At 41.2% G+C, this 144,179-nt stretch overlaps 2 protein-coding genes across 2 annotated transcripts; one reads left to right on the top strand and one right to left on the bottom strand.

The window, feature by feature from the left end:
- Window positions 1-56,978: 56,978 nt before the first annotated feature.
- Window positions 56,979-95,034, top strand: fancl (FA complementation group L). Its single transcript, XM_083923357.1, has 14 exons — window positions 56,979-57,182; window positions 58,104-58,162; window positions 58,292-58,352; window positions 58,874-58,930; window positions 59,260-59,360; window positions 66,199-66,295; window positions 71,188-71,256; window positions 79,192-79,342; window positions 79,473-79,556; window positions 81,498-81,543; window positions 85,927-86,008; window positions 86,791-86,907; window positions 93,804-93,875; window positions 94,967-95,034. Exons 1-14 carry the CDS (start codon window positions 57,096-57,098, stop codon window positions 95,000-95,002), a joined length of 1,119 nt encoding a protein of 372 aa, XP_083779483.1. The 5' UTR covers window positions 56,979-57,095; the 3' UTR covers window positions 95,003-95,034.
- A 381-nt stretch (window positions 95,035-95,415) lies between these two features.
- On the bottom strand, window positions 95,416-118,762 carry LOC310954058 (serine/threonine-protein kinase VRK1-like; the record flags this gene model as incomplete). Its single annotated transcript, XM_083923356.1, has 14 exons — window positions 118,622-118,762; window positions 117,125-117,259; window positions 116,650-116,705; window positions 115,289-115,358; window positions 113,657-113,744; window positions 111,044-111,152; window positions 110,775-110,867; window positions 110,237-110,369; window positions 102,916-103,036; window positions 102,499-102,557; window positions 100,062-100,234; window positions 97,572-97,718; window positions 96,171-96,344; window positions 95,416-95,886 (listed from the first exon to the last, which is right to left on the bottom strand). The coding sequence occupies exons 2-14, from the start codon at window positions 117,252-117,254 to the stop codon at window positions 95,416-95,418; spliced, it is 1,824 nt and encodes a 607-aa protein (XP_083779482.1). The 5' UTR covers window positions 117,255-117,259; window positions 118,622-118,762.
- Between the last annotated feature and the right edge of the window lie 25,417 nt (window positions 118,763-144,179).

Genomic DNA, 144,179 nt, shown 5'->3' with positions numbered 1-144,179 from the left:
TTAACCCAAACCACTCTTTTTCTTTTTCTCAACCTAACCACATGGGTTTATTGCCTAAACCTAACTGAGTAACATTTGAATTCACAACGGGACTCCCAGAAGATTAAAATGTGACACCAAGGGGTCCTGACCAAGGGCGAACATTACCACGTGAATAGATGATGGCGGCCTTCTGAGGGCGCACTCACACTGTCCATCCGTACCATGACCAAGCACGTTTCACGGCTAAAGCCTAGTTCGTTTGACCAGTGTGAGTGCAACCGTACCGCCGTTTGGGAGAGGTGGGCTTTTGTAAAGCATGTTTGCACATGTACGAGCACGAGCGTGCGCACGTGTACGAGCACGAGCATGAGCATGAGCACGAGCACGAGGCCTACGGCGGTACTGACGTCGTTTTATGTGCGCCTGTTCGGACATAGAAAAGGACGGAGCACGAGGCACGGTACGGATGGACAGTTGGAGTGCGCCCTTAATGGAGTGAGGACATTCTGACGCTGATTATTTAAGCTTGAACGCTTGATTTCATTCATCAATGAAAATGCCATTATCTTAAGTGTCAGTATTCCTTTTTTTGTTGACTGATTTGATAGTACTTTTCCCCTCTACACCAGTGTCAATAGTTTATAGTGGAACATTGCATATTTTTTTAATAAATCTGCCGTGGGTAACCATGGAAATGACAAGAATCATGTAAATCCCAAGAAATGTGACATTAACACAGATTTGTGTCTCTCAAACAAACACATTAGGTGTCAGTCAACAACAGCAATACCTTTTGACAACCATAAATAAAGCAAGTTACTGATTACTGTGTGGATAATCTATAAATTACCGTTCTAGTCAGGTAGTTCTCGCGGAATATATTTGATTCATTTTTTTACCAAATTACTTTTACTATTACATAGGCTGCTGTAACTTGTCAGCCATCACTTACTACTGGAAAATGGCATCTGCCTTCAGATAAAATCCTTTAAACAGCAATCATATTCTTAAATTACTTTTTTCTTTATGAACAACATTTCATCCTAAATATGTTCTCACTAATTACAGTAATTAGCACAAAGTGCACTGTAAATGGAGGCCACAGTATTGTGAGAATTGATTTGGGCTTGGAAGACCCGTGACTTGAGACATGATGGCCTGAATAACCTGTCTGTGTTAATTGTATGTTTTCAGTTTATATATTAAATATGATAAACGTTCAACATTGTCATTGTCGACATTACAAGTGTGTGTAACATTACCCAGTGTCTGTGAGGGCTTATGTTAGCTAGCTAACGTTAGCCTGATAACAGTTGACATCACTAATCAACCCAAACGGCAGAATAAAACGTTAGCATTTTGATGAAGAAGTTAAGAAATAAATTAGCTTTTCTAAAATTAGTCTTTTTTTTTGTTTGATTACATGTATTTCAATTCATTGTCATACTTTTTGAACTGGTTCGATAAAATTGCCAAAAGTAGCTTGACACTGTCGTGGGAGATTAGTCAAAGGGTCAATGAAGAAAGATGGAGAGACAATAAGATCGGCTTTCTCTGTGTGAGTTAATTTCCAAATAATTTCCTTGCAAGGAAGGCTGTCTTCGAGACGCCTGCACAAACGGTTCCGTCAGGAAGAGTGCCCCGAAGGTCAGGTTCTGTAGAGTTTAAATATAGCTAGCGCAAACAGCTTAGCTGGTATGACGTTTACAGCAACATATCAGAGCACAACGGTGACTTGTCCTGTGTTTTGAGTTACACAAAGTCATAATTATAGATTTCCGTCACAACAAAAACTGACTTGACTTGATTTGCTTAAGAGAATATAACTTGGGATTTGCTTGAGACATGGACCAAATGACTTAAGTGACACATGTGCCACATAGACATTTAATAAGATTATAAAACTTGATTTTCATTGTGGCCTTTAAGAATGGAAAAGATAAACTTTCAGACCTTAGATACCCCCAGCTTAGGATCTTTACCAAATGTGAAATTGAAAGTAATGATTTGTTAACAACTATGTAAAGACACATGCAGTATGTTCTCTTGTATATGAAATGGTAACTTATGAAATGAGACTTGCCATGCATATTAATACCGACAAGGAAGTGTGAGCTAAAAACTGCAGCAGTATTCTACACACCAGAGCTGATCCTTCCATTGCTTCCACTGTTTCCTACTGTATGAGTAAGTTATGAGCAGAAAGAACCATAAATGAGTCAGAGAGCTGTTTCCTTTGGATCCCTATTCGATCATGGTATGCTTTTATGAATACATTTTTCGTTGGGGCTCTTGGCTGGCTGTGAAGGTGTAACAGCTCATTTCAGTATCCAAAAGGCCTGCCTAGGAGTCCCCCGTCACCACCTTCACCCGTAACACAAACAGTAACAATGGAAAGAAGGGAACTTGACGAGTGTTTTAAAAGATCGAGCTTTCCACCACTGAGCTGATGAACGACTCTCCCCTTCCCAGTCCCTCTGAAAAAAACAGCCAATGAAAATAAGCTCAACAGTGCAATTTAGAGAGCCTTATAAATCAATCCTGGTGAGTACACATATTTCCGTGTGGGGAGAATTTATATGTTTAATTACTGAGCGCAGGTGCTGGGCCCTGGCTTTTACTCATTACAGTAAGATATATGAACGCCGGCGAGAGCCTGGATATCACAGGACAAAAGGGAGGACAAAGTAATTAGCCGGCTCTTATTTAATGGGACCCTTCCTCAAGTCATTCCCGGCTCCCGTCGCGGCTCCTCGTCCATATGCTTCAATTCAGAAGTCATTTCATAAAGGACCACTGGTGGCAGGTAGCACAGCAGCAATTAACACTGGCACGGAATGGGATCGGCGGGGATTGAAAATGAAGTGTTAAACACTGTGTAATATTTGATTGTCCAGCTTTTCTTACCACAGCACACACCCACTCCCCCTCAGCCTTGTCTCCCTCCCTTCCCTTCCCTCTTAGATGGATTTTCCCAGAGAGCCGGAGAGCCAAGCGCTGGGATTCCCTGCTGAGTGGGACTGTGCTGCAAATGCCTTTAGCCACAGAGTAGTTGGTCGGACTTGGTTTTGGCTGCATGTGTGTGTTTGTGTGTATTTGGCAAAAGAGTGTTTATCCTCCCGTGACCGGCAAGTGGACTTGGCGGTATAGTCAGCTTTGGCTATCCTGAGCCTGTGTATTTGTATGTGTGGTGTGTGTGTGTGTGTGTGTGTGTGTGTGTGTGTGTGTGTGTGTGTGTGTGTGTGTGTGTGTGTGTGTGTGTGTGTGTGTGTGTGTGTGTGTGTGTGTGTGTGTGTGTGTGTGTATGTGTGTGTGTCTGTGCAAGCCCAGACCCTAGACATAGTTGACAAGATATATATATATATATATATACATATATATATATATATATATATATATATATGTATATATATATAAGATAATACATTAATTAAATTAAAATAAAACATACATAAATAGAAAAAAACCCTGCAATTTTCACTAGAAGAACCTCCACTCCACCAGCACTGCAGGCTATAATCACTAGTGGATTGGACTGGAGTGTTCTTGCCATAGACTGTACATAAGGATGGATAACAGATCCTGCACAGTAGTGATCGTCATCGGAGTCCCGTCCATAGACACGAAAATTAAAATGTGTATGTGTACTTTAGTTTGGCCCATATCCTGGATTTATGACCTATATTGCTACCAGCTACAAGGGGAAAATGTTTTGATGAGCTGTCAAGCTGTCCATCATTATATATGGTCCGTGGTTTTGTAGTTGTAACAACTCCAACTGACGTCTTCTTTGTAGAGTTCTACAAGTTAGAATTTTAATTATAACATATCAGAAAGACACAATCTCATGATGTGATCCAATCGTCCTCGCCTACAGGGTCGCCATCTTGTCAAACTTTGGCTCCGCCTCATTTCCTTTTACCAAAAAAGGGCATTGATGTGATGATGGGGGGAGGGAGATACGTCCATCCTGCTGTCATATACCGCCAAGGAGTAAAATAAAAAACTAGCCTGGTACAAATAAATTCACCCCCTCAGTGTTGTCATGGAGATTTGACCTAAACATATGCACTAAACTTTTTTTTTGTACTAGGCCTTAAACAGGTTTAATGATGCTGTGAAAACGGCCTGTTTAACATGGGGGTCAATGAGAAACTGCTCTGTTATGAAACCTGAAACACTCAGAGAACTGCAGTTTTTGGCACTTCCTGATTGGATCAACCAGGAAGTCCCTGTGGTGGGGACTTGCAAAATACTCAAAACCACCTCTGTGTTAGTTAAAACAACAGTAGGTAGTTGCCATGATTACACACACACACACACACACATACACACACACACACACACACACACACACACACACACACACACACACACACACACACACACACACACACACACACACACACACACACACACAGAGGGACTCACAAGGTGAAAACAATACCAGAAACAATTGCAATTCATGCTGATCAAATTCATAGTTTTGAATCAGATCGGACTAAAAAAACTTAATCAGGACTTATATTAAAGCAACCAATCAACAATCTAAACTCATAACCTGTGTGGAGATAGAGAAATTGCAGAAAACTGAGTGTTAACAACTGATGTAATCCAGTCCAGTACTCTCATCACCCACTCTGGCCAGTAAACAGCAAAGCAAACCCACAGAGGACAGCATTCTATTTCTCATTCAGTCTAAACACACACCAGTCATGGTGAGTCTGTCCAGCCAGCCTGGAGGCATTGTTTGGCCAACACTAAACCAGGGTATCCCTCACTGGACACCACTTGGCTGTTCCTGACCCCTGAATACTCGCCGTCTGGCCACAGGCTTGTAGCAATTGGCAGGCCCACCGTGTCTCTGGCACATGCCCACTCTGAGTTCATAGCTTTTGACCTGTGTGTTGAGGGGATGTGTTTGGCTCACACTTAGACACATAAACATTAGAGCGTGTAGCCGAGGGCCAGTTTGGCCCGAGCAGCCGTGTTTAACAGGCTGACAACGGTTGAATTAAAACACCTGATGTTCTCAATCTGTCTCAGAGCCAGTTACAGCCACCGTCCTTCCTAAGTCTGGGCCCATGGAAGACAGTGTGTGGACAACATTAAAGTCCTCCTCCAGACATGTTTTATCGTTAAAATACTCTGCTATAATTAATAATTAGTTTAATATTGGTTTCCCACACTGCAAAAAAAGTAAAAAATAACATTCTTTAAAATCTTTAAAGGGGGTGGAAGCACCTCTAATCTTCCTCATTGAGAAATTCTGGATCTGTCATGAGTCACTGCTGCCATAGTTACACTATGGAACTCCCCAGTCATGAGTTGACGGAATTGGTTCCTTACAGTAGATATGTGATGTATGAAACTATGGTGCTGACTGCTCATTTCACTCATGAAATGTCTTGTAGCATATAAAAGCACATCTACTCTTTCTCCCTCATGAAGAAATTCTTGACCTGGCCTGGCCCCGGTCACCGTTGCTCGTGCTATAGGTTGAGACTCTTCAGTGATTACATTCTAGCTTTTACCCGAGGTGAAAGAGAAGCGCACAACCTGCCTATCAAGGTTATTTAACACATCAGAGATAATCAGCCATAGGCCTACATGTTTGAGCCGGCTTCACACAGGAGGCGGGGGGGGCAGCGGAGCCTCTTGGGTAGACGGCCGACTGGGTGGATGGATGGACACAGAGCCCGGGCTGTCCGCCCATGGAACTAACGTGGCCAGCAACTAAGTTATAGTTTGGGCATCCTGGACCCAGCGTCAGTCAAACACAGTGATAAAAACCTCTCTAGTGATAGAATTTGTTCAGATACAAGGTAGTATTGCCACACTTTTTTGAGTGGAGGGTGCCCTAGACTATGCACACTGAGGCACTAAGGACCATATTTATTGACAACAATGAAGCTGTGTCATATTCACCACTGTAGGGGTGGAAAAAAAGTGAATCTTTACTGCCAATAACAAACTTTGAATGTCAGCGAGCATGAAGGCCACTGCTTCAGAGAGAGAGAGACAGAGAGAGATGGAGGCAGAGTTGGCATGGATCCCTACCTGGTTGAGAGTGGTTGGCACTTCTCCAGTCAGCGTGCCACCCTGGCTGCCATCTCTCCTCTCAGCCGTCCCGCCAAGGCTCCGTGCCCCATTTCCGCTCACACTGGGGACACAACCAGAAAAGCACCAGAAAGAGACAAGAGGAGGTCCAGTTAGTAATCAGGTAGTCCCTGGATCAAAGAAAGGAAAGGAAGGCTATTTGATGCTGCAAGCCTGCATCAGGTGGCAGTATACTTCTTTCTGTAATTACACATTACCACTTCACCAGCAAAAAAATACAGCAATCTGGAAGTGACCAACAAGAACACTGTTTCTATTGAATTGATGTGCAAGTCATCTTCTATTTATTTCTAATTCATCTTCTCTTTGTGAAATTCTGCCAAGTAAAATTTGAAGTAGTGCATGTTTTCCCCATATTTAACCTGTTCTTCCCTGAGCCCCCGCCGGCGGGGGCTATCACGCAGTATAACAACATCCCCCTCTGCAGCAACATGTAGCTTGCATACAGACACACATGCTGGATACCACCAGAAAGCTAAGAATCTCTTCTACACGCTCATATAAACCATTTGTATGACCAACAAACACAGTTACAACAGCGAGCAATCAAACAATATGAGGCGAAAAAACAGAAATAAGAGCAACACAGACAAATAAAGCTGGCACAGTGGCTGCTCTGATATCAGCAAGATTTCACTGCATCCACTCCATAGCAGAGTCTCCACACGTTCCAAAAATACTATTTTTATCACTCTACGACCAAGTTTCACTGATCCAGCAGCCAAATATGACAGAAAACAACAAGCGCATTTGAAAACCAAAACCAGAAATGCTGTCTTACCTTTGCAGTATCACAGTGAAAAGTTTAATCCACAGAAATAAAAACCGCTGAAATGGAAGGACAACATCTCCCAGCATGCTTTGGAGGTTTTTCCGGCTTCTTTGACCTGCTAAGCCCGCTTTTCAAAGGCTCTGATTGGGTCATAGCGCCTGTCCGTCATGTAGTGTAGCTCGTCCTTATCCCTTTGTGATTCGCTAGTCGTGTGGTTTAAGTGAAAAAAACGCTCACAACTTGATTCTATTGGTTCTTACGATTCCAACGAGGTGTCATGCTTCAAGATTGACCAATGTGGACGGAAGATATAGCCCCGCGTAAGGGCAAAGGGGCTCTGTCGCGCTAACGGCGCTAGCGCGCTAGCGCCGTTAGCGCTGTGACGCACGGTGACGGACTGAGGCTGGCGTGAATACACGGACTGACACTCGCTGTTCTGCTGCTTTTATGCACTTTATCTTCCTGTGGCTGTGCAAGCCACGGATCTGTGTCTTGTAAATAGTTGTTTGCAGAATATTTTGGCCAGCACTTTGCTATTGCACTTTGTAGTGGCACATTGTTGTTGTTGCTGTTGCTGATTTCCATCATTATTGTTACTATTTTAATTACTATGTCCCTACTATTATTATATTATTACAGTTATTGTTGTATTATAGTGAATACAGTAATCTGACCCTTTTGGAGACAAATGTAGTTCTTTTGTAGGGTTTATGTGTGTGTGTGTGTGTGGGGGGGGGGGGTCCTATTTATTATTTTTTTTTTTTTTTTTCAAAAACTGTTTTCTCTTAGATCCAAAATGACATTTAAATTAAATTAAATTAATTTTACAACGTGGTACCTAAGAAATCTCAAATGGCACTAATGGTGCCAAATCGTGCCAAATCGTGCCAAATATGCCAAACTTGAGGACGCCTAAATATTTCTTCAATAAGATCTCTATAATTGTTCCTCTGCTTTATTTCAGCAGCATCAAACTTCTCACAGGTGATGTCCAGATGTTGTTCCATGGCTTTATTGAGTTTTTTGGCTACTGTGGCATTATTTTCAAAGGGATATTTATATAAAATGACAATTTTTTTTTGGCGAGGGAAGAAATTCTTCCATTTTTGCTTTGTTCCATCTGCATTTACTCTGACACACTTGCATTAATAGTGCTGCTTACACTTCTGATGCCATCTCACATGTGTAACCTTTATTGTAATACCAAGATAATGCACATAAAGCTTGTAATTACAGAGATATACCCTATTTATTCTGAGCATGTCATTTTCGAGCAGGAACCTCAAAAACGGACTCAGGGAAGAAGAGGTTAAAAGGACAGTAACTGATTTATTGTAGGTTCTTTTTTTAATGCATCTGTCTTTTGATCCATGTTGACCCTGTGGTGTTTTCATTAGCAAGTATGGTGTAAAGGGTGTGGTGGCAACAACATTGAGTGATTCAAATGACAGCAGAAATAGTAGAGGAGAAAATCTTTTGGAATTTTAACCAAAGGGGAAGGAATAGGTAGAAGTCTGTTTTGTAACTTAGTAATGATGGTTGAAATTGCTTGTCGTTTATAATATGAACTTTAATTCTGTTGTTACAGTTTATTTCAATTACTAACATGCACTGGTCCGAACTGAAGACACATTGTTGAAACTCTTCACAGTCAGAGAAACAGAATGTTTACCAAACTGTTTTTAATTTTTTAGTTTTCATGTTTCCATGAACTCTTTATTTCTTCCACAGCTGACTATAATTTCATGATGTGATGATGATGAGAACTTGTGACCAAATGCAGGAGAGATGTAAGACTTGAAAGCACAGTTGTACTAGCTTGTTCTTTTAAATTACCAGGGCACTTCAACAAAAACTTTATTTTGTGAAAAAAACATTGAGCAAGGAATAGCTTAATCCATTTTTCAGTGTGATAGGGGGCATTGTCTTTGGCATTTGCATTCACCCTGCCATGTAGCTGTACAACAGACCCACCTCCTGCTGCAGAAAACATCCCCCAAAACCATGACATTGCTAAAGTTCAATTATTTGGGTCTGAGGGGAAACATTAGGTTCGGTGTCCGACTGGTAACGACTGAACCCAAAGTGTCTAAATAAGTTAGTTAAAATTGGAGGAGGAAGTGTCAGAGTCCAGATCTAAACCCCATAGAGAATCTCTGGAAAATCCTTGGCAACAAAGTAATGTCTAAGAAACCCACTCCAGTTAGTGAACTGTGGAAGAGACTGAGTCAGAATGGACCAAGATCAAACCAGAGCAGTGTGAGAAACTAGTAATGTCCTGTGGGCGCAGATGTGCTGAAGTCATTCAAAGCTGTGGCCTCTAGACTTCCTGTTCATTTTTTAATCCTACAGAAGAAAACATTGTTAAAATCTTCTCTTCCGACACAATGAACACTGTTCTCTAAATTTGATCGCTGTTTTTTTCACAAAATAAAGGTTTTTGTTGAAGTCTCATGGTTATTTAAAAAAACATGGTAGGACAGCAGAGGTATAGCCACAGCGGATATTCTATCAAATTCTGAACGATAACAAATAACAGTATTTCAGATTGAATAAAGTATTAAAACTCTAATTGTGTCCAGTGTATGTACAAAGATCTAGAAAAGAATGAAGGATATTGTAGCACACTGCTGCATTTCTGATTTATTATTTTCCGTTTACTTTTAGTAAGTGGTGTAAAGTAGTAAAGTTAGTAAGTAAAGTTTGTTTGTTTTTTCTTTTCCTTTTGTGCATTAATACATTTGTTTTTAATGTGTTGTTATTGTATTTTTATGTTGTTGATTACTCCCTTGAAAACAATTGGGTTCATCATAAGGAGTTTATCCCAATAGTTGGGAAGTATTGGAGTGTAAAGCCATCCAACATTGTTCACACCAAACTTTCTTTTAAAATATAGGGGAGATCCCAAATTTTACAAAATCTGTCTGAATTTTTACTAACAAAATATCAAGAAAATTCCCCTTGCGTGGAATGACATTACATTTCTACACAATATAAACTGTAGAGTTTACTGTAAAAAAACGTAAAGACACTAAAGGGGAAACAAAATTTATGTAAAACATGTTCAAATCATCACACAATTGTTTTTTTTCCCTGATCATATCATTTTATTCCGGACAAAATGTGAAAATATGCAACGACAATCGCAACGAATAACTAAATGATATTGAGTTAAAGCTAAGAAGAGAGGGATGGAGATAGAAAGAAGGAGAAAAGTAGAGGGGGACAGAGTAAAGGGGGTGGTAAAGCTCAGGAGGAGGAGCGATGAATTCCCAAAACTAATCTGAGTATAATCAGGGCACTGCCCCAGTGTCCTAACCCCATCTACACACACACACCAGAACACTTCTGCCTACCCATAACCCCCAGTGTGTGGGCGGTGGTGTTCCCATGACCCACTTAACACATCTGGGTCAGCTGTATTCAACTATCGGCTTACCCACACACACACACACACACACACACACACACACACATACAGATGCCTATCCAGGTAGGTTAAGCCTTAACCTACCTGGATAGGCATCATTTGCCTTAACCGTTAAGGCAAATGAACGAACACACACACACACACACACACACACACACACACACACACAAGTTTAGATAAGGCAGATGTGCTCAACACTACTCATGTGAGGTAAGATGAAAGTATCAAAATGATGGCTACTCATTACTGGAAAAGCAGTGCATCTGTGACACATAGGTGCTGTTCTTCCATTCCCCAGTTGTTTCTCTGAGCGTTTACCAGGTTGTAATACCATCAGACTCTTCTAAAGGCCCAGCTCGAGCTGGAGCAGGGGCCGTATCCACTTCACACTCCATCATATATAAAGAGTACTGTGAGACAAACACCTTGGAGAGTCAAAAGGTTTGTCTCGCTAGTTGTAGCGTTCGATGTAAACTAGCAAGTTTTTTTTGGCGCGGAGGGCCCTTTTTTGCCGAGGCAGGAAGCGAGGAAAGGGCACATGAAGAGAGCGGTTAGGCTCTTTAAACGCAGGGGTAGAACTGCCTGTATCGCTTCCAAAAATAAAAAAGGAAAAAGGAAAAAAAAACTTTTGAAGTGTGTTTGTGTTTGAGGCGAGGGAGCAAAGGTGTGCTTTTGCGTTTGAGGCAAAAGGCAGGGGTATCTTCAGTATGTGTGTGTGTGTGTGTGTGTGTGTGTGTGTGTGTGTGTGTGTGTGTGTGTGTGTGTGTGTGTGTGTGTGTGTGTGTGTGTGTGTGTGTGTGTGTGCGTGTATGTGTATGCATGCATACAAGTCCCTCTTGCCAGTTTTAAAAATCATCCGTAGCCCAGGTAAATGGCATGCTGTCCTCTGCACATGCCCGGTGGCTTTCTCTTTCTCTTCACAGGGAGGAGTTCAGAGGGCCAGTTAGCACCGTTCACAGCAGACCCTGAGGCTTTGCTCAAACACACACACACACACACTGAAATTCACGCACAACGATGTCTTTGAGCACACAAACACACACACACACACACAGCATACACAGGGCCACAAACACATTCACACTTGCTCAGAGGCTCTCGTAAATTCATGCAGCGGCAGCAGTTGTACATGCATACACACATGTGCACACACACACATACAGTTGGCCTGTGGCTAGAGTGTTCAAACAGGCGTGATATTGAAATCCAGCAGTAGGGAGAACAGTGGGTTTTGCTGAGGTCCATAGCAGGTTATTGATCAAGGTTAGTTTACTGTGAAAACTCTGCCTGTGGCCAAGGGCCATTCACACCAGAGGTGTGTGTAGGAAATCTTTGTGTACGGACACAGGAGTGCAGATTAGTGTGAGTAAGTGTGTAGGTGTATGCGTGTGTATTTTTGCACTGAAAGTTTATGAATAGACAACAGAGCTGCTGTGTTGCATGTAATGTGCTTCGGCGCAGCTGTGTTTGTATCAGCTAACAACTGTTTTTGCACAAAAGCCGGCTTCTTCATCCGAGCTCTTATATCAAGTAACTACAGTAGTTGTGCTCCTGTCCACCTGTATGTCAAATCCAATCTAACTTAATTTCTATAGCACAAGATATACATGCATAAAATATATGCATACATAAAATAGACTCACCAGATGTAGACTGTTGGGATAAACCTGCCATCTGCGCTTAGCTCAACCCAAGACGACAGTTTTACAGAAATACCAACAAGCCAAAGCATTTTTCCCCCCTACCCCACACTGTTTATTCGTACAGAGACTTTCTCCAGCGCTGACACACTGGCATTGTGGGACTTATTTTGCTCAAATATGGCAGAAAGGATCAATGAATGCACGATGACAAAATAATTCCATTATGAATAGACATTCAATCACGGTCTCACAATGTTATAACAAGTCTCAGTGAATTCTTCGTGGTGCTGTTAGTCGACCCCAGGGTTCAGATGTGAGCTTTACAAGCAGAGATGGGTTCTCTTCACTGGCGGTGAAGATCTACTTGTGGTTTTTCATGTTCTGTAAAACTACGGGCTGCTACTCTGCTAATCTTTCTGGCACATAGAGAAACACACACACACACACACGTTCACAAGTTTCTCTCATGCTAACAAAAGCAGATGTATGAAAGGTGTCTGCTACTCTATTCAGGGCCTAAGAGGCTTGGCATCAAAAGACCTTCATATGGAGATTCAACACAAACACCCACTCACACATATACACACATCCATATACAAGTGTGTCAAACAGCAGGGGTATTTTCAACATGGTATAATATGGTAAGAGAGTCCTGTTTGAGTCTGTTGGCACACACACACACACACACACACACAAACACAACCTCATACATACACATGCATCACCTTCACAGGAAGGTATATATGTATGCAGCCTGCTTTTTCTTCATAAAATGGCCGATGGACGTCAAAGCAGCAAAAAGTTGTGACCTCCTATATCTCTTTTTTTGCACTTCATCTCTTCCATAGCCCATCCATCCATCTATTTCAGCAAAAAGCCGTATTTTCTTCTTTACTGCATTTCTGAATGTGTAGGCAAACGACTGTAATGCAAGCGCCGCTCTTCACACACACTAGCCTGCATGCTTTGTGCGTATCTGGAGGCTATATTAAGAAAATATATCAGCCCAGGAGTATCTTCCTTTAGGACCTTTACTAAGTAAGTTTAATAGAGGAGGGGGGAGACGCTAGGCCGTGCATCTGGCTGCTGTCTTTACATGAGTAAAGTCGTCTTTAAGCTGTGGTCTATATTTTGAAAATGTTCTTTTTGCTATTCCCGTGGTGCAGATCGGACTACAGGACCATTAATCGCCGTATTAACAATGTTAATAATAATTACCATAGCTTTAAGTGCTTTAACAGCAAAGTCAACGTTTACTTCATAAAATGTTTGCAATTTTTCATATTCTTAATGCAGTTTCTTCTCTAGTATTAGTGTGTAAATGTGTCTCTGTGCCTGATGCTGTTTCTGCATGGTGGGGCTTGGCAGAGCGGACCCTACAGCACCTGCAGGAGTTTTTAGTTTGGCAAGTGGGGCTTGACAGCCGTGGCCCCTAAAAGCTGATTTTACTGCAAGGCCGTGTACGTCTTGTTATAGCTAGCTTAAGAAAAAGGGACTGATATTAAACGTTAAAACAGTATTTATAGTGTGGGTTAATTAATTACAGTATGCTTTAGTACTTTAGTGAGGACCACCTCACCACTCTTCAAGAAGTGAACTTCATCAGTCAAAATTATTATTCAATTATTCTATAACTGTCACCTGCTGTATTGGCTGACATGTATTGGCAGTGCACTGTTCACTGATATGTAGTCAGATCATTATTGTGGGATTTAAGATCACATTATTCGGCTGGAGTTTTGTCCTCACTGGTATTGAGGATGCATTGGTCGCAGCAATCACAGTCTCCCCTCTCTTACTCATACACGCACACGCACACACACACACACAAGCACACGCACATGCACACGCACACACACACACACACAAACACATCATATGCATGCAGGCACCCGGTGGTACAGCCCTGATAGAATGCCAAACTAAAACAAAGAACACAGGGACAGCATTAGGCTTTAGCACAGTTTAGAACGACAGAACACAGTCGGCCCGTCGTACAAGTCGGCACTATGAATAGCAACTTAATTAAACTAAGCAGAAAAGGCAAACTAGGCGAAAAACGAGAAAATACAACAGGTTGGGCGGTACAAACCAAATACAAACTAATACAAAATATATTTGTTCAAGACAAAAGTAAACAAAAATAAGTAATGTTTATAATCTAGGAGTAAATGTCATCTCTAAATACAAAAGTGAATACAATACATTCCAGGGGAGAAGGCGAAGAAAATAAAATTCAAAACTATAGTCGATGAGCATATTTTAAGCAGAAACTATTGACCTTACTCTTGTTTTTATGCAACATACCGGACAACATACTAGTGCACTCGTCATTTCACATCATTTCTTATGATATAAATAGGTCAAAAAAAGATTTTTGTCCTGTGCATTTGTCAAAATGTGCATTTCGATTAAACTCACCTTTCTTCTTTTATACCAGTTGGACGCATATGTTTTCATTTAATTGACTTATTTCCCTCTCACAAGTCATGTTTAGTGATACACAGTTGTACATCCTGTTATTTATTTTCTCTTTGGCGATTAATCTGTTGATGCATGTTATAAACAGGTTTTGTTCATTAAAAATATGTTATTCAAAGCATTTGTCATTCATTGCAAAACATTAATTAATTTAATTTAATAATTAATTTATTAATTTTGATCACGCAATTACACATGGTGGAAACACAATCGTCCCAACCACTGACATTTTAACCTTTCTTGCCTTTAAACCTCAAAACTCTGACACTGCACACTTAGGACATGTTTGAGTACGAATTAATCTGTTGTATAGTCATTTTATTATGGCATGAAACGCAAAAAAAAACACAACTGTTTTATTACCAAAGAAATCCCGCATAAAGGATTTTACTTTCCTCATTCAAAACAGGTTCACGCGGATAACTTTTGAACAGTAAGACGCCCTTACATGATAATTCATGATGTGGAAGGGGCACAGCCAGGTATATGGGGATGGATACAGATCACCCGGCTACATCAGCCTGAAGCCCTGTGAATGGAGTGGCCATGGTCCCAGCAGTGAATGTGAAAACTTTGAGTTGGTTTCAACAGGTTTGGCATATAGTGGTAAAATGAGTTAGTTACCTTAATGATGAGATTATAAATTTAATTTAAAGTGAGTTGAGTTTTGTTGCTTCCTTAAATAGTCTGTATGTTGTACTATTAGTATATGATCGCTGGGTGTACAAACTGTTTTAAGTTGAACAAAGTTGGAGCTCTTGGTTCAGTTTTTTCTTTTGCCTGAATGTCAGCACGTGTCAGAATGTTATTGGATAATTATCAACTTCAGCAAGTCAAAATCTCATTGGCTGATCCCCTCAAGACCAGCCTGGGGCTGTATGATGGAGAAGGTTGCCTTTAGCCCAATTTGGACGGGATTAGTTTGATGTGGGGACCGGGTAAGGTAATTTTTACCAGAGGTTTTAGTCCTGTCCATGTCAGTAATTATTAGAAAAGTTACACTTGAAGAAGCACTCGGCCAAAATAGTATATCTCACACACACACACACACACACACACATATATATATATTATTATTTGACTTTTACGGGCCCTAGAGCTAATGTCTGTTTCTGTTTCTCATCTGCAGACGATTCACTTAAAAGGAACAACACCACAAAGTCAACTGTCCCTATAAACTGTGACTGTCAGACAAGTGTGTACTCCACTTTCACTTCACACATATTTACAGACAAGTTGTAATTGAATCTCTTTTTCTCTTTTTTCTTCTCAAACTCTGCAGGGTCTTTATGATGCAGACTACCTGGACATTCCTCCACTCCTGAACCCGTGAAGAGTCCAACATGGTGTCTTCAACCGCTAATCTGTCAACACAATGGTCCATCAAATGTGAAATGAATACAAATGCCTTTCACAGAGCGTTTTGTGACTTCGCAACATTGTGTTTTTGCAACTTTGAATAAAGTTTAACAAAAATGAGCTGTATTTCCTGTCTATTACTTTATATATAATTTATTAATATAAGTCAAGATGTTGGTGGGGGTATTTATTTTTTGTACTTCGATGAATGATACATTAAACTGAATATAACTGGAAGAATGAGTCATTGCAACTTAAAATGCTGAGTTGAATGATTGGAAAGTAGAGTTGAATTTTTTAGGATATTTTAAGTACAAATGATTTGCCTTTAAGTGTGTTCAACTTAAAAAGTTAAGCCCAGGCCTTTTGGCCTCTATGTTGAATGTACTTAAAAACAAATTAAGTATCTCTAGTATGCATTACTTAACAAGTTTAAATGGAATCTCATGCCTCAGTTTCTTTTAAGTAAAGTCCACTTACCTGGGCTAACATTTGCCTGCAACTCTAAATCAGTTATGGCTGCAATTTTCCCTGCATTCCTCTCTTGTAATGTTTAAATACAGAGTTGGACAAAAGGTACAAATCTAGATGTAGACAAGGTTTTTAAAACATACCAGAAATTGGTGACCCGTTGCTATGTACCCCTAGTGACTAATTCTCGACATCTTGTAGCTGCCTTCGTCAAAAGTCTTCAAGTGGTTCACAGGTGGACAGCTGGTTATGTGACGAAGCAGCAGCAATCAGCAATCCTGCAGGGCAGAGTGGGAAAAAATCATGCAACACGTGGCTAAAGTGCAGAAAAAGATCATCACTCAACAGACTCGACACAGTTTGTGCTAAAAGCAAAAGGTCAATACAGAGCACTATGGCTTTGGTCTACCATGGACCATTTTTTAAATCTTTTTTTCTACGTTTTGCTTGACATGTCAGTTGACCATTAGGCCAATCCCCCGAAACCTGGGTGAATTTAATTATCTCTGAATCCACGTGTCAACCACCAAACGACTTCATATCTGACGAACAGCCCAACGCAAAAATGCCCTCACTCTGAAGGTCTACATTTTTGAAATCATTCTCACTAGGATAGGAATACATGAACACAAAGACACACGCACGTACACACACGCACCACCCTTCTCTGTCCGGTCAGTGTAATGGATGGTGAATCCGCTGCTTACTCATGCATACAGCTGACAAATTGTCCCTCTCTGAGCATGGACCCGCCGCTGTGTGATTTGTGAAAGACGGGACACGACAGGATGAGTCGGCGGCTCAGATTGAAAAAGGGCACAGAGGATACAGACAAACTAGTCTGAAAAGGTGCATTTGAAGAAAATTATATATCTGAGGGCTTACAGGCCGCCGGGCTGTGGATGAGTTGCTTCTGTGTGTGAGTGTATGTATGTCTGAGTAAGATTAGAAATATGTGATGCACATTTTAGCAATGACCTTGCTGTGTTTTGGACTGTGAGAATTTTCCTGTAGTATACAGTATGTGTCTGGTGGAATATGACAGAATCTCTGAGATGAACAAGAGTGCATAGTAGGCTAAAGTTTGAACTCATTTGACTGGATTTAAAGGGAAATTTTGGTGTAAAATCATCCAGGCTCTTTTTAGGCAAATACACTCATCAAAAAAGCCATAAAGACAATTTTTTGTGTACGAACAACTAACAGAGAAATCCGGGACAGACGCTAACAGCCAGATGCGGCTAACACTGATTAGCTTGGCGGTGAGTTGAACGCATTTGACCTTTTTTAACCACTAACACTGCTCCAAATAACAAATAAGAGTTCTTACACATTAACCGAAACACCAACAACGTAGTATGTGAACACAGTATTTTTTAAAAGAGTGTTTTGAAAGACTTGCCAACTCAACCGGTCGCAGCTCCTCTCGTAGTAAAGTCCAAGTTCAAGTAGCCCATTGATAATTTATTCCAGCAAAACACGTTAACCTTGTGGTTTGATAGTTTGCTGAAATATGAGTTAATAACAGAAGGTTAAAGGTTTAGAAAAGTCCCACAGCATCTTTCCTGCAGCGGCGAAATGTCACGTGAGAGGTCAGGGGGCGTGTGTTGTTGCCGGAAGACGCACAGTGAGTGCAGGCCCAGGTAAAGCCGACTAGCCTGCAACTTGAGATGAAGAGAGACAGAAGGTTCGTGTTAGTATCTTTCCCGTCTGCAAAACAAAAATGAAAGCTTAACACCCAGAAATTTTTCATAGGCTGCCATTGCGGTACGATGACCGTGCTCTGATAAACCAGTGGCTTATTGTTTTGAATCTGGACATTGAGCACCGATCGAGACGCTTAAGCAGAGGGATTACCATGTCTGCTGCAAACATTTGGAAAAGGACAACTTCATAATTCCTGGAAGAGCCTCTGACCCAAAGAAGAATTGAAGAAGAATGCAAATGCAGAATTTTACCAAACTGTCACACACCACAACATTTACATGTTTTGCTGGAATAAATCCTCAGTGGGCTCCTTCCTTTGGAGTGTATTTGGTAATCGACCTGAATGGACTTTATTATGAGAGACTCTGGTACTGGTCGAGTTGGTAAGTCTTTCAAAATACTCTTTTATTAAACTCTGGGTTCACTAACTACATTGTTGGTGCTTTGGTTAATGTGTAAGGACTCTTATCATGCTACCGCAGATTGGTGTTATTTTGATCAGTATTTGTGGTTAAAAAAGCTGTTGAAATGCGTTCAACTCACCCCCTGAGCTAATCAGTGTTAGCTGCATTTGGCTGTTAGCAACTGTTAGCTTCTGTCCCGGATTTCTACGTAAGTTGTTTGTGCACAAAAAATTGTCTCAGTGGCTTATTTGATGAGTGTAGTTGCCTAAAAAGAGCCTGGATGATTTTACACATGAAATTTCACTTTAACAGTGAGATAGCCCACATATTGTGCACCAGTACCCCTTTAAAGTGTATAATATGACCCACATACAGTCCAGCAGTCCCTGCTTATAGTATAATTTAGCCCACATACTACTCACTCTTCCCTGTACCTATCATTATAATATAACCCATATTCCCTCCAGCAGATCCCACTGTCATCTTTTACTGGGAGTTTAGTGTATACACCAACAACAACCTGCTCCTCTACCTTTAGTCCCTGATACACTACACTGAAGTTTATATGAACATTAGACACAATGCAAATGTTAAATGGGGACCAAATTGAGGCTACCAAGGGTGCTCTATGTCATGCACAAGTGCCAGAACAAAACTGAGATGATGAGGTCAGTTTTATTGTGTGGTTACAAAATCTGCATTAATAATTTAAAGCTGGAAAACATGGCATGATTAGATAACTTGCTGTGTGTTTGATGTTCAAGGGAACTTCAGAGACAGTCAACCCAAGAAGAACGACAGCATAATTATGCAGGGGAAAAGGAGGATGTCAGGTGACAGCACTTTGCAGTACCATAGCACATTACTTTGACAATGCCAAAACATGTTATGTACAATACCATATCGTGGGTTTTTATTTTTTATTTATTTTATTTTTATTTGACCTTTTTTTACATTCTTTACTGCCAAGGAAGATTCAAACTGTTTATGCTATGTTCACACTAAATCATCAAAAGCTCAAGCCAAGTGTGGCCAGCAACATTGCCGCCGATAGCTCAACTTTGATTTGTAGCGTGTCACTCCCATCAATTAGTGATGTCCAAATGAAGCTTCATGAAGCACTGGATGTAGCTCTCTGTTCAACAAAGGGTTGTATAAACACACTGAATCAACATTCATTGAGCCCTTTTCTTTAAACCAAGAGCTCCATCTAGTGGACTCAACAAATACAACTAATGCTTCATGAAACTTCATTTGGACATCACTAGCAACAAGTGTCAGGGGTCAGTTTGTAGCTTGATGTCATGGGCTTCCATTGAAAATTAGTTGTAGCCTGTTGCTTCATCGCTTGTAGTGTGAACACAGCATTCAGCTCAAATAATGTATTAATTTGTGTAAAAACAGCATCTCCTCTCCGGTAACCATCACCTTATCGTGGTGGAGAGGTTTGTGTGTCCCTTTAAACCTGAGGGCTGTGTTGTCTGGAGCCTTGTGCTCCTGGTAGGGTCTCCCATGGCAGTGGTCTCAGGCGGGGGCCGGACTAAGAATGGTTCACAAAGACTCAATGGACAAACGAGGAAGAGGAAGAGAGACCCTGCCCGGAGGAAGCCCTGGGCCCCCGTCTGGAGCCAGGCCCAGAGGGAGGGCTCGCCTGCTCGTGTCTGATGGCCGGGTTTACCACGGAGCCTTCCGGGCACAGCCCGAAAAAGTGACGTGGCACCTCCCTCCTCTCCATCCTGTGGGCCCACCACTCGCAGGGGAGGAACCACTTGGGACGGGTGCGCTGCTGCACGGGTGGCAGTGAAGGTGAGGGGCCTCGACGGACCAGACACGAGCAGCAGAAGCTGGCTCTGGGGACGTGGAATGTCACCTCCCTGTTGGGGAAGGAGCCGGAGCTTGTGCGGGAGGTGGAGCGCTACCAGTTAGATCTGGTGGGGCTTACCTCCACACACAGTCTCTGTTCTGGAACCGTACTCCTGGATAGGGGTTGGACCCTATTCTTCTCTGGAGTTGTGCTAGTCACGGATTGTCTATAACTAACACCATGTTCGAACATAAGGATGCTCATAAGAGTACGTGGTACCAGAGCACCCTAGGCCAAAGGTCGATGATCGATTTTGTGATTGTATCATCTGATCTGAGGCCGTATGTTTGGACACTTGAGTGAGGAGAGGGGCAGAGCTGTCAACTGATCACTATCTGGTGATGAGTTGGGTCGGAGGATGGTGGAAGATTCTGGACAGACCAGGTAAGCCCAAACGAGTAGTGCGGGTGAACTGGGAACATCTGGAGGAGGCCCCTGTCCAAGAGATCTTCAACTCACACCTCCGGCTGAGCTTTTCTGGCATCACTGTGGAGGTTGGGGGTATTGAACTGGAGTGGGCAATGTTCAAAGCTTTCATTGCTGAAGCTGTAGCGGTGAGCTGTGGCCTCAAGGTCTTAGGTGCCTCAAGGGGCGGTAACCCTCGAACACCGTGGTGGACACGGGTGGTCAGGGAAGCTGTCCGACTGAAGAAGGAGGCCTTCTGGGATATGTTATCCCAGAAGACTCCGGAGGCAGTTGCAAGGTACCGACAGGCCAGAAGGGCTGCAGCCTCTGCTGTGTCAGAGGCAAAGCAGCGGGTGTGGGAGGAGTTCGGAGAAGTCATGGAGAAGGACTTTCGGGGTGGCACCAAGGTGCTTCTTGAAAAGCATTCGACATCTCAGGAGGGGGGAAATGGGGAACTGCTGTTTACAGTAAGGACGGGACGCTGGGGACCTCAACCGATGAGGTAATCGGGCGGTTGAAGGAGCACTTTGAGGAACTCCTTAATCCGACTAACACGCCCTCTTTTGTAGAGGCAGAGCTGGAGGCTGATGGGGAATCATTGTCTGGGACAGTGCCAAGGGAGTGGCAGACTGGGTTGGTGGTTCCTCTGTTTAAAAAGGGGGACCAGAGGGTGTGTGCCAATTACAGGGGTATCACACTACTCAGCCTCCCTGGTAAAGTCTACTCCAAGGTGCTGGAAAGGAGGGTCCATCCTATAGTCAACCTCAGATTGAAGACAAACAATGCGGATTCCGTCCTGGACGTGGAACAACGGACCAGCTCTTCACTCTTGCAAGGATCCTGGAGGCGGCCTAGGAGTATGCCCATCCAGTCTACATGTGTTTGTGGATCTGGAGAAGGCATATGATCGGGTCCCTCGGGAGATACTGTGGGAGGTGCTGTATGGAGTATGGGGTGAGGGGGTCACTTCTGTGGGCCATCCAATCTCTGTACACCCAAAGCGAGAGCTGTGTCTGGATCCTCGGCAGTAAGTCGGATTCGTTCCCGGTGGGGGTTGGCCTCTGCCAGGGATGTGCTTTGTCACCAATCCTGTTCGTGATTTTCATGGACAGGATATCGAGGTGTAGTCATTGTGGGGAGGGTTGCAGTTTGGTGGGCTGCGGATCTCATCCCTGCTTTTTGCAGATGATGTGGTCCCGATGGCATCGTCTGTCAGAGACCTTCAGCACTCACTGGATCGGTTCGCAGCCGAGTGAGAAACGGCTGGGATGAGGATCAGCACCTCTAAATCTGAGGCCACGGCTCTCAGCAGGAAACCGGTGGACTGCTTACTCCGGGTAGGGAATGAATCCTTACCCCAAGTGAAGGAGTTCAAGTACCTCAGGATCATGTTCACGAGTGAGGGGACGATGGAGCGTGAGTTTGGCCGGAGAATCGGAGCAGCGGGGGCAGTGTTGCAGTCGCTCTACCGCACCGTTGTGACGAAAAGAGAGCTGAGCCAGAAGGCAAAGCTCTCGATCTACCGGTCAATCTTTGTTCCTACCCTCACCTATGGTCATGAAAGATGGGTCATGACCGAAAGAACGAGGTTGCGGGTAAAAGCGGCAAGATGGGTTTTCTCAGGAGGGTGGCTGGAGTCTCCCTTAGAGATAGGTTGAGAAGTTCAGCCATCCGCGAGGAACTCGGAGTAGAGCTGCTGCTCCTTTGCGTTGAAAGGAGCCAGTTGAGGTGGTTTGGGCATCTAGTAAGGATTCCCCCTGGGCGCCTCCCTAGGGAGGTGTTCCAGGCACGTCCAGCTGGGAAGAGGCCTCGGGGAAGACCCAGGACTAGGTGGAGAGATTATATCTCCACACTGGCCTGGTAACGCCTCGGGATCCCCCAGTTAGAGCTGGTTAATGTGGCCCGGGAAAGGGAAGTTTGGGGTCCCCTGTTAAAGCTGCTTCCCCCACGGCCCGACCCCTGATAAGCGGTTGAAGATGAGATGAGATGAGAAAAACAGCATCTCTAAGCAAAATTCAAAATAAATTGTGGTGTGTGTAATATAGCCTCCCACTTAATTTATTTTTTCTGCGCCATCTTAATTATTTTATAATGTAGTGTTTCTGTGTATATGTTATATGCCAGGCTGAACAGCTGTGTGCTAGTCATCCTTGTTTACCGTTTTTTTTAAAACGCCCCCCCAAGTAGCCCCATGTTTTAACGTCAGAAAGCTATGAATTTTGGATAAGTCCCTGAGGCAAAGTCTAAGGAAACTCAAAGAATAAGGGTGCTGGCATCTGTACTGTGCCCAACTACAATTCACAGCTAAAGTCTAGTTTGTTTGACCAGTGCGAGTACACAGCATGCTTCCAAGCCATCGCCTGGTTGAGAGAGGCTTCGGTACAGTCTGATTGCACATGTACGAGCACAAGCATGAGCATAGAAGGTATATGTAGGCGTATAAGCATTAAGCAATCATGCTCTGGACCAGATCTTTTAAAGCAGTGTGAGTGCAGGCCAGGCCTGGCCAGCGGAGGAGAAGGGTTGGGGGGGAGTCACCCTTGATCCCGACACGGATCAACCAATCCCATTTCTTCAACGCCTGGGAGAGCTGGTGGACCAGTTTATGGTATGTAGTATAGACTGCAAAAAAGGTTTGTAGTTTGCCTAGCTACACAACATGCTACCAAACACGTGTGTCATTAGTTTATTTGGATTATTTAGAATAATGAATAATATCTCACACCCTTCTGTTTGAAGACTGGATCTGGAAAATCTCAGTTTGGAGAACCATCTAGCTCTCTGCCTCAGCCCTACCCCTCGATGCCAGAGGGACTTGAGACAACCGAGGGGTAGGGCTAAGGGGTGAAATGGGATTGGGCCAAAGTCCTTGAGTCCATGAGTGTGGAGATTCAGATTGAGCCAAGATCCTCATAATGGGGAGGTTGAGGTGAATGGGCGGGTCAATAAAACATCAGGCTTTAACGCAGGAGACCATAGTTAATTTGTATCCTGTTGCTGAGTCCTATTTCATCCGTTCTACTTTCCTGTGACCAGACAGTGGGTAGTGGAACAGCCCTAGTCCAAGCTCAGCCAGCCTAGCACTTAAAAAAAATGCCAACAGTCTTTCTCAAAATCCCACTCCAGACACATTTTAAAGTATGTAAAAACTACTCTGATATGAACAATATTTTGTTCAACAATTTGTTCATTTTAGAGGACAGGAACAGTAGAAAAACACTTTTTTGAGTGGAGGCGGACTTTAAAAACAATTTAAAATCCAGTCATAGTGTGTTGAAAGGTATGAGTGGTACATGAAAGTAAATGTAGAATAGTTCTTCTTGTACCATAGACATTAACCCACAAACACTCTTTATGGCAAAGACCTGCAAATAACGTGTTTCGATTGTTAAAAATTAAAACAAAAACACTGTGTCAATGTGTTAATGACCGCGTGGTGTGGTGGTTAGCACTGTCATCTCACAGCAAGAGGGTTCCTGGTTTGCATGTTCGTCCAAAGTCATGCATGTGTTAGGTTAATTGATGACTCTAAATTGCCCGTAGGTGTGAATGTGAGTATGGTTGGTTGTCTGTCTCTGTGTGTCTCTATGTGCCCTGTGATAGCCTGGCGTCCTGTCCAGGGTGTACCCCGCCTCACGCCCACTGTCAGCTAGGATCGGCTCCCCCCCGCGCAAGTGGTTGAAGATGGATGGATGGATGGATCTTTGTATCTTTGGAAACAAGCTTGTAATGTACAGAAAATAAGGCAGCATTATACTGCTCCGAAGCTGTGGGAGTAACCACACACTTTTCGACTACCCAAAGACAAGCACATGCTCCTAATGTGGTCCTTAAAAATTACAGGCCAGCACAGCAGAGCTTTCATAAATGAGCCTACTTTATGACAAGCCACTAGCCATTAGGAGGAAGTAAAAAAAAAAAGTATATCAAAGATGAAAAGACAAAGAAAATAAAAGAGCGAAGGTACAGAGGGGCAGGAGTGGGGGTGAAAGGGACCCTCGCTAATTCAGAACACTAGACGGAGTGTTGTGCCAAGTCTGCCTCTTCTCTCTAACCCCCTATCCCCCCACCCCTTTCTCTTTCAAAGGACCGAGGGGAGGCTGCAGCTTTCTAGTCATAAACATCTCGCGGGTAGGTCTGCACTGAGCCTTTGCCATGTTACACATTTGCTTATTTGAGGGGGAAAAAAGCAATTCTGGCACAAAATGTGCTTCTCTCCTTTTTCTCTCCCTCTCTCATTCACTGTCTGATCATTCCTCGAGGCCAGAGTTGAGGCTGTGATAGAGATTAGGACAGCCGCGCTACTGACAAGGCAGCTAAATCTACGCCGGCTGAAAAACCTGGCAGTAGCAGTGTTTGGGGAAGGATTGTTTAAAAAAGAAACAGAGAGGGACTTTGACTAATAGCGTGGAGAGAGACGAGGACCTGGGTCAGGAAATGGAGCATTTTGGCCCGTGCCAAAATGTTTGATTGGGGAGACTGATCAGTTATGATTTAAGGCAGATGTGCGGCTCTCTACAGCTGATTTGGGCTTATAAAAGAGTGAGTGTGTGTGCCTGCATGTGTATATAAGTGCAAGTACATCTACATCTGCATGTGAGGCTGTTTAAGGCTGACTACACAATCTGTGTACATAAGAGGGTGTCAGTGGTACACAGCCCATAGGGACTCGCGCAGTCAAACACTCTAGACTTGCAAAATGCTGAATTCACAACACTTCAAGAGCCACCACTTTCCAAGGCAAAACCACACGTCACCAGTCGCCATTATCAAACACAATATGGTGCCCATATGCTTGTGATGGCATCCAGATGAGTGGAATTGAGAGAACTACATGGCAGGGAGCCATGTTGGATCTAATTAAACCATTCAAGGACGGCTCATGGTTCATCAGGATGGTTTTCTACCCACTGGACATCCAGTAAGGTTCTAACTGATCAACTTCTGCATTCAAACAGAGAAAAAAAGGGCAGCCTGTCTCTCCTGTATGCCCTAACCTGCGTCTCATTTCCCTCAGTTGAATTCATGAATTAATAATTACAGTTTATAACGACTTGGCACTTACATTTGTAGCTGTTGACACATTTTTTATTTGATAGCGTTCTACTGACAATTGCTAAGAACTGGGAACACATCGCTGAAATGATCAGTCAGACAGGTTGTGTACAAGCCAACAGTTGGGCCAGATTACCTACATCACTTATCTAGAGGTAAAACCAAAAGTGACGTCAATTTAAATCTTGTTAATAATCCCTCATTGCCAAGGCTGGATTACCATCCAGGCGAAGTGAGCAACTGCCCAGAAGCCCTAGAATGACTGTGCCTCCATTGATTTGACTGCAGGTCTGTTGGAGACTTTAAGTGAAATGCTGGCGTAAAATCATGCCAGGGTCTTTTTCTGCAAATACACTCTTCAAATAAGCCATCGAGACATTTTTTTTCGTGTAACAACTATTAACGGAGATTTTCAGGTCACTCGCTAACACTCACAAAGTCAATCCAAAAGGAAGGAGCCAATTAATGCTTCATTTCTGTGTAGGGACTCTTCTCATGCTGCTGCAGAGGTTTGGTGTTATTTTGAGCAGTATTAGCGGTTCGAAATCTGTTTTAATGCGTTCACAGTGCTGCCCCGAGCTAATCAGTGTTAGCCACATTTGGCTGTTAGTGACTGTCCGGGATATCGCCGTTAATAGTTGTAACTTGAAAAGAATTGTCTCAACAGTCAGTCAGTTATTTTAAGTTGTTTCGTCAAAGTGAGAGAAATGTAAATTAGCCACCACGTCCTGATATTATTTGACCTGTGTGGGTAAATGTCACCTAAGCATTACATTTTCTATCATGGTAGTGTGTCTTTATGGTTGTGTTCAGTTTATTTTTTAACGTTAGATTGCTTGAGTATCTTACAACAGCACTATGTAACAGATTTATGTCACCTGTCGGACAGTTTTTAAATTCTATCAAACCTTCTGTTTAACCTACAAATATGAATGATTGTGTAATGTTTTACACGTACATTCGCAACTTTCTTACTGCTTTCTCTCATCAAAATTACTTTCTTTATTAATTAGACGTATAAATGTCCATGTACAAATATGGAATATCACTTACATATCACTTAGATTCTTAAAAGTGTATAAGTGAATTCTAAAAGCAACAAGAAAAGACCAGACACTGCTCCAGACTGGATGTGTCCGTATAGGGACCATACCAGCGAACAACCATTGGTGATACAGTTACGTACTGTCCAACTGACTGTTGTTATTTGTAATAGGTTTTGTTCAGAAATGCTGGATTTCATGTCTTATAGTTGTTTGGAAGATTATAGCTTAGCTAATATAAGCTAACGGTACAGCTTCTGTGGCCTTATATCTAACATTAATTATAGTTCTTAGTATATCAATAAAGTATTATGGGTTATCATTCTGTATTTTATCCATATAATAATAAGATTGGTACTCACTGACGTTACCTGAATGGTTACCGTAGCTATGGCAACAACAACAACAGGCTAGCGTTTCAATAACTATAAGCCATACAGATAGAATTCTTTTGACTAACAACTACCCTTAGTCAAACCCCTCAGGATCTTAACAATGTGTTGTCAAATATCAAATAAGAAGCAGAAATGCCTCTCCGACACAGCACCGTCCTCACAGCTGCTTTACTGTGGAAATGGAAACTTGAAACAAATGGAAAAAACAGTCTTTTTTTTCCTTCTTGTGATTTAAATTTTTGTTTTTATCTTCCATGGACCCAAAAGATACACGGTCCATAAACAAAACACTGGAGGAGAAAAATAAAACGCTATTTTTCTGTCTTTGAATTTCATACATTTTCGACTTTTTCCTAGTAGATTTGCTAGTTTTTAACCTCGTAAATCTGCAAGTTTTTTCTCGTAGATTTGCCACTTTAATCTCATGAACCCGCAACATTTTTCTGGAAATGTAACCCTCCTCCCCATTGGTTGCACATTTTTTTTTTATACTTGGCTCTCATGCGCCTCAGATAGTAATAAACTTAAATCATACTTAAAGAGATTTTTTGCTGATATAAATCCCGTTTTGTGTCATGGCAGTGCGGGTAGTGTGTGTAGATGAATGCTGCTTGGCTTCCCTCTGTTGTAGAAGTCCCCGAATGCAGCGAACGTCTTTTGAAATCCACCGGATGATGCGAAGATTGTTTTGGATCACTTCTGCTGATCCACTCAGCAGAGTGTTTCTGCCACGGACAGAAGCCAAACATCATTCAACTACACACACTGCCCATACTGCCATGACAGGGGACTGGATTTGAATGGGTAAAGTATCCCGCTAAACTTTGCTGCAGTGACTGTTTATCAGAAACAGTATTGCTAAAGCAATATGCATAGTATAAGCCAAGATAATTTAGTTTGAAAGCATTTATTACACAATACAACAGAGCAGCAATTTCAATGATAATGCCTATGTCATTCTGGGATAGGGAAGGGGAGGAGAATGCCATCTGTAAAAGCCGGCCACAGTAAAAGCCCCGACAGTTTACATCCGGTGACTAATGATAATGTAAAACACAGAGAAATGTAGCTCTGCAGAGCGTTCAAAAGCAAAGTCAAACCACTCTGATAATTATTCTTGTTTATATGAATGTGTTTGTTCTCCCCCAGGATTATGTATTGTTATTCTCTCCGAGTCTGTCTGTCTGTCTGTCTGTCTGCCTGTATGTCTGCCTGTCTATCTGTCTGTCTATCTGTCTGTCTGTCTATCTGTCTGTTCGTCTGTCTGCCTGTCTTTCTGTTCTCTACACCCACAACCTCACAGTTGCAGATTAGGCCGCTTAGCGCTCACCACGGGGCGAGCTAATCACCAAGGAAAGCAAGGGGTTTGGGAGGGGGGGGGGGGGGGAGAAAGAGAGAGAGAGAGAGAGAGAGAGAGAGAGAGAAAAGGAAGGGGAGTGGTGCTCAACTTCCCCCCACCTCCCCATCCAACCATCCGACCCCCGCCAATCCCGCCCCCGTACTGCCCGTGGGGCACCGTCACGGTGACAGCGGTGTGACAGTAATCTTCCAGTGACACTTTCTGTTTTTTCTTTCTTTCTTTTTCGATTTTTTTAATAGGGGGGTTGAGAGGGGGGTTATTGTCACCCACCTCCACTTACACATACACATACACATACACGAACACAAACACACACACACAACACCCCCTCACCCTACCCGGAGGTACCGTGACACTTAGACGATTGCCCCCCGGAGAAGGCAACAACACGGCGGCACAATGCCGAGCGTTGCCGGCACCAGCGCAGCCAGCCAGGAGCACAGAGATGCCTTCCCTCCCTCGCCTCTAAAAATACTTCCACACAATGCATCTGATAATAGGTTTATGCAATGATGCACCGGCGCCTGGTAATGTATCCACCCCAACATCACCCACCAGCACCGAGGGAGAAAAGGGGACTGGAGCACACTTTTCTCTGCAGCCTTTAACAGTGCAGTTTAGAAGTCTCGAAATATTAGTCTGTTCGCACTGTTAGCAGCTGCAAATCAGTTTGCTCCAGTCCCCTGTTTTCCTTTGGACGTTTACTGTCCTTGAACCTGATTCAGCTGAATACTGCTGGAAGAAGCTCAGCACCTCAGCTGATGGAGGATTACAAATGTGACACTGGGAAGGTTTAGTACTAGTGTAAAAAACAGAGTATATCTGTGATGTAAATATCAATAATATCTAAGATTTGGACAAAATACGAATGTCGGTTAGGGTTTAAAGCATGAGGCTGGGGCAATTCTATTTTTATCTAACTGTCAACAAATCCGCTGTTAGTCCATTTTTTTGTTCTGTCTGACTGGCATTGGCAAATCTTCTCTTTTTTTTTCTAGAAAAAAAAATGTTTTAAAAAACGTTCAATCATTTATTCTTAAACAGCTGGCACTGCAGTTTTTAACAAACATGACTCAAACAAGACTAAAAAGTGCATTTGTTGGAGACTATTTCCAAGAGTGGATTTAAACACATTTGGCATTTGCTGACAATTAAAAAAAAAACTTTAAATAATACGGCAACTGTGTGAAAATGAGAACACATGTAGCAAAAGAGAGAAATCGAGCGGCAGAGGTCACAGAGAAGCACAACCTCTAGCCACACGCTGGGCTGAGTTATGATCCCAAAACCACCTGTTTATTGTAACTTATTCTCTATGCCTGTTTGAATTGGCGCACACAGAAGAATTTATCTTCTTATTGAGCACAATGAGGAGCAATGTGTCTATGCATGTGTCAGTAAGCAGAAGGTAGCACTCCAGACAATAGGAAAAGAGCCAGATTTAAGAGCATTGTCGCTTGGTGTGCGCCAAGCATCTCCATAAATCCTAATACACAGTCATTCCCTGTGGAACAAAAAAAAAAGAAAGGCAAAGAAAGGGAGGGAACAAATGCATTTTCTTCTTATCTATCTGTCTTTCACTCTCTTTCCCCAGTGAGAGAGACAGAAGGGAATAAATGGCTTCCCTCTCCTCTCCTCTCTCCTCGGTGTGGGCTGACAGCGCAGCAGATGGTGGTTTAAGCAGTGAATTTATGAGCGCCACAATCTTAATGTTGCAGAAAGAAAAGAAAAGGACTCGCATCAAACGCCACTGACAAATGCACTTGCTAATATTAATGCACTCCTCATTCATCCAATATGCTGCCTAATTGCTTTTCTGTACACAGTAATATGGCACCTGCTGCTCAAGTCCGGCGCTCGCGTCAGGAGAGGGGAGATCGAGTAGGGGGGAGGACGGGGGAAGGTAGAGCCGTGGAAGTAGAGAGAGATGAGAAAGAAAGTCTCTCTCTCTCTCTCTCTCTCTCTCTCTCTCTCTCTCTCTCTCTCTCTGTCTTTCCGTCTCCCCTTTTTTCTGTGATGAATGCAAGGCTGTGGATCATGCGCCAGACCTGTCAGTGTTCCTAATTAAAATTTTATACTTACAGGCTCAGGGAAAAAAAAAAGGTGGAAAGCACTCAGTAAACAATCAGTTATGAGAGGAGAGGAAGGGAGAGGCCATCACGCACACACAATCGCGAGATGCGACATGCCGGGGCATCCAATTTTAAGTACAGCATCATACAGTGAAAATCTGTGGACTTTATTAGAGCTTAACAAGGCCATCTTGCCTGCAGATCAAGCCTGTATCCAAAAGGGCCTGAAAAGCTGTGAGCCGCCCGCCTTTGCTGCTGCAAAAAAAAAATCTCTTTCATGAGCTCTTGTGGACATGCCAAATGTAATAAAAGCACAAAGGCTGTTAGGCTGTATGGCTATGTCACCTTCAAAGTATCAGTGACTAAAGTGGTTTCACAGAAATGTTGGTCTCAGCCAGAAAGGTAAAATGTGCCATAAATTTCTTCTTGAAGTCGCAGCTAGTAGTAGTAGTAGTAGTAGTAGTAGTTGTAGCACTGAAATTCATGGTATATTGAGATGGGAATCAGTGCAAACTCGTCATTAAACATTAAAATACATATTTCGATCAAACATTGTTCGATAAAATCAATCCACCCTGTGTGATTGCGCGTGTATTATGAATTATTTCAAGCTAATATCCTGCTCATCATCCCCATCAGGTTATAAAGACACCATCATCTGCTTAGCCAGAAGCTGCTCTTTTTCCTCCTTTCAACTTTCTTTGGTGGTATTGTTAATATTCAGACTTTCTCCATTGAAGTCAGACAAATGAATATCATCATTTTAGTGCTTTGCATCATGTTTGTGGTCCATCTGGGGCCTGTGTGAGCCCCCTATAGCCCCACCATTATCTGCCCTCCAGCTGCTGTTAAATGCACTAAATTGTAAAATAATGAGTTTGTAAATTGCACGCAATTACGGATGCAAATTGAATAAATCCTCCAAACTATAGATTGTCCTTTCTCCTCACATCAACACTTAATTGATGCATGTTTGATGGAGAGTAGCAGGTATTTCCTTGAGTGCTGGGATTAGAAACTGAAAATGCATTTTGTTGTTGGAGGCTGTAAAAAGATGAATGGGGATTTGATGGAACAGAGTGCATCAGTTATGGAACGAGAGGTGCAGTATGCATCGCTGGTTGGTGAGTGATCAATGTATGCGATGAAAGGGTACAGTAAATTAAATCAGCAATGGCTATAAGATCTGGCGCTGAAACTAGAAATATGAGCCAACATGAAAAGAACAAATAAAAAAAACACCATACTGTAAGTGAGTGGTTCCCAACCTAGGCGTCAGGACCTCCCTTAGAGGTCGCAAGATAAATCTGAAGGGTCACTGAATGATTGATGGGAGAGGTGAGAATCAGCGGTATGATTCTATTGCAAAATGATGTGTTTTGTTTTTTTACTGACTTCTCTCTGAGAATTATTTTTGTCTTGTGAAATACAAATATTTTGAGAAAAGATTTGAGAAGGTTTGAGGAAGTGAGCTGATCACAACTGCGAACAGACACATATTAAACCTGTGTTACATGTTACAAGTTACATTTTATTGCGACAGAAGCAAAAAATAGTTGGGGCAGTGTATTTATCATCAAAAATAACATTTCACTATATGCACATAGTGAAAAAGATGAGCCAACATTAGAACAAATATCACAAGATAATGCATATGTTTATGAAATACTATAAGAGGAAGCTTATGGGAAAGTAATTTATTTTAAATATGGCTAAATTAATATTTTAATACATTTTTAGTACCAATTGCAATATATACTGTATATACCATCATCACACTCAGGGGCGTAGGCAGGCTTTTGGAATTCTATGACACATGCCCCCCCAATGTCCCCCTCAATATAAATTTTGAACATTTTGACCTGACAATGTAAAGTTTTGAATTATTAATATTTTAATTCATCACTTATTTGTTTAATTATGATTTCTGTAAAAATGTTTTTTCCCCCACATTGAGGTCTAAACAGTGTTTTCAAAGCCTTCTCGGCATAAATCACTGTTCCGTGTATTATTGCGATGGAATAGGCACATTTAAACATCAAGTCTAAAAACACTTGTGTATTTTTTAATTTTTACACGTAAACGTGTGACAGGGAGGAGGGTTACAAGTATAACGTATAATTTAAAGAAACTGTTCATACAACTATGAAGAGAATTTCAACATGTGGGCTGAAACAGGGATGTGATTGTTTCCAAAGAGGTATAAGGACGGGGAAGGGTTGTGACAACGGTTTACTTTAGACCCATAGTGATAGTCACGTGGTACATGGAGTTTAGATTATTGTTTATAAACTGAATACACTGTAAGTTTGAGTGAGTGCGTATGTAAATGTATGTATGTATAGAATATAATAAGTTGTATAAATTCATTGATGAATAGTGGAGAAGGGGTAGGAACAAATGTTTACTTTATCCTACTCCTTTTCCAACATGTTCGATTAAATGTGTGTTGTTTACGAGAATTTAATCATTAACATTGTGTATAAATGTATCATTCATGCAATTTGATTGTTATTTGGGGTTTTCACCTTTTTTGTTCTACAAAATAAAATATGAACAAAGTGCCCCAGAGGCTTCCTAAACCAATGTCTTATAATGCATTTTGTAGTGTGTGGATGCTAACATATACACACACTGTATAACAATACCATTAATAACCGCACTAATGATAAACCTGTTATGAGCTTTTCTTAAACAACTGACTATGATGAACTATATAAATCCTGAACCTGATTGAAGTGTTCCCAAATGTTCCTCTTCTCAGCTAAAGGAAGATCAATTATTCATCTCATACACAGCATATGTAAGTTGTAATAATGAGGCAGCGGAGACCGAAACATCACACACACAGTCAATCACACAGGATTCACTTTGAGCATCTGACACACAGACACACACACACACACACACATACACACACACACACACACACACACACACACCTGCTTTTACCTCTCCTCTCCCTGGTGTGTCTGTGTATGTGGGTGGATGTTTTGCATGCATTTACCTTGTCCCTATGTGCGTGTGAGTGTGTGTGTGTGTGTGTGTGTGTGTGTGTGTGTGTGTGTGTGTGTGTGTGTGTGTGTGTGTGTGTGTGTGTGTGTGTGTGTGTGTGTGTGTGTGTGTGTGTGTGTGTGTGTGTGTGTGTGTGTGTGTGTGTGTGTGTGCGCATGCGTGTGTAACTCTTTTATGCGTGAAATGGAGAACGCTGTGCACCTGAAGGCACACGTCAACACACTAAGAACAGGCATCAGCTCAGGACTTGAGTCACATCCAGCTGTTCTCACAAACAGACAAATACTGAAGTCTTTTCAACTGCATGTGTATGTGAATACAAAAACACATTTGACGTAAATAAAGTAACAACAAATTAAATTTTCCAATGCTATTCCACCCACTCGTTACAAATAACACAATCAACTGAGACAAATACCTTGCATTAGTTAAGTCTAAATAGCATCCTACATTCAGTTTTAATAACGCACGTGTTCTCAGATACTGAACTGATACAAAATGACTGGATTTATTCAATAGAGTGTGATCATAGAAAAGGGTTTCTGTAAAAAAAACGATTGAGGAATACATTTCCCCTAAATGTCCCATTCTTGCCGGTAATACTGACGCCACCAGAGCTGTGAATAATCGGTTAACTATTCTGATGATCGATGAGTCAGTTTGAATAATGTTTTAAGAAAAAAATGCCCAAATTCTATGATTGCAGCTTCTCAAATGTGACAGTAAACTGATGAGCTTTGAGTTGTGAATGAACAGAACATTTAGGGATGTAATCTTGGGTTTTGGGAAACAGCCATCCACATTTCCTTTTACAATTTTCTGACATTTTATAGTCCTTTAATGTTCAGCTCAACTGTTTGGTGGACATTTTGAGTCAATATATCTCACTGAAAAATGTGCTGGACTTAACCTGATGAAGTCATCTCTACCACTTAACCACCAATTAAGGTGTGTAATGCTGTCACCGTGTCTTTAAATAGTTTGCCTACTTTAGGAAGTTAGTAACAAAAAAAACTGCAGATATAAGTATTATATATATTTTTTTTATACATATTATAGTTTCAGACGTCTTAATACACAGATTTATACAGACCTTTATACCAAAAAAACAAATCTAATCAGGGTCAAATCATTTTCCAAAGACATGCTCTAACAAACAGCTCAGTTGTGTTTTTATGGTAAAGGAAGTGAAGCTAAGCCTGCGTCATTGAACTGGAAAAAATGTTGTTACGAAATGAAAAAACCTCTGACCATTCATTGTTGTTAAGGATACATTAAATGTTCGAATGTGATTTTTCTGCTGCCTAAAAACATGTTCGACCAAATGGTTGAATTGTTCTTTTATGGTAAAAGTAGTGATTTTTAAAGACAATAAATGTAGTTTTAATGAAATAAAAAAATATTACAAATATTCATTGCTGTTAATATCACGTAGTTAATGTTATTCCATAATATGTTTGATAAGATCAAATTCAGTAGGGGCGGCTGGCCCATAGATAAGATCCCATAAATATGTGGAAATAATAATAGCACTGGTCATACTACTAATTCCATAGTAACAGATGGACATATGTTGTTATACCAACATTATTACCATTATAACAGTATATCATTTCTACTTGAGAGATCTAAATGAGAAGAAAAAAAACTGTGGGGGCTTTTAAAAAACAACTATTGATTGTTGTTATCAATGCCTCAAGGAAGTAAAAAATGCAAATAAAAAAGGTTACAGACTAATGGTTGCAGCCCCAGTCACCACCGCCCACAAATGTTTTAATAGTTTGTGTGTTTAAGGGAGAAGAGTTAAAAGCCTCCCTGAATTCATCACGGGCACATTCACCAGCGAGTCCTAGAAAGACCAGAGCATCGCCATCATCATCATCATCATCATCAGCATCTTCGCCGGAGATACTACCCACAATCCTTTTCCACAAGCCGACTAATTAGCCGCAGAAAGGTCACGTAAAGTCAGAGTATGATTAGAGAAAGGAGAGAAAGGGAGTGAGACGGGAGGGGGAGGGAGGAAATGAGACAGACAAGAAGAAGGAGGAGAAGAAGAAGAGGAAGAAGAAGAAGAAGAAGAAGAAGAAGAAGAAGAAGCTCAAATACAATTTTGGACCCGTGCCAGAACGTCTCTTCTTTTTTAATTCACCATCCTTTTTCTTCCTCCTTTTACTGACAGACTAAGAGCTTTTCTACAAAACATTGGCTTCAATTTTTAATGAAATGCTTATGTTGCTGCACCTGGACATGCTGGCTAAGCTGGCCCATCAGGTAAGGGTTCCCAGGGGGGTCATTAAAAGCAGATCGGACCTGCCTGGCTGCCAGGCGTGATGCGAGGCCTCCAGAATCAAATGCAGTAAAGAAAGGTGTGTTTCTTTGCTTTAAGGGAAAGTGTGTGTGTATGTCTATGTGTGTGTGTGTGTGTGTGTGTGTGTGTGTGTGTGTGTGTGTGTGTGTGTGTGTGTGTGTGTGTGTGTGTGTGTGTGTTTAGAAGTCATATCGCATTCTTTATTTTTCATTATTGTTCATATTTGTAGTCATTATTGCTCTATGCTGCATGATTATAAACTGGAGGTCGTAGGTAGATTACCAAGCTCTCTGTTTACTGCTACATTACCGTGTGTGTACGTGCATGCATTTGCTATGTGTGTGTGTGTGTGTGTGTGTGTGTGTGTCTGTGTGTGTCTGTGTGTGTGTGTGTGGTTGAGTGCCAAGTAAAAACATGAGGGTAGATGCAGGACCGGTGCTATTCCCAGTGAGCCTCGTACAGTGGTCTTGCCGCAGGCTTCTCCCCTGGCTCGATGTTGAGTCAAAACATCTCCTGTGGTAAAAAAAAAAAAAAAAAAGAAAAGGAGGGAAAAAACAGCAGCGGAGTGCTCTTCCCTGTCAACAGCAAAACACAGCAACATGTTGGATGACAATGACACTGACACTGCACTCCCAACCTTTGGGAATTCACCGGAGTGAAGAGCCAGTGTATACTTAGCGTCACAGAACCAAATGATGTACAGTGTGTGTCATTCTAAAGCAACATATGCTTTGCTACACAATAACGAGAGCTCTCTTTCACACACACACACACACACGCACACACGCACACACACACATGCATAGACAGACAAGGGCTGTACATTTGCTCCTCTACCTGGAACAGCCTGATCCCTGAGGGGAGTGATGTTTTAAGACATTCAAATACTCACACACACACACTCACACTCACAGACACACACACACACACACACACACAGTGTAAGTGGACCCGCAGCCTAATGTAGTTTAATCACTCCCAGCACATCCATCAGGGGCTCCAGTAGGGGAGTGGAGTATTTTATCACCACTTTTAAGGGTTATTAGTACAAATACACTGTCACCCTGCATTACCACTGCAGCGCTTTAGGGTGCCATGCCCTCACCACATTCATTACAATCTCTATCAATATCTATCAGAACTAAACACTCCCTCTTTCTCACTCCAACCGTCCTCCTTCCGCCGTCCACTCCTCACACTCTCTGCCATTAAAAGATGTAGACCTACTCTCGCCGGTGCCCCCCCTCCCCCCTTACACTCTCCTCCTCTTCCTCTCACTGCTCCTCTGTCTCCCTTCACCTCCCTCGACACACACCTCTAAAAAGTTTCACTCCATTTATCGTCCAGCGCTCTTCCGCCCCCACCCGCAACCCCCGCTGTCGGACCGACTTGATGGAGTCTGGCGGCTGGCAAGGACACTGCCAGACGGTGACTTTAGAGCCCAGTGGTCAATCCAGAAAAAAAAAAGGGAAATTCCTAGATCAGATGACTTCTTTTCAGTCAGGCTGAGCACATTATTCATTTGCTCCATTACCGGGCGTGCAAAGGTGAGAGGATTAAGAGAGATTTGCTTTTTTTTTTTGATGTGTAAAGTTACTTGAGGGAAAGGACAGTTTGCAGTTTCTGGCCCGGGGAGGTGAGGTGGGGGATATCAATCAAACAGTATCTGACACCTATGGAGTCCATTACTGACTGGCAAGACTGACATTTGGACAAATTTGAAGGGATGTTCTTGTTCGGGCCTTTTAGGCAACGATAATGTATATGGAGTATCTGTATGTGTCTGTTCCTATACCTCATAGTACAGCCTATATCATCATTAGTGTAATTAGCTGTAAATGACAATGTGAATCTTAGAGTTATAGTTATATATAATCTGGAGATCAGTCTGCATGCTTTCATACTGTGAACAGCACACTATGTTCTTAGTCAAATCTACTTAATTGCCTTTATATTGTAGTAGACTTTATTCATGCAAACATTACTCAACTGCCAGGATGAAAACTTGGACGGGTTTTAAATAAAATCCCAGGTTAGCTCAATTTACTTAAGGCAAACATTAAAAAATAATTATTCAAACCATTTCTGCAGCCCTCCATTCCATCTGCATTACCTGCATCTGCTCCTGTAATATTTCTAATCCCACGCATAATACGCAGGCGACAACACGATTATTTTGACTCACTGTGTGTAAAACAAACTCTTTATTTTTGTACAAACACTTGAAACAATCAAAGTCATTAGAAATACCTAACCTGCTCTCTTTTTTGTTCTTTGTGATTTTATCTAGGCTAATATGTGGTATGGGTATTCTATCCCCTCCTCAACCCAACTTGTCGTGTACAGCCATTTTGTCAGGACCCTTTGGCATCACTTGTCAATGCACCAGATAGCCGTGCTTGTGATATATAGCACGTGGTGTTATATATCATAACTACGTGGTTAGGTTAAGACAACTAAACCATTTGGTTAGGGTTAGGAAAAGACCGTGGATGGGAATAAAATAAATGAGTTTGCAACATTACTACAATGACACACGGGACACAAACTGCAGCCTATTTGATGAAGTCCAGTGCTTGTTTGACCCACTACCACCCCAACCTGCCTCCTTACCTGGAGTTTGGTGCTCTTAATCATGGATCACTTGATCTGAGCGTCTAATATCACCACGGTTACAGTTCAAAGCCCAGCGCGTTGGGCACCAACACAAAAGGGTGCCTTGTGCATCAGCGCCAAATGCAGAGGGCTGTGACAAAAACCTGGAAATTGAGCGCAGTCTTCTGCTGAAGTCGGCATTACGCCTCCCCAACATTGTCTGTGTGTGCATTTATCTGCATCTTCTGTAATATTCCTAAACCACCCATACTATACACATGAACGTGCCATTGTTCTCCAGTTCTATGAGGAGTTATGGCATTGTACACAGGTACTTTTATTTTCAATTTCAAGTGAAATGGATAAGATAATCTGGCAAAACTGTTAGCTTGTTTACAACATGGTGTCTGGACCACTTCCCATGTTTTTCACTCCATCAGACTTCCTTCCCACTGTTGTCATTGTGTTCCCAGATCTCAGAATCAGAATCAGAAATACTTTAATAATCCCAGGGGGAAATTATCTCAAATACAAAGTTGTTATAATTGATAAGAATTATAGACAAAATGAAGATAAACATTCCTAGTCCTGCTGACCGATACAAAAAAACAGTAAAAGAAATGTTTGGCATTATAGTTCTTTCCCTGCCATTCAGAGTCGTCCATTAGCTAACTGTCTAGCTTTGGCTAATTTAGAAAAGAAAAACTTGTAATGACAAGTTAGCTAGTAAGCCTGGAACACTTTCTAAGTTTAAACTAGCAAAACTAGCATGCAACTATAAAAGTAAAAATACCCAACTCGCCTTTAAAATAAAAATAAAAAAAAAGTGAGGGTTTCAAATCTTCCATTCTAGACTGTCCTCACTTAAAATAACAATTGAGCAAGCAACTTATAGAGTCCATTATTTATGTTTATTGTTATTCGGCAGCCTCTAGTGGCCGTAGTAATTATTGCGGGAGCAAATGAGGAAGTAACGAGATGTTATAAGTAGTGATGTCAAAATGAAGCTTAATGAACCATGAGTCCACTCCACTGTTCAACAAAGGGTTGAAAAAACACTGTATTACTAGTCATTGAGGCTTATTCTTTAAACCAAGAGCTCCATCTAGTGGGCTCAACACATACAGCTAATGCTTCATGAAGCTTCATTTCAACATCACTAGTTCTAAGAGCCCAGTGCTGGATGGGTCAAATGAACACAGGAATTTCACCCAAGAGACCAGAGTTGGTGTCCCGTGTGAAACCAAAATTCAACTGTGCGCAGAGACGTACTACCACCCATGACACTACTACTGTACTACCACTTAAGGCCATGGCTCATTTTAAGCCATTCCATGAACTTTTTTTTTAGCCCTAACCAAGTGTTTTTATTACCTTAACCTAACCGCATAGTTGTGGCGCCTAAATTTGAGGATTTCCATTTCACAAGGATAAACAAATTTCCATCTTGTGTCAAACTGCCACCGTGCGCTCGTCAAATAGAACTGGGGTATAAGTTGTTTTTGGTCATTGGCAATCGCCTTTTTCTGTTGTTTAGGTATGAAGGCGTGTTGGCCATTCAACTATATGTTAGCTAACTTTCTAGCTCTAGCTCGACAGTTCAGTCACTGATCTTTCAATTGCATTATTCTGCCCCTGGAGCATCACAGCCTCATAGAAACTAATGTAGAGGATAACCCAACAGGATAACAGGATAAGATCCAATCAGCCTGCTTTTATCTATAGGTCTAAACATTGTAAGATTTGAGTCTCCCCACCTACAGCATATTAAATACAGAGTCCTGACACTGCTACATGGCAGCTGTTGGCCACAGGTTCCATGGCTGTGGAAGGTTATTTGGAGGTAAACCCACACAGCTTGGGCTTGCTAAGTGGCACAATTATCATGCTTACACAGTATTTACGTCCATGGCACACACCTGGCACAACTGCCTCGGCGTGCATTACTGTATAAACCAAGCTCTAGAAAATGCATACAAGGCCCCAACCTCCCTCCCTGAAAAATAAGAGGTACAATTTAAGTTTGAGGTTGATGTATAGCAGCGAGTGCCAAATTAAAAAGAGATTCCAGGGAGAAACATTCAAATCTGGCTGCTGAAACAACCTCAAAGCCTGCAGGTAATGAGATTTTCAAAAAGAAGCTTGAGTGCAAACTGCCTGCATATTTACATTCAAGCACGTACAAAAAAGACATACGGATCATTTAATGACAACCTCTACCATCACATGAACTCCATATGTTACATCTCATCATCCTTCCCCCACACACTCATTAGAAAAACTCAACCACTTCAGTCATTTTTTTTAAAGTTCCTGTTTCAACCCCCATCTGATTAGGTGGCTGTTTATTCTTCTTTAATTCTTTTCTTCTTGTTTTTTTTTTCCCAGGATCGTGAAGTAAAAATCCATACTTGGATTCCCCAAGCTCTCGTTATCCAGTTGCACATAGTGAAATAAAACAGCTTCATAATGAACGTTGGAATTTGACCCCATGCTGTTTGGGCCATGCAAAGGTCAGGGAAATTAATTTTGCCCATCGGTGCAGAGGAAAGATGGAGACAAGGAGTAGGAAACAGAGATGAGCGTAAAGGTTTTGAATACAGTAAGACCTCTGTAACTTAAACCTTTTAAACGGTGTTATTCAACAGTTGAGTTAGTTTCACGATTGAAACATTCATGTATGTTCCGCAGTTATCGCCGTCGTGCATTGTGAATTTCGAACTTGTAGCCTCACAGATATGGAGGTGTATTTTTGTTGCTCTCTAAATTGAATTTACCTCTTAAAGCGCGGTTAAGGATGTGTTTGTGTGTGTGTGAAGCACCTCAAGCACTGCTGTCATCCTTTTGAGAACAAAAGCACTCAGCGTTACAAGCCGGTCCAAGACGAGTTCTGCCCTGTTATTTATGGAAAACGAGGAGTGTATGGATTAAACAGATGATGCCAAGACGAACAACAACAAAAAAGAAGCCATGATTCATTTCCCAAAGCATGGAAAAGGGCCAAAGGACAAACAAATCAATGGCAGTTTGGATGATATCTGGCCCCAAGCATTGACAGGCCCTGGAGTGTTTGGCATGAATGTAAATGTGAAAAGTGCAGTTTTTCTTTAAATGCAGCAAGGCAGGCCAAAGCTACAATATGCGCTATTTTGTCCTGATTAACGTTGCTTGATACGTGCATTCGAAGCAGTTGTCGTAAAGCTTCCAGCAGCTGCGGTGTGCTCAATACACATATTTCCCTACTTTTTCAGCTGAACGGATTAAGCAGAAAAAGTGATGCTGATGATTTTAAGAGACAACGGTTGGATCCATCAAATTAGAAACCAGCCAAAACAATCAAATAATGCACTGGATAAATGATGTCATACTGTAAAATCTATGGCTTATTGTCTGGGCAGAGGGCCAATTCACATCGCTACACTGGTTATGCAAAACGGAAGGAATGCTTCGAACGTGAGCTAGTCATCAATATACAACGAGCAGCAGCCTGCTACTGTTATTCAATGTAAATCTGATATGTGTTTGTGTGCTGACGGCAGCCCCCGTTGAAAGCCACATGTGAGGGAGGATGAGGAAGAGGAGGGAAGCGAGAGAGGAAGAGCGGAGAAGAGACGAGGCCTGGCTGGCTGCCACTCATCTGGGCACCTTCTCTAAGCAGGGCAGAAAATCAAATACGCCAGGAAAGAATTAAAGGAGAAAGAGAGGGAGAGAGAAAGAAAAATGATTTTTCTTATAAATAGCAGGGCTTGCCAGAAGGCAGAGGAAATGAGAGCAAGTGAGCGCTGGAAAAGAAGGACTTGAGCTTGACACGGGGCTTAAAATTGAGAGGGGGGCGGGAAGAAGGGACCTACTGCGCGAAAATGTCTCCAACCAAAGCAAGGATTAGTGTTCCAACCTCCTCCACCGCCAAGATCCGCCAGTACAACTAATCACCTTCACAGCTTCTCTCCCTCTCTCTCTCTTTCTGTCTCTCTCTCTCTCTTCTTTTCCCTCTGTCCTTTTTTTTCACTCTTTTCATTCCCCTCTTTTTTTTGCCTCCACTCTCCTCTGCTCTTTAAAGTATCATTTCGCCCCTCTCAGCGTCATTATGGCTAAAATTAAAGCAGAGTATGTTCTGCCAAGAACGATTAGCTGCCGCAGTCAGCCGGGTGCAGGAAGGTGCTCGGGGTTTTTTAGTCGATGTAGTGCGCGGGTGCACGGTACATTACCAGGCACAGGAACACGCCGCAAACTTCAAAAGGCATCTACATATATGATGACAAGGGATGTTGCAGATAAACCGCACTCCCTCGCCATCCTCTCCCTTGCTTTCTGTCTGTCAAATCCCCTCTGTCACTCCATCCCTCACTCTCTGATCCCCCCCTCCCATCCCTCCTTCTCCACCTGTCAGTCCATCCTTCCCTCCTTCTCCTCTTTTCCTCTCTTCCTCTCCGCCGCTGCCATCCATTTCCTCTCCCCCGACGAGGCTCCACACAAAGATGGCGACGGCGACAAGTACGACGGCGCATAAACATAAACAAGTCAAATTGATCACACAGAAGATGAGCCAGGCGGCGGATTTTTGAGGGGTTTGTGGTGTTGGTTGTGGGGGGGGGGGGCATGGAACAGACATGAGCGATTAAGCTCCTTTCTCTCTCTTCTTTCTCTCTTCCTTCCAAGCTCACTCTCTTTTCCTCTTGTAGAAAGGTAGTGATGGTGGTGGTGGTGGGGTGGCAGTTGCAGAACCATCCCGGAGAAAGAGACACTTCATAAGCAGATGCCTGGCATACGATTGCAGCCGGGGGAGTGTGTGAATTCATTCTCCTCCGCTATAAATACACGCCGCGTCTCTGTATAGGTGCAAGCGCAAAATGTAATTAGGCAGTGAGGCAGAAAAGCAAGCTGCCTTTCTCTACGTTTGCATATTTTGTCCACAAATAATGTACTACAAAGGCAAAGAGAGGAGAAATCTCTCTTGAATATTCATTTACAAAATAACGGTTTGCTGATAAGGCCAAGGCATGTGATAATCAATTAGCTAAATGTTCTACAAAAACCTGGCAAGGAGGGGGAAAAAGGCAATAATATTAAATGTGCACACACACAGTGTATGTTGGTGAGGCGAAATGACAACTTCAGCAGAAGTCTGCGCTGAATATCCATACCACATTAGCCTAGATAAAATATCACAAAGAACAAAAAAGGGAACAGGATATGTATTTCTAATGAGTTTGTTTGTTTCGAGTGTTCGTATGATAAGAAAGAGTTTGTTTTACATACCGTGTGCCTAAACGCACCTGCTGTTGCCTGTGTAGTGTGCGTGGGATTAGAAATATTACAGGAGAAAGATGCAGATAGTGCAGATGGAATAGAGAAACTACAGTGTGTGTGTGTGTGTGTGTGTGTGTGTGTGTGTGTGTGTGTGTGTGTGTGTGTGTGTGTGTGTGTGTGTGTGTGTGTGTGTGTGTGTGTGTGTGTGTGTGTGTGTGTGTGTGTGTGTGTGTGTGTGTGACAGTCAGGGAGGTCAGCGGAGTGTTGGGCGCAGCAGTGCAAGTTCATTTTCCAAGCAAAAATGGAACAAAATCACAGAGATGGTTAAATGCTGAATGATTCAGCCCTGCACCCCGCGGCCTTTGCTGACAGGCAGACACACTGCATGAAAAGGTCTGCGACTCGTGATTTTTTTCATTATCAATTAATCCAACCATTATTTTCTTAACCCATTTATAAAATGTTTGGTCCACAGAACGCCAGAAAATAATGAAAAATGCCTGTTGCAATTCCAAAAAGCTGGAAGAGAGTTCTTCAAAGTGCATGTTTTTTCCAAAAGAGGAAATTTAATCGTGATGTCTGAGCCCTGCACACACACATGCAGACACACACAATGGAAATCATCTCTGACTGCAGTGAGGACTGGATGATGAGACCAAAATCTTCTCTTCTGATACAGGTCATGTCGTATCTTGATAAAGATATATATGTCATGATAAAGCATGTTTTCTTCTAATTCAATACAGGCTTTTTATTACCAAATTACCACATGGTAAAGCCTTTTCTACACTCCTGTGTGAATTTTATACTTGACAAATGAAAATTACTAAGGATTGTCTCATTTTATTAACTGTAGTGCAAAATGAACATAACGTGCAAGGTAGAGAAAGTAAAGAGTATAGAGAATATTTGTATGAAATATCGCCGCTGGTTTTTCAACATCACGTTAGAAACTTACTTAATACTGTATATACGTTAGACATTTTTATATCATTTTGACTATACACGGTATTGCTTCTTTCTATCTTCTTCTTACTGGGCGATATGGAAGAAGGACTTTATCTCAATGTACTGTATTACAACATCTGCTCACGTATGTTAAATCCTTGGTGGAATTGTGTGGTAATGTAAAGTTCGCGATGCTAAAACCGTAACTCCTTTTTTCAAACGATGTTCCCTTTAGTATTTCACAAAACATTTTCTGAGAAGTTTAACCTGTCAGTTCAGATGTAATTGTGTATCACTAAATGTCAATACGACTTTTCACAATATTGATTCACTTGAAAGACGATAAATTATGATATTGAATTATCACCTACCCCTATCTTCAACTAATGATTATTTTCATTACAGATGCATCAATTATTTTCTTAATGAATTTATTGTTTGAAAAGTTTGTCAGAAAAATGCCTTCCGCCTTGTCTTCAAAGTCCTTGTTTTATCTAATCAAGGATATTACGTACCTAATGACATGAAACCATGGAGAGCAGCACACTCTCAAATGCAAGGAGCAGAAAACAAAGACTCAAATGATGAATTGATTATCGTAATAGTTTGCCGGTTCATTTTCTGTCTATCAACTAATTGATTATTGAACTGGTTCAGCTGTAGATCTCTGCAAGCAGTTTTCTGCTGAGGTCTAATTGTGCAGCATGTCCAACGTAATTAAACTGCTCTAGAAGCAGTGCTACGGTATTATACATTACAGTTGTTACCACTACACAGTTGCGTATGCACGTGGAACCAATTACAACACATGTAATTAGGCCTTGTGCCTATTAATAACACTAACAAACAATAGTGTTAGATATAAGCAGCTGGTTTTAATAAGGAATGTCACCGCCGAGGCAGTCCTGCCTCTCCTCCAGGCCCTGTGCCCCTGTTGCCATGCAGGGCACGTCGTCCTCTACTGGCCACAGTGTGAATTACAGCTGACCCTGCCTCCTGCAGCCGACCTGGCAGGGAACAAAGAGCCAACGCTGTGCCAAAGAGGCCTATCACTCTCTCCTCCAGAGGGGAGGAGAGGGAGGAAAGGGAGGGAAGGTTTCCAGAGGGGAGGGGGGTGAGTCAAGGGGGCTCTGCCATACTGGAGCAATGCAGCTGTGCTCTGCGGTCGACTCCCAGCCGAACGGGGGCAAACTGTTTCGCATGCGCGTGTGTGTGTGTGTGTAGGGGGGTTAGTTGTTGGCACCGAGGGGTGGGCTGGTAAGACATCTGTCATCCTATCATCAATGCTGTCACATCATAGAACAAATGGGCTGTGGGATTTTTACAGCCTAAAAACAAGGGATGGCAAAAGGTATCAGTTAGCATGTGATCTATTACTGCTCTTTGGTGCCTTTTTCAATAAGCATCAGCCACTGTGCCTCTCCTCATCAAAGGGTGAGGGGAAAGGATGGAAAATGGTTACCAAGCAGAGAGAGCAAACGCATATCTGTCAAATCAAAATTCAAATTTAAAATCAGCATCCTGAAGCTGTTCTGCTATCAGAGCGTCCTTGGCTGAGGCCCAAAGCCACGTTTAGGGGTCTGGAAGTCCCGCTTTGGAGCGAGGACGACGAGTGGAAGAAGGGAGAGTGGCATATTTAATTTCCCCTCTAGCCCATAGCACCGCCATCCCTTTTGTTTTTTTGTTTTTTTTTAAGCGGGACACCGCACCGAGGCAAGGTCTTCCATAATGACACCTTGACTGTGAAGAACTTCATCCACTCCGCCGCACTATCTGGAGCCTGCGTGACAAGACGGCTGGCTTTGTTGCCAGGAGAGTGGAAAAGAGCTTTGAACTGCAGACTGACAGCACAGGGGAAGCCGTTCCAGGCGTAAATGTAAATTATTATTACTTACACGTTTAACCCAGCACCTACAATACACCCCCCCACACACACACACACACACACACACACACACACACACACACACACACACACACACACACACACACACCAACACACACACACACACACACACCCTCTTCCCTGTTCACTGGCTTGCACTCGGCTACAGAAGGAGGTAGTAGTGGTGGAGGTGGGGGGTCAATTCTGACATCATGTTGCCCTCTTTTGGTGGGTGTTTGCAACTGCACCTCTCTGTCCTCTCACCTCAAAGACAACAACTCAACCCGTCTTCCATTTTTTTGTGAACAAAAAGGCTGAATGCTGGCACAACCACACATAGTATAAGTACATAATGAATATACAGCATGCAGACCCACCTTAGGCCAGAGTCTCAAATCTGGATAAAATCAGCAAAATGCCTTGAGGGCAAGATCAATTAAAATGCATACAATTCAAGATACAGGTAAATACAACAAGCGGTAATCTCCTTAACATTACAATCTTACAAACACAAACATCTAAAGACTCAGTGTTTTCCCACTGCCGCACTGAATCAGCCGCATACACATATCTACAAGCTTGTAGAACATTTTGTGATGGGTTTTTTGTTACTGCTAGGTTGTCTTCTGTCTGATCTGGAAACCAAAGCCAAATGATGCCCTATTAACAGGCTTCACCTGAACTGCTCATTCTCTCTGCAACATTTCACCTATTTAATCAGGTAAAAGACGCATTTTATTTTCAAGAGAGTCATGGCCACAAAGGCAGCTTAAACAACAGCAAACAACATGCAAAAACCAAAAAAGGTATCTAGTAAAGATGCTTAGTCAGAAATGTGTTTCTGAAACTATCTAATGAAGTAAAAACAATAAATTAGAGTGAAACATCACTGTCCAAGGACATGGAACATGGCAAAGTGTGTTTCAATTCACCAAAAGTAATCACCTCTGTCCATTTCCGGTCCTTCTGTACTTTGTTCCAGGTGGATCAGTAGCATGGGCCAGCAAGGATCATGTTCATCTTAAATATATTCACCATTATTAAAAACAAAAGTAAAGATCGTATTGTTGTTGCTTTAGTAAAATGTAGCACACATGCAGCTGACCACATGACCTGAGAAATGAACTGGTCTAAACCTCAAACAGGGGCTAAACTAACTTGGAGTGAATGCCCTTGCTACGCCACGACCTGCACATGAATCAGGATGACAGAAACAAGAAGAAAGAGAAGACAAAGAGTGATCTGCTTTAAAGCCCAAATAATAATGCACCCTAATGTAAAGTGTACCTATGCCTACACGTGATGTAGCCCTGTCACTGAGTAAGTCTCTCTCGGTTCACATGTATATGAGATTATGTGTTGATCTGGGGAGGACCCATTTAATGGACCTTTTCAGGGGCCCAGCAATTTCTGTGTGTAGCCACATACGGAAATGGTGTGAGCAATAGCAATAGTGCAGATAATAAATGTGTTAGACACTGGGCAGGTGTGTTCATGAAGAGTACATCACTGTAATCTAATAAAAGCTTTTAAAAAGGTCTTTGCGAATGTATTGTGAAGTTCTTGTGGATTTTCAGTAAATCTGCAATTTAGCAAACAAATAAGAGAAAAATAGAAAATAAATCCATTGCTGTTTCTCTCGATATGATTCAAAAAGAAGGGACAATTAAAGCGATGTGACGCAGAGGGACATGCTGTTGAATAAATCTAAACTTCAGATACAATCAGTGTGTGGACTAACTAGCGTCAGAGGGTTTACGTTACGAGGAAAGCAGATAAGATAACAAAGCTTAATCATTGGCCACAGATTGGATTTTAAGTGTGAAATGACACTGAACGTGGATTGTGGATGGAGGCTTATTTTTGCCACTCCGTACTGAGCGGAGCACACTGGCAGCGGCGCCTGTCGTCAGGCAGAGCTCCAAGCCTTTTCCCCTAGATGCATCTCGACTGAATCAATAGGGCCCTCGTAGCATATCATTAGACATAAGTATTATAATTACTTGTGTTATTAATTTTGCCTTAATACCAGGGATAATATGATATGTAATTCAACCCTATTGAGGGAAGAGAAAATAAGATAATCACAAATGCATCTCTTATGAAAATCAATGCTGAAATGGATATTCCAATGACGCCGAACCACTGCCCCTCTGTTTTTTTCTCATGCATATCAACCAATCATTTTACGCATTCATCTGGAAAGAAATATATAAATATGTCCGACATATTTCACATTGGCGCCCCTGTCCCAGGCAAAACAATATGGATTTGTGTTGCCTCGCAAACAATTTTAATAAAAAGCTATTGATTGGGGATCGAGCGGTTAGCCTGTGGGCGGGGAGCACCAGACCCCAGTGGGTCCAGATCATTAATGTCCTCAACTGCTGGCTTCGCTGGCACAAATTTGTTCAATAAGGGTCTGGCACGCATGCTTCAGGGTTTGATTTTGATACAGCAACGTCAAAGTATTTTGCGGCTGCTCCACAGGCCACAGACCTGACACACACTCGCTTAAAACACAACTCTTGCATGCCTTCTTCAGGAGCGTTACAAATAAATAAATTCCCAATTAATAAAAACATGCTCATGTGTAGGATTTTCAGAAAGTGGCAAATGATTAAAGAATTTCAACACACACTATTCTTACTCTGCCTGAGCAGTCTTGGCAAACATCAGGCTCGACGGGTGTAGTCAGAGGAATGTGCATAGTAATAAGAGATAGAGCCACAGCCCCCCCCCCCCCCCCCACCCCCCACCCCACACACACACACACACACACACACACACACACACACACACACACACACACACACACACACACACACACACACACATACACAGTACAGCTTGTCATCAACAGACATCCTCCAGACAGAGGGGGGAAAAGGAGCAAAACACACTATCACATCCTTTACTTTATGTCAAACCTCACCTAAATTTGTGCAGCCACAGTATCTGCATCAGGCAAGAAACACACCAGCGTATACTTTCTCGAGCAGATATCAAAGCCTTGGTGCAGCCAGACACTTTTAATTACCAGGTACTTTCCTTATGCTCATGATTTCAATTTCTCCCCGCAATGCTGGTAATGATATTCAAAATGCCTGCTGGCAACTCCGACTCCTCATTCTCCCCTGTCTTTCCTTCCCACTAAGATGTGAATACCCCAGTTTATGGGCTTATTTGTCCTCCAGTCACTTTGTAAAATCTTTATTCTGCCGAAGATATCTTTTTAAATGCGAGCTTCGCTGGAAGGAATGGCAATAAAGGTTTTGGGGAGGGGGGGCAGAGAGAGATCAATGCAGAATGTATTAGCCTGCACTACGGAGACCGACTTCAATAATAAAAGAATTGATCCTTTAAAGTGAAGCTTATACTCCGGGCCGGCATGGTAAAGGAGAATGGTCCATTCCAATACTGCCCGGGCCAGATGGAGAATCACAGCAGGCTATTTCACCCTCCCCCCGAAATATTACCATTGTATTTCAAACCCATATTAGATTCAGTGGTGCAATTACTGAGGGACTCTTGTTGGAATGCATGCATTATGGAGGAGCATGTCCAATAATACAGCATATGGAATAACATATTCAATTGGCACTACTTAAGCTTTGCAAAGTACAACAGAGGGTGAGAAAAAGAGAAAAGAAGGGCACGGAAGTAAAGAGAATAAAGTGAAATGAGGTGGGAGATTTTTAGAGAATATATGGGACTGCGAGAGGGCATTTTAACTTGCTACTGTTCAGTTTATTAAGTAGATGTGTGCAGTTTCAGTTTAGTCCATTTTCTTCCTGTTTTCAAAACAGAAGCTGCTAATATTTCCCGATTCCCATCAGTCACTGGACACATCACATCCCAGCAGTGTCTCTGTACACAGCCGTTGGTAGTAAAGCACCAGCAGTAATCAAGCGTGAGGGCTGGATATATAACAAGCACACTTCACAGTATGCCTAACAAGCACACTTCACACACTAATCAGCTCAAGTGGACTTGCATTGCATCCACATCCTTGCACTCGGTTTCTTAGATTATGAAATGATCTGGATCTATCAATAGATAAGGTTATCATTGACTCGCCTGGTGTAATAAGTACATTGAGGTACAGTGGGGAGGGAAGGTTCCCGTGGTGTTTAGTGATAAAATAAAGTGCTGAATGCAAAGTGGGGGTCAGAGGTAATTAGAGAGGAGGTACACACAATGAGCTTTTTCTCTGAAAACTCCCGTGCCACCTGCATCGATCTTCTAACAGGCCTCTAAATGCTTTGTGCTCCCTCACAGGGCTGCCAAATCAAGACATCCAACACAATAAAAAACACAGGTTAGTCCCAGACTGATACACAGGGCTATAAATAATCCCACTCCACAGTAAAGCTGCAGCTAACTATAACTTTCCTCATCGTGAATCCGTTTGGCTTTGCTTCAATTTATTGTTTAATCAATAAAATGACAACAACAACAAAAATATGTAAGAAAAAAATGAGAAGAAGAAGAAGAAGAAAATGCCTGTCACCCTCTGAGAGCCCCAGGTGATGCCTTCAAACATCTCGTCCTGACAAACAGTCCAAAAGAGATTTGTATAATCCATTAATCATTTTCTTGATTAATCGATTGGCTCTATAAAGTGTGAGAAAATGGTGAAACATGTCGATTAGGGTTTCTCAAACCCCACGATGACATCCTCGAATGTCTTGATTTGTCCACAGCTCAAATATGTTCAGATTAATGTCATAAGAGGAAGGAAACCAGAAAATATTCACATTTAAGAAGCTGGAATAAGAAAAAAAAGATGATTTATCAATCATCAATATATTTTTGTCAATTAATTTAATAGTGGACTATTCATTTAAAAGGGTATAATTAATTTAATAGTTGACAATGAATCAATAATCTACTAATAGTCATATCCAAAAGTATTTAATATTACATAAAAAAGTAACTGAAGCAGTTCATTTTCAGGAGTTCATTTTCAAGGGGCTGGACCCAGCAAACATTGACATTTTTGGCTGACTAAACCACTGATCAATTAATCAAATTCAACTCTTTTCTGTTGATCAACAAAACGATTAATCGGCTAATTGTCTCAACTTGAATCAACCGCCTGTGAAAACCGCTTCAACTCCTGTGAAGCTGAAATAACAATTCCACAAACAAAGAGTTACAAGCAACACAAATGATTTTGCTCCTTGTCAAAATTCTGATGCAGAAGCTACAAAAAAAAAATGAAAATGAACACACACAGTGACCCCCCAGTTCCACAGTGTCTCCTCCACCCATGGAGGGGTGGGGCGGGCTGAGGGTGGCAGGACAGACACCGCCTCCTGTAATCCCATCAACTCATGTCAGACATCAGTCTGGATACAAGCCTATCTGTGAAGCCTGTAATCCACGGCTAAGACTTCACACACCGCGCTCCTACTTATCTGGAAACACACTCTTGGACACAGACACACACAGACACACACAGACACACAGACACACAGACACACAGACACACACACACACACACACACACTCATAAACATACTTAGAGAGAAAAGTGAGAGTTGGCTGCTTCACTCAATTTGTCTTTAAAAGACACAATATTCTATAGCACATTGTCACGTCCGTGGGTTTGCAGGTAATAATAAGCACGCCTCAGGGTCTCAGCTCAAGCCAAACATACATGCACACATTAGTTATGCTGTAAAAAAAAAAGAGATGAAATTAATTTCTAAAAATAACAACTTTTAATGTGATAATAAGTACAGTGAAGGCTAAAGAAGGAGAGGGTAGGTCATTTAGCAGGGAAAGAAAGAAAGAAAGAAAGAAAGAAAGAAAGAAAAAAAAGGGGTTATATTTTGTGTAAAACATCTGCTAGGACAGTGCATTTTTATGACAAAGAGAACTATATGAAATGTGTGTGTCTGCTCGTGAACAGTTTTTGACAGATGTGCTGACATATTACAGATGTTTCCCCTGTAAAAAAAAAAAATGAACAGAAGACGCTTTGGCTCTAAGTCTAAAATCTGATTTGTGGAAATCACTTTCTCGAGATAGAAACTCTCCCAGTGCGGTCAGAAATCATGCAGTGCATTATTCAGATTAAATATAAAAATGTAATAAAATAATATAAGTAGATTTAAAATGGTGCTCAAAAAGGACAAAACGTAAAGTAACGTACGACTGGGCATGCAACACATTTTTGCTGTCAAAACCATTCAATCAATCACTGGTCCAGGGAACAATATGTCCCATTATCATTCAGATACATGCAAAGCGCCACAAAGAAAAGAGAAAAAAAGGACGAGAGAGAGAGAGATAAAAAGGCACGTCGGACAAGGCACCCCTGCTCATGTCTTTCTTCAAAGAGAGAGAGAGAGGGAGAGAGAGAGAGAGAGAGAGAGAGAGAGAGAGAGAGAGAGAGAGAGAGAGAGAGAGAGAGAGAGACGCAGGGTGCAGGACCCACACGGTGTAGTTCCAGCCAATTGCATTCCAGAGAAGTGACCATGGCCAGTGATAAACAAAGCACCATAGATCATTCCTCTCCCAGACGGAGCCTGGCGCTGGAGGCAGCGGAGAGGAGAGCGGTCAGACAGACAGAAGAGAGTCAGAAGACGACAGAGAGCTCACCGCCTATACGCAGCTGCCCCTCTGCTGTCCTCTGATGCTACATTTTGATGCCCTTTTTGCAAACTGGAATGCCATTAAAGCCCGGCTGTGCTGCACGCCTGCAGATCAGCTCTCTGTGACAAGAACGAGCGAGCCGGAGAGAAAGACGGAGAGAGAGGAAGAGGGAGGGAAGAGCGCCACTGATGCCTCCTTCTCCCGCTGACACTGTGCCGATGCATCGTTATCAAAAAAAACAACCCAACAAAGAGCCTTAAATTGTTCCCATTTCCCTGAGAGAACAAAAAAAAGGCATTCAACACTTACCCACTCCCAGACACAAGACTCAGATTCAGTGTTCATTTGAGCCCAGTGTGCGTCACAACAGAAACCTCAGATATTCCTCCAAAAAAAGATGTGCAAAGAGGAGCAGTGAGGTACCCCCCTTCTTTTGTTTGTGAGCTTGCCTGGCTAGGTTTCTCTATTTGCATCAGCCGGCTTTTTACGGCTTTGAGGCAGGTGGATGACAAAAACATCAATCTCTCCAGGCACATTGTGTGGCATGCACGCTTTGACACACTCCCCTCACCAGCTCTATACAGTAAATCACACATTCCTATTCTCTGCTCACAGCTCTGCGAGTCAACACAGGCTCAAAAGGAAACTGAAGGACAAGTGTGCATTGTTGGAGTGTGCTTTTGTTGCAATCAGGTTTTGATTGGATTAGAATGGGAATTTGCTATATCTCCCAAGTTCCATTTGCCATATGTTGAGGCAATTTTATGCTCGCTGGTTAAGGGGAGGACGTTGGCTGATGGATGCAAGTTAGCAACAGACAATAAGCATGAGCCAGAATCATAAGGTGCCCATGATTGTTTTCCCTGCTCAAACCTTATGGCATTCATTATGTTTTTGTGCATACAGAGGTTCTCTCTGGCCCAAACGACAACCCACTGGATCATATTAAATATCAGGCAGTCACGCTGTCTGATACAAGTCTCAGCAGTTTCAAGATCAAGTTAAAACCTGTTCAATCTCAGAACCCATAGGCTAGCTGTCTGACAATGATATAGTCTCTGGGGACAACGGTCGATGTTTCAAGCTATTAGGTGTAGCCAGCGGACATCGCTGCAAAGACTTTCTCTTCTGCGCACCAGTCGTCGAGAATGGAGTTGGAGTTGAGAGACGATGACTCTATAAACCGATATCTACATATGGATATGTGTCGTACATAGACGTTCAGAAAGTAATGCACTGTAATTTGTATGTGATCCATGTATTTATTACTGTAGAAATTATGCCTGGAGCAGAGAAGGAAATCAGATGATGTAGTATAAAAGTGCTAAAATCCAGGGTTGTGTTATCGCATGGGTCCCAAAACACAGGATTACTACACAGGAAGTACTTAGCCAAACCACGACCTTCGGTTTTAGTGCTGAAAGATAACTGTCACCTTTTGTTGTCTCAACCGTCACATTTTGTTGTCTCAACTTAACCTTCACATTTTTTGTCTCAACTTGACCATCGCCTTTTGTTGTCTAAACTTAACCCTGAACTTTTGTTGTCTAAACGTAACCTCAACTTTTGTTGTTTAAACTTAATAGGGATATATATAACTTATAGGGAATAACCATGGGAGAACATTGATATTGGAGTAGGGGAGTTTATTCCTTAGACATATTTGTCTGGTACTATTTCCCTGAAATTTGTTGAACTCCCCGCATTCATTGAGGACACTTATAGCTGTGCATCCTCTGATCAAACTAGCGAAAGTTTATCCCTTCTGAACTCTAGTAGGATTTCTCCCGATGCCACGCGTACTGCATTACATAGAGATGACCTCATTACACTGTCTTATAGACATCCAGTCAAATACGTTTGTGGATTTGGATGGAGTCAGATAATAATTCCTTACATCCTAGAAAAGTTTTGTCCATTGGAATGGTTTGGGAATCTAAACTTGTTAAACACTTAAACCCTGCAATGCCCTGGTTCCTCACTGCCTGTATCCGAGCACACATGTAGTGGATGAGACAGTACTACAACAAAATATTCATCTTTGGTGTTAATCATAAAAAATACAAAGACTTTATAATTCTCTATGTCTGCCACACTACAAAGGTTTGTTTACTTTACTACAACTTGATTCATTCCATACAGTACATTAATACAAAGAGGAAAGTGAAACTGAAACATTGATAAACTGAAGTTGACACCTAAAACACCTCAACATGAGTGCTTGGAATTTGCATTAATCCATAGGTGTACCCTTTGTTATGAGAATATGTTTTCTTTAATCATCAATTCTATTGCAGTTTTATAGCTTTAGGCCACAAGTTTGCTCACTCTGCTTTTACCTGATATCACATTTTGTTGCATATTTTAATAGCATAATTTGTGCTATGGTTAAGCATCTTCCAGTCAGTTTTCAGTCACAGTCACAACTTCTCTTTCCAGGAACAGCCTGGGTATCAACCCGTGCAGTTAGAACCTGACCTGGGAACAGTGAGAGACGAGTAAAAGTTCTCCTCTTAAAAGGCCGAAGAGTAAAGAAGCTTTATTCGGTTTCTAATGACTGTCAACTGCTATAAAAGGATATTTTGGACAGCTACATCTGTGTTACTGCTATAGACCTTTTCAACAGCATTCCATTGCTAGGCAACAGCCTCGGTCCTTATTAACTTCCTGTCAGCAGATTTAATTCACACACACTGCAACAGGAAATAAACTGGGACTGTTTTGGAATGTTTATGTTCACATCTTTGAAAAGGTCCACAGCAACTTTCAAATGCTCCATGTCAGTGACACAGAAACTGTATTATAGCGCTTTTGGTAATCACACATTATTACTACATAGCACCTAAGCAAACAAGGATTATACAAGTCTCTAAGTCAGAATTTTTTTTTCAATATATTCTTTATTTGCAATTTGAACAAATATAGCACAAACAGAACAGCATCATACTTGACAAAGATATATATGTGTGTAAAGACAGTCAGTTCTCCTTTCAGAAAACAATACAGATTAAATTAAAATGACATTACATAAGAATACTTAATAAGATACAAAGGCATAGGGAAAAGGAAGACAATAAATAAAGTAAAAATAGATACATGTAAATAACTTAAATGATACACGGGCTGTACTGTTATGAATCTTTAAAACAGTCATGTAACTTATCTTTGGTGTAATTACATTTCTTATTATTGATAATCTGGACAGACTCAAAATAGTTACGAATTTCAAATTTGAAGGGATTAAAGTTTGGTGGAGATTTGGAGAATTTAGCTTTATAGATATGATGTTTCCCTTGAGGAACTAGTCAACTGACATTAATCCACTGTATTGTTTTGTTTTTGTTTTCATAACAGGTACGGTAATGATGTATTTTGCTTCCAATTTAATGAAGTGTTTGTAGTTGTACTGAATGCTAAAAAAGCTCTCAACTTTTTTTCCAGAACTCCAAAGTTACACTGACACTCCCAGAATGCATGCATAATAGTTTCATCTTCAATCTTACAAAATTCACATTTGTTGCCCACGTCTGCAAAGCTTGAAACAAATATATTGGTGGGGTAAATATTGTGCAAGATCTTATAATGTAATTCTTTCAATGTATTGAGTATAACAAATTCCTATATTTTTACAAGTCACTGAAGGCAGCAGAGTGACGTCGACTGTTTCGTTTCCATGGCGGGCGGGATGTAGGGCTCATCTCGACTTGTGTCTTTCCTGACTTTGTTGTGGCTGAAACAAAGCGACTTCTTGCTATTTAACAGCCTGAATTGATATATCTCCGTTGAAATGTTTGGTTAAGGGTGCCGAATTAATAAGAAAAGTCAAAAGCGCTGCTGGCCGGTTTGCTAACGTTTGCTAACGTAAGGTCCTGGTTTGACAGCTGGCTGAAAGTTGAACTAACTTCACGTTCAGACAAGTGCGATGGAGAGTTCATTGGTAAAGGATAACCCTCTGCTTTTACCTCTTAATAAGGAGAAAACCATTTATGACGGTTTCATTACCGTCCAGGTAAGTTCATGTGTCAAACAAGTCAATTCAATGATTCGTCGGTATGGACACATACACATGGTTGGTAGAATATAACTTAGGACATTTTCCGTATGTCGACGAAGAGCTGATGAACTCGGCATACGTTTAATTCTTGAGCAAAACGTTCATTTGTCAAATTTTACCATTGCACTCGCTGTCGTTACTACGCAGCGCCGCGTCTGCACGTTTCTGACAGCGTTGGCTGAAAGAAAGTTTGCAAAGAAACTGTTCAAAGAAACCTTTAAATAAATGTCACTTTCTATGCATGGTTTATGCTGAATTGAAGATTGTTGGTCCAAGCGTGGTGCAACGTTAAGTTATACCTAATCAGTACCATGGCAGTCAAGCACAGAACCGTTTTATTGTGAAATTCCTCAATGGACTTCGACAGGGTATGTGTTGCTTTTCTTCTTAGTTTTAGAGGTGGAACAAATCATTTTGTTGGGTCAACTTGTGTTGTGTTTATAGTTCTCTTAGAACTGTGTTTTTTTTTTAGAACTGTTTAGCAGCATAACTGGCATTGTAAAAGTTAGTTTACACACCTTGGTCAGGGCTTACTGGGAAAAAAGGAAGATGGTGAGTGGACAGTAGATGACCCTTATAGACCCTTACAATTTACTAATATAACAGTTAAATAAACAATGATAGTTTGGTTGTTTAAACCAGAAAGGTAAGCACAGTAAATGTGCAGTACATTTTGAATGATATGGCAGGCCTTTATGAAGTTGTGATTTATGGTGGCATGGAATGAGTTACATGCGGGCCAAAAAAACATACACTTTTAAATCGCCTCCCCCCCAAATTCTGCCATCGGATCTGCACCCCTGGTTATACTGGTCACATTACTTATATTATTTTGTGCCTGTAATGTTATTTACATCCATGCTACGATTCTTACAGGAACGAGACTTCAGATTGAGGATACTACTACCACCAGACCATCAAATTAAACGGGCCAGGTATAAATTATCATCTCGCATTCTCTTTGCAAGATACCTAGCCCAGGCATAATAATGTTGTTAGATATTCCATACTCCAAGTATTCACTATGTATGTGGTTGTAACTATTTATATCTTTGTACTTGTAGGCTGCACTGCTGTTGGCAGTTAAAACACCTGTTGCGTGGGTATGAGCCCATAGTGAAGCAGGTAAGCTCTTTATACAGCCCCACATAATTACAACAAAGTTGTATTTTGCTGCAAATTGCATCATAATAATGTTTGATGTGTTGTGTCTGCCAGCACTTATTGAGATCAGGTTGATTGTTCTGTTTTTTATATTTTTTGTCATGTCATTTTGGCTCCTTTTTGTTCTCTGCATCGAACCATCCATCGTTCATATACACCCTGTCACCCATCAGGCTTGCCTCACTCAGAAGCAGAGAAAAATATTTTTCACTGTTTAATTAACATCGCCTGGAAAATGTCCCTATTTGTTATGCTGCCCCTCAGGGTTATTTGGATGAGATTGATATTTCACCCCGGGCTGCAAAGTTCATTATTTTCACAGCCTTTAAGCTATCATTAATTATTAAAGCTGGTGGCAGCCCCCATTAATCACAAACACTGTGTTTGATTTGAATGGCTGGCTAAAGGAAAAAAATAGACACTGTCACTTCATTATCCTCCCATTCAAGGATGTCTCTTCTCTCTTGTTTGACTTCTCGCAGAGGCTGCAGCAGTCGGCTGATCTTGTCACTTTCATTCTTGAGCTGAAGACTGTCTTGGTAAGAAGAATGACAGTGGTTGGTTGGCACCGTCTCTTTGACATTGTTGCTTTATGAATAGAAAGTTACTGGGAACCTTCAGGCACTATCAATAGCCTTGATTGTGAGGCACACATGAACATGTATATTTTGTTAGATTAATGAAAAGTGTAACAACCCTTGTGCTTTGTCATCAGAGAATGGCATACGACTTATTTGCACAGGCTCAGTTTTTCTTTATTCATGTTGTTTGCTGTTAATAGAAATATAACTGTGCAGAGCGGTTCAGTTGTATGTATGATGTGCATTGTAATCTTGGCAGGAAATAAGCATTCTCTTTGTCTTTGCAGGAAGTAGGTCTGAAGAAGAGCCATCCTGAGTGTCGCTCCATCCCGCCTCCACAGTATTACTCTCAACTCATCTCAGAGATGGAGTCCCTTGGGTGGGGCAAGTAAGTGACTACTAGTAGGTGCACTACTATTGTATCTGAAACCAGGTTTTAAAGGAGCGTAAGCCACTAAAGGCAGGGACATACCTAGCACGGTCGAGGATGGTCGAAGTTGGGCCATTGGTAAGCGTCCGCCAGTCTAGTTTTTGCTGTGTGTCTTGCACTGTTGGTACTAGTGGGCCCTTGTTAGCTTTTTTTTCGAATGTTCATCGTTTTTCATAGCCAATTGGCGAACAGGTTGTAACGTTCTCAGGTGTTTTGCTTGAAAATAATTCAAATCGTTAACTAAGAATCAATCAATCAATCAATTATCGTCGATTCATTTTCTGTAGTTCGACTAGCACTAGCTGTCTGCTCACTACTCTTACAAAGTGTTCTGAAGTCACAGTTTGGGAAAGTGACATCAAAACCATGATGGATGTCATGTTCATGCTCTGCTTCTTGATTTAGTTTAATGTATTTAACCAGTGGATATACGTATGCAATACATACAAACACTCCACTCTTCGTACCAACTAAAGCATCGTGCTGTGAGCTGTGAGTTGACAGTATAACACTCAGCTGTTCCTAACCAGAGCTGTTGTGCAAGCTAGTTATACCTCCAATTTATTCCTCCGTGTTTAATCAACAATAAACTACTGCTGAATTGCTACGGAGTTAACTATCTCTAAGCGTAAACAGTTGTTTAAATTGGCATAAAGTGAGAAGTAAACAATATTTGCTCTTAATGAACAATAATGTTCCCATCCCCAGTAACATGGTCCCAGGATACTCTCAAAGTTATTTTCCTGCAGAGTTGCTTGCTGATGGAGCCTATTGCACGATGATCTAGATATCAACTACGATAAGGGTCTGTCTGACAAAAATAGGCAAGTGTGAGCAACTCACAAGCCAGGGCAAGGGAAGTTATCATTAAAACTCTTAAGTTTTTGATTTGGATTTTTTTTTCTTTCACTCTGGTGCTTTAAATTGCTATATATGGAGCATTCCTTGTTTTTTCCCCAGTGGTCTAAACTGATTGGAGAGCCTGCAACAACACAGTTCCACATTAACAAATGGTTCTTAATGACTTCCTTATTTTTAGTTATTGAGTTATAGTTAAATCCAGGTCACATTTAATAACTCTCAGCCCACGTGCGATGACAGGCCCAGCTAATACTGTCGTCTCTACTCATCAGGAGGGGGGATGGGGGGGCTGGATGGTTGCTGTAATGGTAAGTGGGAAGATATCTATTCTCCCCCAGCTCGGATTAAGCCTTGACTACTACACTCATTTTCCACTTTCCTATTAATGACCACGGCTACAATTATGATATTAGCAAAATGCAAATGGCTCTAATTGAAGACTCTCATATTTTAATAGGAGAAGGGGGGGTGAAGGTATGCTTTATGCTGGAAATGGGACCAACATCATTTTCAGTGTCGTGTTACGGTTAGGAGGCATTATACACAGTGGGCCTCAATCTCCAAAGCACTCGAGATTCGCTTAGCGTCTTAATTGGTATGGGCCGCGCTAATAGCCACCAGGGGTTTTCAGATGTAATTCTGTCTGCTGATTGGGCCAGGTAAGTGAGTCTTTCTCTCTCCTCGCTCTGTGTGTCTCCATTTCTGCGTTTGAGTGTGGTCATCTTAATTGGCTGGAGATGGCACACCATGTGTTAATTAATGGAAAATGAGGTCGAGTGGGTCAGCCGCCGTGACTTGGTGGCCCCAAAACGTGGCCCTGGAAGCTCCGGGGCTCATTACGGGCACAGCTGGCACTCCATGTTCACAGGCTCTCAGCGTACGTACCAGGTCTCTTCTTATCACGGTGTTATCACTGTCACACTGTGTTTCTGCTCTTCTGAGGCCAGTTATAGCAGTTCTGACAGCAGGCCTCTGTTGGGCCAACGAGGCCCAGGGCTGAGGAATTAGATGCTTACATGGATCTTTTTTTTTTTCATATTTATTTAGTTACATTATGAGGCCATCTAATAAATTACTCCTATAATCACAGGATGTAAATGCAATCACAAATAGTATTGGGATTTATACAGTTATGTCCAGTAAGTAATGAGAATGTTCTGGTTAGCACAGTTAGACTGTAAACCAGGCTAATTAATATATAGGCGCTTCTGTGTTTCATAAGATTTTTGTCCGTGTTTTTTATGTTTGTGCACTTGATTTGTGCTTGTGACTTACATTGTCCTCTATTTCTTCTATCGTACCTTGTGTGTGCCATCATTTCACATGTGAATTTTTCATGCAACACACACAAGCACTACAGTACATATGTGTTGATCTCACCGTTCATTAATCACTTTGTCGACACAAGCACAAATGTGCATGGTGTGCACTGTCTGGAAGCAGCTCACTTGGCTGTGGAGTTGCAAATGGGATGCTCTCATCAGTCTTCCCAGCAGGACGTCTGACTGTCACGCTGTTCCATCATGGCCAAGTAGGGGCGGCAGCTAGTCCCTGCTATCCTGGGTGTGAGACCTTAGAGGAGACGAGATGGAAACGTGTGTGTTAGTGATGCACGGATGAGACTTTGTCACTCCCTGGCCGATTATGTTTATTAAAGTTGGTCCCTACCGAGTCCTCTTTATAGTTTATCTTTATGGTATATTTTATCTGCTTTATGAAATGCAAGGCAACTTTATTTATAAAGCATATTTCAGCAACAAGGATATTCAAAGTGCTTTACATTAAAGAGAATATGAAATCAATCCAAGTTAAACAAGAATAAGACTGGTATAAAATGCTAAAATAAAAGCCACAGTGCTGTGTAAGAAATTAATAATTTGATTTAATAATAGGCAGAAGCACAACAAGAGTCAAACACTAAAGTCCTCAGTCTTGATTTAAAAGAACAGAGTTACAGTGAACCTGCAGTTTGTTCCAGATATGTGGTGCATAAAAACTGAACGCTGCCTCTCCATGTTTCCTTCTGAATCTGGGGACTGAAAGCAGACTTGTCACAGACCACCTGAGAGGTCTGGATGGCTCATAATGTATCAGATCTGAAATGTATTTGGAAAAAAAAACATGCATGTTTTCTAAACCAACAATAGAGTTTTGAAATCAATTTTTTGACAGACAGGAAGCCAGTGTAAAAACCTCAGAACTGGAGTGATGTGAACCACTTTCTTGGTCTTAGTGAGGACTCCAGCAGCAGCTAAACATATTTTAGTGCACTTTCACATTTAAATAAAATGAGATCTGTTTTCACCATTTTTTACCCATGTTATGCTACAGTACATTCCTGCTCATTTACAAATCTTTTCATCAAAATCAGACTTGTCACAGTGCATCCCTTAGAAGCAAGATATAAATTAAGAGTTAAATCAAAAGAGCACTGCGTTCCTGCTTTCACTTTCAAATTGTGCTACATTCCCGCTCACTAACAAATCAAAAAATTGTAACTAAAAGGGACTAGTAGGCCTTTTCCATTGGTTACACCAAACCATGACGCACTGATTTGTTTTTCCATTCTTCTGTCACACCAAGCTGCCCTTGAGATGGACCTTCTCCGGAGTAGGACCAAAGCCCTGCTTCCAAGCAGGCCATGGTGACGCCTTGCCGACCGCAGCCAACCTGTAACCTAACATGCAGTGACTTACTCAGGTGTCATGACTGAAATAGGATTAATGAGAAACTAATTTTCCTTGTGAAGGTACCGCTATTGTTTTATTCATATTTTCTGCACATCACAGACATTTTATTTCAACCGTTCAAATTCTCATTTATTGTTTTGTTCGTTTGGATGCTTGTCACTTCCTTCACTTGCATAGGCCTATTAACCGGTCACGCTCGACAGACTTGTGTATTTATTGCTGTTAGCAGTAATGGGTATTTTATGGGCCTGTACTCTTTGTAAATGTGTACATGAGGATATAAAGTAACCTGGGTCATGTCTGTTCGAGAACTTCTAAGCTGCAGCTCAGTTATTTCAGCCTGATAGGTGACACTTATCACTGTGTGTGCGTGTGCGTGTGTGCAGATAGGGCAACGTGTTGGGAAGATCTTAATATGCAGATGATTTAAGAGAAAGAGAGATGGGGGGTGATGAAGTTGAGCAAGTGGTGGAGCAGAGATGTATCAGGTCAGCATGAAAGAAAGGGACACAGAGTGGAACTGGGATGATCATAATATCGTGTGTTTGTGTGTGTGTAGATGTGAGTGTGCATATGACACTTCAGCACTGTTGCCCTTCGCCGCAATTTGATTGCAAGTGAGCGAGTGAGCGAGCAGACACTTTAATGAATCGGGCACATCGGAAACCATCTTCCATCATTCCATCACCTCCCTAAGTGTGAGTGTGTAATTCCTGAGCATGCTGCTCACATCACTCCTCTCTAACACACTTCATAAATCCTCAGCAGATATACAGCCATGTCAGCCTCAGCGCAGGGCGTCCATCGTAATGTACAGTAAATCTGGAGATGGACTGTCCAAATCCTTTGTCTCAGATCGGTCTTTTGTCTTCAGGTCTCAGTAGACTAGAGAGGGACTTGAGAGGGGGAGGAACTGCCTCCTTCAGCGTGCTGGAGCAGCGGTAAATCTGACAGCAGTGTTGGTGCACGCTCGGGCCAGATCAGTGTTTTGTCCTCAGCTTCAATAGGTTATAATTAGCTCGTGAAGGAAATGGTCTGATTTACAGGCTGACTCAAGCTTGAAAATGTGAACCAACCTTAAGGTCAGTGAGAGGCACATCATTTAAAGGGTCTCTGTGTAACTTTCAGAAAAGCCTTGTTATTTGCAACACCAGTGGCCGTTAGTAAACTGCAGGCCACATTCCTGTTGCTCGTGCTCGCATACTCCATAGGCGCGAGCAAGCACAGATGAAAACAGTGAGATTGAACATAATTGACTGCCACCATGTTGGTATAATGCTGGAAAACAAATGACAATCATATTCACAACAAAGCTAGCTTGCTGTTCGCAAATGACTCCATCAGCTAAAGTCACGTAAGCGACCAAAGGCAGATTCATGCCAGGCAGCTCAGCCACAGCCAACTTAGGTTTCAATGAGCTAACATTAGCATTACATTAGCCAGCTAGCTGTAACTTGCTAAGCTGCATAGATCTGGTGTTTTTTGCTTCATAACGTTAGCTGATAAGGTAATTTGCAAGCGGTGAGTCAGCCATACCAGCCCCGGGGGTCTGGCTAAATTAGCTGACTTTGTCCACTTTGTTCAAGGCATTATTTTGCTACGTCAGCTAGCTAGTAGTTTGGCAGCATTTACAAGCAAGCTAAAATCACATTATATATGTATATATATATTAAATGAGCTATCAACTGTCTTTACAGGGGTATTTTATCTAAAAGCTGGTGTCAGTTTTGTCTTAAATATTATTGGGTTGTAGTTTGTTTAATGTTATTAGGAACCTTGATCCAATCATAGTCACCTAATTATCTGAAAAGAATGTTGGCTACTGATTATTACCATCAGAGTTTCCACACTAGTTTCTAACTATTTGATTCCTTTCCTATTTCGAAAGATCCAAAAATCATGACCCATACCTACTGAATATTGAAGCCGATAATTGCCGTATTAGAAAATCTTATGTTTACATATTAAATTGTGTTCTGGCCGATTCAGTTGCATTGTGCTTGCAGTGAACTCTGTGTACATTTACACCTTGCATTAACATGTTTTTTTTTTTTTAATATGGTCCACATTCTATGGTGACATTCTGTCACATTTTCCCAAGTTTGATTTGAAATGTACTTTACAAATGCTCAAGCAAGGTCAGGGTTTTACAGTATGTTGTTGCTCCTGATAGCCAATCTTTTGTGGTTTCATACCAACAAATCCCAGCACTTTCCTGTAGAATGGTAATTTTGTCACTGTGGAAAAGTTTCTACTACAGCATTTAGGAAATTAAGAGACACATGCATTCTGATCACATTTTTTACAAGTAGGTTACATACAGCCTTCACAAGTCACAACAAGCTGTTTCGGGGCTTCTCCTTCCTTTTCTTTAAACTGGCCATTTCCTCACACATTGTGTGCGACAGGGTTTTGGTGCACGCATGGGGCGCTTGTTGCTTTGCAGACCACAGCGTCACCTCGGTGGGCTAAAATTTATTAAGAACTTGAACTGAAATGAGGACTGAAAATATATAATATCAAAATATGCACTGGGCCAGATTTGAGTTTGACACATGAACTAAGCTATTCTGGAGTCAAGAACTGTGGGAGGAATAATTATAATTGATTTGAAAGGGTAAGGGTTTTGAGTTAGTTTTGAATTGTTACGTAAATTAATTTAATCAAAAACCCCTCTGTTCATCACATTTATTATTTGCATATATATGTGGATAAGCGTGGAATTGCAGCCTTGTTGTATTGCATCACGAAAGATGTAGTCACTCCAGTTCTTCTGTATCAGTCAGGTGCTTTTGCTGGCTGAAGAGCTCTCAGATTAGTTACCACTGTGTAATTAACAGAGTGTACAGTCAATATGTTTGCTTACAATTATAATAGAAAGCATAAAATCCAGGGTGTTCTGTGGTGACTCAGGAGGGAAAATAATTCTCCCAGCATCAGGGTGATTGGTTTTGTTATATTCCTTCATTAGAGCATTAAAAAGGCACTTGCTGAAGTAGAATGCAAATTAGAATTTAGAAAAGAAAGGCCTGTAGAAGTGTTTGAGTGTGGATGTGAAGCTGTAGCCTGATGTACTGTAATGTCACTGTGTTGGTATCCAGAGTGATAAATCTAAAGGCAGAGTTGATCTCTCAATATTGCTCTCCACAGCTGTGATTAATGACGGATGATGGCTGCTGTCACTTTACAGTGTTGTGTACTCTTCTCTGGGAATGTATGTTGATTTATTGTGTATGTATCCGCAGGCTGCTCTCCATAGACACAGAGTTCCGAACGTTGAGATTGAAGGCGGAGGACTCCTCTGGAAGGCAGCATATTCTTACTATTAAACTCAAGTCTAAGGTAAGACACACACACACACACACACACACACACACACACACACACACACACACACACACACACACACACACTCACAGACACACACAGAGTTTACTGTAAGGACGGGATAATTTTCACACAGAAAATTATTCATCATCAATTGGGATACTCTACAGCTTGATGTTGACCTACAACAAATCCAAATCCAAACAGGCCAACTTTACCAAAACGCATATGGGATGTTCAATTTGCTGATAGCAAATCAGTGATTTACATCTGCGCCCCTAAATCTAGGTCAAACTGGAGAGGGTGTGGAGAGACATGATAACCCGCTGTGACTGAGATGTAGCACAGATAAAACATCTCCACATAGACCTCAGCATGATGGAAAACCTTCCCGTATGCATAGAGAAAACCAATACACCCAAGCTCATCTGCATAGCCATAGTCTCTACTTGCTGCTACCGATACACAAAACCTTTACCTGCTGTAGGTAAAAGTAAATGTAGCCCGGTGAAACAGCAGTGTGTTGTCCTGGAAACACATAATGGTTTTGGTTGATTTTAGTGTGAAATTGTAGGTGCATCTAGACTAGACTATAGTAGTCAGAGTGTACGACAACAGAAGTCTACATTCTCAAAATCTGACCATTTTAAGAGCTCCACGTGTAGCTGCTTACTCCACCGTGAGAACCGCTACACTAGTAAAAGAATAATAATACAAATTTTATAACAGTACAGTCAAACAATATTACCTTGCGTTATCCTTAAAGGATAATTCCAGGTTATTACAACTTGGCTCTCATTTTCATTACTTCTATCAGTTATGACAGTTAGGAAAACACGTGTGGTAGCAACTTGACTATTGCGCAGTAAGTATTAAAAAGACATTTAAGGTCCTTTTATACGATATTTAGAGATTTTGGATCTAAGTATTGTGATGAATGTGGCGGTGTAAATGTAAGGGGTCCTCTACAGTTGCCTATTTGAACTCATTTTAATACTTATTCTGCTTGATGTGAACTGTGTCTTTGAGTTTGATACAATGTACAAAAAATTAAAGTGTGAAAGTAATGCAAAAACATGGGAACACCCTTTAACAAACATTTTTTCCATGCATCCTTAAAAGTCTTAAATTTATGTATCTAAAATTAAGGCTTTAAAAAGTCTTAAATTCATTAAAAATTGTATATGCTGGTCTTAAATACATTACTCAAAGGTCTTAAATTTGTAGGGACAGGACTATTTAATGTTATATATATTTTTTCTTTTTCTCGCTGGACTTTTTGAGAAGGGTGTAGAGAACCTACTTTCTTACTAGCTGCTGATACAAATGGTTATCTGCATGCTTGCTAGCTAGTCTGTGACTATGGTCAAGTGCAAATTTCTTGAAAATTGGCTGGGTGACGTTCGTTTTCGAAGTTGGCTCACGTCTGTTGCCAACCGAGACGAGGCCACATGCATTCTGTGCAAAACGACCTTCAGGCTCGGCACTATGGGGGTTAAAGCTGTCGAGAGCCACATTGCAGTACGGAAAGCACAAAACTGCTGCTAGGATCCACAAACGGATCCTGGCCATATTACAGTTTTGTGCCTCTGTCCCCGGGCCAGCGCCACAGACAGCGCTGCTACTAGCACTGACCTGAGAGCACCATTTGGTGCAACACCGACACTGAAATTGGAGGTTTTGTAGATTTTAAAAACAGTTGTCAAGCACTCTTCTGTTAAAAAGTCTTAAATTTGACTCAATGCAAACTGCAAATACTCCCATTATTAATTTTTAATTTGTATTATTCTTTAGTTTAATAAAAAAAAATGTTAAATAAATATTGATGAGAGAAAAAAGTCCACACACCTTCATTTTTCAGATATGCTACACAGATGTTTAACGGCTTAATGAATGAACCAATGAATGCATTATCTACATTTACATTGGGCTTTTTACAAACACATACTTAAACAGGCCTTATATGGGCTTCACCTTGTCATTTTACAGTTTAAATGTATTCATGCCATTGCCCAATTATGCAAATTAAGATCAGATGGCCAAAATAATGTTTCAAAAGTAAAATATGATGAGTTGAGTTGATTCAGATTGATATGATTGATTTAAATGAATCATGTGATGTTATTGTGGAGTTATATTTGTTTATCCATCCGTCCTTATTCATCCACTTATCTGGGACCGGGTCGCGGGCCAGCAGCCTTAGCAGAGTATTGAAGACGTTCCTCTCCCCTGAAGTGTTCCAAGGCCAGACAAAATATATAATCTCTCCAGTGTGTTCTGTGTCAACCCCGGGGCCTTCTCCCAGTTGGAGTCACCCAGGAGGCAAACCTCATGACCATACGTGTGGGTTGGGACCTAGATGAACTGGTAAATCGAGAGCTTTGCCTTCCCGCACAGCTCTCTCTTCACCACAGTGATTCAGAATAACGCCTGCATCACTGTTGCATCAAACCGTCAATCTCACGCTCCATTTCACCCTCACTTGTGAACAAGACCTGAGATACTTGAACTCCTTCACTTGGGGCAGTAACTCACCCCCGACACTAAGGGGGTAAACCACCATTTTCCAGCATAGAACCACGGCCTCAGACTTGGATGTGCTGAACGCTTAACACTCTGCTGCAAACCACCACAGTGCAGGCTGGAGGTTGTGATTCTGATGAAGCCAAGCAAAAGAGCAGAGACGTGGCCCCCAGATTTCCCAAGCTGCAGATTTTTACTCACTGTCTGGCTACTCCATATCCTTACGGAAAGCCCTGCCTTGTAATGAGCATCTTTTTTTTTTACTATTTTTTGAGATGTAATGGACTAAACGATAAATTGATCGTTTGGTAAAACAATTGCTACATTAAATGATAATGAAAATGCTCATCAGTTGTCCCCTCACTTCATTCATGGACTTTATTTAGTGATTTTTAAGACGGTCCATGATGATGTATACGGTATGTTCTGTCTTGATAAGGCTGACTCAAGGTGAGGGAAAACCTCTTAGGACAAGCTCACATCTTGCATGCTCCACACTGTGACTGGTGATACTGGTGTCTCTGAAACAATTTTCTTAAAATTTCAGCTCAGAATTGAGCTTCTAGTAGCTTGAGTATCTCAAAGTGTTCTGCTTATTTTAAGCATGGTGAGCTGGTGTTTACCTAGGCCCAGATGACATCCACCGGTGACAAGAGAGGGTGGTAGGACCCCACTCTGTGTCCACCTGCCCACCTGGCCCTCCTCACCCCTCTGGCACTAGGTAAAAATAGCTTGGAGTCCTCCCTGCGTTCCAGCTGCTTTCACCAGATCCAGTGCCAGGTCATCCCTCACCGGGCACAGCTAGGGAGGAGGCAGCACTGGCATGGACACATAGGAGCTGGATGGCAGGGGAGTGAGAGAGGAAGAGCGCAGGGAGAAACAGAAAGTAGCTTGATGTTGAAGGTGAACAGGCTCAAATGTACTGACCAAAGCTTCTCACTAAGAGCTTAAGGAGGTTTTGGCAACATATTAAAGATGGCCAGCACTAATAATTGTAAATTCTTAAATAAAATACGGTCTTAAAATTATAAGCACAAACACATAAAGGCATATTGCTAATGAATGTCAGGCATAAAACAATACTGAGCGGTGGAATTACCAGCCATAAATAGCCCATGTTTTCAGGCAGGTAAACAGGAGCAGTTTCTCCTTTCTAGCTGGAGATTTTACCACTACCATGACGGATCATTTTGTTTTCATTTATTATTTTTTTTCCAAATTTCTTTATTCCTTTTTGCAGACAGGCAAACACGGTTGCATATTGCTTTAAAGCATCTGCTTTAAAGTGATTAATAGGTATTTAAGATATAACTGTAGGTCCTCTTAGTCAATTAGTCGACTAATCAGTAGTACTGTATATACGTAGATTCAGTGATCAAACCAATTGAATCGATGCAAAGTGAAAATATCTATACATTTCGTCATGGTAAAGATTCAACTTTAGTTTGAAATTCCAAGTAAATATTTATTCCTTTTTTCTAAAAGGAATAGTTTATTTTTCATTGAAGTGTCTGGAAGAGCTCGCTGATACAATTGTCAAGTCATATTTTAGTTGCTTTTTGTTATTTGAGATAAATGTCACTGATGTGTTAAATGGGCAGATGACATCATATCATATCAATCACAGGCCACTGAACAGAATTCAGTCGAAATCATATCGTAGCAGGCTTTGCGATGTTATAAGCAAATATCGCATTGTTGTCCGATATAATATCTTATCATGATGAAACGAGCGATTAACGCCCCCGCTAATCGCTCGTTTTGGTCCTTGACTAAGATTTCTCAAGACGATAAGTCATTTTATTTTCATTGGTTCGTTTTATTTAATTTTATGCTTTTTTTTAAAATGTTGAATGACTGGAGAAACTCAGTTTGACAGATCTGTCGATTAAATGAACTCTCCGTTAAGTTGACAAAATCGTAAGAGTGTTAGTTCACTAAGAATTCATTTAATTGGGGACGATACGGCCAAAATCTTTTATCCTGATATAGATAATTTCATATCTCGATAACGACGTATATCACGATATAGCATGTTTTCAGTTTGTTCAATAAATAAGTAGTCTGTATGAAATAACAACATGGTAAAAACTATTTTTATATACACTTGTGTGAATTAAAAATGAAGAGCACTGAGTATTTTCTCATTTCATTAAGAAACTAATGTAAAATCAACATATGCAAGGATCAGAACGTAAAGCGTCATCCAAATGACCTGTATATTGCTCTAACACAGTTTAGCCGATGGCCTTTTGACTACACGATAGAAACAGCATAAAAATGATATATAATGATATACTATAGACATCATAACGTTATTATGATATACATATATCGTCATATCGGCCAGCCCTCCGTAACGGTCTTATCTTCTCCTCCCACAGCACCCTGCAGAGGCTCCTGAATGCACAGCTGACCTGCCAGTCCCTCTGGCCATAACCTGGACCCCGCAGGTATGTACATATGCACACATACGGTGTCTACTCAAACTATTTCTCCATCTCTCAATTAATTTTTTGTTACCAATTGAAATGCAGAACAGAAACAAGTACTTATGGTTCATTTCATGTATGTAATTAGGGACATTTCTCATCATTTTAGGCAAGGTCCACTGTCATTACATCCCTAAAATGGCTACACAGTAAAACACTAAAGAATCACTAATGTCCATAGGATGTGGATTTGTTTTTATGTGTACTCATTCAATTTAAATGAAGCTGCGCTCCACTCCGCAAAAGCTCCTGAACCTCGTGAACCAATTGTATATGGAGACATACTGCTGTGGTCAAGAAGAAGAAAACTTATTACTTTATTAATCCCGCAAGGGGAAATTCAATTTTTTCACACACACAGGCCCGAAATACACACACACACACACACACACACACACACATAGAAACAGGACCTATATACTGTACATGCAATTAATGGAGAGATGTCAGAGGGAGGGGGATAGGCAGTTTGCAGATCGAGCAGTTGGGGGTTCGGTGCCTTGCTCAACAGCACCTCGGCAGTGCCCAGGAGATGAACTGGCATCTCTCCAGCCACCAGTACACACTTTATTCATGGTCCACACAGGGACTCAAATCGGCGACCCTACGGTTCCCAGCCAAGTCACCTATGGACTGAGCTACAGCCGCTCGCTGGAGAGGTGTCAGAGCGAGGGGGCTGCCAATGGATCGGTGCCAATGTAACGATCCATTGGCAGTTCTAATGCAACGATCATGTAAGCAAGGCAAGGCATCTTTATTTATATAGCGCATTTCCTACCAAGGCAACTCAATGTGCTTTACAGAAAAACAAAACATTTTTTAAAGACAAAAATACACAGTTACAGCAGATTGAATCACTGACCTCTGCATGAGAAAAATGGCACACACATACACACCATAGCCAGGGCTTAGGTTTATCTTTCAGAAGCGGGGTGGACAAAGTGAAGTCAGGTGTCAGGTTGTGCTGTTGAGAAAACAATCTCTGGTCAGGAACTCGATCATATCACATGGTCTTTATCAGCAGATGGAGTCAGAGTTTTTTTAAACTTGAGCTCACTATAAAATGAGCTGTTGTAACCTCTAGGATAATCACAGCCTCGTGAAACTTTACAACCCCAAACTAAAGACCTGGGGCATTCAGAGGACGGATGACTTTACTATGTCTATTGACAATAAGGGGGTTTCTGAGCAGTTTACGCAACATAAGTGTTCGCCATCCATTTGTGAAAAATGCAATCATACAGAAATCTCTAAATGTCAAAAGTTTTTGATCATAAATCACATCAAATATTTCTTTCCATCTTATCTGTGGTGTTCATCAAGGTCTGGGTGTCTTAATGTGGTATTTTGGATGGATTTTAAACATTTTTATCAATTTTCAAATGTTGAAAATCTGTTAAATCTGTGTAACTAAGGGTATCAACCCAAGAAATTGCTGCAGCAACTTATGATACATAATAGAGAATGAGAATGGGCATCAAAAATTAATATTGTTAGCCCTTATACTCTCCCTAGTATTCAGATGTTAAAAATATTAAATGAAAAATCCTCTTAGAAGTCTGGAAATGTGAGTCTGAAAAGTATGGAATTTTTTGGAAACAAATACACTCAGCCCGAGCTAACCAGTGACAGAACACTCTCCATGTGGCACTGAAGCCTCACGTATACCGCAGGGACATTTTTCACATAAGCTACAAAGGCCACATAAGTTGGCGCTGAAGTTACGACATAAACAGCTATACCTCCAACTTCAGACATCAGAAACCACCACCAATACGAGGCTGGGGCAGCCATGAAGCCTGGGAGGGGAAACTTAGGGCAGAAAAAAAACTCACAATATACTTGATTACACAGAAGGCTTACGTGGATAAGTAAACCAACATGTTTATCGTGTGGATTTTGCCAGCTGAATAGTCAGAGGGCATTATTTAGAGCAGGGGGTTTAAAAGTCCTCACTGATCCCTGGATTTAATTGAGACATTGATGAAAATTTTACTGGTCTATAGGTAAAGTAGCCGCCCACCAATACAGTTAAGCTTATGGACTCCACATGTATGTTAAACATTGAAGCGTGATTAAATATGACATGTTAATAGTTATTATTTTCATAGCTTAGTATTGTATGCATCATAAAAAGGGATTTGTATAGGCTTTGGGACGCCCACACATTATTGTAGGCCCAGTTTAATATGAAACTCAGTTTTATAGAATATATGTAGCAGGGTGTTCGGGGTCCTTGGCCTAAAAAGGGTCCAAGACCACAGTTCTAAGTTTATTTTTAGTTTATGACATTGGGAAAAACAGCAACATTACCCAAAACTACTGTATCTCTGAAGTATGTCTTGAACCAGATCCTACATATGTAGGCTATTCTACGTGATCTTCTTTTGATAACTAATGCAGTATTTTGTTCGCTTCCATTCACTGAGCCTCCCCTGAAACAGCTCAAAGTCCCTCTGGGGAAGCCCGCCTCCCTCTGGTTTAGAGAGATTGAGTGAAAGAATTAAACTGAAACTGTAAAAGTAGACGGCAGGGCAAAAATAGGATCCCCTCCAGGCATAGGATATGAAAATTTCCTGTCACAATTATCCTGTCCAAAATAATTGCAATTCACGATATTAACCCGATAATCATCAGAATATACTGAGGACTCTTAAAAATGAATGGCACACTGGAATCACTTTACCTCACAATTTGTTTAGACACAAATATTTTACTTCAACAATAGGACACTGTTTTTTACTGAAAATATGAAAATAAACAAGCGATCTGAAATAAGGCAATCATAAATCATTAGGTTCCCCTTATTAAAAACAAAGGCATAAAAAGTCAAAAAGTGATCAGATAGGGGAAGCACAGAGAAGCCCAGGGGAAATGTTGTGGAAGGTCATTTCTACATGCATACAGCTTAAATAATGATCAAAAATACATTTGTTGTTGTGGTTGATTAATTCATGAACCATGATGGCAACCTCATCCATGGCCAACCCTTTTTCAAGAGTGTTGAGGGTGGGGACAAAGGATGTTTAGGGAGGAGACAACAGGTCGACAGTAGATGTTGCATACAGTACAAGTGGTAAACATCATCTCAAAAGAAGAACCTGAAGATTATTATTATTGATTGTTGATTATTATTTGAGAACAGAAATAAATAATTAACAATGAATTAATTATTAATACAATAAATAGTGTGTAAGGACTTAGTACATTTAGATTTAAATATATAGAAGCCATTCCCACGCTCACTTATGTCTCATAAGTTGTTGCAGCAGTTTTTATGTTACACAAATACGGTGCTGAATTTAACCTTTTTTCCTTGTGAGGATTGATACAAATGCTCAAAACGTGGACACTTATTTACAAGGGAGACTTGTGGGTATCCATATATCTCATTTTCAATCAGATATCTTGAGGTCAGAGGTCAAGGGACCACGTGATCAATGGCCATGACTGGTTTACCTGACCAAAATGTGGTGGGGGAAACCTGTCATGGCACGGTTAAAAGGGGTTAAAGGTACATGCAACTATTTCACTTTCTACTTCATCTTTTAAAAGTCTTTATTCAAGTGATTATGTTCTGTAAAGTATTATAAATTCTACTTGATTTGAACAGTTCCTGATGGGCTTTAAGGACAAACTGTAGTAAACTGCAGTCAGGTCTCTCATGAGGATATTCACAATTATTCCAATAATGAAAGTTCAATCATAAAAAATCCTCACCACGATCATGTGATCTCGTGTTTTTCATTGTTATCTGCTGATTACAATCCCATCCCTAATCCCATCCTTAGGAAAAATGATGCCCTTATATCAGCCACATAAACCATAATCTGCTTCATGATTTATTTTTCAATAATTGCACAACCTGTCCTTAATTATCTTCGTACTGTAGGTTTCATGTTGGTAAATATCAATGCCAAAATCAATCATTCATCATCACATACTGCATTAGTGAAAGGTCATGATGAGTAGACATTTCAAGGCCGTAGATTTCTATCTGCTATGTCCAGAATGTATTATATTATACCAAGTCTGTCACATTGTTTAATTGTCAAATGTATTAGATATTTCTGCAAATTCCTTTTTCTAAACGCCAGAGCCTCAAATGTGGAGAGGGTTGATGTTTGCATTTACTGTTTTGTACTGTGACGTTTGAGGCTCAAACTGTGATTAAGGTCTACCCAAATACACTTGACTCATCCTGTGCTACTTACTGCATAATTTGACAAAACATTTCTCCAAATGCCGTATTAAGACATTTTCTCAATTGAGTCCACCATAATTGGCATGAAAGTGTTTTGATGTAAAACCAGCTGTGGGATCTTTGTATCTCTTTGCTTCCTCGTTGTTGTTGTTTGCCGTCTTGCTTCTTTCACTCTGGCTCTGCTTTTCATCTCTGTCACTGCCTCTGAGTCTGTGTGTGACTCATTCACACACACACACACACACACACACTCACACACACACACACACACACACACACACACACACACACACACACACACACACACACACACACACACACACACACACACACACACACACACACACACACACACACACAGATGTCTTGTTTTGTTTCACAGTCACACCAACAGTCGCTTTATCCATCATAAGAATACTGCTATGTATCTGGGCATTGCACTGGACCGTTCTTCCTACTGTTGTGTGGATGTGTGTGTGTGTGTGTGTGTGTGTGTGTGTGTGTGCGTGCGTGTGCGTGTGCGTGTGCGTGTGCGCGTGCGCGTGCGCGTGCGCGTGTGCGTGTGCGTGTGTGTCGTTGAGCTGATACATGGCAGGCGTACAGTGAGGACCAGCTTAGAACAGCGCTACCGTATGGAGCCTGTCTGCCTGCTGGGCTGTTGATGGATCTCTCCCACACTGCAACATGAAGTGTGTGCGTGTGTGTGTGTGTACATGTGTGTATTTGCTTGCATCTGTGCCAAGTGTGTTATTGTCTGATGTGCAAAGAGAGTGTGTGTGTGTGTGTGGCAGGGGGAGGGGCCTGTCTGTCGGCAGTCCTGACATGTTCATTTGAATGAGTAATTATTGCCTGCTCTGTTGCAGGGCCAAGACATGTCACTCTGTGAATTTGTGTGGAACTAGAATGGGAAGAGAAATAAACCTGTGTGTGTGTCCTTTGTGACTATGCAAAGGTGAATTTTAGCAACCAAGACTGCATGAATAAAAACAGTGAACTTTCACATCGTAACCTGTTTTGCAGTGTGACAGGGGTCATTGTCTTGCATTAAAATTGCCGCTGAATGAGAGACAATTGCAGTGAACATACTGTTTCCCATCAGACCCAAATAAGTTGAACTTTAGCAATGTCATGTCATGGTTTGGGGGGTGAAGGAGTTGGGCCTCTTGTACAGCTACATGGCAGGGTAAATGCAAATGTTTATGTGAACCTCCTTCACTGCAGATGTCTCCCAATCAGCTGCAATTTTCATGGAAGACAATGTCCCCTGTGACACTGTAAGACAGGTGAAGCAGTTCCTTGAAGCAAAGAATATTAAAATAATGAAATGGCCAGCCCAGAGTCCCGATCTAAACCCCATAGAGAATCTCTGGAAAATCCTGTTCAACAAACTAATGTCTAAGAAACCCACTCCAGTTAGTAAACTGTGGAAGAGACTGAGTCAGAATGGACCAAGATCAAACCAGAGCAGTGTGAGAAACTAGTGATGTCCTGTGGGCGCAGATGTGCTGAAGTCATTCAAAGCTGTGGCCTCTACACTTCCTGTTCATTTATGAATCCTATAGCCCAAAGAAAACATTGTTGAAATCCTCTCCTCTGACACAATGGTCACTGTTCTCTCGTTTTACTCACTGATTTTTTCACAAAATAAAGGTTTTGTTGAAGTGGCTTGGTTATTTAAATAAACCTGCTAGTATAGCAGAGGTATAGACACAGCTGATATTCTATCAAATTATGAATGATAAAAAAAACAGTACAACACTACATATATTCTACATTGAGACAAACAGGAACAGGCTTATTTTCATTCCACGGTGCATTCACTGACATACTGTCGGAGCTAATTAGTTGGCATACTCACAGTAGATTAAAACAGTACATCGATAAAACAACCAGTGTTTCATTGCGAAATATCATATTAAGTGTTCCGTGATGAGTTTTATTATATTTTTCTATAATAATGAATGAGTAATTCTAATTTCTTTCTAAAGTTGAATGACATAAATGTAAAGAGGAGGGAATTCTTTGAGCCTGCCTGCTTTATCTAAATTGAGGTCAGTCACAGATAGCATAAATAGATAAAGGGGACTGATTGAAATGGGCAAGGAGCAAATTTCAGCTCGGATTCAGTGTCTTTCATACTTTCTTACTGCCTTCCACTCTAACTCATGTTCCTCTCACAGATACAGAAGGAATTTAATTATCAGCTCTTCTTTTTTTTCTCTTTCAACTGGGCCTAGCGTAGTTATCCTGAGCTGTAGCCGTAATCATGCCACTGGCATTAATTGGGCTGTAATTGCCGAGGCTCTCAGCACCTGGACGATGCTTAATTGTGTGCACTGTGCTGGCACAATGACCCATAATTTTTGGTTCATTTTTTCCACCTAATTTTTTCTCTCTAATTCCATCTGTATTGGTCTCTGACACCTCTATCAGCATCCCTTTCTCTTCTCTCTCTGTGTGTGTGTGTGTGTGTGTGTGTGTGTGTGTGTGTGTGTGTGTGTGTGTGTGTGTGTGTGTGTGTGTGTGTGTGTGTGTGTGTGTGTGTGTGTGTGTGTGTGTGTGTGTGTGTGTGTGTGTGTGTGTGTGTGTGTGTGTGTGTGTGTGTGTGTGTGTGTGTGTGTGTGTGTGTGTGTGTGTGTGTGTGTGTGTGTGTGTGTGTGTGTGTGTGTGTGTGTGTGTGTGTGTGTGTGTGTGTGTGTGTGTGTGTGTGTGTGTGTGTGTGTGTGTGTGTGTGTGTGTGTGTGTGTGTGTGTGTGTGTGTGTGTGTGTGTCCGTCCTCATGCGTGGTACAGTTTTAACAAACTGGTCAATTGCACTTCTAGTTCACTCCAGTTGCCTTAATTCACAGTGTGGTATTTTTCTGTAATCATAAACTTATAATGCAGTTTAAGGGTTATTTGCCCTTCTGTCACTCGCCTCAATTTACTGTTTCCATGCTGGGAGGCATTCTGTATTTAAGGTAGCTTAATTTAACCTTAATTGTAGTGCTGGTTTTAATGTATCTTGCAGTGTATCGATTAATAGTTTGGTCTATAAAAATCATAAAACCACCATATGTATATGACAGTTTCCCAGAGTGCAGCAACTGTAGACATATCAAAGTTACTTACAAGTTATACAAGTTACTTGCTTTGTCCAAACAAAAGTCAAACACCTAAAGACTTCAGACAAACAAGGAAAGTCAGCCAATCCTCTCGTTTGAGAAGCGGGAATCAGAGACTGTTGTGTAGAGAATGCAGCAGCATGGCTCTAGGGATGGCAATGACATGTGGTGGTCAATTACTAATGCTCACCAGAGGAGAGGACAAATCCTACTGACTTTGCTAATCCCCTAAATTTCATAATGTCATAATCAGCCATTCCCAGCAGCCTTAGCTGTACTCAGGGAGCTAATGCAACATCCACACTGCTGTAACTTTGGACAGAGCCAGGCTAACCTTTTTCCTCCTTTCCCAGTGCTATGCTCCTGGCTCCAGCTCCGTAGTTTAATAACAGACATTAAATTGACTCTCAGAAAGAAAGCAAGAAGTTTATTTTCCCAAAATTTTGTACCATCTCTTCAGAGTTAAGGTTAAGTAATCTGAGCAAAAAAACGTCCAAAATGTCCAAAATCCATTAATAAACACCTTTATATAGAATTGTATTCTAAGATGAATTGGAGTGACACTGCTCACTCTGGTCTGGTTTTTTAGACTACTCTGGACCAGCTTCACAGCCAGTTCCTGCTGCTTTTGGAGTCCCTAATCGAATTCTGGGAGGTCCTGGATGAAATCGACAGTAAGACCTGGATCCTGGAGCCGGAAAAACCTAGCCGGTCTGACACCATGAGGCGCATCGCCATCGGTACTGTATGAAGGAAGATCTCAGCAATGAATATCTCTGACTCGTCAAATACGAGTCACACAGTTTATAACCCATTATCACATGCTCGCTCATTCTCCCTCTCATTGTACGTCTCTATCTGTGTGTGCAGGAAACAACGTGTCCATCAAAGTGGAGGTGGATCCCAGACACCCTAAGATGCTGCCCGAGTGCTGCCTGCTGGGAGCTGAGCATGGTGGGTAGGACCGCAGAGACATGGCAACACTTGGCAGTGCAAGACCGTGTGTATCTGCACTGTTACACACATAAAACTGAAACACTGTAATATTGCATGGGAAATCCTCTTCTCATTATGATGCAGATTTCAAGTTGCAAATAAGTTGTTTCGTAAGGTTCTTGTAGGAATTGCAGGTGACACATGGCCATGACAGTCACCAGTGAAACATTGACTGAACTGACAAACTGACAGTGAACTAGTGAATGGTAACACCAGAAAGTGGTTCATCCACTTCCTCATAAAACAGCTTGCATTGGAAGATCAGTGATGTAAAGGAGCGACTACATGGGTCATGCAACTTCCTCAATCAAAAATATTTAAGGCATAAATGGAGTTGGTTTTTGTGCTTTTAAAAAGTCTAAAAGAATCATTTTAAAAAGTGCCCTTATTAGCACTGAATATAATATAAGGGATACTGTCCTTTACTCTAGCTTTGATTAATGTTAAACTGTTGCATTTTTATGTCCCCGCACCGGTAACCATTTTGGATTGTATGTCTGTCTCCATACTATTCTTGTGAATGCAATATCTCAGAAACACCTGGAAAGGGATGTCAAATAGGGCACAAACGTCCACAGGAGGAAACAAGGATGAACTGGTTAGATTTTGGAAGTCAAAGGTCGAGGTCGCTGTGACATCACAAAATGCATTTTTGGCCATAACTTAAGAATACCATGGGTCCGCGTAGGGGACTGGGTTTTGAAAAGTGAAGGGGGAAGTTTCTTCCCTTCCTCTGTAGAAATTCCGCCCTTGCTATGAAGACAGTTTACAACTGGGAAATGGTGCACATCAATCACATCTTTAAGTGACCAAAATTGAACTTTGCTAAAGCATCATTGGATCTACGTGGATTGCATAAATTCCAGTGAAATGAATGGATTTTGGTCAGAGATGTAAGATATTTACGTAATCCATTAATACTTATTTTATGTCATCTATAAAATGTCGTAAAACGAGTCTTTGTTTTACACAAGTAGATTCCGTCGAGAATATCCCATTGGTCAAAGAGAAAATCAAGAAGCAGCATAGCGTATCATATTTGAGAAGCTAGAATGCACATTTGGCATGTTTTCTAAGATTAATCAAACAATTAATCAAAAATAATAAACAAATCAATAAATGGATGCATTGTTTCATCAGAAATTGGAATGACTGTCCTGAGGCTCTTAATAAGCCCAGGGAATAAAGTACAAATTCATCCTGTCCCCGGCATAATTCAGATCAGATCAGTGAGAAGCCATCCGGCATGGATTAAAAAGGAATAGCGCTGCTTTTTCAGTGAGCCGCCTTCAACCAGGCTGGTTGTGTTGCCCGTTGTTTGCTGTCGTGTCAGAAGACTTCCTTCCAGAATAGCAAGTTTTCATTCTCACCAGAGCCAGCCTGAGAGCTTCTGCTCCAGCTCTCTATTTAAGTCCCCGTCAATTGTCGCCCATTGTTTCTGTAAACCCAAGGTCATGCAACTCGTAGCCTGTTGCCTAGCAATGCAACTCAAAAGATATTAAACACATACACACTTCAGCCACCAAGACAGGAGGCAGGCGGTGACCCTCAAATATGAGGGGTCGCACAGAAATATTGCTTTTTGCATGTAGGAATAACAAATAGTGAAAGTGATGAGTGCTGCACGGAGACAAAGCTCCCCTGTGAAACAGAGGAAGCAATGATGCTTCATATCTGGCAGCAGTGATGCCGCTGTCTGTGTTGAACAGGGGCTTTTGTCAAATAAGAGGCTGTTTGAGGGTATGCAGAGGATGTTTTTTTAAGACAGTTTAATTTTCTGAGGGCTGATATAAAATAGTAATAATGTACCTGCAGGTGCCTGAAATCAAATCCAAGGCTTTTATTAGTAGTACAGTTTACATCCAATGCCAAATGATTCCCTTTCTTGCTTTGTTGCAGTGGTGACAACGCTGAGGAATAAGCTCAACACCAACATGCACTTGTGGTAAGGTCCTCTGCAGAGTCACAGCATGCTGATATAATGATCATCAATGATATTATTTTCCAATAATAATAATTTCTGTTGTCACGTTGTAATTAATTCAATTTGTTATTTTGTTAGGGTGATTTCATGAATAATGTATATGCAGATCACTTTATATCAGTTTGATAATTTTATCTAATTTTGCATTATTATATTGTCAACCAATGAAAAGACCAAAACCAATTATGTGTTTTTCATCTCTCAGTGCTTTCTGACTTTCTTACAGCTGCAGCTCTCTCCCCAAGCCCATTGGTAGATGATCAACATTAAAAATGCACACATCTATATTTTTAGATTAACAAAGTGCCAGTTGACTATGTGTAATGTGAAAAGGGTCATTTGTTGTGATGAGCTGTGAGCGTTTCAGATGCGTCATCATCCAAGGATCTGCCAGTCATCTGTTGTGTCACCTGTTGCCATAGCATATGTCTATGTTGCCATGGGAATAGAACCCTTCTACTGATCCAGCCAATCTCATTCTTGATCCCTGACTTTTAGACACTTAAGGCAACTTTACATATTTACAAAACTAAGTTACGTGACACTTGAAGGAACAAGTTGTGACTGTCCTGCGGTGGCCCTGCGGTGGCGACGGTGAAGTTAAGGCACCAAACTGACTACGGTAAATTTAGATTAACAGAATGCATTTGTATCTGCTGTAAATTATGGTGTTCCAGTTTGAATGGTGATATTACCATCTGAGGCTTCTGTTAATAGCTATGAAGATTGTATCGCTAGCGTTACATTAGATGACTGCGCCATTTGCCAAATGTTCCTCTTGACCATAACATTTGTCTCCTATGAGTAAGCTATTACTCAGGTCTGAGATCGTGTACGCACAGATCCTGTGTATTTGCGGTGCAGCACAGCAAAATCTGGCTGAAAATAATGAACAAACCTCAGCTGTCATTAAGCATAAGCAGTCACATATTAAGAACGGAAACGGATTCTTAAAACAAATTAGAAAATTAAAAAATTGTGGTTGGAGCAATTGATTGTACTCATGTGCGTCTGAAGGCACCATCCATGACTGATTACGCACTCATCAATCGCCAAAACTACCACTCAATAAAAGAAATGTACAGGTGATGTGTGATGCCAAGCTGTCGCTTTTAAACGTGGTGGCCAGGTGACCAGGGGGACACACACGATTCTTTTATATTTCAAAACAGCTCGGCTCCAGCCCCCCTCGACCCCGACATTGAATGAATGAATGAATGAATGTGTTGGCGCGTGGCTGCAGCAAGACGCACTGCAGAGCCAAAGTCATCTCCCCGGTTCGTGGCTACCCTCGATAAATTGCATTAAATCAAACAAGGTATCAGATGATTAACATCTTGGTATGGTTCTTCTAGGTGACAAAGGTATTCTCTTACGGAATACCTAATAACCCCGCTGGCAAACCCCGCTACAGAGTGTTGTGCCGTATTCAGCAACCCTGCCGTGAAATGCACCCACTTGCATTAAAGGTGATATTCTGGATCAGAAGGCTGTTGTTTCCACCTAAAGGAGTAGTGTATATACAGCTAACCCACAACGGTCAGAATATTGGTTACTTACAGTCTTTAAACTCTTTAAAAATAGTTTAAAATCACAAACTTAGATAATAGCGAACACAAAACAACACCTTTTTGTATGTTTAGTGGAAATATACTGCAGCCATAATTACAAAATGAATGAAATGGATCTTTTGAGCAAGTTGAATGTATTTGACTTAGCGTTTCCTAAATATAATCCCAGCTTTTCTTGCAATTCATAGGTTCAAACGTGTGTGCTTTTAATTGGGTTACACCTGTCCAACAGTGCGCACAGGCGCACTCGGGTCACAGTGGAGCGCTGCCGTTATTATTTTCCATACAGCGTTTTTATGGGCCCCTTTTATTCCACTCTTTAAACTGACAAAAAGCACATCTTTATTTTGCTCCATCTCGGATGTCAGGATGCCGATCTGTGTGTCGGAAAAGTTTCTTTTCTAACCAGCGTTCTTCCTCTCCGTGTTTGACCTCAGTGGGCGAGGCCTCCGAACCAGGAATATTTAGGGGCGTAACATGTTAAAGACGATCGAATTCAGCCGCAGCATTTATCAAGGCCCGCTCTTTCGTACGCTGGATTTGGTCAGATACGAATGTTTCATAAATCACACGTGGGTCCTTTCCTACGACCAATTCTGCGCTCAGATCTGCGATTGATAAATGAGGCCCACTGAATCACCATTCATTGAGCCCTTTTCTTTAAACCAAGAGCTCCATCTAGTGGACTCAACAAATACAACTAATGCTTCATGAAGCTTCATTTGAACATCACCAATATGAGTATCACTCAGCTCAGTGGAGGCAGAGCTAAAGCCGCCTACACCTGATCCGCAGTAGAACTGCTTTGCGCTTGCTGGGCTATCTGGAGCCCTGGGAGTATTCAGTCTGTATTGGGGCCGTGAGGGTTGGTGTTTTGAAAAAAAAGAATTACTCCTGTTCCCTCCCGGACTTGGAAAAAAATCCCAACACTGACTCCCACTCCTGTTTATCTAGAAATCAACAACAGCCTTTATTTATATTATGAGCCTAGCGCCTAGTGGTTGGGCTAATGTTGCTAATTCGCTAGACGTCAGCCAGACAGACGTATCTCTCCACCCCCCCATCCCCCAAACGTCACATAAATGCCTTGTTTTTGGTAAGAGGAAATGAGGCGGAATCAAAATCTGCCAAGATGGCGACTACCATTGGCGGACACGATTGAATCAACTTGAAATAATTGACATCAACGTAGAGGCTTTATCATTTATCATTCATAGGCATTTTATATAATATCTATGGTTGGGGACTATTTTCAGGTGCAGGTGAATCCACATTTGAGTTCTAGTGAGTATTTGTGTCAGCAGAACGGTGTGTGTGTGTGTGGGATTAAGTTTGAATAAACTACAGTGTGTGTTCAGGGTGATGAAGGAACATGTCACCCAGTGCAACAGTGTGACTCATTGATGTGTTTTTATTGGTTCTCGGACAACAATGGAGGTCTGAGGCTCGCATGAAGAATCCCACACAGTACTTGTTTAGATACACTGAACATTGGTTTTGGTCTTTTCGAGGAATTTCTTGACTTTGAGTATATGGTCAAGTCCTGTTTTTTTTTCACCATTACAAAGCATGCATATCAATTCCGCTACTCCAATGAGTCTTTATTACAGGTGTTATTGTTGTTATTGTTGTTTTTCTCTCTCAACCCAGCTGGTCAAGGCAGATGGGTGTACTATGAAACAAGATGGGTTAGCGAGGTGCTGTATGTAGTTTTCAGTGTTACGAAGGTGGATCTCTCTTAACCTGGCTAGATCACCATGGTAACATACTGCACGGCTAACCTGGTCAGGACCAGGTTATGTTCCTAGTTTTGTCTTGAATTTGGCTAAAAGCACCTTTCACTAAACAACTACTTTGGAAATGGCGTCACTCTATAGTCGATAGTCAATCTATGAGCTAGCAGATATATTATTTATGCAAAGCTGTTGAGCCGTACGTTGGTGATGTCACTGAATGAAGCCGTACAGTGGATCCGCCTATTTTGTCAAGCAATGATGTCATCGCCCCACCTTAACAGTTAACAGAACACCGATTAGAAAATGATCAATATTCTTTTCCACATGTTCTGCATTATAGGATCTTGTCAAACCTAAATTACATTCTTGAGTATAATATTTAAATGTGCTGTATCAAGTTCAAAGTTTAAGAGTTCTTTAATGTGCAGCTGTCACGTTAGAAATAAATATATTTAGAGCATATTAAGTAGTAAAATTAATATTAACTCCAAAAGTCCATCTATTAGTCCATTTTGTACAATAGAAGACAACCTTGATTAACAGCAAGCCTATAACCACATTAGTGGTACTTTGTCGAGTCAGCCTACGCAAAGACACCTGGGCACGGTTGAATTTGCTTCGTAGTACACCCCTCTGGAGGTGTTTGCCCCTGCCACTGTTGCTCATGGGGGAATGTTGGGTGTGTGTATACTGTATATTGCAGTGTATGGCCTAGACCTGCTCTATATGAGAAAGTGTCATTCGTGGTAAATAAATAAAGCTGACTTAACTTGACATTCAGGAAAAAAAACAATGCAATTACACTTGATTTGAAAGTACATTTTAAATTTCACCTCAGGTTTTAACATTTGCCTTGTCCGAGGAAAACCTCTGTCCCTCCACCACTGTTCAGTCTGTAACAGCAGAAATGCTTTTGCTTTTATCCCTTTTTTCATAGCAATGGTGAAAGTCTCCTAATCATCCCCAGTGTCTTTGCAGGCTCATTTGCATGTGGTTAATTAGTGTGTGTGAAAGAGCTGTCTGTGGTCTGCTGGCAGGAACCCGGACTCCAGCGTCTTGCACAACCTCCGGGATGTTTTGGAGATCGACTTCCCGTCACCTGCCACCCACGAAAAATCTGTATGTGACACCATTGCCCCCTTTTCATTTCAAACATGTCCATTCCCATCACCATTACCTCAAGGAGCCGTGTGTGTTTACATCTATGCAAGCGTACTGCTGTTTGTGCGTCTGCTTGAGCTTCAAGTTATAAGGGGGCGGACATACGCCATTGCCTATTTTTCTGTCTATTTCCATATTTTCCCTTTCTCTCTGTGTTTTTGTTTTTCCATGAGGTGGGCACAAATTCTCCTTTAATTGGGTTGTTTACAGAAAAGATCATTAGAATAACAAAGATGGCAGAATTCTCTGCACTATCAAATCGCTTTAATCACGCAAAACCATTTATCTCTCTTTTTTGAAACACTCGTTCTTTCCCCTCCCCTCTCTGTGGATAGGTTAAAAGGCCGTTGTGTTTATCTGCTGTCGCCACGGTGATTAATGCCTCAGCTTCATTAACATTCAGAGGAGTGCAAAAAAGTTGAGTTGACCAGATGTTGATTTTTCCTTTTTTTTAACCTGCCATCCTCACTCTTAATGGATAGCTCCAGCAAAACAGGAGCTTCTCATTATGCCAAAATGCAAACGAGAGCAGAGAGAAAAGCGAGTGTGTGACGATAGGACTGGAGAGAGAGAGAGAGCTTGGGGTGTTACAGGGTGATGTTCACACTGCAGTTTAAACTACAAGGTTGTCTAACACGTAGCGCTTACAGAAGACCCATATCTTAACAGCCTGTAGCCATAGTGTATTTGAAAAATGCTGAATGCTGAATATTTGTATGTGTGTGTGTGTGTGTGTGTAGAGCTTCAGCATTGAGTGTGGGATTTGTTACTCCTATCGTCTTGAAGCTGCGATCCCTGATCAGGTGTGCAATGACCCTCGCTGTGGCCAGCCCTTCCACCAGGCCTGTCTTTACGAGGTATGGACACACGCACATGCACACTCAATGACGCACATCTATCTTTGTGAGGTCACTCATTGACATAATGCATCCCCTAGCCCCTTACCCAAACCTTACCTATACCCAATTCAGACCTGAACCTTAAAACCAAGTCACAAAGTGTAACTATAGCGAAATTGGACTCCACTGTCTGCAAATAAGCCATGGAGACAAGTATTTTGAGTAGCACCAATAACAGAGAAATCCCAGAGATTTGCTAGTAGAGAGAAAAGTGAACTTTTTAATTTCAATAGAACTGAACATATTCTGCATTCGGTAATTGACTTGTATGGACTGCCTTTTGATATGGACATAGCGGGCTGCTAAGGCTTGTAGCATTATAAAACACTCATTTTTAACCCTTAAACAGGCAGGAGTGGAAAATAAGTTGCAAAAAACCATTTAATGTTATCATTCATCTCATTAGGCCCTAAGAAAAATATTTCCACATTCAAAATAAATATATATTCAATATTATGGATTTTATGAGTTGTATCTCCCAGGATACGTTGCCCTATTAAGGTCTAAATAGAGCCCAAATGATCATCGTCAGTTTGATGAAGATGAATTATACATTGTTGTATTCCTTGGTCATTTACATTACACATAACCCTTTAAAGTTGATTTTATTCATTTTTACCAATCCAGTTCATTAATCTCATAACAAAGCAATCTCAGAAAAAAGTGACACAAAACGGAACATTTCAGGGTGAACATATATATATATATATAAAAACAAAACAAAACACAGCAATTTCATTTTCTCAATTGATGCATACACAACTGAACACTGGAGAACATTTTATGGGTCCAGGTTTTCCATAATGGTGGGAACTCTGAACCATTTGCCTAATTTCCTGTGTGTTGTCTGTCCTTCTGGGCAAAGCCTGCACCTTCCCTTGTCTGCGAAAGCTGGGAAGTGATCCACTTGATCATAGCGGACATCAACCATGGGTCTTGGGGTTTTTGGCCTTTGTATGCATCTGGTGGGGCTGTACACATTCTCCTCCCCTCCTTTGGAAGGCCTTCCCTTCTTCTTTCCACTGTGGATAAGGGCATCTGCAACCTCCAGCCTGAATGCCTTGAGCTTTTTGTGCTTTTGCACATCAATGCTTTTGGCATCTCGGTGAAACAGCAGCCATCCATTGATGATGGCTATATCAGCCATTTGCCAAAAGAGGCCCAGGTACCACCGGTTGGACTTTGCAGGGGTGCGGTACAAGGCCACCATCATGTCAGCAAGGTCAACTCCTCCCATGTGGACATTGTATTGTGACACAATGTTTGGACACGGAACAGCAACTCTTCAGAGCACGGAAGGGACTCCTTCAGATGCACAATGAGTGGGAGGGAGATGAAAAAATTGTCAAAGTAGACAACACACTCTAATGGGTTCTTGATGGTCTTGCAGAGTTGAATGACAACATTTGCTACAACTCCAAGTTCTTTGGCTGGACCCTGGTCTGTGCCAAATGTGCTTTTTCCAGTGTAAGTCAGGAAGTCATAAACTATCCAAGAAACACCTGCTCGAACAAAGATCTTGAAGCCCCAATGGTGAGGTTTGCTCGGGAGATACTGTCGGAGAGATCCAGCCTTTGTTCCCTTGTAAGGGACCATCATTTCGTCTATGGAGAACTTGTTCTCACTCTCAATCTCCAGACACTTCTTTCTTATGTGCTCCAGTTCTAGTGTCACTTTGTAGAGCCGATCTTGGGTTGGGTCTGATTTCTGATTGTCTTGAAAGTGGATGAATCGTGAGAGGCATTTAAATCTTTTAACTGACATCACATTGGCTACTTTGGCATAACGTGTGTCTTCTGCCCAATAATCATCCATAGATGGCATTCTCACAACTCCCATCATTAGCTTAATGCCAACATATGACTTCATCTCATCCACAGTGGTGTTAATGCTGGCTCCAATTAATTGACAGCTGTAGAGATTTGTCTGTTCAGCAATATGTTGGAACAGATCGTCATCAAAAAACTGGGAAAAGTAACCACATGGAGAAGACAGCTCATCAGGTGTGCTGAATTCACTGGCAGCTGCTGTTGATTGGTGCTCAAACCCTTTCTTACGCCAGCTGTAAAAAAACAAACAAAAATATATACATAACTGTGTTATGTTATTTGTACAAAGTGGTACTATTAGCAAGCATGGACTGAATATAACCCTCTGGGGTCTGGGGTATAATTTGAATATTGTTGACTTTGCCATTATATTTCACCTTGAAAAGGTTTATCTTGCCTTGCTTGGTGTCATTATTTTCAGCACAACCTCACATGTGTGACTGTACAGTTATTATTTTCATTCTGACATATTATATTAACACCATGGATCACCAATAAAATAACATAAAATCTGATAAGGAAAAAGTAAGATTTTTTACAGTGAAAACCACAAATAAGTTTTAAATAATAAATTACCTATAATGCAAATATAAATTATTTTTGCTAAATGTGTGCATAAGTTTCTGAAATTTACAAATCAATATGTAACAATTTTCAGTTGTTTATTGAGTCTAAAGTAAAGTTGTGCGGGGTTTTGCCTTTTGGGGTGAAATCCAACTGTCTAACAGGACTGATTCATAAGTCCCCCAAAAGCTGAATTACTTTCAGTCACTCACCCCCCCCCCCCCCAAAAAAAAACGACTCCACTACAAATTAAACACTACTTAACACACTAACTATACACTCCAAACACGCTATATTTCATAAATCTCTCAACTCTCAAAACTCGCTATCTCTATCGCTGTCTTTGTCACTGTCACAACTTTGCTATATAATTTTGTGATTGGTTGGTGTGGTGCCTTTTTCCACCAATAGGAAAGGGAATGTCACAAATTTTTTTTTTTTTTTTTTTTGCTTGCAAACACTTCCTGCTTGACAACATAAAGCCGTTTTCATCGTTTCTTCCTGCACCAAATGCGCAGCAAAGGTGACGGCAACATTAGCGAAAAAAAACATGGCATACATTATTTATAGTAAATACAGTTTTACTTGGCCTGTCAACACAATTTAAAAACTGGCATGTAGTTTGAGGCTGTGCCACCACACAAGTCGGAACCAAGACTCACTGAGGCTCCGTCTCGCTGCTACGTCATCTTAAGTTGGTCACGTGATTTTGACGCGACGGCAAGTCAATCCATTTCAGCGGGTTAGCTGCTTAGTTGCATGCTACTTTCAATAAATATCACAACCATAACCATCTCTTCATCCTCCTTATCAGAACTTTCATCCTCGTCATCAGAACTCTCTTCATTTACTGCCTCTATCTCATGCTGTCTGAAAATTACTTCCTGATCTTCATCACTGCTTGACTCAGAGTCGGAAGAACTTGCGGGGATCCCCTCTATCACTCTCATCCCTGTGCTTTCCTTTCTTTTTCCATTAAAGGACCTAGCCGAGATACCCTGCTTGAAAATACATAGATTTCTTTAGGTAAAAAACTGTTATACTGTTGTAATGGGCACAGCTGTGCATGATAATATATAGTACTGCAGTAATTATTAACATGCCTTCCAGTTTAAAACAGAAATTTGAATAATGCACATTGACCAAATTTCTACCCCTAATCTGGCAACGTATCTCAGGGGATACATACATTTCAAAAGCTGCTAAGTAACACCACAAACACAGTTGGAACATTTTTTCTTCATCAGAATGTTTAGACAAATGTCCTAATCAATTTTACTAATTGATATTGTTGTTTTATTGAAAATAAGTAAGACTAATACATGATTACTTACCCCCAAGGAAGCAGGTTCTCCATCACTGGCGGCCATGATATTTTCTGATCAGGCTGACGAAACGATGAAAGATAGCCTGAACCAAATCATGTGATCTAGATGCTAATACCAGACAAGACTTTTGATAAATGCTAACTTGATTAGTGAAACCTCCCAGCACACTCCCTACAGGATGTTAAAGAGTGTGTATCTCCTGGTGCACGCTGCCTCTGGGTTCACCTACTACGTTGTTGGTGCTTCGTTTTATGTGTAGGAACCCTAATCAGAGGTTTGATGTTATTTTGAGCAGTATTAGTGGTTAAAAAAAGCTGTTTTGGATGCGTTTGGCGTTCCACCTTGAGCTACTCAGTGTTAGTCATGTCTGGCTGCTAGCGACTGTCTGGGATTTTTTTGTAAATAGGTGATAAATTGTCTCGATGGCTTATTTGATGCATTAATGCCAAAAAAGTGTTACACTTTAACCCCCTAACAGGCCTTTGAAAAAGTGGACTGGCCAAAATGTCCTCCCTTTAGTAAAATGTCCTCGCTCTGTTGGGAAAGTTGTAGTCCTCACAAAGCTAGCTGTACAAGTGTGTACACACACACACACACACACACACACTCAAACACACAAACATAGAGGCAGGGTTCCCACAGTCATGGAAAACCTAGAAAAGTCATGTAATTTTATTTTTCCAGGCCTAGAAAAAATCATGGAATTAGTCAAATCCTTGAAAGTCATGGATCTTTGTGTTAGTGAAGTTAAATGTTACAGTAATTCAGTATAATCATTTCTCATATTTTAGTAGAATTGTATCATGATTAAATCCCATATTGAAATATTGTGATATTGTGTCATCATGTCATCTAAACTGATCATGACAAGCACATACAAACTCAACCCTCACAGAAAATCTGATGTGAAAATTTTTGAGGGAATATATCAGATTGTGGTTTGATTTTTTACATCTCACTATTTGTGTGCATGTGTGTAAACCAGGGGTGGCAAACTGATCCAGTAAAGGGCCGTGTGGCTGCAGGTTTTCATTCCAACCAAGCAAGAACACACCTGACTCGACTTACTCAATCACCTGAACTGTCTTCACACAGTTGATTTGTTGGACCAGGTGTGTTTTTGATTGGTTGGAATGAAAACCTGCAGCCACACTGGATCAGTTTGACACCCATGGTGTAAACCATCAGAATACAGATGATTCATTTCAGTTTAAACTGTTATGTTCATATTGCACTAAAGTTCTTAATACAATGACAAATACTCAAGTATTTAATTTACACAGGAGTTTACAAGATTGTGCTTTATCATATCCTTTACATAAAGACTTTATTTATTGAATTACCATATATGGTGATATCTTTAAATAGATATGAAATGAACTATCAGGAAAGAAGATTTTGGCCCTATGGCACTGGTACTGGTACATCCAGTTGTGTTGATACATTATCTCATCAGAACTTGGTATGAAATCAACACAAAATCTTGCCCGAAACATTGTTGATTTGCCATGAGAAGGATTTATTTAATGCTGTTTTTTGCTGCGTTACAACAGTAGCTCATGCTGTTCCCATTAAGACTACTGTCCGCTTTAGCTTGAATTCCTCACACATTTTAGGACAGCAGACACATGGAGGTTGTTTGCCTGAAAATAGTACACATGTAGGTATGAAAATATTAACTAAATTATTATTATAAATTAAGAGTGAAAAATGTTACAATTATTGGCTGATATCCTAGGTTTGGGTATCTCAATGTGTCACAGGAGATATTTTTGATTGGTGCATCCCTATTCCGAACACTATAATTCATCAGTGCTAGCTACCTGTGGACAAGCCCATTTCTGTGGAGTCTTTTCGCCATGACAAGAACAAGACTGTTAGCCACGGGAGACCATACTGATGTTTACTCACAGATCAGTCTGGTAACGTGCTGTGGAAAGAATTTGGAGAAGTTTGCAAAGCGACCGGAGAAATCAGAGTTGGTTTTTAGGCAGATTTAAGTGTGAGGGAACGAGAAGAGACTGTTTAGTGTAAACAACATGGCGGCTTCCACAGATGACCTGAGCGCAGCTATGGAGCAAGCCGTTTGCTTACTTTTTTCTCTTGGATGCTTCTGTTGAATATGCACCGGGCTCCTGAAATTGGGTCTTTTATCCATATATTGACGTTATACAAAGGGCAAATATCCTTTACCCACATGTTGTTTACTTTCTGAGCTTTGCCTCGACGCTGTTAGCACGTCATCAATTCATTGATCTGATTGGTTGATTTGGCCCGTATGTTGGTGATAAAACAGTTTATCCAATCAGCAACCAGTATTTTTTCCCCCTCCCAAAAGATCTCCAAACCGGAGTTCCTAGATATTCTGAGCAAATGAGGATCAAGCAAATAAATCCATCTGGCCGAGTCGGGTTACAAGATCTTTGCACCAACATTGAAAACTGTTAATTTATGTCATGTAAATATATTGAGATGCTTCATATCTTCATAAATAGCAGCTTCAGAATCGTTTTTTTTAACGTTTTTTATTAGTCTGAGGAAACTGAAAGATCATTTGAATAATCTTTTACTACATGGTTTGTGTAAAATATTTCTTTGATGGAAAAAAATAAGGTGTTTCTACATGTGCAATACTACTGTGTGTGTGTGTAGCTTCATCGTGTGACTTTGAGATAATCTATCGCTGTTGCAGATCTGAAGAAATCAGTGTCACTGCTGTAATGTTGAAGTGAGCGATGTCTGAATGTATGAGCTAAGAGCCGAGCTGCTGGGAAAAGAAAAGACATTGGTCCTTTTCAGGTTTAGTGTTCAGTGGGCTGGGCCATTAGCTCTGATTGGGATTGTTAAGGTGGACTGAGCAGGAGTTGCTTTGTTTCTGTACTCTGTATTCAATGAGACTTATCATACTGACATCTCTTTTGAGAGCCTGGAAAAAGTGGCAGGACATTCTGAAGTTCCACATAAAAGCTCTTAAAGCGCTTTAATGTGTCAGATAATCTTGAACATACCTTTTAAAGTGTGCAGTGATAAGTGTACAATGAAACAAGCGTTATTATCACTTGACACTGACACAAACCCAAGGTAACGATTTGATGAAGTGGTCTTTTCTTCTTCTCTGTCCCTTTCCCTTCAGTGGCTGCGAGCGCTCCCCTCCAGCAGGCAGAGTTTCAACATTGTTTTTGGAGAGTGTCCTTACTGCAGCAAGGTACGTGTGCAGCTCGGTGTGACCGGCAGCCGCCTTCATAAAGGCCTTCACTGCAGAGTCAATAGACTTTCAGCATACTTAATTAAGCACGCCTCTATACATCATGTAACCTTCTCTTCCCTGAAAGGCTTCCGAGTGTGTTCACAACACTATGCTGCATTCAGTCACTTTTACAGATGCTACTCCTTGTGTGATGGAGTAAGTAAAGTACGCAATAGACTGGATATCTGTGAATACAGCATGCCATTTAGTCAAAGAAAAGTTTGATTTGTGCACACAGTTTTTAGTGTATTTGGGAGACCTTCATCTACAGTCCAGTCAGAAATGAGAGCTCACTTCATTTATTCACAAAGCCATCTTTCATGCCACTTTTAATTATAAAAAGAGCTCCACAGAAACAGTTGCCAGTGGCAACCATTTTTGAGAAATTAGCAACTTATTCGTGGCCTTTAGTTGCCATCAGTGGTAAGTGGAGATGTTTATAATCAACCAACAATAAGTTTTTTGACCGATTTTTAACATCAGTCAAACACTTTTCAACATTTTTCTATTCAATGTTTTTATTAAAAGTCAATACAACTCATGGGGGAGACACATGCTACCATACATGCCTTTTATTGGGGAGCTTAAAGTGTGTGTGTGTGCTTGTTGACGTGACAACTTCCCAGAAGAAAAGCGGCTTAAAACACAGCTTGTCTGCCGGGTTAATTTGGCCGTTAATGATCGGTTCACGGAGGTCGGCTATTGGCCAAAAAAAAGGTCCAAATAAGCATCCCTAGTAGCAACCACTTTTTAACATAAAAAGGAAAAAAAATTAATTCTAAATATTTGATGCATTAGTGACATTTAAATATTGCTGTTACAGTGAGAACCAGACAACTACATGTGACAACGCTGCACCAGTTGGTGCGTGTCAGAGAAAAACATGTTTCATTATGAGGCTCACGTATTACTGCAGAATATCTTAAATATAAAGTGAATAAAAATGGCAACCATAGTTTCAATTTCAGCAACCACTTTTAAAAGACAGTATTAAGTTAGTAAATGTATTTAATTAGCAAAATAAACTGAGGATTCCCCTTCTATTTCAGCCCATTACTGTGAAAATGGCGGCCCAGAAGTCCTGAGGAAGTGGCTTTGTGTTCCTCCTGTGTTCCTGGACTTTGGGGAGCAGCAGAATCTAGTCCATCCCTTACCTGCCCAGGGATGGGAACGCAAACAGGTTCCAGTTAGTCGGTCACAAATTGGAATCAGAACCGTAATCGTTTTAACAGAGCAGCACGTCTGTTACTGAGGGGTAAATATAGTGTCACTCAGGCTGAGCTGATCTTTGATGAAAAATAAAGCTGAACAAACATTCTCTCATTTCGTCTCCACTGTGTTCAGACTCGGATTATAAAACAGTCGTGCTGATGCTGAACAACTGTGTATGCCCACTTTTCTTCCACAGAAAAATGAGCAAGAATCGGGTTAGATAAGCAGAATCCATGACATTGGTATCAATAAAAGCGTATCGACACCTGTCCAAAAGTTTTCTTGTTTAAAAGGGTTTAAATGCACTTTGGCAAACACCGAGAGCAGCACCCAGGATAAAGACGACGCCCACAAAGACGAACCAGGAAAGCAGTCCGTCCCTGTGTGTAGAAGCAGCTTCCAGTTGTGGACCTGTGACGGCAGACCGGCCTCCTTCACCAGAGCCGTGTCTGTGTTCAGAACAGAGGTGGCAACACTGTCCGTGGCTGTTGTCTGCTCTGTGGTGGAGCCCACGCTGGGCCCCAGGGCTCCACAAGGGATTCTGGTGAGTTTGAGGAAAATCCCAGTCCTCCTCCAGCTGCGGACCTGCCCACCCCTGGTAGACATCCCGTCTTTCCCTGTAGTCCACGTGGGACTGGTCCTTGGCATCACAGTTTGTCAATATACCTCTTCTTTGTGAGTGGAGTTGTGGTTCCTGTCTCTCTGCGGTCGCGGTGAAGTCATTGGTTTTCCTGCCGCTCCATTTGGGTTTAGTTTTCTGTTAAAGAGGGTGATTCAGGTGTTCAGTTGCTCTTTAGGAAGTACTTGCAGTAACCTGAACAGCTCTACTGTCATATTTATGTGGAAGATTGACTGCCAACTGAATACTTCTGCATTTCTTTTTAACCTTTGAGGGTTTTAAAACATCTTTACAAGGGCTTGTTAACAGTAGAGTACTTGGTTCGGAGCCAGTTTTCTGTAAAATTCATCTAAAACAAAGGTGCTAATGCAAAAAATCAGTCATACAAGGAGCTGGGCTGCTCTGGCATGTTGGCCTCACACCTGCTTAGGCTGAGCTCTGGGGCCTACTGGAGGGCCTCTCAGATAGCATGCAGAGATGGGCGTGGCTCTGGCTTCCTCTTCCTCCTCACTGTCACTGTCCTCTCTGTAAGCCACCGCAAGTTCAGGTCTGGGCCTCAATGATCTGCTGACAGCAGGCGAAACTCCATCTTCCTTCTATGAGCACACAGCAAAAAAGGCAATTAATTGATTCATAATGTTCTACTTTTTTTTTTTTTTGCCATTCCACTGTGTTCAAACATGAGTTCTTATATTAGAAGTGGACTGTCTTCGGTGTTTTAAGTGACATTTTTACATCTGTGTGCAGTATATATGCAGGGTTCCTGAATCCTGAAGAGCCCTTTCATACATTTTAAAGCCTCATCACCACTCTAAGCACAACTAGACAGTGTAAGTTTGTGATAACTCCTTGGACCAACGTATCAGTGCAACATCATTCAGGTGTGGGAAGACGAGTGAATTAATTAAGTGACCAAATGCAAGGTTTGTCTTTTTTATTATGATCACCCCCCCATTTATCTGAACACTTTCATGTCCCCATTCACTAGGTAGATTAACACCCCGGCGTAATGGGACCTTCGTGTAACGTTATGGAGCAGCATTCAGTCGGCGAACACACTGACGGTTGTCCTTTTCAGACGATCTCAAATCCAGCAGGATTCCATAAATAAACTACACAGAATCCGACTACGTGCCCACCACATTAATAAATGCATACAAACTTTCACTACAAACTCTTTCGTCACGTGTACACATTGACGCTACAAACTTGATTACCTCGTAAAATGGGGTTTATGACTTTTTATGCTGTTTATGGGCCTTAATTGTTGCTCGATTGATAAATCATCAATCTTTTAATATTTTTTTTAGACCCCCTCAGACTCTCTGGTGTGCCATATCAACATTAAGCCAGCAGGGGCATTTTCCCCCCTTACTCACATCGCATTCTTTGGAGAAGGCAACACATAGTAGCCAATCAGACCGAGGCAGAGTAGGGCGGGTCTTCATGGAAGTCAATCAAACTAACATCAATAACCCCACGCACCAGTGGCTGTGAGAGTCTTCTAGCACCTCAACATTTCCAAAATACTCACCTGCACAATTTTTGCTAGTGTGCCACTGGTTCTACAGTTGCTGTGCCCTAATCGAAACAAACACTTCCCTACACAACTAACCTCATGGTGGGTAAATGTTAAATCCTTGCATTTCGCCTTACTTTTAAAAGGGTTAAGAAAGCAAAGACGTGCTGCCTCCCAGGTCCACAGCACCTCCCGTGTGAGTCCTATGACCCCAGCCACAGATAACTCCAGCATCAGTGTGTCTATACGTACCATAGCACTGATAAAGGCTTCATCAAGTACAGTGAGTTGTTGCAGACCTTACCTGTTGTGACAGAGGCTTCGTGAGGGGTGGTCCTCTTATGTAGCGAGCTTGCACCGGTTTCGACTTCAGCTTCTCCTCTTCTTCTTCATCGTCCACCTCTGTGGACACGGTGTTGGCTTTAAAGGGCCCTCTGGCTCGCCCTGCTTTCTGTTGAGACACACGAGGATGGATGGTTTGGTGTGCAGATTTCCATTCCTAGATTTCGTTCACGCTTTTTGAACCACTGGACTCTCTCTTGTATGAGTGAGTTTTATCAGGTGCTATGTTTTACACGCTTTTGTCTAGTATTCAGATGACACTAAAATGTAGTTTGTGTGTTTATACTATTTTCTCTTAGATAAAACTTTGCCATCCTCCATCACTATAATCATCCATGAAATAATAATATATTTATACAACACTAGTGGAAAATGATTCAGCGACCATGCCTGTTGAATGGCCTTTATCTCCGCTGACATTTACTCTCCGCACTAAACCGCCAGTAAATGGCCACTTCTGTTTAACTAGGGATCAAACTGGCCAGCACTTTAGCATGGAAATGAAATGACACAAGAAGAGGAGAGGAAATCAGGAGCATAATTGGAGACACCCGGTGCTGTGGAAAGTGTGTGTCATCAACTTCTTCAAATTGGGCCATTGAGAGGGCACTCGCTGGGCCCGAGGGGTCAAGAAGTGATTCTGGTGAATTTGAGGGGAATCAAAGTCCTCCTCCAGCTTTAGACCCACAGGTTAACCCTTCCCTTTTGCTGCCGTCACGTCTCTCCACTCTGGGGGTTAAGAGACTCGACAGAGGGAGCAGGAATCTTTGTGACCAACACTTAAGTTGTTGAATGTTCACTGAATGCAAAAATATTTCATATAAAAAGTTCCCCAGTGACTGACTGTATTTATGTTTTAAATAAAAACCTGATCAAACAACACTTTCTGTAGCCAGCACACACACACACACCCGAATCTATATGACACCATATGTACATTACACACTACTTTATAGTTTACTGTATGTGCTCCATACTAACTGTACAATTTTAAAACCAGGCAAATTAGGGCTGGGCGATATGATCAAAATCTCATATCATTATATAGGTCATTTCATATTTTTTCGACAATTTATTGTTTCTAATTGATGCTTCTTCTATGTTTGCTATCCACTTTGCTGATGTAAATAAGAAAAAAAAATATATATAGATACTGTGTTTTTATATATATATATATATATATATATACACAAGTGTTTGTTTGTTTTGCTTAATATAGGCAATAGAGGCAAACTGCAAAATATGTTTTTCCAGTAGATTCTTGGATTTATTATCTTTAATTGCATTGTGAATGTAATTAACCCTCTCATTCTGGGCAGCAAGCGCCTGGCAGACGGCGAGTCCAATGCTGTGCGGTCACGCACCCGGTTATTGACTGATGGGATTTCTGATATGAGCATCTAATTAGTAGTATTGTTATTAGAACATAAATGTGTTTTGTCTGTATCTTTCTTTCAGTATATTTAGAACTGTAGTTTCACTATCACTTCCACGGCGCTGTGTCAGACTGACAGCACAGACGTAGTTAGCTGATCATTTATTGATTCCACTGAAACACTGCAGCCTGTGTCTGAGTCACACACTGATCATGTGTGTTGTGAGTCTGGTGTGTGTAGACTGCTCTGTGTGTGACAGTTGTCTTTTGGCGATTTAATATGGAGAGAAAAACACAGTCTATGCCCGCTAATAACGCTCGGAGCGACTTCGGCTAACTACATCTTCACACACCCCTCAGCCTGTAAAGTAGACGATGATGATGATGCATGATTTATGACACCGCAAGTTAAATGATAGAGGAAAAATATGAAACGATAGACGTTTTTCTATCATCATACGATACATATGGTCATATCGCACAGCCCTAAAAAACTTTCTTGTGTCAGTGATAGAGACAGGGTGTTTCCTGTTGACTGTATGGGACTCTAACACTGCCTCAAATGACTGTGACAAGTCTGATGTCAGTGTGACGCCGGGTTGTGTTTCTCCAAAAGTTGAGTCCGTCTCAACTTTTCACGGGTCCATGGCTGTTTTTTTTTCACCCACCTGTGGCTTCTACTGCAGCATAAACAGCATGTCTACCATTTCAAATGAATGAGAGGACTTCCGATTTCACCAGGCCGCCTGATCTGGTCCGAATGCCCCCTAAGAGCTATGTTATTAGGACGAATTTAGACGTCGATCTAAAGTCTGAAAAGCAGTAAGATCCAAGCCAAAGTTTTCCTGAAACGGGCCAGAGGATGAGTCATCAAATATTTGAAAGTGCCTTACAGGAAAGGAAAAGACAGGGATTTTGATGTAAAAATCCTCAGACGCTCATTTTTTAGACACATGTCAAAAGATAAATGATTAATTAACACAGAGACAGAAAGTAGTTTTCATTTCACTGGGACTTTAACATTTAGACGGCTTCATGCTGAGGCAGCTGAGGCCCCAGACCTTGCTGTGTTCTCACCTTTTCCCTGGTGGGGGGATCTCGTACCTTGGACCCCCCTGCACGTCCTTGTGGCATGGAGAAGTCGAGTCTTCCCGTCACAGCACTGGCTAGCAGCTGTTTGAGATGCTGGTAGTTTGGCTTATCTTGGTAGTCCAGAGTTTTCACATAACAGAGTAAAGCGGCCACCTCATCTGAACACAGGAACACAGGAAGTCCAAAAATTCAAGTCACAATCTTTAACCTTGCATAAAATAATGCACCATCTGTTGCACAAATATTATCAGACATGCCGTTTTAGCTTCAGTAATGCTCAATCCTCGGTATAATATCATTTTTATTGTGTCAGGCAGCAGCAAAGGCAGGATGAACCTGAAGGTCTCACGGTCCTGATAATACACTGCCTGGCAATGGATCTCCCCAGAGAGAGTAGATTAGGCATGCCCACAGCTATGGATATGCATTGTGCGTATGTGTGTGTAAGTGTCATACACAGCCACGATGCATCACACACTGGCCAGTTGACGTGCATGACACATACTGCGGTAGAACTTGTATCTCTCTCACACACACACACAGTTGATGCATACCCTGGCTCTTATCTGTGGCGGGCAGCCGGGCCTCGTCAGCGGAGGAGCACCCGGGCCCAAACATACATCACACACTAAGCCCTCACACAGGTGTGACCTCTCCTTATAAAGAGGTGAGATAAAACAAGACAAACTTTGAAAGGCATGTCAATGGGAGAGCTGTTTAATGTGCACAAAGATATTCAGGAGCTTGAAGTAACTGAGGGATGAGCGGTTTGGTAATTTTGTCTTCATGTAGTCTGGATCCTTTTTTGTTTCCACAGACTCTGAAGGAAAGCTCCTGTTCACATCAGGTATCTAGGACCATGTTCAAACCGTCATCAGCCCCGCGTGAAGAAACGTAGCCTCCTCATTTAGTTCACCTCTGCTGCAACAACGCAACAAAGTTGAACACGACCTCATCAGGCAATGGACTGTGTTGGCCAATTAAATCCTTCCAAACACTCTCAGGTATATTGCTTTTGCTGCGTTTATACCAAGTCCTCCAGTTCGCCCCAGTTCAGTTCAGTTAGTTACGCATTAGAACGCTTACTTTTGTGTTTCCATTGTCCATTGTTGTGGATGGTACCAATAGAACCGCTGCATACCATCTTCCCTGCTTCCTGCCCCCGTACTTCCACCGCCCTTGCTTGTTCTTCATTTTCATTATCTTAACTAGTGATGTCTAAATGAGACTTCATGAACCATTTTCATTATTCCCTCAGTCCACTAGATGGAGCTTTCTGTTCAAAAAATACACTGAATCATCATTAGGTATGTTTCCACTATGGTTGACTACCCTGAATGAGGCAGAAATCTCCCCAAAAACGGCATTAAGAAGTTTCCTCAGCATCATCAGGATTAACAGTGATTCTATAACTAATAATATTCAGCAGTGGGTCCCAGCTTTGGTGGAATACTGTCAAAGATCCCCTCTGTGAAAACCTTAACTTCTCCAACCGGAGACATTGTAAAATTTCACGTATCCAACTGTTATGAGTCGGTGAAAAACATGTTTCCATTTAAGGAGCATGTTACGTCTGGTGTTGTGTAGTAATGGGCATTTTTTTAGACGGAGGGAGCCCAAAAAGAGCAGTCAGGGGACCAAAATTCAGCAAGCTTCGGGCACGTCCAGAACATCTGTCACGCACGCACACATGATAGAACATCCAGAACATGTGTGTGCGTGGTCGGCTGGGGACTGCTTACAGTGGTTACGATGAACAGTTCTTGAGAAATGTGAAGGACAGTCATACATACTGTGCACACACAAAGAGATTCATTCCTTTATAGACAGATGCTTCTGCTACAGTGCCACATATGGGACATCATACCGACACATGTCCACCAAATGTAGTTGCAATAGCACAAAGTATTTAAGAGATATGACGTGCTTTGTAATATATTTGAACACGTTTTGAAGGGCAGCTATGAAAAAACTGTATGGAACATCAACAATCCACATCTATATCTCTACAGTAACTTTTTCAGGCTTGGTCCAGACACTTTTTTTATGTGATGATTGCTCAATATGTGTAGAGGAGTAACGACAAAACATGATTTGGACACTTAGACGGAAATGGGTGAGAATTTTGTGTCTGAGACTTAGAGTTACAGCCACTATCTGGCCAAACTGACCCAACACAAAACACAATGGGTCCCCAGCAATACACCTGCCAATTGTAAAGTAGATCTGATGAACGGTTGTCGAGATATGTAAATTACACACACAAACGCGCAGATTCCTCGCTTGTCAGCCAACTGCCTTTACTGTGGATCTCCACTTAAATAAGAATCAGAAGATCCGACACAGACGAACTCGTAGTCTTATTTCCACATTCTCCGTTAAAGGTAAGACGTGTAAGTGATGTCCTGTGGTCCTGGCTTACCTGTGCTGGCTCCACTCACTGACAGCTGCAGGACGGAGTGTGGCAGATTGTCCATCAGTCTGAGAGAAGAGTGAGAGGAGACAAAAGAGTGAGGAGGTGAGGACAGAAACATCATGAGAGATAACAGGGAGGGACGAACACAGCAGGAGACCAAGCTGAGTCCAGACTGTCCTACAGGATGTTCATAAAAAAGATACACAGGACATTTATCAGTGGGAATTATTACAACTGGAATTAGAACACTTTCCATTGCAATGATTACACTTCAACATAAGAAATGCTTATTCAGTATTTTACTGCAGTAAGTACTGTACTGGCACAGGCGTAGATTGTAAGAATACCATAGTAATATAGTAATTATCCAGGAGCAGAAAAAGAAAAATCCTCCAACCAGAAATGGTACAAGCGACTACCTACCTGGCCTTGGCCTCCTGGACCTGAGTTGGGTTCTTGAGAACTTTGTCCCAAGGCAGAGACCCACACAACCAGTGAAGAAGACAGAAACCCAAAATCTGAAGGTCACCACGTCTAGATGGAGCTATAAATTGACGAAGAGATAGGGTGGTCAGAAAAAACGACCCATTATTATTCTTTGATCCATAAATCACCCCTGGCTGACTCCATTACAGGTTTCTGTTGGTCAGAGCTCAGCATTTTTTCTTTTCTGTTCTTTCTTTCCCAGATCAATAGAATAATTCCAAAGACTAGAAGACATCGAAAGCAGTGGTAGAAAACACAGTGGTTGTTTCACTTGTATCACAGAGTACCTATATAGTAAGGGTGGACTGATTGTCAGTCTGCCAGTGATATTCAGCATTTTTATGTTGATCAGAATCATTATTTTTCATCAGTCATGAAATCAATAAGTTTAAAAATATGCTATTTTTCCAGATCAAGGTAGATTTTTCTGTGCTTTCACAGCGTGAATACAGATCCCTACCAATCACGCTGTGTTGTTTACTTCTGAGAATTTTAAAACAACAATGTAGGCTCTGTAGTACACTGCCGAGACAGTGAACTTTACTCCTTCAACCCTACGTAGGCAGTGCATACCAGAGCCACTATTTCAGTCCTTACCTTTCATAATAAAAGCTCTCGACTGTGTAAAACTCGGAAAGTCACAGGCAAGCACTTTGCATTTTCATGTTACACCCCCGGTGTGTAAAGACCATAAGTAAAAGTTCTCTTCTGCGGCACTTAATTAAACATATTCTTAAAGTTGTACTCCATAAGAATTGAGACATGTTGTTTCTAGCGGCCTCTGTGGAGGTAAGATGTAACTGCAGGGGAGCCGGTTCTTTCAGAGCTTCCATCTTGTCACGTTCACGTCCACTATGTGTGTTGACAATTGTATTTTTTTGTGCTCTTTTGTAAAGTTTATTGAAACACATTCACTTCTCTACTTCCAGTCCGTCCCCTATATGTTCCCCTCATAAATCCACACCCACACATGTTCCTATTACACGGTTGCCCTTACTACAAGCCTGACTCAGAGGTTAGAATTTCCGAGTTCCGATTACATGTGAACGCAGCATAACCGTTGGTGACGATCTGGTCCGACAGACCAACCTCTGTCAGCAGCGTCACTAACATGGCGGCTTATTTACATTTAGCCCACGAATGTCTCAACAGACACACAGACTGGAATACTCAAAAAGACAAGTGGAAGTGTTTTCATTAGTGGATCATATGATCAACCACCATTGTTTTAACTCACTCTTTGATAGAGAGGAACTTAAAAGGCAATCAAATAGATGAGAATCTTGCACGTTACCAATAAATAGTTCAGACTTTTGAAGTGTAGTTGTATGAGGTTCTTATCCATAGTCAGAGAAACAAGCAAGAGTACCTACACAAGCTAAGAAATGTGCCTCTGTGGAAGGGGGCAGCAGCTTGACATATTTAATCCACTTAAAAAAGACCTACCTTAGCCCTTTCCAAAAGGAAACTGAAACCATTATATCAATCTATGCTCTCTTCAAAGCCACCAGACTGCTTTGACATCACCTCACAGAACACAGGAGTTGCTGGTCCACTGCTGCCTCCATCATTTAACTGGTTTGTGTTATAATGGTGTGACTTTGGTGAATCCTAACTAACCCTTTAAATGAAGAGAGATACTGAGAGAACTATAAGTAACGACACCTCTGTAGCTCGAGGCTATCTTAGCATATGACCGAACTGTAAGTGATCATGATGCGCTTAAAGTTGGTGTAAAATGGGTAAAGCAATGACAAATTCTTCTTTGATCTAAAATGAATTTAACAACACTCTGAAGAACCACTGCACTCAAAATATTCTTTACCCTCAGTATTTAATTATTAGGAGAACTGTAATCAGCTGTGTATGTGCACTGTTAATGTCTCCTGACGCTACCAAGGCTTTCCACAAATCATACCCCAAAAAACAATTGAGCACTTCAGGGGACTAATCAGGAGGGCAGGATGAACAGACTTTAACATTAGAGAATTTAATGAATGACCAGTGTGATTTCCCAACACTTCCTTAAGAACAAGTCCGGAGTGTTTGCTTCTTATTGTGAGTGTGTGATCGCAGGGGTCTACATTAATGAGTGAGGTCTATCAATACCTGTCGACCAAGTCCATCCAGAGGGGTCGAGCCTGGGGAGTTTTAGCAGCTTAATACTGTAACGGCCACCACACGTCTCCAGAGAAATTACCTATCGACTGGCTCCATCAGAGGGGAGAAATCTCCTCCCTGAGCCACGGCCGGCATTGATCCTCCCCCAGCCAACAGGCTGGACTAAAGAACAAGCGTGGTCACTGCCACACAGGACCAGATTACACGGAATATGGAATGGGTGGGCGGTAATCTGATTACACATGAAACAAATCTGTATTACAAGTGTTCGAAAATACTTTTAACTCGGTCATCAAAGCTGGGATCTTAAACGTGGCAAAGAATATCAACATGTAGAGATGTGTTGATGAGTAGAGTGCAAGAGGAAAGGAGATCACTTCAAGGAAATAAATGTTGGGAGGTGTGCCGGAATAAAAATAAAAACTCTGGGGTTAGCAGGGAACACTAAACTGGTTGGACCCAGCAGGGGGGCTCAACAATCAATGAGTTTGATCGGACTGAGAAGGTGCAGCATAGATTCTTTACTCCCCACCAACAATGAAATGTTATGATAAGGTAAGTATCTAGTGATGTCCAAATGAAGCTTTATGAAGCATTTTCTTTATTTTTTAGTCCACTAGATGGAGCTCTTCTTTCAACAAAGGGTTGAAAACACACTGAACCACCATTCATTGGGCCCTTTTCTTTAAACCAAGAGCTCCATCTAGTGGGGTCAACAAATACAACCGATGCCTTGTGAAGCTTCATTTGGACATCACTGGTATAGTCATCTCCATCAGTCAACCTCTAGTTTATAACTAGTCAAGAGCATCCATAAAATAAGTCACATCTATAATGTTTTATGACTGCCTCAGACAGATTTTTTTGTGCATCTGGGCATTAATCATAAAGAATCATGAATACATTCTAATTCACTTTGAATGCCCTCATAATGCACTATAGGTGTAACCTGACTCCACCAGATGGATTGATTCTCATTTGCTCTGCAAATCCTTCTGGGAACTCTAGTTTGGAGATCTTTTGGAAAGGGGCGAAAATACTGGTTGCTGATTGGATAAATCAACCAATCAGATCAACAAAGCGTATGACGTGCTAACAGAGCAGGGAGGCAAAGCTCGGAAGGATATTTGCCCTTTCAGAGAAGGAATACTCTCTAATTATGATAAAATTTGCTCGATAGCTGTGCTCATCTCATCTGTGGAAGCTGCAATGTCGACAAGAAATTGTGGTTTCCTCAGGTTGTCCTGTTCACACATGACTGCTGAAACTGGACTTTTCCAAAAAGTTCACCCTGGACACAAAAAAACTCTGGTTTCAGGAGCCCACAACTGCTGTTACGTGTGGATGAAAGGCCAAACCGTGCAGAGAAACACACACTTTCAAAAATACCCGTGTTCGTGTGGACGGCCCCTGAGACAGAACAGTGACGTCAGTCCCTGCCACAAAAGTCGGAAAACCATTAATAATAAGTAATAGTGTGGTCTTGATCTTCTCTATATGTATACCCTATACTATACATACAACTTAATTGAGTTGAATGAATTTTATTGAACGGGTTAGCCAGGTTGTTTGCAATACCAGCTAATAGCATTATGCTGTATTTTGTGCTTACGAACAGTGCAGCAACATGTCCACATAAAAAAGATGGACAGTATTGTGTGTACGGTTATTTAAGGAGACACAAATAAGATAGAAGTGTGAATAATTAGTATACTCCTGCAGCTTTCACTACAGGTGATGGTGGCGGTTCTGTGAGGTCTCCAATTGGTAACTCAGAAATTGTGTCACTGTCAACTACATGTTAGGTCCAAATATGACCCTGTCATTGCCTGCTCCACTCCATCTTAACAACTCTGGTAATAAAAGTTTGATGTGTTTGCCCTTGTGGGTGTAAAGTATGCATTAAGTCAGCGTTACAGTGTGACTTCCTATTGTTGTAAATAATTGCTTCATTGCTAAAGAGAGCCTGTTAAAGGAGAATTAAGATGAAAAATACATGCGATACTGACACTGGAAAAAGTGATGCAACTCCCAGAGTGCCATAATAGATTAACAATTAAAAAGATCAACGGCTACATTAAGCAGTGCTGCCCTCTGTGCATGCTGCGGGCACATTATCAAAGCTCATAATAGTGTTTTGTGCGTCTGCTCTTCTGAATTTTCCTCATATGAGGAATGGCACAGGACAGTGCAGACAGATTACATGTACGTTCACATACACACTTAAACGGTTCTAAAAGGGACCTTGGGCATGGTTAAAAAGCACACGCACATTCACGACACATAAATACACACGCGCACCACTCGCACGTTCTCTACATGCTTTAGACGGGGAGGTGAGGCAGCGGTGGTGTTGTTGTTAATTATCTCCTATTGTTATTCAGATTCCCTAAAGCATGCTGCAGTGTCACACTCTTAACCCTTCTGCTTCACTGTCTTGTCGTGTGGAGACGGTCTTCTGTCCGCTGGACGCCCACCGAATGCTGGTAATTACACCGTTTAGCTCAGGGTTGTTTGCCAGCTGCATTTACCAAACCTCACCATGGCAACCTGTAAACATGGTCGCAGAGATTGGTGCCATGAGGTCAGAGAAGGGCAGATGAGGGACAAGTCCTCGGTCATAATCTCCATACACTGTGGAAAATACTCTAAAAACTTAAAGATGGCTGGGGGTTTGTTCAGTTCTTTCACAAGCGTGCACCTGTGTTCAGAACCACGATTACCTCTGTCGTGCCCACAGCACTACTGGAGCTCCAATCGGAGCCATGGTGGGAAAATGGAAGTTTACTTTTACAGTGTTCCTTCATGTTGAGCAGCAAAAACATGCATCACAATCTCTGTAAGCACACCTCTGTCCCACTTTTTTCCAAATCAGATTAAAATTGACATGGCTTCCATTTGAAAGTTTTTGCTGACAGGACATTTTCTGCCCCTCTTTTACTTATCGATCGTGTCGATAGAAACACCACTGTGGCAATCAGGCAGTCTGAGCCGCGCTAACTCACAATATCGAACTAGAGGGCGCGTGGAGTTGGTCAGCGTAGAGGTTATCTGTGGCTCGGGCCTCCCTCTAACCAAACATCAAAGCCCTTAATTAATGGGGGATGAATACACGACGCAGGTTATGACTTCAGCTAATTAGAGAATTGTTAAACAGAGACAGTACCGGGGAATTCAGCAGGAGCCGCAGGATGGAGAATCGATGGTCAGTGAAGAGAGGGAGCATGTAGGCAATTTGCCAGTTAATGTGTTCCCAATATGAGGCGAGGGAGGCAGAGGGCAGTGGGGCGGGGAGACGAGACTGTTTTACATGTATTGACAACCAAAGACTGTCAACTCAAAAGACAGAGCTTACAGTAGAGTAAATAAAGATACTGTTAAAACACCTTAACACTGATGAAAACCTGTCATTCTTACTGACAGGGTTCCAACATTGCTAAACTCTTCCGTGACTTTTCAATCACCCATAAGAACATTAACATGACCATTCACAACATATAACAGGAACAGAAGTGTACAGTAAACTTCACTCCAAATGTTAATTACTGTCTGAAAGTAAAACAGCAACCTTTTAGTTGGTTCATATTCACTTCAAACTACAGGCACAATCCATACATTGTCCTTTTATTTTAAAATAAATGCTTAGTCTGGCACATGCTATCAAGAATGAGGGAAACAGAGCCAATTGTTCAATCAGTGTATTATTTATGGATGTAATTATTAACTAATTTCTGGATGCACATCTGGAAAACAATGCAGCAACATACGTATGTATAGTAGTAGTAGTAGTCGTAGTATAGGCATATGCTTTTGAGGACTTTTTAGGACAACCCATCAACAAACGTTTATTTAATATACCCAGCAAACCTTTTTATGCAATCTTTTAGGGTTGGGTATTGTCAAGAACCAATCTAAATGCTTTGATATTGATTCAGTAATAAATGTACACTGGAGATCAACATTAGAAAACAAAGTATTAAAGTGTAATTCCAGCGGAAAATCATCCTAGGGTCCTTTTTGGCACTTATACGCATCAAATAAGCCATCGAGACAGTTTTTTTGGTGTAACAACTATTAACAAAGAAATCCGGGAGAGATGCTAACAGACGGACGTGGCTAACAAACGGACGTGGCTAACAGCCGGACGTGGCTAGGAGTCGGACATGGCTAACACGTGGCTAGCTCGGGGCAGCACGGTGAAGGCATTAAAGCGTCTTTTTTAACCACTAACACTGCTCAAAATAACACCAAACCTCTGCAGTAGCATGAGAAGAGTCCCTACACATAATGGCATTTTTTGGGGAACTTTCTTTGATAAAATCCAACACCAAGAATAGACATTTCATCTTGAAAGGCAATTTAAAATAAAAAATAGAATAGAGAACAACAGGCTGAATAAGTGTACGTTATATGACTCATAAACAACTAACTGAGAACGTGCCTGGTATGTTAACGTAACATATTACGGTAAGAGTCAGATAACTATAACATATAGAACATGCTCTACGTTTACCAAACAATCTGTCACTCCTAATCACTAAATCCAATGAACTCTTCTACCTCGGTGTCACTTCTGAACAACTCCGCCAACTCCAAAGGTAGACAATGCGCATTAGCAGGTAGCATCTTTTTTTTCACAATGCACTTCTGCCATGACCCGCCCCCGCCGAATTTTGACTGGTTGACGTGAGTGTGTGACGATTGCTGATATACGCCTCGTCTCTTACGTAACATAAATAATAGCCCGGGCTATTAATTTGATATTTTACGGTAATGTGTTAATAATTTCACACATAAGTCGCTCCAGAGTATAAGTCGCACCCCCGGCCAAACTATGAAAAAAACTGCGACTTATAATCCGAAAAATACGGTATTTAAAATGTGTTCTCTAATTTTGATCTACATTGTGGATATATATGTGTGTGTTCCCAATATCAGACGAGGGAGGCAGAGGGCGGTGGGGCAGAAAAATGATAATAATAATAAAAAAAAAATAATAATAAATGTGCAACAGAATAAAGTGACATACAGTATACTAACTAACAGATTTCCTCAGCGTAGGCGGCCAGTGTCATTACACATGCGGAACTGCACACTGTCAGGGATTTGTTCTCCGTTTATAAATTGGAGGGCTTACCAAGTCCCCTGTGGGCATCAATGCTGGTATATTCAATGGTTCCATTGTGGCCCTTCTTGGGGTTTTCCTTGTATTCTTTGTGGACTCCGTCAGGACAGTATCTGTAGGACAGCCCATAGTCTGCTAGATAGACCTACAGGACACACACATCATTAATTACAAAGCCATTCGACAAATAAAGGGGATTTATCCTGTCCCTATCAGAGACGTAATCCTCATTAAAACAGATAGCTGGGGCGGCCGGTGGTGAGTGGTTAAAGCAGCGGCCGCAGGTTCGACTCCGACCTGCGGCCCTTTGCTGCATGTCTCCCCCTCTCTCACCCCATTTCCTGTCTGTCCTATCTAATAAAGGCTTGAAATATAATCTTTAAAAAACAAACAGATAGCTGATAATGGACCATTTGCATTATTAGAATCATCTGTACACAGCAGCATAGCCCTTGATTACGTTATATATGTAAAATGTATTTTCTATAGAATATATTAGACCTCACTATGCACATGCAGGATAATTAGCGAATAGCCACAGTAGACCAACCTGTTCAGGGTCTCTGCAACCTAGCATGAGGTTGGCAGCTTTAATGTCTGCATGGACATACTCGTTCTCATGAATATACTCCAGTACATCCACCTGACAAAGGCCAAAGACAGAGAATACACTCAAGAATGACAATTATGATTAATATGTTCGGTTCACGTCATGGCAGAGAGGGGTCATTATCTGTTAGAGTGGCCCGTGAGCTCCAGCTTCTTTATACAACAATAAATGAACCTTCAAAACACAGTCTTTTTATGAGGCGATCTCACCAGTCCTCGACCAAGCTGGAGGACGGTGGCCCTCTTCAGTTGACCTCCGCTGTGCATGAACACTTTCTGAAGGTCACTGCCCAGTCGGTCCATGGCCATGAAACGATATCTGCAAGGGAGGGGGAAAGATCCAGTGTCAAAATTTCTTTTTCTTCATTCTGAAAAAACATCCTATCTCCTAATTCCTGTGGCTCTTGGGTTTGCAAAAAAAACTGTTTATTTATGAAAGAGAAACAAATAAATAAAAACAAGGTTAACCAAAGAAGAAGGTTTGATTCAGACATTTAGCATGCAATCCAACGACCTTGCAATAGATGCTATCGCCTATTCACTAGTAGATAATGGAGAGAGGAAAGTTACAATGACTATAATATTATTTGCCTTAAAAAGGATGTTTTATTTACCAAGTATTACCAAGGTAATGAAATAAACTAGAATTGCTGCCGTGCAGTTGTATGACTCTGCCAGACAGTCACGTTATTCCCGATGGTGTGTCGTGAGTCTGGTGTGTGTAGAGGTCTGTGTGTGTGTGTTACAGTTGTTTTCTGGCCATTTAATAAAGAGAGAAACTTCATCTACACACACCCCTCAGCCTGTAAAGTGCATGATTCATGACACTGCAAGATAAACGATAGAGCAAAATATGAAACGATAGATGTTTTTCTATCCTCGTAGGATACATATCATCATATCGCACAGCCCTAGTGTAAACTACATTTTGTTTTTACGGTTATACCTGCTTTTACAGTAACATGTCATCTGTATCTGGATCTGTTCACACCGCAGGCATTAATGCACAATTCAGATTTATTGCTGAAATCCGATTTTTTTGTTTGTCTGTTCACATTCCGTCTTTAAATGCGGCCAGTCTACGGATTTCTGTCTGAACAGCTCACGCTCTCAAAGTGACTCGCATGCGCAGTTAATCATTGATGACATCACGCTACTGCGGTGTTTACAGAAGTGAACATGGCAACAGCAACTGGTATTGTAGGACTTTATGGCTTTGCTTGTACCAAATTGTCACCCCAAATACTAATGAGGACTAAAACTTCACTCTCCCTCCACTGGCCGCCTGCTTCACTGCTGTCCTCCATGTTTGTTTTGATTCTGTTCCTGGCCCCCGCCTGTGGCACACTTTTTTTTTTTAATCAACTATTGGAGAATTTGAGAATCGGAGCAGCGGGGGCGGTGTTGCAGTCACTCTACCGCACCGTTGTGACGAAAAGAGAGCTGAGCCGGAAGGCAAAGCTCTCGATCTACCGGTCAATCTTCGTTCCTACCCTCACCTATGGTCATGAAAGCTGGGTCATGACCGAAAGAACGAGGTCGCGGGTACAAGCGGCCGAAATGGGTTTTCTCAGGAGGGGGGCTGGAGTCTCCCTTAGAAATAGGGTGAGAAGTTCAGCCATCCGTGAGGAACTCGGAGTAGAGCCGCTGCTCCTTTGCGTTGAAAGGAGCCAGTTGAGGTGGTTCGGGCATCTAGTAAGGATGCCACCTGGGCGCCTCCCTAGGGAGGTGTTCCAGGCACGTCCAGCTGGGAGGAGGCCTCGGGGAAGACCAAGGATTAGGTGGAGAGATTATATCTCCACACTGGCCTGGGAACGCCTCGGGATCCCCCAATTAGAGCTGGTTAATGTGGCCCGGGAAAGGGAAGTTTGGGGTCCCCTGCTAAAGCTGCTGCCCCCGCGACCCGACCCCGGATAAGCGGATGAAGATGAGATGAGATGAGATGAACTATATTTGTCATTCATTTACAAAACATTGCAGTGCGGGTCAGAATGATGTCAAAGTCCTATTAAATGCGACCTGGCTGTTCAGATTGCGGTCACATTCAAAAAAATCAGATGCATATCCGAGTCAGTAGCACATTCAAAAGTGATTCTCATTCGAAAATGTCAGATTCAATGAGACTTGTGCCTTTCACTAAAACAAATCAGATATTGGTCAGATATGAGCGGAAAAAACTGATACAGGTCACTTAGAACTGCATTGTGAACGTAGCGGTTCGGCCTGCATTGGGATTTCATGCAACTAAGTTAGCCAAACAGACTTGTCTTGCTAACATGACATGTTTGTCCCAGGTCAAGGACAGCATGGACGGGCCTCATTCTTTTCAAATCACTTTTTAAGAGGGTAGACTTGCTAGCTGCTGCTACTACATGCAGCTTAAGCTAACAGGACGAGGTGGATCTAGGTGACCTTTCAACTTGCGAGGGGAATACTTTCTTAGGAATGTGATCACGCTGAATGGATTGTGACACCTGACTGGGATCCGATCACAATGCAATCTGCTTGCATTTACACAAGCATTAACATGTGTTTTTTTTAGATAAGATATCCAAGTACAAATCACATGTGTAAACAGAGTCTAAGGAACAACACCTGTTAGTATTATTTGCACCTGCTGATATTTTCTTCAAATACTGCTGTCACAAAAACATCCCCCATTGTATAGTAGTCCCATCTTATGGTGCAACATATTAGAAATAAACCTCAGTAATACTGTAAAATGCAGAGAAAATGTTGTTTCTTAACTTAAAAGAGCGCAGATGCATTATGGTTATTATCTAATTATCTGATTTGTCCACCAACTGCTGGCTTTGTCAATACCTGAGTTCATTATATTCTGCGAGTCCTGATCCCCAGTACGTTGGGATGCCCAGGAAGTCCAGTTTCCTGCTTCTCTTCCATTTTTGCACTGGAATACAATTGGAAGAGGAATAATGTCAATCTGTGTTCACTCATTAATAGTTTTACACTTCGGTGCTGTAGAAAAAGACAGAATAACAGGAGTCAAACCACTAGACTAAATTACATTATTTTTTCATTTGCTAACATTGGTCAGTACTGAAGCCACTTTGTTCACACCACTCTTCACGCAGTCTGTATGTCATTACCAGCATGCCTCTTGGCCAAACAGTTCATCTGAGGTTCAAAACTCACTCAAACCCCCAAAAAACTTCATACAGGTCTCAAAAGAAGCTCGATGGACCAAACACACAAACAGCATTACATAGTGATAACCTTTTATCTTTCACCAAAATCAGGACCTTATTCTATAAAAAGAAAAACACATTTTCTCTTTATTGACTGAACTAAAGTATATGGAAGAAGAATAAATGAGAAAAGGTGCCGTTTGCTTCAATAACCTTCATTTGTTTTCCGATCCTTTGCATATATATGTAATCATTTACAAAACATTTACAACAATATACAGTATAATCACTCATACTGTAACTGTACAGTTGTGTGAGGGTTCAAGTCCTCCATCTCTCCTGCATTTGGTCACAAGTTCTCATCAACGTCTCATCACGTGTCATCTTTTTCAGATGAAATGACAGTCAGCTGTGTTTGGAATTCACTTGTAAATATTCTGCTAACATTTTCTAAATATTTCAGTATAGCTTCTGTGAAAAATTAACAGTCTGTTTTAAATGTGCAGTTTTGAAAACAGTGTGTTCACATTTAATAAATGTGCTGCTAATACAGAGGTTTGCAGATGATGGAGTATGAAAAGAAAAGAGTTCATGGATTTTGGGACCACGTTGGTCATTGAATGCATTTTGTGAAATGTGAGAATGACGGTAATGAGTTTTGATAATGTGACTTCAGTACTGACCAATGCATGTTAGTAATCGAAATTAACTGTAAACTCAAAACCACAATGGCTCTATTAAGAAAGAAGAATTGGCAAAGGCAACAAGAAAAATGTCCCAGTGTAATCATTCCCGAACCTTGACCCAACCCCCAGCCTTACACTATGTTTCCAAGAGGAATCTGAACAAAAGCCTTTTACTTCATGAAAAGTAGGAAATGTTTAGTCCAGAATTTGTCCTTGTAAGTGTAATACATATCAATCGTACAGTATTGAGGGTACAAACACACAACTGCAAACACACACAGACCCAAGACAAAGCAGTGGGCCTGGCTCAGGGCTCGATGGCGGCTGGCCTGACTGGCTCTCGACCAGACTAGCAGGTGGTCAGGGGCTCAGTGGAGGCCCAGGCATCATTACGTGTGAGTGGCTTCCTCTCTCTTGTACCTCTCCAAACGGAGGCGTTGGAGAGCTCAGACAAGCGCTGAGAGGGGGGCTAACTGCCACTGAGGTGCATGTTTGCTTTGGCTTATTATTAATTACTGTGCTGCAGGCTGCAAAGCCTCTGTGTCTGCGGCCACTTCATCAGTCAAACACACTTGTGCTCCAGTGAGCTGCCGGGACGCTGGACGGGTGGTGCTACTCACTGCTCTCTGGTTTGGCTGCCCTCTGGTAGAACTTGAGCTCCGAGAACAGGGGGCCGTTCTCCTGGTACTCCTGCACATCAAAGTGCACATATCAACAATTGAATTATCACTAGTTAAAGAAGCACTTTGGCACAAATGTCAAAACATGTCTTGTAATAGGTAAGACATTAGTATCCTAATAAGCACCAAACCCACTTTTGTATTCTCTTCTTTTTTTAAAGCTTTATTCCTTTTGTCTCTCAATAGCTGGATGAAACATGGCATCCCAACAAAAGCCTTTTCCATTTGGATTCAATTAAATGAAAGAAGAATCCCTCTTCCCTCATTCCTTTGCTTCTACCTCTTTCCTAGAAGGAGGACCAAGGAGGTACACAATATTTTCCGATGCAATGAGAGAGACAAATGATCCGGCATATAAATATATGCCTAATAGCTGGTACACGAATACTGTGTACAGTATAAACAGTATGGGCGGTAGGATTTTGGCTACGGTATGGATTTTGACCCTACAGTGTAAGTGGCAGATATTAACTGGCCCTTTGAGAAGAAGCCTATGGGAAAAAGTAATTTAAGACCGTAGTGGCGGTTGTTGACTGCTGTTTTCTCTCAAATCCCGGTACATCTGTCTCGCGCTTCAAATACCGGTAGTATTTGTTTATAACTGTCACTGTGAAGCCTGTGTGTTTACTCTGCAACAGTGTATATGGGTCTGAAGCAAAAATCTTAATTGTTAAAGTAACTAGTGACTGAAGTCCTCAGATAAATGTAGTAAAAAGTAGAATATTTCCCACTAAATTGTAGTGCAGTAGGGCAGTTTTTTACCCTCTTAGTTTTCTGTGTCAGTGATAGTGGCAGAATGTTTACTGTTGACTGTACAGGACTCTCACAACGCCTCAAAACCAACTGTCTGTTGCAGTCTAATCACATTGGCCACTGAAGTGGGACGTGAGTTGCACTTCTCCAAAAGTCTGTTTCCACTTTTCACTGCAGCCTAAATGCACTACCCCACTGTGTGTGTGCCACTGCAGGATACCCTGCTTCCCCTAAACAGAAGTGAAGTGCAAAAGGTTGGAGGAACCATCACACTAATTTAAATTCCATTGGGCTATGTTGTCCAAAGTTTTGGGCATCATTTGTTCGAATTTTCACACACACTTTCCCAAACCAAATCACATAATCTTCGGTGAAGTTGAGACTAAAAAAAAAGAGGAAACATCACTTTGCTGTGAACAGTTTTAATGTGCATCCTCATAACAGCGGATTTCTACTTCCAACACACATTGCAGAAGAGCATCTAGCAGTCAACTAAAATTTGAAAAAGCATTATTGTGTCCTTTAAGATGGATAGGCTATATACTCACCACTTTTATGACAAAGTCTGCATCTGCTTCAACGGGTCTATCCACGTCACGGGAGGCTTTGGGACAATAGGAGAGGAGAGAGAGGAAAGATCAGACAACATACAGGCTACAGAGTTATGATACATTATGTGAAGTCTTTACTCTTGGATGATGAATATTTTAAATTAACAAAAAGCAGTGCTAATGAGCACAAATGATTTTGTAAATGTTAAGAGTTACTGCTGATTGGAAAGGTCTTCATAGATTATAGGGGTAGGGGTCTGTTGTGAAATACACGACAAATTACTGTTGCAATCCGATCTGTTTAAACTGCTTTCACAACCAAGAGAAAAACCGATCAATCAGAGTAATGTCTCCCAAAAACAACGTGTGAATCTAACTGCAAAAGGGAAATGCATACTTATGTGACAGAATGTGATTGTACAGGGTGTGTGAGTGTGTGTAGTGGTGTCATCAGGCACAGCGTTCTCATTACCAAGATAAATCAGTCCACAGCCACCCTGACCGATGATTTTGCCCAGCCTCCATTTCTTCTTCTCACCGTCGGTCAGTATGAAGCCCTCTGGGAGTGGTTTGGGTAACGCCCTCTTTCTTGGTGGTGCCATAACAACTGGGCAAGTTTCAGAGAGTATTCATTAGAAAATATCAGGGGAATATTTTACATGAGGTGATCTGATACACCAGCTTTATTTTCTCTTCTCATGCACTGACTGAATTGCCACTCAGAGTTGTTTCTTGATCCGCCAGGCTTCAATGGCTCCACCACCAATTCAACATGTTGAATCGACCAAAACCAGCTGATGAGCGTAGAGAAGTGCCAACGGTGCAGGACACACCGCAAAAACTAGGCCGATGGGCGCTTTATGTACGCATCTGACCAGTCCCAGCCTTGTCAGATGCGTACATGAACTGATGAAGCCTCTTGGATGAGAGGTGAAACATCTTCTTAGAAAAATAACCAAGTCCAGCTGCTTTTGACTGAAATTGCTTTGGGGACCACTACAGTTGGTGAACTGTGTTAGAGACTGAGTCAGAATGGACCAAGATCAAAGCAGAGCAGTGTGAGAAACTAGTGATGTCCTGTGGGTGCAGATGTTCTGAAATCATTCAAAGCTGTGGCCTCTACACTTCCTGTTCATTTTTTAATCTTAGAGAAGAAAAACATTGATGAAATCTTCTCTTCTTACACAATGATTACTGTTCTCTAATTTTACTCACTGTTTTTTTGTTTTGTTCTTCACAAAAAAAAGTTTTTGTTGAAGCGGTTAAAAATAACAGAATAAATCAAGTATTTATAATTTGTTCTATAATTTCGATCTCCAGTGTATGTATATGCATTATTTATATAAAGTGGGAGATTACAGAAGTACTGCAACAATTTGCATTTGTATTGTCCCCCCCGAAGGAAGTTAAGTGTTAACTATGGTAACTTGTCTGTATGTCTGTACAGTTGAAATCCCAGGTTGGTTTGGTAATCCGTGGATTACTATGACAATCATGTGGGTTAAAAACACTCTTCCCTTTAAACAATCAGACAAGCACAGAATGAAGTGTCTGATCCACCTCTTTTTTTCCACCCTGAGTTCCAGCTTTTACCTTCTGGTGGAAGATGCATTGTCCCTGATGCCTGAGCCGTTACACCATTAAGATTCTCAACACTAACAGGTCATGTAGGATGGCCAAGAGGATTCCTGTCTATGAAGTTATCATCTTATCCCAATGAACGTTGGCTTTCATTACGCGCCTGGTTAAACGAAACCAAAGAATGACAACAGAAAGCACTTGGCAGTTGAAGATAAAACAACCGAAGACCGTGAAACACACTGCATGTTAGATGACACGCGGCAGTTATTGGTTCAAACAACTCTGCTGTAGAAGACAACATTTAGAAAGCTAAAGTAGCACCCAACTGGCAGCTAACTTAGCTAGGAAGCAGCTCTTCTATGGGACTTATGCTTGAATATGCACCGACCTCCAGAGGGATTCCCAGCTGTACGTCGTCAGTTGAGCCTTTTGTGTGCAAATATATCGACACACTGTCGTTATAAATACTTTATAATAAATGTCCTACTGAAATGTTTGGCTTTTTACCATAAACTGCCCCTTAACGACCCGGTGCGAAACAGAAACAAAAGCACCGAACGTCAACTTCCTGAATGTTGCCCCTCCCGCTACGCCGCTAAGCCAATGGCATGTAAGGAAAGTTTCTCATCGACCCAATAGCCAATAGGGCACCAGTAGAGGCGGAACTATGCGGTATTTCTGCACTCATACTGATAACTCAACTGGCTGCACATGTGATGTATTATCTGGGGACTAATACTCGATAATACTGAACCTAGATCATTTACCATGGGCTTCATTTAAAACCTTCATTGGTTTTGTATTTGATTTAGGATTCCTTACAGGTTTTTTTTTTTAAAGGGAGAACGTTCTCATTATACAAATGGGATCATCTAGGAATCAGAGCAAAAACGTCTGTTTTCTCTTCATTTATTTTGTTCTGATGGAGATGTACACCTTTCTCATTTACAGAAGAAAGACTTTTTACACATGCTTCCATTATGAATTAAAAATGACTTCAAGCTTCTGTTAAACCAAAGAAAAACATTCTGCTTTCATCTCTTGAATGAGCTAAAATGCTGAATTTTTACACTCAGATTTGTCATGAACAGGACACAAGATACTGCAGTAACTTTATTATGTGAGCTGTTGATCAAGGCCGTGGGATGATTAGTCATATTGTTAAGGCCAGCAGCACGCTAACAGTTGAACTCCTGTTCGAGCCATCCAGAGGAATCACAGGACATACGGCGTGACTCTACAGGCAAAAGCGCGTTTTTTTCATGCATTGTTCCATTTTGAGGCTTATTTCAGACTAGTGCAAAGACAACTACCTAAATACACATAAAGGTGTTTATTTTACTACACTTTGTTTGATTGTGTCTGTAGATTTCTCCTAAGTTCACCAAAAGTTAGCATTAGATAATGTTTCATATTTAAACATATGTAATTCAAAATAATTGTGTTAATATCAGTAGTCTACGGAAGCCCTAGAAGATCATAGGTTACATACATTTTATTTCCTCCATTTTCTTGTGATAACGAGAACATTTTGATCCATTTTCTCGTGATAACAAGATAATTAATTTGAGATCTGGAGAAAACAAAACGACAGGGTCGTCTATTTAAACATTGCAGGAAACATGGTTCAGTGTATCAGTGTCAGAGGAGCAGGAGAGTATGGATCACCATCACAGATCTCTTCAATCGAGGCCTGACAGGCTGAAATAACTTTATGCCTTTTCATTACAGAGAATGTTCACATTAGTGTGAGTCATCTAAAAAGACAGTTAGGAAGGCTTCAGCTTTATCAGAGGTGAATGAGCCTGTTAACTACAGTTTTTTTGTTTTTTAAACAAACTTTATTGTCAACAATATTATATTACAACAACATAAATACCAGTACAGGGAAAAGTTTTACAATGTGCACATACATATACAGATTACAGTTCATAACAGTAAATAACTAACTGAAATCATCTGTCAGTGTTGTCTATAGTGTTCTTCAAAGATATGACAAGTCTGTATGAGGCAGTAATCCTGTGAATGTTCTCATTTGTCCAGGTCATCGTTATCCTCAAAGCAATTTGAGCAACTGGACTTTGTTATTTGTCTAGGAAGACGTTTCACCTCTCATCCAAGAGGCTTCATCAGTTCATGTACACATCTGACCAGGCTGGGACTGGACCAACTAACTGGTGTGGAGATCCAGGTATTTAACCTCTCACAAGGACGATGATGTCACTGGAACCCTTTGTGCTCCAAGTGCCAACGCCAACCACACCAGTTAGTTGGACCAGTCCCAGCCTGGTCAGATGAACTAATGAAGCCTCTTGGATGAGAAGTGATACATCTTCCTAGACAAATAACCATGTCCAGTTGCTTTTGACTGAAATTGCTTTGGGGATCTGTATGAGGCATGACATGTCAGGTGTGATGGAAGTCTCCGGCCTATCATGTTTCATTCATTATATCTCAAATGAATGATCTCATTATGACGTGAAAAAGGAAGAAAACTATCTTGTTATCACAGGAAAACAGAGGAAATAAAATGTATGTAATGTGTGACCGTTTAAGACTTTCGTAGTAATCAACTGGGGAAGTTTCATGATGATATCTATTAAAGTCTTTTCTTATTCACCTGTATTGAAATGTATGGAATACAATACGTATCTTTAGGCAGCTTTTCCCATCATACTCTGAAGCAGAAAGATCCACTTCATTAGCACTTACATACACCAAACCAGTTTTATCCATAGCTGTACATTCAAAAGGTTTTTGGGGTTTGTTCATATATAATTCAGAGTCGGATTTATCGAACATCTTATTCATAAAAAAAACATGGGGTAAATGGATGAGATTTTTTTCCTTCTTTTGGAGGGATAAAAAGAAAAGAATCACCTCTGTAAAAACTTTTGACTCTAATATGTCATCAAAATTAAACAAGAATTCTGTAAATGAATTCAAATGAGCACATATATAATTAGATAATGCCTAATTTGCATATTTCAAAAACTTGTAACACAGAAAATAATCGTCTTAATGTAAGTAAACAGGTCATAAACAGCTTTACCCTACCATCCGTAGTGTCAATTAACCAAGCGTCTGTGATGTAAGGTGTCCACCTGCTAACCCATCAAACATCCAAGGTGTTCTTCAAAACTATCAAATGCCAGATCCCTTTCAGCGGTTGGTGTAAAATCCTCATGATCACTGGTATTGGCATAATGGTTCTCAGCATAATGAGCTTTGTCAATGTCACAAGCCCCAAATTCAACCATGTTGCCTCAGTGTTGTGTAAGAATAGCGTTGGATTCTGTTCAACAGTATTTTCATGAGCGTAAAGGCAGCTCAGAAAAGATTCAACCTGTTATAATGAATTTTTTAAAATACATCAAGCAAATATCAATAAACCATTCAGAGAAAGCACATAAACCTATCTGAATATCAACAAAGGTGCAGAGACTGCGCTTTTATTGATCCGTGTCATTTCATTCTCTGAATACATTGAATACTGTTTACAGCTAGGGAGTGTCCTTCACCTGCAATATGAAGTCTGCCCCTGCATAAAAATGTATTAATTCATTTAATTATTCAGCAATCTTCAAAATTAATTTTTCATTTAAAGGCCTCATTATTGCTGAGATGTTCCCTCCATTGAAGCTGTGGGTCACCCTGTAAACTCATTAGTCTGGGTTGTAACGTCTTAAAAAGGTCTAAATGCTATTTCAGAAGACTTTTCACTCTGCAAAGAGTAAAATTCAGAGTATTTCTCAGGTTTCAGTCTGATCTTACAGGTATCTTCTCTTTTAAAATCAGCATGGTAGCCAGAAACAGGGCCACCCACGGAAATGGCTTAGCCCCAGAAAAGATTGATAAAATAAAAGATATAAGTACTTCTCTAGCTGCAGAGTGGACACGCACTACTTAAACTTGAAGAGCCAATCCCCAGAGCTATGGACCAGGCAATATCTTTTTTGCTATTGTCTTTATAATAACTGGATTGTGCATCATATAGCTCCGGATATTTCTAAACCTCAACAACTAGTCTTTACTCAGTGACGGAGGCTACATGGGCATAAGGTCACACTTTTCAGGCATCCTGATTTATGTGCAGGTACCGACATAGAAAGAAACTTAATAGATTGTTTAAATTAGTTAATTCCTCAGGTCATGTGGCCAGATGTTTACTGCGGCAATGGTTGCATTCATAGATAATGCTTATAGTTATATATGTTGGCCTACATGCCGTCCCTTTAGTTTTGTTGACAAAACCTAACCATGTCGTTTTATTGTCTAAACCTAACCATGTAGTTTTATTGTCTAAACCTAACCATGTAGTTTTATTGTCTAAACCTAACCACATAGTTTTGTTCTCTAAATCTAACCATGTAGTTTTATCGTCTAAACCTAACCACGTAGTTTTGTTCTCTAAATCTAACCATGTAATTTTGTTGTTTAAACCTAACCATGTAGTTTTGTTGTTTGAACCTAACCAAGTAGTTTTGTTTTTTAAACCTAACCATGTAGTTTTGTTGTTTAAACCTAACCATTCATTTGTTACTTCTAGGCTGGACTACTGCAACTCCTTATTATCAGGCTGCTCCAATAAGTCTGTTAAGAGTCTCCAGTTGGTCCAAAATGCTGCAACTTGTGTACTAACTAAAACAAATAGAAGAGAACATATTTCTCCTGTATTAGCTTCTTTGCACTGGCTACCTGTAAAATCTAGAATAGAATTTAAAATCCTTCTTCTTACCTACAAAGCTCTTATTGGTCATTCTCCGTCATATATTAAAGAGCTCATAGTACCGTATTACCAGGCTAGATCGCTGCACTCTGAGAATGCAGGGCTACTCGTCGTTCCTAGAGTCTCCAAAAGTAGAATGGGAGTCAGAGCCTTCAGCTACCAAGCTCCTCTCCTCTGGAACCAACTCCCAAGTGTTTTTCTGGAGGCAGACACTGTCCCCATATTTAAGAGTAAACTTGAAACTTTCCTCTTTAATAAAGCTCAGAGCTAGAGCTGACTGGCCCTGAGTTATGCTGCTATAGGCCTAGTCTGCCGGGGGACAATCCTGTTCATGATCCTCTGAGCTTCTCTCCTCTCTGTCTGTATCATTCATGTCTCATCAATGCATGTTACTAATTCACTTCTTCCCCGGAGTTGTTTGTGCTTTGTCGGCTCACAGGTCTCTGCTGATCGTGGTGGTGCCTGCTACCGTGGTCCTGCATGACACTTCCTGCTACTATTATAATTTATAACCTTAGCTGTGCTTGTTTCTACTATTCTGCTGTTTTAACCCCCATAACATATAAGTCATATTCCCATTACTATAGATATTAATATAGTCACCGTTATTTCCGTTGCTTGCATCTCTGGAAGTGTGTCTGTCTGTCTGTCTTTGTGTCTGTCATTGTCTCTCTCTGTCCATCTGTCCTTCTTTTCTCTCTTTCTCTCTACTTTTTCTTCCTCCCCAACCAGTGCAGACAGATGTCCGTCCTCCATAGAGATGGGTCTGTCCGACGTCCCTGCCTGTTATAGGGAAGGTTTTCGTTGCCACCGTAATCTACCGGGGAATTGATGGGTCTATGTTAATCATAAATAAGTCAGAGTGTAATCTATACCTAGTCTGTAAAGTGCCCTGAATTAACCATGCAGTTTTGTTGTTTAAACATAACCATGTAGTTTTGTTGTTCAAACCTAACCATTCAGTTTTTGTGCTCAAACTTTGATGTCTTAACTAAACCATGTATTTTTAATGTCTAGTACTAACCATGTAGTTGTAATGTCTAAACCTAACCATGTAGTTTTATTGGCCTAAACCTAATCATATAGCAGGAGGGCTCAAAAGTGTGAGCATGGAAGGAGAATGGGTTGCAGCAGTCCAGCAACATACACAGCACAACCTTTTTTTTCTGGTGACTGGGTTTTTAAATGATATCCTCCTGTGTATCAGCCTTGTAAACGGTTATCTGGCAGTCTCCAGTGTGGCTGGTGCCAAGGGTGTCATCCAAACGTTCCCGTTTCACACAGATCCCAGTACATCCTTGTTACACTCAGTACTAAAGTGGACTCCACCTATGCATAAATACTCCAAAAAGTCAATAAGGGCAGCCGGTGTTAGCAGCAACATGCAGTAAAATGGAAGCAGAGGTGGTGCTGGATTCTGACATGGGATTAGACCTTCAAAGCAGCCCCTTGTATACTGCTTATTCAACTTACTCACACAAATCAATAACAGTTTGTTTTCGGGAATTCAGGCGTCCCTGTTGTAACCCAGCTTGATCTCTGTTTTGCTGTACAACATGGTCAATACCACGCCTGGCTAATGAACATGGGCTGCGGGAACAAATGCAATGCTGCAACCGGTGATAGACACAAACTCACACATTTCTCTCCACTCATCGCTCCCAATCAAGCTTTTTTTATTCCGATGAAGGGAGAGGGAAAAGGCTTTCTCTTGTTGTTCCTGTCGGCGTGCACCTACAGCGAGCTTATCGATTTACAGGTACCCTCAGGGCCTAATTTAAGACTTGAGGATTCTGCTGTGAAAGGAAGAAAATAAAAACATCACTGGTTGAACATCAGGTAGTTGTAGGAAAAACCGAGGGGGGGGGGAGTGGGTCTGCTTTGATGAGCTTCAAGTCATGTGTGCTGTTTGTCTGAAGATCAATGGAACAACACTAACAATGAATGTGGCCTAATTATAACACTATCGAGTCTATGGTGTCGGAATACCTGCTATTAACGTAGCATAGCTAATTGGTTTAGGAATGCTTTTAATTCCCTAACATCATTTTACAAATGTGTACGTCATCATTTCAGTGTGGTATTAATACCTTTTTCATTTTGCTGGTAATAAAGCCATGCAAAGGCATCCTGACAGAGTATGATGATCAGTCTACCTTTTGTATATCTTCTGTGGATCTGTAGGGCGAGATGTCAAGTCTGAAAAATATAATCCTGATGTCATTAGGGTTTTTTCAGCTGGGGATATTACATTACAAATTTATAACATAACGCCTGTGTTATAAACTGGAAGTGTGGAGTTTGAAAGATGTGTATTTACCATCCAGGGAGGATCTAATAATAATAATGATGATAATAATAATTATGTGTTCATTTGATATAGCACCTTTTACAGACAAAGTCACAAAGTGCTTCCCATGATAAAATTGTTAAAATACATCCCAGACAGTAAAATGAGCAAGCAAAAATAAATACAACCGCAAAACAAATTAAAAGTTTATAGATAAAAGATTTAAAAACACAAAATTACATACATGAGACAAAAGCAAGTTTAAACAAGTGAGTCTTTAGCTGCTTTTTGAAAGCATCAACAGATGCCACAGAAGGTAAAACAATAGGGTGTTCCACAGGATTGGAAGCACGGTCACCTTTAGTTTTTAGTCTAGTGCGAGGGACCACCAGCAATCCTTGGTCAGAAGACCTGAGAGACCTACTTGTAGTGTAAAGGTGGAGCAGGTCTGAGCTGAACACAGGTGCCTCATGATGCAAGCCTCTGTATGGCAGAACAAGAACTTTAAATTGGATCCTGAACTTGATCGGGAGCCAACGTAATGTTGATAAAATGGGAGTGATGTGAGACGTCCTGCAGGACCTGGTCAACAGCATTGCAGCATTTTAGTTAATGGGCCCCATACAGCCCATTTTGATCTCAAGTGGGCCAGGCCAGACCATCCAAAATCCTATCTGATTTTTCCTTCAGGCTGATATTGTCAAAAGCCTGCCACTCGTTGGGCACAGGATTTCTGCAGCTTTCAGCATGTCTTCAAATTTTCACCCTCAGAGTAGAGCTTTGATGCTGATGCTATTTCCTTAGCAATCAGGTAGCTAGCTTTCCCAGCTGCGCCTCTAATCTCTCAGCTATAACTTATTACAGTCCTGCCAACAGTTTATTCATCTTCTCTGATCTCAGTTGTCCTTGCACATTTTTTGCCATGATTAGTCCGATAGTGGCGCTGAATATACGGCATTTCAGAATGTTTGTAAACAACAGCCGTCAAGATACTTCCGTGTGGCAGAACACAAGCAGCTTCCACTGACGATCCAGCTGCTCCTGTAAACAGTGTTACACAGTTAAAAATGAAAACGTGTTGTGTTTGGGGTTGAGCCGCCTGATAAACATTAAGAGGTGAAGGGGTTTATCGATTTCCTTCAGAAAATACTAAATTTATCCAGGTGAACCTGTGGATGAGGAGCTTAAAGCGAGGAGACGTTAAAAAAGACGAGTGCTACAGAGAATACCATAAGACTGTGGAGGAGGAGGAGCCTCTTCTAACTGGGCAGACTGGGAACAAACCTCCATCATCGTGTTTGTGGAGACATTTTCTCACAGAGAACAGATCTGTGTCTTCAGACGGACAGTTTTTGTTTAAATTCTATCAAACTTTCTGTTTAACCTACAAATATAAATGATGGTGTTATGTTGTGAGTTAATTGAATGTTACCAAGTATTCTTCCTACTTCCTCTCATCAAGGCCACTCTTGAATAATAATTTAACATGTAAATACCATGTACATATATGAAATTGAAGAACGTATATTATTGTTGTGACGTCATGGTGAATTGTTGTATTCCATGAGCATTTTTCTTGGAAAACCCGACTCTCTGTACCCCCAAGACATTTTCCACCAGCAGCTCCTGCATGAATAGTAGCTTAGCTTGACAGTGTTGTCACGTAGCCTGTCTGTAAGCATGTGGGGTTTATGCCAGCGTTTCCAGCAGAGGGCCTGATACTCTTATTGGGACAGCACAACCTCCAAAAGCGAACACCTTTTATGTAGTCCTTAAACATGAGTAATGAACCAATCTAATTGTCTGGACAGAGATCACCGTTTGGAAAAGAATTGTTTGGCGATTGTTCAATATGATCATTTATTTTTAAGGTCAGGTCAGAGTTGAACCCACGGTCGCTGCCTCGAGGACCTTCAGCCTCTTTACATGGCATATTTCGAAATTTCGTGATCAGTGTTGGGTAACGTTGCTTTAAAAAGTAGGCAGTTAAATTGAGATGACTGCCATTAAACAGTAACTAGTTCTGTTACAACGTGCCTACAGAGAAAAGTAACTCATTAGAGTACTTTTGCATCACCAAAGTCCAGAGGATACACCTTCCTTTTAATGTATTGACTCTATCGTCATTACATAGCTCACAATCTGTACCTTTGCAGGCTAATAACATAAATGACAGACATAGTAGCTCTTTATTGAAGAGCTACAGTATTTAGCTGATTTAAATCCAGCTTGGCTTGTGGCAGTGTGGGCAATGAGATGAACTCAGTGGACGTTATCTTATGTAATAGTTATTAAATGAAAGCAGACCAGTACTATCATAGATATTTCCAAGAAAATTAAAACCTATATCTTCCCAAATTGAGGATGAAAATAAGACTTTTTTTTTAATTCTGAGGTGTATAAGAAAGGTGTCCACTTAAGTAGCAAGCAGCTCACGTGTTAAGCCTTTTACATTTCGTTCTGCAGGTTTCACTTAAGTTGCGGGTTAAATATCCTCAGTCAAATGAAACATATTGGCTAACCCCCCACCCCTTCTATAGATGTTCAGAAAAGGTTTCATTAGTGAGCTTTAGAGTTGTTGAAATGTCTAGCTGTTCCAATCAGCATTTTTTCTGAAACTATTCCTATAAGCAGTTCTCCAGGACAAGAAACTCCTAACGTCATTGGGACCAGTAGAGGTTAAATGACTAAGCAAAGTCATTGTCCTTGTCTAGTAGGGTACCGCTGTACAGCCTCACTCCAAATCGATCCAAAAGTCACCAATGATAATTTCATTGATACATTAACCTCTCATTGTGGTCCAGGTTTTAACCTTCGCCTCCCCTCCATCTCTCTCTTTTGTGTGTTCCCCCCATACACACACACACACACACACACACACACACACACACACACACACACACACACACACACTTTCCGACTCTGCCACCTCTCACCCGGGGTAATTGCTCTGTGAGCTCGGCGGCGCTGGGCATTTCCTCACTCTACCTCTCATAGTCTGGGCTCGGTGACACCAATCTTGGCGAGGGCGCGACACCATTTTGTGTAACTGGCCCTCATGATGGAAATGGCATAATTGTCCTAATTAGAGGGGCGCGGATCGGGGCAGCCGCGGCTTTGACCCACACCGGCCGGAGTCCATATGGTGGGAGGCTGATAATGAGCCAGTTAATGTGCTGTGTCCATCAGCAAGAGATACTCAGTATGGACGTTGTGCCAAAGAGATGGAGGGGGTTTTACTCTCTTTGCCCTCTTTTCCATTTCCACCATCTTACTCACTCATACGCATACATTTACATTTTGGCTCCAATAGAAAAGACACAAAAATCACTCAAAATGTATGTACTTAATTACCTGCAGTAGTCATACATGTCAGCATATTAGTGGGCGTTACATTTTCAGTAATTATAGATATTCTGCCCCCGTATAATAAATGACATTTTCAAACTGTTTCATTTTATGAATCATTTGTTCCTGGCCTTGTCTCTCAGCTCCCATCATGCAGCTGTGTCACTATATCATGTTGTGACTGTGTTCCGTTTATGAAAATGAGATGTATTGCCAGTTGAAATGAAAGTAATACAAATCTAATGGCCAGTAATGAGATGCTGTTTCGCCATTATTGGACGTGGGCTGGGTCTATGCCAGTATGTGTGTGTGTGTGTGTCTGTGTATATATATATATATATATATATGTGTGTGTGCGTTCATTCTCATTGCTGTGTATGATTTGATGCTAATAAAACCATAGTTTCTGCTCCAGGGAGCAAGCACTGACCAGGATTCAGATTAGGCCTTAATGGCTTCCAGGCCTGGGGCTAAATTGAAATGTAAAACCCCAAACCAAACATCATTTATTCCTTACGTTTCTTGATGTGGCCCAGCAAGTGGAAATTGGAGACATGTAACTGTTTAACTGTAATTTGCTATATTTCATTGCATGGGGCTATGCTACATGAACAAAGATGCATGTCTGGATTTGCTTTGAAATGCTATATGACTGTTCATTTTTGTTAATCTGTGTCCACTCAGCAGCCTCCTCCCAATGAACTCAACCGTTTCAGCACTTATGAGTTTTTGGTGTATTAACCTGACAGACATTACGCATTAATGAGAGCGTATAGAAGAAGGTTTGAAAATACATGATTGTCTTACTCTATTTGGACTGAAGCTGAATCTACATTAATTATTTTGACTGTTTCATGTTTTATTGGTGGTAGTCGTCATAGTGATGTGTGGGGATCAATTTAAATGTTGCATTGGAGTCAATTCAGCTTAGAGGCTTGTCATAAACAACCAGTATGGATCAATTCTGCAATAAAATCATAATGCATCATATCCATCATATCAGAGGTGGACAACTCAGACTGGACTAGATATCAGACCAATGTTGTTGGCCTGACAAATCAGCTATTCAATTCACTGGTCTAATAGATCACCCTTGAAGCTGATGAGGGCCACAGAGTCATCATTTAAGGTCCAGTATGGAGTATGTGACCACCAGTGGCACGATTGTTTTGGTAAACAGATTCCCTTTTGTTTGTATCTCATGTTCTAGTAGACACATGCCAAAGCAGGGTGTATTCCCCTAGCGACCATTGAACACAAAAATGAGGCCAAAGTGTACAATAAACTGGAAATTCAATAAATGACTAGGCATTAAAAGAATGAAAGTATCTACCTCATAAATGCTCTCCCTCCCTTTTTTCACTTTTCTCTGTCTTTTCTGAAATTGTATTCTTTTTTGTTAACACTGAAATAAAAATCACCTTTAGAGTGATTAAACTTCCACAGAGAGGGGGGAGATGTGTATTTTAACACGTAGTGTGGAAAAGATTGAGTAAACACACAAGCACATTGGGTTTTCTGCAACTTCAACTATTCAAACTGAAAATTAGCAAGCAGTATCTGTTCTCTGCGGGGTCATCCCTATGTTCCCTGGGTCCTATGTTCCCCGGTCGCATAAGCCTATGCCTCCGCTGATATAATTTACCATTTTGATAGGCTTAGGGATAACGTTTAGGGTCCGGGGTAGGGTTAGGCAGGTTTTTTTTTCTTAAAAATGGTCTAATGTTTCTCAGTCACACACAAAGCAGGGAACATAGGACCTTTTTTGGGAAAACTGGGGAACATAAGACCTTTTCTAACCTATCTAACCATGGCCAAATACAAAGTGGGGAACATAGGACCCAGGGAACATAGGTACGTTCCTTTCTCTGCTGTCACCAAGCTCCCAACACAGCAACTTCCTGGTTGATCCAATACAGAAGTGCCAAAAACTGCAGTTGTCCGAGTGTCCAGTAGGGGTAGTTTGCACAATAGAGCGGTTTCTCATTGACCCCCATGATAAACAGGCCGTTTTCACAGCATCATTAAACCTGTTTAAGACCTGGTACAAAAAAAATTCTAGTCTGTATGTTTAGGCAATATCTCCATGACAACACTGAGGGGGGTGATTTTTTTTTTTGTACCAGGCTAGTTTTTATTAAAATCTATGAATAATTGGGGCGCGGCCTCTTGAGTGACATTTAGCCACTGTCCCTCAATTCGCCCAGAGGCTAGTTGTCAAGATTAGCATGCTAACTCTGTCATCTCAGTGTTACTATAACTGACAAGATGGTTTGATCTTCGATCAACTGTACCAACTGATGGTACAAAGCAATGACTTGCAATACAGCCTACTATCGAAGTTCAGACCTCAGACCTCAATCAAAAATTGTTCTCAAAGTTGAAAATAGAAACAGAACTCCTCTGTAATCTCCACAATTTTCTGTTCACTGCATCTGTATTTGTTAAAGCTCTCCTGACAGTAGTCATAGCCTCCTACAGCTAAACATCCAATATCAATTATCTCTTCGGACAATGATCGATATTGACTACCACTGGAAGCTCTTCTGTCAAACGTTTCTCATCAATCTACTGTACATCTCCCTGCACACATGGAGAGCAAGTGAAAAGAGAGTTGGACAAGATTAGTGGTCTTATCAGGTTCATGGAAGGGCCTGTCTTTCTTTGTTGTGTGTCATAAAAAGCAGCACACCCAGTACACAATTCTCTACACTTGACACATTCATAGTTTGATGCATTCACTTGGATGACCTTGGCCAAGGCAACACCAAGTTTATCAGGGGAATGTGAAAGAATTCAAGCAGAAAACAAACAAATAAAGGAGGTAAGAAAATAACAACAAACTTTATAAGACTTTTTTACCTGTCTCTACCCTGTCTCACATTGATTGGATATAGTTTAAAATCATGGGCATGTCTCCCTTCACTCTTCAGTGTGGCTTTGTCTGGCAGTTCATGGACTGCGGTCACTGCTGTATTTTTTCGACAAAGCAGTCACACATCGCGTATCTTCTTTGTAGGCCCGTCGTCAAAGTTGTGCTGTGTCAGACAAAATTGTTTAGTAGTTACACTCCGTTTCCATCTTCAGTCTGACATTTCCTGCACTTTAACTGATTTCTAATCACAAGAGACTTCTAGTCCGAGATGGGTAGAAATTTATCCACAGTCTTACAGCTGGCAACAGCAGCGACCATAGACTGTATGGTAGCAATGGAGTGGGCTTCAGCAGAGCCCGGCGGAGCCTGTGACATAAGCATGTTGAACTTGGTTGTCATCAGCCAGTGACTGCTGTCTATGTAAACACACAGTTTGGCAACAGTGTTAGTCTAGTCTGCTATGGTGCTGATTGAATCATTGCATGTCTGTGTTTTCAATGTGTCACAATCGAGCGGCAAGCTGCAGTTCATCTCGTGGCTGCTTGAGGCTGCCTCCAAAAACAGAGTCAATCCCCATGGAGCTGTTAGCCTCCTGAGACAGCAGAGAGGTGTTGTCGTTGGTGCAATGGTACTAAACTGACTCGATGGACTCGTGTTGGTGCTTTTTGGGGAGTTATTCATGTATAACAAGACCCCTTCCTTTTGGATTGCATTTGGTAATCGTCTTGAATGGACTTTACTATGAGAGGAGCTGGTACCAGGGCCAGTAGGTAAGTCTTTAAAAACACTCTTTTTAATAAACGGGTTCTCTAACTACGTTGGTGGTGATTTGTTTTCTGTGTAGGGACTCTTCTTGTGCTACTGCAGAGGTTTGGTGTTATTTTGAGCAGTGTTAGTGGTTAAAAAATAAATTTGAATGCCTTCACCTTGCTGCCCCAAACTAATCAGTATTAGCCACGACTGGCTGTCAGCGACTCTCCGGGACATCTCCGTTAATAGTTCATACACGAAAAAAAATTGTCTCAATGGCTTATTTGATGAATGTATTTGCAGAAAAAGACCCTGGGATGACACTGGAATTTCACTTTAAAAGAGGACCCTGTAGATATAGAATCCAGCAGTCTTAACCAATGGTTACGCGCAACATTGTTATGACTAGACCTATTTCTGTATGATGTGGGACACACTGTATAAAGCTGAAATGAGTGTTCTGTATATATGTTTTTGGTGAAACTGTCTACACCAGCTGTACCAACATCTTCTCAGTATTCTAATCTACGTTGGATTAAACTACATTCAAGTAAGGACAACTGAGGCTCATCAAGTTATGATCAGTCATAATTAATTAAGTTTTTGAACAGGTCATTGTGAGTATCGCCTATTTTTTTCATGCGACATGTTCAGCAAAAAAACTTTTATCCGTTGATACCTTTCATTCAGTTATGTCTATATACTTGATGTGGAATATGTCACAAACACATATTTGTATTTTTAACTCAACATTTCCTGTTTCATATTAAAAGCCCTCTAGGGTTTCTGTGAAAAGAGTCAGTTCATTTGTTAATACATGTTGATGGCCATTATCAAAGGCAAACTCAATGTTATAAAAAATCAGAGCTGGCAGGCAGCGCTGTCTGTGTTGACAGCACACTCACAGTTGAGCAAGGTAGTGGTGATGCACAGGCAGAGGTAGGTGGAGAGGCCTGGGCCTATGCGTTTAAGCACTGTTCATTTTGCTTTGTCAAGATTTGAGAAAGATTAAAGTGACTTTTGAAATAACAGTTTGCTTGTGACAGTAGAAAGGTTACTAAATAAGCATTTAACACCTTGCTCATTTCCAAACACTCTGGATTTTGTTGCTACAGCCTTACTTAGTCTTTTATGATCAGCAATTTTCATTGTTAGCTCTGTATGCAAAATATGCAAGTACGTAATGCATAACACATACATAAGATATGATAGTTCAGTGAGTCAAGAACGTGTTGTCATAACTCTTATATCTCAAGAACGTATGTCCATTCAAGGTAACATTTTCTCCCTTTTCTGCCTCAAATATGTAGGAATGAATGAGTTTGAAAAATACATCAGATGAACGGGGGAAAAATTAATGTTAAGATGAAACTAGCACACATATAGAACCTGAAGTGCTGTGCTAACATTGACTTTTGTTTGTGTTTCTACACTCTTTCTGTGAATACCTGAAGCTGCTTCACACACACCACATAAACAGGAGGGAGGCTGCTGGCCTGCAAGCCATTCCCACTAACAAGACTCACCTATTTTACCTCCTCGCAGCAAAAAAATTCCAACAAATTCCTGCCTTTGGAAAATCAAAAAAGGGAAAGCAACAACAAAGGAACACTGCTGGCAGAGAAGAATTTATTGATTTGTCATTTATGCTAACTAGAGTTTGTAGTTGCACTAATAAACAGCTCTTCACTTTTCTTTTGTTTCAGCCCAAGTCCCACCCCTAAATTGTGTGTGTGTGTGTGTGTGTGTGTGTGTGTGTGTGTGTGTGTGTGTGTGTGTGTGTGTGTGTGTGTGTGTGTGTGTGTGTGTGTGTGTGTGTGTGTGTGTGTGTGTGTGTGTGTTCGTGTGCGTGTGTGTGTGTGTGTGTGTGTACGTGCACAGACTACTGGGGATGCAGAGATCCAGCCCTACTGTTCTCTCACCTGGGGCTTCTAACTAGCTCGAAGTGTTCGGTCATATGGCTCACAAGTGCTACAGGGCAATTACACAACTATCATTTGCAGGAGACTTTGTCTTTGATGATCTTCCTCAAACAACAATGCCGTCCTTCTCCTCATCCCCCACTGGCACTCACAGAGTGTTAATTACCAAGGCTATTACCATCTGCATCCAAACCACAACGGTGGGCTAGGATTCTGATTTAAGTTGCACAAAGTTCTAAAGAGGACTTTTAATTAGGTTGAAAATGGATATCAAGTCAGATGATGAACTGGTTTTTACTTAAGTTGATATACTTGAACATAAAACAGCCAATTGCAATGCTATGAACTGAGTGGGAAAGGATGTCGACATGAAATATGTGAAGATTACTGTACAAATCAGGCTTATGCTACAGAATCCTGTGTTAGGTGAAAAGGTAAGCAAACAGTTGCTTTAAGTTCAATTGCCTTAAACAATTCATCAAAATGTCTGGCTCTGTAGCTGCTAAATGCAAAGACAATGAGTTAATATATTTGTATTATATATTACACAGAGCTTAGGGGAACTGTGGAGGTGCTGAGTTTCTTTCTTCTTGTCACTACAATGACTCTTCACGTTATCCATTGTTGATATAAAAATGTTGATTAGTGCAGCTTTAATGTTAGGGACATGTTTGTGTTCATTCATTTATTCATTCGTTCATCTTCAACCGCTTGTCCCTGTCGGGGTCGCGGGGGGCTGGAGCCAATCCCAGCTCACATCGGGCGTGAGGCGGAGTACACCCTGGACAGGATGCAGTCTATCACAGGGCACATAGAGACGAACAGAGACAGACAACCATTCACACATACGGGCAATTTTAGAGTCATCAATTAACCTATATTGTTAGAATAGCTGGGCCGCTTCTGATTGGGTCCATTTTCAGTCATTAGTCAGGGTGGGAGCAGCTTGGGCTAGGAAAGGATCCTATGACTCAGTTAGCATCATGTCCAGTCTAACTTTGGTTGCCTGGAGATGGGCATTAGGACACCTTTACCATAGAGCCGTTTGCTATTAATGTACCTGGGAAGACCAAGGAAGAACTCTCTTGCATACGAGCTGAACCGCCTCTCCAGTTTGTCCACCTTCCACACTGAAGCTTCATATAGGGGTCTGTGGCCATATGAGAAGTGGAAGTAGCTCAAACTGTATGCAAGTGCTTCAACTTTCCAAGGACTATGGTCCAGTCGATGCTCTCAAGGCCTCTCATGGGATCTTTTTTCAGGTGGTCTAGTTGCTCAGAACGGATGTCACCCATGGCCCAATTTTAGAGTCTGGCATTTGGTAGTCTGCTATTTAGGGGTTAATGGATGACAAAACAGTAACACAGGTATTCTCATACAAGTCAGTTTTGGCAACCCTGGACAATGTTGTAACAAGGGCCTAGATGACCTGGTGAGGAAGCCCAGGTCTATGGTGGTCAGAAAGGGCAAAATCACCAGTAAGGTTACCTTTAAAGTGCAAGGAGATGAAATCAAATGATCCAAAGCAGTTGAGTGAGGGAATTTATCCAGGGTCTTACCAAACTAACTACCAACCAGGAAGATAACATGGAGTTGTGGAGATATAGAACCTTTCAAACTGTGCAAAAACACCAACAATTGACTTTAGAGATGGCACTCCCTCACATAATCCTTTCATGGTTAAACAAATGATTTATCAGAAGCTCTGTGCTGGCTTTTGTTATGCACACATGTAATGTGGACTTTTACGGGGAAATGTAATTAGTAAAGTTATGGCAAATAAAATGATGATCTCTATAAGGCCACCAGACCAACTGATAACATTTTCATAGTGTCACCTTCAGTCAGAAAAAGGTTGTAATCGTTCCAATAAAATGCTGGGTAAACAGGGTTATGCTTGGTTTACCTTTCATTATAAAACACAGGCACACACAGGCACACATCCACACACTTCACTTTGTCACCTCGATGCCAAGAACAGATATGCCCAAGTTTTGTTTTTTTAGGCTGAGCACATCCCAAGCACAGTGGGAATGCATTATTCAAATAGATCTTTGTTACTCCTCCAAGATGATTGTGGCACAATCAGCCATGAAATAAGTTTGCTGTTTTTAAAAGTGTTATTCTCCCTCCAGGTCTCTCAGGTGTAGCTTTGTATTCAGGTCGTCTTGCATGCGCCAAAAATCAATCTCAATCAAAGGTGGCGAGGAGTTTATCATAAATTATCATGAAAAGGGTTCCCACTCAGTAGATGCTTAATTACAATCTCATTTGAATAAGTTTGCATATTAATGAGTTTGGAATGAAAATGGTTTGTGGGGTTTGTGATGGGGGGCCGCGGGGTAACCCACGGCGATAATGACGGTCCTTTAAATGTATGCGATATTATTGCTGGTATTGCTAGAGCCGCACACTTCTCGTCTCTCTCTCTCCACGTACACACAGTGTACATATGCAAACACACAGCCATATGCTTAAACACATTTGCAAAGAGACACACGTTCACACACACACAGGCAATGCACACATTAGTGCGAGCACACGCACACTCAGGGGCGTTATAATATGATTAATGGGGGAGTGTCTCTGACATTAATAAACTATAACCAAATTAAAGACTTCATTAGTCTCAACTTGGGCCCAGTGTTTGGTCACACAGTGAATCAGCGCAGTGTGATATTTGCCTTCAATTACTTTTGCTTTTTCTTTTCTTCCCTTCCACACATAACTTTACTTTGCAATAAAGTTCTCTGTTATGGATATGCTGATATCGGTGAAGAGCTAATTTAGAATTTTTGAATTGTCACATTCTGCAAAGTCTGGAAGAAGAAGAAGAATAATCCCTTTATTAGTCCTGCAACGGGGAAATTCGATTTTTTCACTCTGTTATTGTTATTCATGTTACACACACACAAGCCCGAAATACACACACATGCACAGATAGGACCTATATACATGCAATTAATGGAGAGATGTTAGAGCAAGGGGGCTGCCAGTGACCAGCGCCCCGAGCAGTTGGGGGTTCGGTGCTTTGCTCAACAGCACCACGACAGTGCCCAGGAGATGAATGGGCACCTCTCCAGCCACCAGTCCACGCTCCATTCATGGTCCACACAGGGACTCAGCCAAGTCACCTATGGACTGAGCTACTGCCGCCCAATGTGTGTGTGTGTTTGTGTGTGTGTGTGAAATGGAGGTTTGGAGATACTGATATTCACCTCACAGGTCAGGGAAGGGATATGTCACTTGAAATCAATATAAGGTATCAAGTTGTGGACATTTACAGTCCAAAACTTACAGGGAGCCACAAGTTATATAACCAAAATAAATCAAGAGATATTTTTAAAAGCAATATTATAGTTACTATCCCCTTGCTTTATTATTCTGTGAAATTCATTTGCCCACATTTTTTATACTTATAAATGATTCTCTTTTCTCTAATTTCCATTGGTGAACTAGCATCATTTCAGCAAATAGTGGTGATGTTAGTAAAAGCTTGTACAGGATGTTTCCACTTCACATATTGTCACTGCCCAGGGAAAGTAATGTCCGTGTAAACTTTTCATGAATTTAGAGGATTTTCTTGAGAGGGGGTAAAAAGCACATTACTCTAGGGGCAATTTAATACACAACCGTTTTGTCAATTTTCTCATTTCTCAATCCTTAAAAGGCGGGGCAATAAGATGAACGTAAACATGCACAGCAACGTTTCCATGAAGCCATAAAAGGAGCATTAGGAACAAAAAGATTCTGGGTCTTTTTCAACCTATAAAACACCATTTAAACCTTTAGTTTTCTGTCAAGAGCTACTTGAACTCTTCACGTAAGTCAAATCTTTAAATCATTAAAAATGCAGGTACGGGGGATCCAAACTTTCTCCTTTGATCTAACTTCCCAAAAATGATCAGGGTGAACTTCACATCGTGCACCTGGGACATCCAAATTCTCTTTGTTCAGTAGGAGGATGCCATCTGTATGACATAATCCAACTTCACAACGCAAGATGAACGTAATGCTCCTTAAAACAAGATCGCTCTGTTCCTGCAAAAATAATAATACAAAAATGCACATCCTTTGCCAGTGCTCATTGAACACTGAACACTGGGTATATATATATATTTCTGAATATCCACTCTGGTCAGCACCCATACAGAGACTTAAAGAGTTTATCCCTGCTGCTCATCTGTGATAACCCACTTACCTGCTACTCTGTGGGGAAATAACTCAACCAATTGGGAAGAAAGTTGAGACTCAGAGCACCCGTCATCAGTGTCTAAGATCTGGGCTTTTGATCTCTGAATTTATTCAAATGCCAAGTGTCAATGGTACATTCCTCCTCAGATGAATGTTGATTCATGTTAAGAAACAAATCTGGAATTTCTTGGATAGAATATAGATTTTGGGACTGGTACAGACTGGTACAATTAGCTGTAGAACAAGTCAGGATGAATGCTCTTCCCAAAGAGGAAAGGCTATGTTTGTTTTGTGATTTAGGTGAGACTGAAGATGGATTGCATTTTCATTTTTTCTGGCAACATGTGTTACGTTCTTTTTAATTCCACACTCCATGTAGCATTTAGAAGCAGCAATAAACACTTAGCATAATACAATGTAGTTGTAGCAAATATGAGGACATTTGATGTTTTTACTAATGTGTTTGTCAATGGTTATAACTTCTTTTGTGAATATCTGAAATGTAAGCGGTGTATAAACAGTAAATGAATGATTGATAACATAGTATGACACAGCTGTGATCCTATTTAACGATTTGATTACACTCATGAACACATCCTCACAGCATGTGATAAAAAATGTATTAACCGCTGTTTAACAACTCTTAAAAACCACGCTTGTTTTTAACTTTGGGGGAATATATTTTTTAGCTCATCAAATTGGTTTTAAATGATTTATTGTTCTTAAGAAGTAAAATATGCTAATCCTTGAAAAAATGAAACTCACCAAATTTGGATATATTTTGTTTTCTTTGGACAACAGTGATGTGCCAATCATATAATAATATAAACTTTGTATGGGATTACAATTGAGCTATAGCATATAAGTAGTTATAGTTGTTGACACATTTTAACTTAACCAACTTACCCTTAAAAATTATCCTTAGCTCTGCTTCCACCTACAATATATTGTGTTATAACCCATTTGTTTACATAAAGCTGAGTAAACACTCTATGTCTGCAATGGGAATTATAAATGACCGTACTCATTTCACCGCACAGCACAAACACCCACAAAAATATGTCAAAATATTGACTACTGACTACTGATTTGAAGAATTTCAACAAATTCGATTGTCTTTCTGACATTTTCCCGCTTTCCTCCTTATTGCTGAGGGTATCCTAATTCAGGTTGCAGTAACGTTAGCTCACATGCACAACACTCACTTCAGGCATCACTGCGTCTCTGTTATAAAAAATGCTTTTAAAATGCATCCAAAATAGCCAAACAAGTAATTTGCATGTAACTTCAATTGGAAATAAAAGAATGACAGAACAAACAGTGTAAAAATAAAAAATATAAATATATACTGGTTCTGATAGTGACAAAGGTTGTGCCAGATCCAATCAAATAGGTGCCGGTCCCAATTTGGGAGGTCCAACCCAAATTAAGCCCTCGTGTTAATGTTGTTTAACAGTGCAAAAGCCAAATTTGACATAATTTATGGGTCACAACAAACTAACATACATGTAAACTGCACTGATTTTTACGCATATATCATCCCCGCTTTGTGCAGAATCATGAAGTCATGGTGGGAATAAAATGTTTTAACTTCAACAAAAGTTAATATAGATTGATTTAAAGATGAATCTTACAAGGTGAGTAAAATGAGTAAAGGTGCTTCCATCCTGTGCTCCATCCCTGCTCATTAGCCCCACTATGAGAACAAAATAAGTGCACTATAAACATTATATAACACTATAACACAGCAGACTCCACACAATGCTTTCAGTAGAGTGTCACTTTTGTTCTCTATAGGAAGCATGTTTATTGGAGCTCAGTTGTTGTGAACAACGCGCTGTTTCCCCTAAAACAGAACAATACAGCTGTATGTGTTCAACAGGACTCCAACACTGCCTGGGAGACCTTGGGCTTTCAAGAAAGCGAGAAATACAGGCAGCAGAGGGAGGAAAGTGTGCCGTGTCCAACCCCATGAAGGAGATGATCATTCATCCTTGATGCAACAGCAGGGACTAGTGGTGAAAGAGGGCAATGTACGCCGACTTTCCTCCTGTTCCTCCTGTTCCTTCTGTTCCCATTTCCTTTTCATTCTCGTCATCTTTGTTTACCTCTCCTCTCGTTCTCAATCACTCCCCTGTTGTTTCTGCTCTTTTTCCTCCTCATTCCTCCCATATTCACCTCTCAGACTTGACCTTTTCCTCTGTTTGCAAGATTATTATTACGGCTACAATTATTACAGATTACACCAAGGAAAGGGGTGTTAGTGTGTGTATGTGTGTGTGTGTGTGTGTGTGTGTGTGTGTGTGTGTGTGTGTGTGTGTGTGTGTGTGTGTGTGTGTGTGTGTGTGCATGAACACACTCACACACACACACACACACACACACACACACACACACACACACACACACACACACACACACACACACACACTAAGCAGCTTTTTATTAGATCTGTAGCCTACAATAGCACATATTGACTTCTCATATCACCTAAAGGGCAACACCCATGAAATAGGGGAATTATATTTCTATTGTTTTTTATTGAGTATGCACGTGGGAATTGCTTCCCCCCCTTTCTCCTGCAGTAGCTAATTTTACACATCATTTTATATAAGCTGTTAGGAGGAAATTAATTTAAAAAATATCACTTTTACCTTCTTACCTTTTACCTACCCACATGGTTCAGGTAGTAGCTTTGACCTGACAGGGAACATTTTACATTTTCTTTCCCTGTTTCTTTTTCTTTTTTAAACAGCTCGTTTTTGAAAAATCAAGCATGCTTCCCCTCGTTTTTCTTCCATCAGCCTTTGTGCTTCTTGACACACAGAAACATAAATCATCATATTTGACTGTGTAACTCACAGCGTGTTGATGAGAAGAAGCCAAAAAGATGGGAGGTGGAGAGTGTTCAGCTGTGTGAAAGAATCTCAGCTTAATCAGAGCTGAGGGCAAGCAGATTAATTACACCACGACTTATACACACAACACCTAAAGTACACGCTTCATGTTCACACACACACACACACACACACACACACACACACACACACACACACACACACACACACACACACACACACACACACACACACAGAGAAGTAGACACCGGTGGCCTTGGCTAATAAAGACAGCATGCTAATGAGCAAGTGTAGCCCCTGTAAAAAAAACACACACAAAATAATTCAGAAAGTCATTTTGATCTGTGAGTAGAGACATTAAGTCTCCATTAAAGGCAACAAAAGAAACGCATCATGCTTCTTCAACATTAGAAGCTAAAGGGAGACATGTGAGATCACAGACAGATTGTCATTAAGGACGTCATGCGACATCCTCGCACATGCCAACACTCGTCATGTTTGCACTCATGCACACATGATCACAATGACAGCAGTACACACACAGAAAAGTAGACATGGGCTGCCCTCACACTGTACAACAAAAGGAGAGGAGGTGAGAGAGAGGAGAAGACAACAATGAAAGATTAAGAGGAGGAGTAGGAGAACGAGAAGGGAGGGGTCCTCTAATAAATCAGAAAAACACGTTTGTTTGGTGACGGACTCAGGCTGAGCTTTTATGAGTGTACTGTGATACTGCAGCGCGCTGCATGAATACAAAATCTTTACTGTTAAATATCCATGCTCAGCATGGTCACCATGATGGGACGGGGCTGAAGCAAGCATAGGCTTACTACACACAGAGGAAACTCTTCTTTTAAAGGGTCAGTTGACCAAAACTACAAAAGAATGTATTTTCTCACTTAAGTGATATTTAGCAGTCATTTGACGCAAGTCATATAGTCCAAGTCTAAAGGGTCTCATGTCATTTTCGCTTGAGCAAGTCAAGTCACAAGTTATGTTGGATTACGTCAAGACTTTAGTTAGAGCTAAAGTTGGTAACTTTCGATGAAAAATATGTTGTTTTTTATATTTACTGAAATTGTCATTTTCACATTACTATAGATATTATTATAGTTACTGTTAGTTTGTTTGTTACTCTCTGTCTGTCTGTCTTTGTGTCTGTCTTTGTCTCTCTCTGTCCATCTGTCTGTCTTTTCTCTCTTTCTCTCTTATTTTCTTCCTCCTCTCAACACGTATGTCCGTTCCTGTCTGTTATAGGGAAGGTTTTCGTTGCCACCGTACTCTACGGGGGAATTGTTGGGTCTATGTAAATCATAAATAAGTCATAGAGTGTGGTCTTTACCTACTCTCTAAAGTGTCCTGAGATAACTTTTGTTATGATTTAGCACTATAAATAAAATTGAATTAAATTGAATCCTGACATGCACATCAACATATGTGAAAAAAACATGTGGCTCTGTCTCCACTTTCTGCTCTCTGTCTGCTTCTAATGGCATCCGGAAGATTCCACCACATCCGACACTCAACCAATCAGAGCCGAGCGTTTGATCTGACTTGGGACTTGACTTCCCTTAAAGCTGAAGTCAGTAACTTTATTTGAAAACCAATTTTTTTTCATATTTGCTGAAACGGTCACTATATCCTGACAGCACAATAAGACAAACGATCTGTGAAAAGTCGTAGCTCTACCTCCATCTGCTGTTCCCGGTCTTCTCCTAATGGCATCTACTAGAGTCCACCGCACCATAACAACAACCAGTCAGAGCCGAGGAGTCTCTGGCCCATTGTCAATGACTGGTGCTGGACTCTGAAACACGGCCGGACAAACTTTCTCAATTTACAGGTAAACAGTACACTAAAATGTTTTGTTTCTAAAAACCCTTTATGCAAGAAAGAGGCAAGACAGTAACAGGATCTTGATTCATATTTCATCAGCACTGTCTAGTTTCACAGTTTGATCAAAGCTCAGACCAGTTATTTACACTGTCAGAGACCCCTTGGCTCTGATTGGTTGTCAGTTGGATGCGTTGGAATCTAGCAGATGTAATTAGTAGCACACAGGGAGCAGCAGGTGGAGGTAGAGTTGCATGACTTTTTCACAGATCGTCTCATTTTGCTGTCAGAATGTAGTGACAGTTTCAGCAAATATGAAAAAAATATATTTTTCAAATGAAGTTACAGACAGTTGGCAAGTCAAGTCACTTGCCTGCATTATCTAGTCTTTATAAGACAAGGTAATAGCATTCTCCGAACCCATCAGCTATCAGTCTGACGCACATTTAGGCAAGGCAAGGCACCTTTATTTATATAGCACATTTCATACCAAGGCAACTCAATGTACATAAAGACAAAACATTTTTTTTAAAACAGCATAAAAACAACAAAAAACACAGTTAAAAGCAGGAGCAAAGAAGAATAAAAAAAGTAAAAGAAAAGAAAATGGATAATGTTTAAAGTTATTAAAAAGAGCTCAGCTATAAGCACATGAAAAGAGAAATGTTTTTAACCTGGATTTAAAAGTACTCACAGTTAGGGCTGACTTCAGATCTGCTGGTAGTTTGTTCCAGTTGTGTGCAGCATAACAGCTAAATGCTGCTTCATCATGTCTAGTTTGAACTCTGTGCTCCACTATCTGACCTGAGTCAGTAGATCTCAGAGCTCTACTGGGTTTATACTCTACTAACATGTTCTTCATGTATTCTGGACCAAAACCATTCACTGATTTGTAAACCAGTAGCAGAACTTTAAACTCTATTCTGTAGCTGACTGGGAGCCAATGGAAGGTCTTAAGAAATGGGAAGATGTGATCTGATCTCCTTGTTCTGGTTAAAAACCCGAGCCGCAGCATTCTGAATGAGGGTGGAGTCAGGTCAGAAGACCGTTACAGTAGTTGAGTCTATTGGAGATGGAAGCATGAATCACCTTCTCCATTTTGCCTCCAGACCAAGACTTCCTCTTATGAACGGCATTCTTTGTAAAT

This window comes from Echiichthys vipera (genome assembly GCF_963691815.1).
Source record: "Echiichthys vipera genome assembly, chromosome: 11".
NCBI classification, from domain to species: domain Eukaryota; kingdom Metazoa; phylum Chordata; class Actinopteri; order Perciformes; family Trachinidae; genus Echiichthys; species Echiichthys vipera.
This window is presented reverse-complemented; position numbering and strand designations above follow the sequence as displayed.

Excerpts from the sequence above, each read along its gene's own strand:
- fancl (XM_083923357.1), top strand. The coding sequence starts at position 57,096 with ATGGAGAGTTCATTGGTAAAGGATAACCCTCTGCTTTTACCTCTTAAT. Across the intron at positions 57,183-58,103 it reads ACGGTTTCATTACCGTCCAG|GAACGAGACTTCAGATTGAG; the intron begins GTAAGTTCATGT and ends CGATTCTTACAG. Across the intron at positions 79,557-81,497 it reads CCTGCTGGGAGCTGAGCATG|TGGTGACAACGCTGAGGAAT; the intron begins GTGGGTAGGACC and ends GCTTTGTTGCAG.